Genomic DNA, 137,368 nt, shown 5'->3' with positions numbered 1-137,368 from the left:
CAAATGTCTCTGAAGCAGACATGATTAACTCCTGAGCTACAGGAGTTGAGATATGGGACAGAAAATTCTGTGAGGAGACCCAAGCACATCTGGATGTGTTTTCTACAGGGTCCCACTTGACAAGTGAGAAAATTGATGCCTGGACCTCAGGGACCCTGTGAGGGTGTAGTGGTGCAGCCAGGGCACAGGGGTGCCACCAACACTCTCCCCTCTAGCCTCAGCCCCAGGTCTCTGCCAGTGGGAGAAGTTCTGTGGGAGGCAAGACCACCAGGCTTCAATGGCTCATTGTTCTGCCTGTGGTGGCTGGGATTGGGCCAGTGATTTTAATAATAATAAAAAAATAATAATAAAGTCCTAATAATCATTCAGCAGCATGGGTTTCCATAGCTTGGGGAGTATTTGATTCTCAAAGTCCTTGGGAGGGAAGATGGTGTATAAATGGACTATGTTGTTCATGTCAGTCTGTTCTTTGCAAGTCAGAGTCTCTGATCCAGCGCCTTAATTCTCTCACCAGGTGCTGTACCTGTCAGCTCCCTGGTGTCCAAGCACATTAGGGTGGGAAACTGCACCAGGAGGCCCAGACACAGTATGAATGAATCCTGCCTTCACTAGGTTGGACAAGCTCCTGACCCAGGGGCCCCAACTCAAAGGGCTGCTATGCAGACCAGAGGCTTGCAAGCAATAAGAGCGGGGGCTGCACCTTCTATTACTGCCTTGTATTTCTCCCACAGCACATACCTGGCTTTGTCTGGCCTTTAGGCCTTTGCCCATACTGTTCCCTCAGCCTGAAGCTGTAACTCCACCTTCCGCTCTGGCTAACCCCTCCTTAGTGATTGAGTCCAGGAAGCCTTCCCAGACACCAGCAAGGTGAGGCCCCTGCTTAGGGCCTTGTGGAGTGCTGTTTCTCAATGACCGTGTTTCTCTCCTTTACCCTAAAGGGGTCTCCTTTCTTCACCTCTTTGTCCCTAGCATGGTGCTTGGCACATTGTAGGTGTCAAAGCACGGCTGTAGAATGCTGGCATAAAGGCTTTGTGTTACGTTCTCTCTTTTTCAACGCACATGGTGCCTTGCTCTGCAAGATAGGAGGACATGTGTACCACGCGCTCCATACATCCATGGAAGGAGGGGTGCAGCTTAGAACCTGACCGCACTCTACCTGTGACTTCCTTCAGCTTACTTCCTCTTGGTTCTGACATGCCGGGGCACATGCCATGGCAGGTGAGCAGGACACCAGGTCAACTGCAAGCATTTCATTGAGCACCCTGTGTGTCATAAGCAGCAGGGCAGGCACAGCTACACTGGTGCTTATAAAAAAACAATGTACAGAGGTTCTGGTCTGGGAAATCACAGCAGAGCTGGTAGAGAGCTAACTTTTCTACAATTATAAACTCTAGACAAAATATCAAAGACGGCTGTTTGAACGTACTAGCGATCAACCAAAATCCATCAGAAACTAGAGGCAAACCAGTCACTGAAAAAAGAGAAATGCACTGGGTGAGATCCATGTTTATATTACTCCCTTCCCGCCCCGCCCCCCCCCCCCACATCCGAGGGGCCCCTCTAGGGCACAGCATGGGTGACTAGAATGTGAGTAGAAAGCTGTAGTCCTACTGGCTCAAGGGTCAGCTAGAGCAGCTGGAAAACGGAGAAAATACCAGGCAGCCGCAAAGGGGGCATTACCTTCAAATCTGCACATTAACTCCCCTCAAATTCTTGTCTGATTCCTGAACTATACATGTATGAGACTCGGACAGCCCAAGAGGAACGTGACAGCTGGAAGGCTGAAAGATCTGAGCGGAGATTTCAGCTGCTGCTGCCACAGGGGAAGGGAGACTTTGGATCTTAAGTCCTGCCAAGTTAGAGGGGCTGTGTAAACACTTGGGCTCTTCATTGAAACCACAGAAAGGCCATGCCAAGAAGTATAGTTCAAACTCCTGAAAACCAAAGATAAAAAGAAAATCTTGAAAGTAGCCAGAGAAATAAGGACATATGCATAGAGCTTGTTGCTGTTGAGTCAATTCCAAGTCATGGAAACATCATCTGTTGTTACAGAGTAGAACTAAGCTCCATATGGTTTTCTTTGCTGTAATTTTTTTTTTTAATTTTATTGTGCTTTAAGTGAAAGTTTATAAATCAAGTCAGCCTCTCATATAAAAATTTATATACACCTTGCTATATACTCCTAATTGCTCTCACCCTAATGAGACAACACACTCCTTCCCTCCACACTCTCTTTTCATGTCCATTTGGCCAGCTTCTGACCCCCTCTGCCCTCTCATCTCCCTTCCAGACCAGAGAAGTCAACTTGATCCAAGAAGCTCATTCTTCACCAGTATCATTTTCTATCCCATTGTCCAGTCCAATACCTGTCTGGAGAGCTGGCTTTGGGAATGGTTCGTGTCCAGAGCCAATAGAAAGTCTGAGGACCATGACCACTGGAGTCCTTCTAGTCTCAGTCAGACCATTAAGTCTGGTCTTTTTATGAGAATTTGGGGTCTGCGACCCACTGCTCTCCTGCTCCATCAGGGGTTCTCTGTTGTGTTTCCTGTCAGGGCAGTCATTGGTTGTACCCGGGCACCATCTGGTTCTTCTGGTCTCAGGCTGATGTAGTCTTTGGTTTATGTGGCCCTTTCTGTCTCTTGGGCTCATAATTACCTTGTGTCCTTGGTGTTCTTCATTCTCCTTTGCTCCAGGTGGGTTGAGACCAATTGATGCATCTTAGATGGCCGCTTGCTAGAGTTTAAGACCCCAGACACCACTCTCCAAAGTGAGATGCACAATGATTTCTTAATAGATTTTATTATGTCAATTGACTTAGATGTCCCCTGAAACCATAGTCCCCAAACCCCCACCCCTGCTACACTGGCCTTCGAAGCATTCAGTTTATTCAGGAAACTTCTTTGCTTTTGGTTTAGTCCAGTTGTGCTGACCTCTTCTGTATTGTCTTTCCCTTCACCTAAAGTAGTTCTGATCTACTATCTAATTAGTGAATACCCCTCTCCCATCCTCCCTCCCTCCCGCCTCTCGTAACCATCAAAGAATATTTTCTTCTCTGTTTAAACTATTTCTCCAGTTCTTATAATAGTGGTCTTATACAATATTTGTCCTTTTGCAGCTGACTAATTTCACTCAGCATAATGCCTTCCAGATTCCTCCATGTTATGAAATGTTTCACAGATTCATCATTGTTCTTTATCGATGCGTGTATTCCCTTGCATGACTATACCATAATTATTTATCCATTCATCTGTTGATGGGCACCTTGGTTGCTTCCATCTTTTTGGTATTGTAAACAGTGGCGCAGTGAACACGGGTGTGCATATATCTGTTCATGTAAAGGCTCTTATTTCCCTAGAATATATTCCAAGGAGTGGGATTGCAGGATCGTATGGTATAGTTCTGTTTCTAGTTTTTTAAGGAAGTGACAAATCTATTTCCAAAGTGGATGTACCATTTTACATTCCCACCAGCAGTGTATAAGTGTTCCAGTCTCTCCAAAACCTCTCCAACATTTATTTTTTTGTGTGTTTGGATTACTGCCAGCCTTGTTGGAGTGAAATGGAATCTCATTGTCATTTCGATTTGCATTTCTTTAATGGCTAATGATCGTGAGCATTTCCTTATGTATCTGTTAACTGGAAACCCTGGTGGCATAGTGGTTAAGTGCTACGGCTGCTAACCAAAGGGTCGGCAACTCAAATCTGCCAGGCGCTCCTTGGAAAATCTATGGGGTAGTTCTACTCTGTCCTATAGGGTCGCTATGAGTCGGAATCGACTCGACGGCACTGGGTTTGGTTTTTTTGGTTTTTGTCTGTTAGCTACAAGAATGTCTTCTTTAGTGAGGTGTCTGTTCATATCCTTTGCCCATTTTTTAATTGGGTTGTCTTTTTGTAGTTGAGTTTTTGCAGTATCATGTAGATTTTAGAGATCAGGCACTGATCGGAAATGTCATAAAAACTTTTTCCCAGTCTGTAGATAATCTTTTTACTCTCTTGGTGAACTCTTTGGATGAGCATAGGTGTTTGATTTTTAGGAGCTCCCAGTTGTCTGGTTTCTCTTCTGCATTGTTAGTAATGTTTTGTATACTGTTTATGCCATGTATTAGGGCTCCTAGTGTTGTCCCTATTTTTTCTTCCATGACCTTTATCATTTTCGGTTTTTTTTTTTTTTATTGTGCTTTAAGTGAAAGTTTCACAATCAAGTCAGTCTCTCAAACAAAAACTTATATACACCTTGCTAAAAAAAAAATGCTCCCAATTGCTCTCCCCCTAATGAGACCGCCTGCTCCCTCCCTCCACTCTCTCTCTTTTCATGTCCATTTTGCCAGCTTCTAACCCCCTTTACGCTCTCATCTGCCCTCCAGGCAGGAGATGCCAACATAGTCTCAAGTGTCCACCTGATCCAAGAAGCTCACTCCTCACCAGCATCCCTTTCTAACCCATTGTCCTATTCAATCCCTGACTGAAGAGTTGGCTTTCAGAATGGTTCCTGTCCTGGGCCAACAGAAGGTCTGGGGACCATGACCACCGGGGTCCTTCTAGTCTCAGTCAGACCATTAAGTCTGGTCTTTTTACGAGAATTTAGGGTCTGCATCCCACTGGTCTCCTGCTCCCTCAGGGGTTCTCTGTTGTGTTCCCTGTCAGGGCAGTCATCGGTTGTAGCCGGGCACCATCTAGCTCTTCTGGTCTCAGGCTGATGTAGTCTCTGGTTTATGTGGCCCTTTCTGTCCCTTGGGCTCATAATTACCTTGTGTCCTTGGTATTCTTCATTCTCCTTTGCTCCAGGGGGGTTGAGACCAAGTGATGCATCTTAGATGGCCACTTGCTAGCATTTAAGACCCTAGACACCTTTCCCCAAGGTGGGATGCAGAATGTCTGCTTAATAGATTTTATTATGTCCATTGACTTAGATGTCCCCTGAAACCATGGTCCCCAGATCCCTGCCCCTGCTACGCTGGCCTTCGAAGCATTCAGTGTATTCTGGGAACTTCTTTGCTTTTGGTTTAGTCGAGTTGTGCTGACCTCCCCTGTATTGTGTGCTCTTTCCCTTCACCTAAAGTAGTTCTTATCTACTATCTAATTAGTGAATGCCCCTCTCCCACCTTCCCTCCCTCCCCCCTTTCATAACCACAAAAGAATGTTTTCTTCTCAGTTTAAACTATTTCTCAGGTTCTTATAATTGTGGTCTTATACAATATTTGTCCTTTTGCAACTGACTAGTTTCACTCAGCATAATGCTTTCCAGGTTCCTCCATGTTATAAAACGTTTCACAGATTCCTCACTGTTCTTTATCGATGCATTGTATTCTATTTTGTGAATGAATACACCATAATTCATCCATTCATGCATTGATGGGCACCTTGGTTGCTTCCATCTTTTCGCTATTGTAAATAGTCCTGCAATAAACATGGGTGTGCATATATCTGTTCGTGTAAAGGCTCTTATTTCTCTCGGATATATTCCAAGGAGTGGGATTGCTGAATCGTATGGTAGTTCTATTTCTAGCTTTTTAAGGAAGCGCCAAATCGATTTCCAAAGTGGTTGTACCATTTTACATTCCCGCCAGCAGTGTATAAGTGTTCCAGTCTCTCCACAGCCTCTGCAACATTTATTGTTTTGTGTTTTTTGGATTAATGCCAGCCTTGTAGGAGTGAGATAGAATCTCATTGTAGTTTTGATTTCCATTTCTCTAAAGGCTAATGATCGTATTTCCTCATGTATCTGTTAGCTACCTGAATGTCTTCTTCAGTGAAGTGTCTGTTCATATCTTTTGCCCATTTTTTAAATTGGGTTATTTGTCTTTTTGCAGTTGAGTTTTTGCCGTATCATGTAGATTTTAGAGATCAGGCGCTGATCGGAAATGTCATAGCTAAAAACTTTTTCCCAGTCTGTAGGTGATCTTTTTACTCTTTTGGTGAAATCTTTAGATGAGCATAGGTGTTTGATTTTTAGGAGCTCCCACTTATCTAGTTTTTCTTCTGCATTGTTCGTAACATTTTGCATAGTGTTTATACCATGTATTAGGGCTCCTTACGTTGTTCCTATTTTTTCTTCCAAGATCTTTATTGTTTTAGAGTTTATATTTAGGTCTTTGATCCATTTTGAGCTCGTTTTTGTGCATGGGGTGAGGTATGGATCTTGTTTCATTTTTTTGCAGATGGATATCCAGTTATGCCAGTGCCATTTGTTAAAAAGACTGTCTTTTCCCCATCTAACTGACTTTGGGCCTTTGTCAAATATCAACTGCTTATATGTGGATGGATTTATGTCTGGATTCTCAATTCTGTTCCATTGGTCTATGTATCTGTTGTTGTACCAGTACCAAGCTGTTTTGACTACTGTGGCAGTATAATAGGTTCTAAAATCAGGTAGAGTGAGGCTTCCCACTTTGTTCTTCTTTTTCAGTAATGCTTTACTTATCTGGGGCCTCTTTCCCTTCCATGTGAAGTTGGTGATTTGTTTCTCCATTTCACTAAAAAATGTCGTTGGGATTTGGATTGGAATTGCATTGTATCTATAGATGGCTTTTGGTAGAATAGATATTTTTACAATGTTCAGTCTTCCTATCCATGAGCAAAGTATGTTTTTCCACTTATGTAGGTCTCTTTTGGTTTCTTGCACTAGTGTCTTGTAGTTTTCTATGTATAGGTCTTTTACATCTCTGGTAAGATTTATTCCTAAGTATTTTATCTTCTTGGGGGCTACTGTAAATGGCATTGACTTGGTGATTTCCTCTTCGATGTTCTTTTTGTTGGTGTAGAGGAATCCAACTGATTTTTGTATGTTTATCTTGTATCCTGATATTCTGCTGAATTCTTCTATCAGTTTCAGTAGTTTTCTTGAGGATTCTTTAGGGTTTTCTGTGTATAAATCATGTCATCTGCAAATAGAGATACTTTTACTTCTTTCTTACCAACCTGGATGCCCTTTATTTCTTTATCTAGCCTAATTGCTCTGGCTAGGACCTCCAGCACAATGTTGAATAAGAGTGGTGATAAAAGGGCTTCCTTGTCTGGTTCCCGATCTCACGGGGAATGCTTTCAGACTCTCTCCATTTAGGATGATGTTGGCTGTTGGCTTTGTATAAATGCCCTTTATGATATTGAGGAATTTTCCTTCTATTCCTATTTTGCTGAGAGCTTTTACCATGACTGGGTGTTGAACTTTGTCAAATGCCTTTTCTGCATCGGTTGATAAAATCATGTGGTTCTTTTGTTTTACTTATAGGAAGGATTACATTAATTGTTTTTCTAATATTGAACCATCCCAGCATACCTGGTATGAATCCCACTTGGTCATGGTGGATTATTTTTTTGATACGTTGTTGAGTTCTATTGGCTAGAATTTTGTTGAGGATTTTTGCATTTAAGTTCATAAGGGATATATGTCTGTAATTTTCTTTTTTTGTGATGTCTTTACCAGGTTTTGGTATCAGGGATATGGTGGCTTCATAGAATGAGTTTGGGAGTATTCCATCCTTTTCTATGTTCTCAAATACCTTTGGTAGTAGTGGTGTTAATTCTTCTCTGAAAGTTTGGTAGAACTCTGCAGTGAAGCCGTCCAGGCCAGGGCTTTTTTTTTTGTTGTGAGTGTTTTGATTACCTTTTCAATCTCTCCTTTTGTTATGGGTCTATTTAGTTGTTCTACCTCTGTTTGTGTTAGTTTAGATAGGCAGTGTGTTTCTAGAAATAATACCATTTTTTCTAGGTTTTCAAATTTGTTAGAGTACCGTTTTTCCTAGTAATCTGATATGATTCTTTTAATTTCAGTTGGGTCTGTTGTAATATTGCCCATCTCATTTCTTATTCAGGTTATTTGCTTCCTCTCCTGTTTTTCTCTTGTCAGTTTGGCCAATGGTTTATCAATTTTGTTAATTTTTTCAAAGAACCAGCTTTTGGTCTTGTTAATTCTTTCTATCGCTTTTCTTTTTTCTATTTCATTTAATTCTGCTCTAATTTTTATTATTTGCTTTCTTCTGGTGTCTGTGGGTTTCTTTTGTTGCTCTCTTTCTATTTGTTCAAGTTGTAGGGATAATTCATTGATTTTGGCCCTTTCTTCTTTTTGGATGTGTGCATTTATTGATATAAATTGACCTCTGAGCACTGCTTTCGCTGTGTCCCAAAGGTTCTGATAGGAAGTGTTTTCATTCTTACTGGATTCAGTGAATTTCTTTATTCCATCCTTAATGTCTTCTATAACCCAGTCTTTTTTGAGCAGGGTATTGTTCAGTTTCCAAGTGTTTGATTTCTTTTCCCTGCTTTTTCTGTTATTGGTTTCTACTTTTATGGCCTATGGTCAAAGAAGATGCATTGTAATATATCAATGTTTTGGATTCTGCTAAGGCTTGCTTTATGACCTAATATGTCGTCTATTCTAGAGAATGTTCCATGTGCACTAGAAAAGAAAGTATGCTTGGCTGCTGTTGGGTGGAGTGTTGTGTACATGTCCATAAGGTCAAGTTGGTTGATTGTGGCATTTAGATCTTCCGTGTCTTTATTGATATGTCCTTCACCAAAAGGGGTATGTTGAAGTCTCCTCCTGTAGTTGTGGGGCTGTCTATCTCACTTTTCAATGCTGTTAGAGTTTGATTTATGTACCTTACAGCCCTGTCATTGGGTACATAAAGATATAATATGGTTATATCCTCCTGGTATATTGTCTCTTTAATCATTATGTAGTGTCCTTCCTTGTCCTTCATGGTAGATTTAACTTTAAAGTCTCTTTTGTCAGAAATTAATGTTGCCACTCCTGCTCTTTTTTGATTGTTGTTTACTTGATATATATTTTTTCCATCCTTTGAGTTTTATTTTGTTTGTGTCTCTAAGTCTAAGGTGTGTCTCTTGTAGCAGCATATAGACGGATCACGTTTTTTAATCCATTCTGCCACTCTGTCTCTTTATTGGAGCATTTAGTCCATTTACATTCAGCGTAATTATGAATAGGAATTTAGTGCTATCATTTTGATGTCTTTTTTTTGTGTTTTGTTGACAGTTTCTTTTTCCCACTTAATTTTTTGTGCTGAGTAGTTTATATATTGTCTTTTCCTCTTATTTGTTGTTGTTGATTTTGTTTCTGCTGAGTCTCTGTTTTTTTTCTTGTATTTTATTTTGATGTATAGGATAGTTAGTCTCCTTTGCGGTTACCTTCATGTTTACCCCTATTTTTCTAAGTTTAAACCTAAATTTTATTTCTTTATATTGCCTTGTCTTCTTCTCCATATGAAAGATCTACGACTACATTTTTTAGTCACTCTTTGTTGTTTTAATGTTGTCTTCTTTTACATAATATCATTACTGTTTCCCTGTTTTGAGCGTTTTTTAAATCTGGATTCATTTTTGTGATTTCCCTGTCTGGACTGACATCTGATTGCTGTGTCCATGTTCTAGTCTTGGGTAGATACCTGGTATTATTGATTTTCTAACCAAAGAACTCCCTTTAGTATTCCTTGTAGTTTTGGTTTGGTTTTTATGAATTCCCTAAAGTTCTATTTATCTGGAAATGTCCTAATTTCACCTTCATATTTGAGATACAGTTTTGCTGGATATATGATTCTTGGCTGGCAATTTTTTTCCTTCAGTGCTTTATATAAGACATCCCATTGCCTTCTTGCCTGCATGGCTTCTGCCAAGTAGTCCGAGCTTATTCTTATTGACTTTCTTTTGTAGATGACTTTTCGTTTATCCCTAGCTGCTCTTTAAATTCTCTCTTTATCTTTGGTTTTGGCAAGTTTGATTATAATATGTCTTGGTGGCTTTCTTTTAAAATCTACCTTATGTGGAGTTTGTTGAGCAACTTGGATGGATATCTTCTCATCTTTCATGATTTCAGGGAAGTTTTCTGCGAACAAATCTTCAACAATTCTCTCTGTATTTCCTGTTATCCCTCACTGTTCTGGTACTCCAATCACTCATAGGTTATTTCTCTCGATAGAGTCCCACATGATTCTTAAGATTTCTTCATTTTTTAAAATTCTTTTATCTCTGCTGTAATCTTTATGGAAGCAGATCACTATGCCTTTCTTCCATGGTGCTACTGGGTGGGTTAAACCCAACCTTTGGTTAGCAGCTGAGCGCAAACCGTTTGCACTACATTATATATAGGGGAACAATAATATAACAGATGGCTGACTTCACATGAGAAAAAACTGTAGGTGAGAAGACAAAGGAAGAAAATATTTCTTGTGCAGGAAGAAAAAAATGTCAATGCAGAAATTGATGTGCAGTAAAAACATTGTTCAAAATTGAAGGTGAAATAAGGATATTTTCAGATAAATGACAGTAAGGTAATTCCTTAGCAGCAGACTTGCACTATAAGAAATGCTCTAGGCCATTGTCCTGGCTGAAGGGAAATTTCATCACTCAGAAGTCTGAATTCAAGGAAAGAAATAAAGAGTACTGGAAATTATAAATACGTAGTTAAATGAGAAATACTGTCTTTTTCTTTATATTATTTTCTTTAAAAGACACTGGTTGTTTAAAGCAAGAATGATAACAATGTACAGTTGGATTTATACAAACGTGACATGCATAACAATGATAGTAAAAAAAAATCATGATTTAAATGGCATTATACAGTCATAAGCTTCCTACATGATGTAGTACAATATTAACTCTAAGGAGATTTTGATAAATTAAAGATGCGTATTGTAGTTCCTACAGCAACCATCAAATAAAACACAAAGAGGTAGAGCTACAAAGCCAATAGAGGAATTAAAATGGAATACTGAAAAATATTTGATAAACCCAAAAGAAGGTAGAAAAGAAGGAACAGAGGAATAAAAATAGATGGACCTCCTAGTTCATTGTGTAGTGCCTGGAGTCTTAAAAGCTTGCAAGCAGCCATCCAAGGCACAACAATTGGTCTCTATTCACCTGGAACAACAGAGGAAGAAAGAGAGTCAGGAATAGGAGGAGGATATGGAATGTGTGGCTAATTGCCTCCATGAACAACTGCCTCCTTTGCCATGAGACGAGAAGAACTGGGTGGGCTTGGCTACCATTACTAAACATTTTGAAAAAGATTCCATAGAAGAATCCTGATCAAAAGGGGGGAAACGTAGAACGTTATTTCGAATTCTCATGGACCCTAGACTTTCTGGAGCCATGGAGGGTAGATGTACCCTGAAACTGTTGTACTGAGAGAACTTTTAAAACTTAAACCAAAAATATGCCCTGAAGTCATCTTAAAACCAAACAATAGTTTAGCTTAACAAGTATTTAGGGTGGGTTCTCCAGAGAGGCAAAACCAGTAGAGTGTATAAAGGAGTGCCTGGTGGATTCAAACTGCTGACCTTTTGGTTAGCAGCTGTAGCTCTTAACCACTACGCCACCAGGGTTTCCATAAATACACATAGATTTATGTCTAGGAAATGGCTCACACAGTTGTAGAGGTTGGAATGTTCCAAATCTGTGCAGCAGGATAGGGGCTTCTCCTGATTCACAAGGCCACAGGGGCTGGTGAACCCAATATAAGGAGGTTAGAGAGCAGGGTCTCTCGTTCCCAGGCTGTGAAGATCGATGAACCCCAAGATCGGCAGGCAAGACCACAGATAAGCTGCTAACTCAAGTCCCAAGAATTGGAGGTCAGGCGAACAGGAGCCAGTTGCAGGATCCAGTGTGAGTAAAAAGCCCCTGAGCCTTGCCGGAAAGTCCACTTATATTCAATGCAGGCCACAGGCTCACAGAAACTCCCTTTCAACTAATTGGCTATTGACAGCAGATCCCATCATGGGGTGATCACATATGTAATCTCAACAGGGAAATGATCACATTATATGACTGCCAAAACACTGAGAATCGTGACCCAGCCAAGGTGACACAAAATCTGAACCACCACAGCTAGTAAAAAGGTCTACCTTGAGCATTCTGCTCTTTTAAGAACTATCTACATGGGATCAAACTGACAACAGCAACTCAAAAGATTAAATAGGAAACCCAGAGGGCAGTGAGTTTATGATAATGAGGAACAACTCAGAAAAGGAGAGTGAGAATGGTTGCACAACTCAATGTAATCAACGCCTCTAAGTTGTACATGGGAAACTGTTGAATTGGTGTATGTGTTGCTGTGTATATTCTCAACAACAAGAACAAATAAAATCTAGAAGGGGGGAAAAAAGAGCTCATGTGATAACCAGAATAGAATTAATAAGAATGTTGACACATTGTGAAAAATGTAATCAATGTCACTGAATAATTTGTGTAGATACTGTTAAATGGAAACCTAATTTGCTGTGAAAACTCTCACCAAAAACACAGCATTATTAAAAAGAAAGAGATGGGACAAATAGAAAATAAATAGCAAATTGATACACCTAAACCTAATCATATGAATAACTACACGAGTAAATGGACTCAACTCTCCAAGAAAAAGGCAGAGATTCTTATATGTTGTCTACTTGAGATAACTTTAAATATAGAGACACATTCAGGTTGAAAAAAACAGATGGAAAAAGATATACAAGCCAAAGAGTAAGCATTAAAAAGCTGATGTAGATTAATATCAAACAATGTCTACTTCAAGAGAAGGAATGTTACCAGAGATAAGGACAGATGTTTCATAATGATAAAAGTCTCAATCAGAAAAGTATATCATGAATGTGTATGCACCTAATAACAGAGTTGCAAAATTAAGGTGAGAAATGGAAACTTCAAAAAGAAACCTTGAAAAGTCCCCAAATATTTGGATATTAAACACACTTCAAAATAACCCAGGGATCAAAGAGGAAAACAAAAGAGAAACTGGAAAAAATTTTTTGAACTGAATGATAATACAAACAACACATCATTATTTCTGAGATGCAGCTGAAGCAGTGCTTAGAGGGAAATTTATAGCTTTAGTACTTATATTTGAAAAGAAGAAAGGTTTAAGATCCATGATCTAAGTAACCTCCTTAAGAAGTCAGAAAAAGAGAAAATTAAAACCAAGTAAATATAAAGAGGAAATAATAAATATGAAAGTAGAGGTCAATAAAATAGAAAACAAATAGTGGAGAAAATCAATGCAATAAAATGTTGGCTATTTGAAAAAAAAAAAAATCAAAGAATTACCAATATCAGAAATAAAAGAGAAAGCATTGTTACAGAGCCCACAGGCATTAAAAGGATAGAATGGCAATATTATGAATAAAGTTAGTTTAATAAACTTGATAATTAGATGAAATCAACAAATTCCTTTTTTAAAGATTGCTAAAACATATACAACAAGAAGTAGAAAATATGAAGAGTCCTATGTCTATTAATGGAATTAAATTCTTCATTAAAAACCATCCAATAAAGAAAATTCCAGGCCCAGATGGTTTCACTGATGAATTTTATCAAAAATTTAAAGAAGATATAATACCAGTCTTACACCTATTGTTTCAGAAAATAGAGGAGGAAGAAACGCTTCCCAACTGAGGCCAGCATTACCTTGATATCAAAATGAGTCATTACAAGAAAAGAAAATTACAAACTAATATCCCTCAAGAACATAGATACAAAATATTAACAAAATATTAGTGAATTGAACTCAGAAATACATATCCCAGGAATGCAAGGTGGTTTAATATTCAACATTCAAGCAATATAATTCGTCACATTAACAGAATGAAAGAGAAAAATATTATGATTGTATCAATACACAGGGAAAAAGTATTCGATGAAATTCAACACCCATTTGTGAAAAAAAAAAACAAAACTCTCAGCACACTAGGACTAGAAGGAAACTCCTTCAACCTGATACAAACGTATCCATAAAAGACTTATACAGGTAACATCATACCTAATGGTGAAAGACCAAACACTTTCCTCCTAAGTCAAGGACGCCCCCTCCTATCACTTTTTGGAACTTTGTTAGTGAAGACCTAGCCATTGCAATAAGGCAAAAAATAGGTATGTGGGTAGGTGGGTAGTAGGTAGGTAGGTAGATACATATAGGTATCTCCCGCTTTTCAAAAGTTCACTTCACGCCAGTTGGCTTTTACGAAAGTCCTACATTAGTACCTGCTTTAGCTAACCAAAATAAATCTGAAGAGGATTTTTGCTTTTACGAAAAAAGGTGAAAAGAAGAAATAACGTTTAACATTTGTTTTGCAGCAAGCCATTAAAGAGGCAGCATCCCCCCCAAGCAGCAAGAGTGGCGTCGCCAAGTTCCTATCCCAGGAACACTCAGCGTTCCTGTTTTTACTGTATGTTAATGTTATTTTAGGTTTATGTGTTATTTGGTAGGTTATTTTTTGGGGTCTGGGAAAGCTCAAAAAATTTTTCCCATATGAATTAATGGTAATTGCGTCTTTATTTTATGCCATTTCGGCTTATGAAAGGTTTCATTGGAACACTCTACTTTCGGATAGTGGAGGAAACCTGTAGATAGGTGTTGTTATTATTAGGTGCTGTTGAGTTGGTTCCGACTCACAGCAACCCTGTGTACAGCAGAACAAAACGCTGCCCGGTCCTGCGCCATCCTCACAATCGTTGTTACGCTTGAACCCATTGTTGCAGCCACTGTGTCAATTTATCTCGTTGAGGGTCTTCCTCTTTTTTGCTGACCCTCATGATGTCCCTCTCCAGGCACTGATCCCTCCTGATAACATGTTCAAAGTATGTGAAATGTAGTCTCGCCATCCTTGCTTCTAAGGAGCATTCTGGTTGTACTTCGTCCAAGACAGATTTGTTCTTTTTGGCAGTCCATGGTATATTCAATATTCTTCACCAGCACCATTAATTCGAAAGCATCAGTTCTTCAGTCTTGCTTATTCATTGTCCAGCTTTCACAGGCATATGATGCGATTGAAAACACCATGACTTGGGTCAGGTGTACCTTAGTCTTCAAGGTGACATTTTTGGTTTTCAACACTTTAAAGAGGTCTTTTGCAGCAGATTTGCCCAATGCAACACATTGTTTGATTTCTTGACTGCTGCTTCCATGGCTGTTGATTGTGGATCCAAGTAAAATGAAATCCCTGACAACTTCAATCTTTTTTCCATTTATCATAATGTTGCTTATTGGTCCAGTTATAAGGGCTTTTGTTTTCTTTGTGTATTGAGGAGGAATCCATACTGAGGGCTGTAGTCTTTGATCTTCATCAGTAAGCGCTTCACACCCACTTCACTTTCAGCAAGCAAGGTTGTGTCATCTGCGTAACACTCTTTGTTAACGAGGCTTCCTTCAATCTTGATGCCGAGTTCTTTGTCATATAGTCTAGTTTTTCAGATTATTTGCTCAGCATACAGTTTGAATGAGTATGGTGAAAGGATACAACCCTGATAACACACCTTTCTTGACTTTAAACCACACAGTATCCTCGTTTTGTTTGAACAACTGCCTCTTGATCTACATACAGGTTCCTCAAGAGTACAATTAAGTGTTCTGGAATTCCTATTCTTTGAAATGTTATCCATAATTTGTTATGACCCACACAGTTGAATGCCTCTGCATAGTCATTAAGACACAGGTAAACATCTCTCTGGTATTCCTGCTTTCAGCTAGGATACATTTATATAGCACTATAGTGATTTTTTTTATCCCTTGTTTCATGTCATTTTCTGAAACTGGCTTGAATTTCTGGCAGTTCCCTGTCAATATACTGCTGCAGCCACTTTTTTTTTACTTGCGTGTGATATTAATGATATTGTTCAATATTTTCCACATTTAGTTGAATCACCTTTCTTTGGAATAGATACAAATATGGATCTCTTCCAGTCATTGGCTAGGTAGCTGTCTTCCAAATTTCTTGGCATAGATAAGTGAGTACTTCCAGTGATGCATCCATTTGTTGAAACATCTCAATTGGTATTCCATCAATTCTTGGAGGCTTGTTTCTCGTGAATGCCTTGAGTGCAGCTTGGACTTCTTCCTTCAGCACCATCGATTCCTGTTCATATACTATTCCTGGAATGTTTGAACATTGACCAATTCTTTTTGATATAGTGACTCTGTGTATCTCTTCCATCTTCTTTTGATGCTTCCTGTGTTATTTAATATTTGCCCTGTAGAATCCTTCAATATTCCAACTCGAGGCTTGAATGTTTTCAGTTCTTTCAGCTTGAGAAATGCAGAGTGTGTTCTTGCCTTTTGGTTTTCTAACTCCAGGTCTTTGAATGTGTCATTATAATACTTTGCTTTGTCTTCTCAAGCTGATATTTGAAATCTGTTCAGCTCTTTTACTTCGTTTCTTCCTTTTGCTTTAGCTGCTCGACGTTCAAGAGCAACTTTCAGAGTCTCTTCTGGTATCTATTTTGGTCTTTTCTTTCCTGTCTTTTTAATGCCCTCTTGCTTTCTTCATGTATGATGTCCTTGATATAGATAGATATTTACATATTTATATATATGTATGTATACATACACACATGTATACATACACACATTATATATAGATATACAAATACAGCCAATAAGTTAATTTAGCAAGTGTTCAAGTACAATTCCATTTTTATATATGGGAAAGGACCAATTAGAAAATGAAATTAAAAAAAATTCTATTTACAGTAGCATCAAAAAGCATAAAATGCTTAGGGATAAATTTAACAAAACACATGCAAACCTTTTTGTTCAGTTTTGAAAACTAAAAATCCCTGAAAGACATTGACAAAGACCTAAATAAATGGAAAGATACAACCTGTTCATGGATTGGAAGACTTGATTTTGTGTGTGTGTGTGTGTGTGTGTGTGTGTGTGTTTTAGGTGAAATGTTTATAGCGCAAATAAGTTTTTCATTCAAAACCTTATACACAAATTGTTTTGTGACATTGGTTGTAATTCCCACAATGTGTCAGCGCTCTCCCCCTTTCTCTTTCCACCCTAGGTTTTCTGTCTCCATTCATCCAGTTTTCCTGTCTCTTCCTGCCTTCTGGTCTTTGCTTTTGCCCATTTGGTCTTGTATACTTAATTGAACTAAGAAGCACATGCCTCACATGTGTTATTGTTTGTGTTACAGGCCTGTCTAATCTTTGGCTGAAAGGCGGACTTCAGGAATGGCTTCAGTTCTGAGTTAGCAGAGTGTCTGGGGGCCATAGTCTCTGCAGTTCCTCCAGTCTCTGTTGGACCAGTAAGTCTGGTCTTTTTTTGTGAATTTGAATTTCTTTCTACATTTTTTCCCACTCTCTCTGGGACCCTCTATTGTGATCCCTGTCAGAGCAGGCAGTGGTGGTAGTCAGGCTGGTAGAGGCTGTGGTTCATGGGGTCCATTAGTCCTGTGGGCTATTTTCCTTGTGTCTTTGGTTTTCTTCATTCTCATTTGCTCCAGATGGGATGGGACCAATAGACGTATCTTAGATGGCTGCTAGAAAACTTTTAAGACCCCAGACACTACGCACCAAAGTAGGATGTAGAACATTTTCTTTATGAACTGTGTTATGCCAATTGACTTAGATGTCCCCAAGGCCATGGTCCCTAGCCCTCAGCCCCAGTAACTTGGTCCCTTGAGGTGTTTGGATGTGCCTAGGAAGCTTCTGTGACTTTGCCTTGGTCAAGTTGTGCTACCTTCCCTTATATTATGTTTTGTCTTTCCCTTCACCAAAGTTAAATTGTCTACTATTTTTAATTAGTGATTTCCCCTCCCCACCATTCCCCTTCCTCATAATTATCAAAGATTGTTTTTTTCTGTCTGTAAACCTTTTCTTCGTTTTTTATAATAGTGGTCTCACGTAATATTTGTCCTTTTGTGATTATTTCAGTCAGCATAACACCCTCCAGATTCATCCATGTCGTTAGATGTTTCGAGGATTCATCATCGTTCTTTATCCTTGCATAGTATTCCGTTGTGTGTATGTAGTATAGTTCGTTTATCTGTTCATCTGTTGATGGGCACTTAGGTTGTTTCCATCTTTCTGCTACTGTGAATAATGCTGCAACGAACATGGGCATGCATATGTCTTTTATTTCTCTAGGTTATATTCCTAGTTGTGGGATTGCTGGATCATATGGTATTTCTATTTCTAGCTTTTTAAGGAGGTGCCATATCATTTTCCATAGTAGTTGTACCATTTTACATTTCCGCCAGTAGTGCATAAGAGTTCCAATCTCCCTACAACCTCTCCAACATTTGTTATTTTCTTTTTTTTTTTTTTTGATTAGTGCCAGTAATGTCAGGGTGAGATGGTATCTCATTGTAGTTTTGCTTTGCATTTCTCTAATGGCTAATGATTGTGAGCATTTCCTCATGTTGGTTAGCTACCTGAAAGTCTTCTTTGGTGAAGTGTCTATTCATATCCTTGGACCATTTTCTTGTTGAGGTGTTGAAGTATTCCATAGATTTTAGCGATTAGGCCCTTGTTGAATATGTTGTAGCCAAAATTTTTTCCCAGTCTGTAGGTTCTCTTTTTACTCTTTTGACGAGCATAAGTGTTTAATTTTGGGGAGCTCCCAGTTATCTAGTTTTTCTTCTGGTGTTTGTGCATTGTTAGTTATGGCTGTATTATATTTATGCTATGTATTAAGATCCTTAGCATCGTCCCTATTTTTCCTTCCATTATTTTTATTGTTTTAGGTTTTATATTTAGGTCTTATATTTTAGGTCTTTTGTGTATGGTGTGAGGTATGGGTCTTATTTCATTTTTTTTTTTTTTTTTTTTACAAATAGACATCCAGTTTTGCCAGCACCATTTGTTAAAAAGACTGCCTTTGCCCCACTTAATGGACTTTGGTCCTTTGTAAAAAATCAGCTGACCATAGGTGGATGGATTTACATCTGGGTTTTCAATTCTGTTCCATTGGTCTGTGTGCTGTCTGTGATGGTTAAGATTGTGTGTCAACTTGGCTGAGCCATGATTCTCAGTGTTTTGGCAGTTGTATAATGTTGTGATCACCTCCATGATGGAATCTGCTGAGTTTTACAGGGTGGGGCCTGTGGTGGCTCACTGCGCCCTCAGCCTTCATCTCTCCACCTTCCTCCACCTAGTTCCTTCCTGCTTGCCTTCCCGGGGCTTTTGCTTATTCTAGATCCTGCAGCTGACCTCTGGTTCCTGGGACCTGAGCTAGCAGCTTGCCTACTGATCTTGAAATTTGTCCATCTTCACAGCCTGCTACAAGCCTGCTCTCTGGCCTCCCAATCTTGGGTTCTCCAGCCCCTGCAACTCCATGAATCAGGAGAATCCTCTTTCGTATCCCACAGACTTGGGACGTACACATGAGCCATTTCCTTCATGTAAATCTCTCTCTCTCTCTCTCTTTCTATGCTTTACTGGTTTTGCTTCTCTGGCGAACCCAGCCTAAGACACTGTCCTGGTACTAGTACCTGGCTGTTTTGACTACCATGGCTACACAGTAGGTTCTGAGTGAGATCAGGTAGTATGATGCCTCCTACTTTCTTCTTTTTCTTCAGTAATGCTTTGCTTATCTGATACCTCTTTCCTTTTCATGTTAAGTTGGCGATTAAGTTTTCCATCTTAAAGAATGCTGTTGGTAATCGGATCGGGACTGCATTATATCTGTAGATCACTTTGGGTAGGATTGACATTTTCACAATATTGAGCCTTCCTATCTGTGAGCATGGTATGTTTTTCCATTTATATAGGTCTCTTTTGGTTTCTTCCAAGAGTGTTTTGTAGTTTTCTTTGTATAGATCTTCTATGTCCCTGGTTAGATTTTTTTCCTAAGTAGTTTAAAATTATTAAAAATAATAGCCCTGTGATTTCATTTTCGAAGTTTTCTTTGTGTATAGGAATCCAACTGATTTTTGCATGTTGATATTGTATCTGTTGACTCTATTAGTTTTCTTGTGGCATCTTTGGAGTTCTCTATGTATACTATCATATCATCTGCAAATAGGGGTAGTTTTACTTTTTCCTTACCAATTTGGATGACTTTTATTTCTTTTTCTTGTCTAATAGCTCTAGCTAGGACTTCCAGGACAATGTTAAATAGGATTGATAATAAAGGGCATCCTTGTCTTGTTCCCATTCTCAGAAGGAATGCTTTCAGCTTCTCTCCAGTGAGAATGATGTTGGCTGTTGGTTTTGTATCGATGTCCTTTATTACATTGAGGAATTTCCTTTCTATTCCTATTTTATTGAGTTTTTCTCATGAATGGTGTTGGACTTTATCAAGTGCCCTTTCTGTGTCAATTGAGATGATCATGTGATTCTTTTCTGTTGTTCTGTTTATGTGGTGGATTATGTTGACTGATTTTCTAATGTTGAAATATCCTTGCACACCTGGTATAAATCCCACTTGGTCGTGGTGTATTATTATTTTTCTTCATGCAATGCTGAATTCTGTTAGGCTATAATTTTGTTGAGAATTTTTTTTTAATAATTTTTATTGTGCTTTAAGTGAAAATTTACAAATCAAGTCAGTCTGTCACATGTAAGCTTATATACACCTTACTACATACTCCCATTTACTCTCCCCCTAATGAGTCAGCCCACTACCTTCTTCCAGTCTCTCCTTTCGTGACCATTTTGCCAGTTTCTAACCCTCTCTATCCTCCCGTCTCCCCTCCAGACAGGAGATGCCAACACAGTCTCAAGTGTCCACCTGAAACAAGTAGCTCACTCTTCATCAGCATCTTTCTCCAGCCCATTGTCCAGTCCCTTCCACGTCTGATGAGTAGTCTTCGGGAATGGTTCCTGTGCTGGGCCAACAGAAGGTTTGGGGACCATGACCGCCGGGATTCTTCTAGTCTTGTTGAGAATTTTTGCGTCTATATTCATGACATATTGGCCTGTAATTTTCTTTTTTTTGTAGTGTCTTTGCCTGGCTTTGCTATCAGGGTTATGCTGACTTCATAGAATGAATTCATGAGTATTCCTTCTTTTTCTGTGCCCTGAAATAGTTTTAGTAGTACTAATTTCCCTGAGTGGTTAGAAGAATTCTCCAGTGAAACTGTCTGGGCCAGGGCTTTTTTTTGTTGGGGATTTTTTGTATTACCTCTTCAATCTCTTCTCTTCTTCTGGGTCTGTTCAGATTTTCTATCTTGGCTTGTGTTAGTTTAGGTAGGTGGTGTGTTTTTAGAAATTTGTCCATTTCCTCTAGGTCCTCAAATTTGTTGGAGTACAATTTTCCATAGTATTCTGTTGTGATCTTTTTTATTTCACTTGGGTATGTTGTAATGTCCCCCATCTTGTTTCTTATTTGGGTTATTTGCTTCCTCTCCTGTTTTTCTTTTGTCAGCTTCGCCAATGGTCTGTCAGTTTTGTTGATCTTTTCAAAAAGCCAACTTTTGATCTTGTTGATTCATTCTACTGTTTTTCTGTTCTCTATTTCATTTATCTCTGCTCTAATCTTTATTTTTTCCTTTCTTCTAGTGCCTGTGGGCTCCTTTTGATGTTCTCTATTTCTTCGAGTTGTAGGGCTAACATTTTGATTTCAGCCCACTCTTCTTTTTTTGATGTGTGTGTTGATTGCTGTAAATTGACCTCTGCACAGTGCCTTTGCTGTTTCCCAAAGGTTTTGGTATGACGTGTTTTCATTCTCATTTAATTCTAGGAATTTTTTAATTCTCTCTTTGATTTCTTTTATTACCCAGTTGTATTTAAGCAAGGTGTTGTTCAGTTTCCCTGTATTTGATTTTTTTTTTTTTTTCCTTGCTCTTCCTGTAATTGATTTCTACTTTTATGGTATTGTGATCAGAGAGAATGCTTGGTATTATTTTGATGTTTTGGATTTTATTGAGAGTTGCTTTGTGGCCTAACATATGTTCTATTCTGCAAAATGTTCCATGTGCATGGAAAAGAATGCATACTTTGCTGCTGTTGGGTGGAGTGTTCTATATATGTCTATGACGTCAAGTTGGTTGATTTTGGCCTTTAGATCCTCTGTGTCTTTGTTGAGTTTCTTCCTAGATGTTCTGTCCTTTACCAAGAGTAGTGTGTTGAAGTCTCCTACTATTATTGTGGAACTGCCTATTTCTCTTTTCAGTGCTTTTAGAGTTTGATGTATTTTGGAGCCCTGTCGTTGGGTGCATAGATATTATGTCTTCTTGGTGGATTGCCCCTTTAACCATTATATAATGTCCTTCCTTGTCTTTTATGGTTGATTTTGCCTTAAAGTCTTATTTTATTTGAGATTAGTATTGCTACTCCTGCCCTTTTCTGGTTATTGTTTCCTTGATATATGTATTTTTTATCCTTTGATTTTTAATATATTTATGTCTTTGTGTCTAAGATGTGTCCCTTGTAGACAGCATATAGATGGATTTTTTTTTTTAATCCATTCTTCCTGTCTCTTTACACGTGCATTTAAGCCATTTACAATCAGTGTGATTATGGAGAGGTATGAGTTTTTTGCTGTCATATTGGTGTTTTTGTTTTGTTTTGTTTTTGTGGTGCTGATGTTTTGTTCCTCTTTTCTGTGCTGAATTTCTTTTATTTGTGGATTTTCTTTTCTTTTGTTATTATAAATTTAGTGTTTACTGAGACTTTATGTTTTTCTTTTTTATTCTGATGAGTGGGTTTAACTTTGAGGTTACTTTGAAATTTACCCCTATCTTCCTAAGTTTGAACCAGTCTCTTATTACTTGGTATCACCTTGACTTCTTCTCCATTTGAAAGTTTTATACCTACACCATTTATTTCCTTTTATTGTTTTGATGTTGTCATCATTTACAGATTGACGTCTCTGTTTCCCTGTTTTAAGTTTGTGAGAAAGCCATCCCCTGGAGCTGACACCCTGAATTTGGACTTGTAACTTACCAGGTTGTGAGAGAATCTAGAATTTCTCTTTGTTAAAGCCATCCACTTGTGGTATTTCTGTTATAGCAGCACAAGATGACTAAGACATGCACCTACCCTATGATCCAGCAAGTCCACTCCTAGAAATTTATCCCAAAAAGTGAAAACTTTCATCCACAAAAAGAACTTGTTCAGGAATGTACACAGCAGCTGTATTTGTACTAGCTGTAAACTAGAATGAATTCAAATGTCCAGCAACAAGAGAATGGATAAACAAATGATGTTGTCATGCAATGGGATAGTACACAGCAATAAAAAGAAATGAGATACATACAACCGTATGGATGAATCTCATAGACATTATAGTGATCCTAAGAGGCCAAACACAAAAGAGTCCATATTGTAACATTACATCTGGAAGAAGTTTCAGAAGTGGCAAAATAAATCTATGGGGTAGAAATCAGAACCGTGTTTGCCCATGGGGACAGACTAGAAGGGGGCATGAGGTCAGTTTCAGAGTAATGAAATGTTATACAGCTTAATTGTGTGTGGTGGTGGTTTACATATGTAAAACTCATGAAACTGTAGTATGAAGATCTATGCATTTAATTGTATGTAAATCTTACCTCAATTAGAAGAAAAAATAATAGAAGGACCACTATGATGACACTGGTTTCCAATGGCACAAGGAACCCCAGGGGCACCAGGTTCTGATGCCCAGTCCCCCAGCTAAGTTGGAAAGGTCTCTGAAGCATCCATATTCATCACATAGGGCACAGCCTCACCAGCAGGGCGAGAAAGAGATCGCTTTCAGGAAAAAGACACAGGCCTCTGAAAATACTCCGGAGGGTTCAGTGCTGCATTTCTAGGGCAACTTCCAGTATGGCGGCAAGGTAGGTGGCAGAACAAGAGACCCTGACATTCCTGGCTCCAGGGGAGGCTGTCATGCAGATTCAAGTGCAAGGAGTACAGGGAGGCTCAAGAGGCTGACAGTCCTCCGTCAGCTGGCATCACCTCTCCTGGGCTGCATGTCACTGTTCCCTTGCTGACCCTGGTTCAGGGGGCCGCAGTGCTGACAACAATCCTAAACACCTCAGAGCCAATGTCTGGGTTCCAGTGTCCTCTGCCTGACCACTGTCTCTGGGCCTTTCAGTTCAAGCAGTTACATCCAGTACCCTACTAGTTGGCAGCACTTCCCAAATAGGGGCTGTGGGCTAGGTAGGGTCTCCCAAGCTTGCCATTTCTCAAGCAAATCTCAGCCTTCATGAAGCTGTTTCTTCATCTGTGAAATGGGCTGATTTCTGCCTCCTCATCAAAAGAGAACCTTGTCACTTGCTTGGCATTTGGTGGGCTCTCAGCAAAGTTAGCTCACCCCACTGTATGCGTGAAAAGGCAACATTAGGCCCTGTTAAGGATGCAGCCCACAGGGAAGCTAAAAATCATTTAATAATATATATACAGAAGATGGCTTGAAAGAAAAAAAAAAAAAAACCCAAAACAATGTGGACCCAAAAAGTCCTTTTCTGATGGATTCGCCCACTTGGATTAGTCTTTTGCACAATCCCTGCTGGTTCTGCTGATGGGCCCCGAGATGGCCTGAGCTATCTAGTGCCTGAGGTAAGCCGAATTCTCAGGAACTCCCCCTCTTCTTTGAGGGAGGAAGTTTAAACTATCAGGTCAATTAGGAAAGATACAACCGAAAAATCCAAATTTCATTCACACTTCAGGGAGGTGTTTCCCTGCTGGATGCCACTTTTATTATTTTTGGCTGAGGCAGCTGGAAGCCCAACAGACCCAGTGAAGGTACAATGTGATCTTTGATTCTCGTTTCAAGGATCAAAGCAAGTGAGTTTGGTGTAAATGCAGATAACATTTCAGAGGCTGTTTCATGAAAGGAGTCACTAGACCAGGGCAGAAAGGGAGCTGCTGTGTTTCTTGTGTGTTTGCCTTGAGAAACGTTATTTTTCAGTGAATTCTGCTGCCCAGTGCCCCAATGACTCCTGGCCTACATCCAGGCTCTTAACTCATGGGGCAGTAGGTCCTGGGCTTGGGGCTGGTCACCTTTCTCCTTGTAAGGGGCTGGTACCCTCTCCCACCTCTTGTCCAAGCACAGTGGAGACACAGAGAGATGGTGTGGGCAGTCCCTGTATCCATGAAGAGCACCCAGTCTCATCCTCTACTCACTTTTCTGAAGTCTCTGGGTGCTGACTGGGCACGCCACTCCTGAGCAGCAGGCCTGGGCTTGGCACAGCCCTGTGGGGAGGCCTTGGCAGCCTGCCCTCATTGTCCTCATTGGGTCCAGCCTCACCAGGTCTAGCACAGCACCAACCCACCCACGATGAGAAAACCTATAGGCTTCTCACCAACCACCTCTCCACAGTTCCTCCCCTGCTAGCCCCTGGGCATGCAAGTGGAGGGTCCTTGTGGCCAGCTGGGCCCTGCCCTCTCACTCCTGGGCTGGAGATATGTAGAACTAGCCCCTAATGACTAAGGTCTGGTATGAAGACTCATTAGGAGGTTTCCAGCAGCCGGTACTGGGTGGTGAGACTGTGCTGGCATGCCATCCAAGCTATCCTAATGAGGCGTGTATGCCCAGCCAACTCCAGCCCCTGTAGACGCTCTATGCCCAAATCCTTCCCGGTGGCCTCAGCGTCCCTGTGCTTGACTCAGCATCCCTCTTGACCCTCAGTAGCCACCCCCACCCCCCAACGCCCACAGTCCCCAGCTGACTCGAGGGCACTAACAGCAGGCTGCAGCAGCATCACCCCCTCCGACTCGGCAGGGGCCAGAGGGTCGCCGAGTGTCGACCGTGGCTCTTCCCGCTCTCTCTTAATTCCGCAGACCCAGCGCATTCCCACCCCTCCCGCCAACCACCGCCCACCACCCACTGCCCACCTCTAGGCTTAGGGCGAGGGGCGGGAAGGAGACAAGCTGCCCGAGCTCGGCCCTTCTGCGCCTGCGCACGCGGCCCAGCAGCTGTCTTGGCATCGGGCACGGCGCCGGGCTAGGCGCGCGCTCCCATCACTCCCCGCGCCGCGCTGCTGCGCTGGCAGTGTTCGGGAGCGCCTGCGCGGCTGTGGCCCAGCTTCGCATAGCGCAGGCGCGGCGGGAGAAGCGCGCGCGCGCGCGCGGCCTGGCTGGGTGGCCGGCTTGGACGCGCGGCGAGCTAGCGCGGGGACGTAGGCGCGGTCGCGCGCACGCAGGGGGCGTAGCTGCATTGCCCTGTCTGGCCCTGGGCGCTCTACTGCTCCGAGCTGGTGTCCTGTACTGTGGCCAGAGGGTTAGTGGACCCGCAGGAGTCAGGCGGCCGGTGGGAAGAAAGCCCCGTATCAGACCCGAGATTATGCCCTTCCGCCCCGCCCCAATTCCCTGTCCGCGGAGAGGGCGCTCGGAGCCATCACCTGGTCCTCGGTGCCCTGCCGGCTGGCGAGCCTCAGTTTCTCGACTGGCGCTCGGGGCTAGAAGGGCGCCTAGAGACATTTTGGGGCCCTTCACCCTGTCTCGGGAGGTCGTGCCTGCGCTCCACCTGACGGGGCCCGATCTTGTTCTCCACTTTCTAGGTGGCGCGTGGACTCGTCCTCCGAGGGAGGCCCATGCGCACCGTCTCAAGCTGCAGTTCCGTGGACCCCCTTCACTGCGCCTTGGGTGGTGGCAGGTAGGTGGGATTCTTGATGCAGTAGGGCTTGTGAGCTCGTATTCCCGAGGTTTCCTGCATGGCGGTTGCCGGGGGTGCAGTGGCCTGTCCTTAACTTGCTGTGAGGCTTTGGGCAAGTCTTTACTCCCAAGACCCCTGGGTCTCCGAGCGGAGAACGCTCTAGCGTTTTAGGCGCTGCCTTTGGCTTTGCCTACGCAAACACGCTTGCGTCGTGGTACCTGCTCCTTCAGTAGAGCGCTGTCTAATCCAGGAGAAGGGCCGAAATTCCACAATGACGGGCAGGGTGGAGAGAGAAGCGGGAGAGGCTGATCTGCTAGGGAGGCTGGGATGGCCAAGGTTCTCCAAGTGGGGGGAGTCAGGCCCAGGCTTAGGAAGTTTCAGGCGGAATCAGGGCTGGCAGGCACAGGGGAACCTTTTCCCTAAGGCTGCAGGGAACACAGAGGCATGCTTGTGAATGGGCAGGGTGACAGCTAAAGTCTCAGTGGGGAGGAAGGTCGGGACTGGGAGAAGGAGGGGGCAGAGACCTGGGTAGACTGCTTAAACTCCAAGTGAGTCCTGGATTTGTGGTCACTGCTTATTTAGAGCTCAGCAAGGGACTGGATTGGATCTACTCACATGCTGCTCTGTGGGGCACTGCTGCCAGTAGGCCCTGGTGTATTCTTTTTTTGCAGTAGTGTAAGAAGCTATGGTCAAGGGCTGTGCATTCTGGTGGAAGACCCCCAGAGGGGGGATGTACATGTGGGGTTCCAGAATGATTGGGTGGCAGGGGTGCTGGTGGCCTTGGCAACTTCCAGCCCTGCAGATCCACCTGTAAGGTGCTGGGCAGAAAGACCCACATAACTGTACCTCCTTGGGGAACTCACTCTGATGGGCGTAGGTGAACACATAGGAAATTGTGCAAAGGCGTGTGCAGGCCATGACACACCTTGGTATGAGCTGGAGGACCACTGGGCTATGTCTGCAAGGTTGTTGGAAAAATTGCACATGGAGGGGTGAAGCAGAGCGTTTTGTGGAGGCCATGAGTGTGCTGGCTTTGCAGCAAGATTGGGAGGTGACTGGAGCCAGCTGGGCAGTGTGAGAGGAGGAGGGCTTCACAAACTGGAAGAGAACTGTAACTGTGATGGAGCTTGTTTTCCCAGTCTGGGTTTCTTTGGCTGCTCAGGGTTGGTAACTAGCACATGGAGGAGGCGGGGCAGGTCTGGCACCTCGAGGAGGGCTCACCAGCCCCTTTGCATGAGTGACTTTGGGGTGGTGAGAGAAGATGCAGCAAGGGGGATTCCAGGGTTTTATGCTGAGGTGGGGAGCAGGATGTCAGTGCTGTCTATTGGGCTGGGGAGAGGAAGGAGGTGATGCTGTTGCAGGAGTGGCATTACCTGCAGGTGCACTGCAGTGGGGAGAGGGGAGGGAGGTGAGGCTGGGGCGGGAGTGGACCGCAGTGGGGAGAGAGGACTGTGGAGAGCATTGGAGGAGGGGCGGCAGGAGGAATAGAGACTAGGCAGGACTGTGGACTCTGTCCTTCAGTCAGGGGTCCAGTTAGCACCTGCCTGGTGCCTGGTGCTGTGCAGAATGCTTGGAAAGAGGGGCTGAAATATAAAAGAATCTTATGACACGGTCTGTGTACTTCACAAGTTTGAAGTGTTTGGGGAGCCTAGGGTCTAATTCTCAGCCTACTATGAAGCGTAGTTTATAACTTGCATGATGTGTAGTGATTGAGCGTGTGGTTTCTGGATCCAGGCTCAACCGCTCCACCACTTCCCGGCTGTGTGGCTGCAGACGGGTTACTTCACTACTCTGCGCCTCCATTTCTAAGTGGATACAGTGGTGGTAATAGCACCAGCCTCATCAGGACATTATCAGTATTGGGCACAAATTGAGTCCTCAGTGAAATGTTGCTTTTACCATTCTTCTTAAGGAGCCCTGGTGGTACAATGGTTAAATGCTCAGCTGCTAACCAAAAGGTCAGCAGTTTGAACACACCAGCGGTTCCACAGGAGAAAAGACCTGGTGATTTGCTCCCATAAAGATTGCAGTCTAGAAAATCCTGTGGGGTAGTTCTACTCTGTCATAGAGAGTCACTATGAGTTGGAATAGACTTGTGATTCCCTGACAACCCAGCCAGGAGGTTTCGAGGAAGTGCAGGGGGTGCCAATCCTGCCCCCTTTCCTTCTCCTGGGATTGACAGCGTCTGCCATACCCTTGCCCTTGAACCGTCACAGGCAACATTTACCTGGCCACCCTCCTAGGGCAGGCCCACTCAGCTCTCCTGGCACTAGGGGTTTGTCTGCTTGCTGCCTCCTCCTGCCAGCCAGCCCTTTGGGGATGGCTGGGCCTGTTTCTGTACTTCCCCACCTTGTTTTTGGACAGATTGCCTTGGATAATGGCCTACATCTGACAGTCCCATCAGCTTTTTTCAGCTCTCCTGAAGCCGCAGCTGTCAGCGCCCCATCCTCATCACTTGCCTGAAGCAGCCTGGGTCTGCCACACCCCCGTTCAGCCAGTCTCTATCCTATCGCATCCTTTGTTGCTTCTTCGGCCCACGCCTTCCCTCCTTGCGCCACTATCTTTCCCTTCCTTCTCGTAGTCGGTGTGGCAACTCTACCAGCTCCTAGCATGCCTCGTGGTCAGCGCCATGAGCAAGGCCCTCGTCATCCCATTTGGGCAGCAGCAAATTACACCAACACACACCCTTGGCAGCTGGTGGACTAGGCTTCTAATGGGGTCGCCTACACCCAACTTGTGGATCCTTGGATTGAGCAGCCCTGCTGCGGGGACTCCGTGTGCTTGCGCACAGCCACGGAGCAGAAGAATGTGGCGAGCAGTGCCCCTGGGTGGTGAGCCTACAGAGAGGGGCTTTCCTGCTACATGCCTGCCCATGCTGCAACCCCCAGGATGGACTTCACTGGGTGCTGGGCTCTGACCCAGGCACCTTTGACAGCTTCCCAGCTGCTGGACTGCTTTCTGGCCCAGCCAGGAGATGACATGTCCTTCCACTTGGAGCACTACCAGGATAGCCTCAGCTGAGTCTGTGATGCTCTTGGGTGCCTGACAGGCTGGGCCTGGGCCTGTGCCCTACCTCAGCAGGGACCTGCTTATGCCTGACGATTATGAGCTCTTCTGCTGGGATCTTGAGGAGGCGATCCAAGACCCGCACAGTTTTGCAGAGTACCATGCTGCAGTGCCCTGACCCCTACCCCACCCCTGGCCTCGAGCCAGCTGCCAGTGGCCCCGCATCTACCTGTGGTAAGGCAGTACTAGCTTGGTTCTTGGAAGCGCTGGCTTTCAACATAGGTGCTTCTCCTGGGCCTGTCCCAGCCACTCTGACCACCACTTCTGTTTCCGGTTCTAACTCAACATCCAGAAATGCTCCACCTGAGTAGCAGCTGGCCAAGGAAAACAGGCCTGAGGCGCACCCTGCCTTGTGTGATTCTGCAGGTGGCACTGATCCCATTCCTGTGGGGCCCACCTCCCAGCTAGACGAGGTGGCCCCCAGGCCTGCCCCTGTACTTCCAGAATCTGCTAAGCCCCCTGCACAGAATACAGATCACCCGGAGGGTCCAGCACCCAGAAGACAGAGGAGGTTTCTGAGAGCAGGGAGGCCTCCTTAGGTTCCCCACAAGAGGCAGTGGAGGCTCTGGAGATCCCAGTAGAGCCATTGTTATCTACTGTTCCCAAACCAGCAGCCCTGGACTCTGAACATGGCCCAGGCAGGTGCAGCACTAGCCCTCAAGATAAAATGGTCTACTTAGCCAAGGAGCCCCATGGTCCTCAGTTAGGACAGAGTGACATTGCCATATAACTCCAGACAACTGAAAGGAGCCCAGTGCTGCTGGGGTGTTGTCCTATCTGCTGGCCCTGCTCCTGGGTGAGGAGTAGCACTTGTTTTGAGCCCTACCCTGTCTGAGCACAAACATCCCCCACTCCCCTGGCCGCAGAACACTGGCCTGTGCCCTAGCCTTCACTTCCCCAACAGTTCAAGGGGCCATCTCCCACTGGGTTCTTAGCTATATACCCACACCTCACCTGGCAGTGCCATCTCACCCAGGCTATTCCTCCTAGTTGGACAGAGTTCTTTAGATCGGTTCCCCTCAGATGTTTGCACCATCCCTTGCCCCCTGCAAACTGGACCCTCTCTATGCTTTTCAACACGGGGAGGCACTGACCTGGGGCTGCCCAGCTTGCCCTGTTTGCATCTACTCTCTTCCCTTTCTCTGCTCCATGTGATCTCTGTCCTCTTGGCTGGAATTTAAGAAGCCCTCATGGAGGAAATGGCCACTTTGATTCTTTAATATGAATAGGATGGCATCTTGGCAGAGAAAGATGAGTCCCTGGGGGCTTATCAGCAGCATAGGCCAGTTGGGATGTCCGAAGCCCCCTTGCCAAGCTCACTACAGGTAATTTCTCCTCCTGTGTTACTTAACATTCTGGAATTCTGGTGGCGCTGTGGTTAAGAGTTATGGCTGCTAACCAACAGGTTGGCAGTTCGAATCCACTAGCCACTCCTTGGAAACCCCATAGGGCAATTGTACTCTGTTTTATTTCTATATGTTTTATTTTATTTTATTTTGGAATCGACTTGATGGCAACAGGTTTTGGTTTGGATGTTTAACATCCTAGTCACAGCTGGTGGCGTAATGGTTAAGCGTTTGGCTGCTAACCAAAAGGTTTGCAGTTCAAATCCACCAGATGCACCTTGGAAACCCTATGGGGGAGTTCTACTGTGCTCTGTAGTGTCACTATGAGTTGGAATTAACTCGATGGCAACAGTTTTTGGTTTGGATATTTAACATCCTAGTCACAGCTGGTGGCATAGTGATTAAGGGTTTGGCTGCTAACCAAAAGATCAGCAGTTCAAATCCACCCCGTGCTTCTTCGAAACCCTATGGCGCAGTTCTGTTCTGTCCTACAGGGTCGCTGTGAGTCAGAATGGACTCAGTGGCGACGGGTTTGGTTTTTTGTTTTAGTCATAGCTGGCTTTCTTCTGAAGTTGACATGGTTTTTTATGTCTCAATGCCTTTGCACGTGCTGTTGTGCTGCCTCCCCACCTGCTGTTTAGCAATCCCTGTCCTCGCCTGTGTACTCTCTTGCACATTGCTGGTTCAGCACTGAAAACCCTAATAATGTAAATACTTGTGTCTCCCTGGTAGACTGTGAGCCTCTAGGGCAGGGCTCATCTTAGCTTTGTGTCGTTGGTACACAATTGGTGCTCATTAAATGTGATGGATCGATGACTGAGTCTGGTGTGGTTGTTTCATCAGTGGGAGCATTGTGCCCATTCTGTCAGGAGCAGAGACTCCAGCTGCAAGCATCCCCAGCCAGGATTGTTTCTGGTAGGGAATTTGAAGACCAAAGGCCGGCTTGAAGGAGTTGGGGCTAAATAGGTGGAAATGGAAAGCTTGGCAGGTGGAGGGTACCCTTGAGACTGACTTCTCAGAGCTGGAGATGAGGTGAGGAGCAGGCAGCAGACTCTTGCTATGAGGCCTAGGGCCCAGAGGATTGGAATGAAGAAAGACCTGTTCTATACAAGATGGGTTTTCTAATAATGAAAGCTGAGCATGGAGGCTCCCTCAGGCCAAGTTTAACACAGGATGGAGGTGCATCCGCCCTGTGTGCAGAACGCCTACCCTGAGGGGCGACTGAGCAAGAATTTCAAACTCTTTCCATTTTGCAATTATAAAAACAAATCCACAAAAGAAAATCCTCCTGGAAAGAAAGAAGAAAAACTAAGAAACATGAACTAGAACTAAAACCAGTTATTTGGGGGAAAACAATAATGAGCAAACATTTGTTAAAAATTTTTGAGAAAAACAAATTGTTGGGATTATTTCGCGACTGTCAGAAAGGCTCTGGGTTCAGATGGTTTTATGTGTGAATACTTGAAGACACAAATGCCTTGCAAGTAAAACTATTACAAATCTTGGAAATAGGTGGAGGCCATTTTTGGAAATCTAAATAACTGATAGCAAAACAACCAAGCTGAAGAAGAAAACAATGCACAGTCTTGATCTTGATTAGATGTGTGAAATCCTGACATTGTGGCCCAGCCTCAGTGCCTCTGTGCTGAATTGCTCCACTGTACCTCCAGAGGAGGGTGCAGCCCCTGCTATTGCTCAGGTCTGTTCCCTCCTTTTTCAGTCCTAGGACAGACTGCTTCCCTCCTTCCCTGTCTGTGGGTCTGGTATTAGTGACCAAGGTCCTTGGGTTGAGCTCTTAAGGCAGCTCTGGCAGTAGACCTTGGGGTGCTGTCTGGGTTGGATGGCTCTCTATCTCCTAGTTGACTCCCTACTATCTTGCTGGCCTCTGCCTGGGCTGCCTTTCCCCGTCTTCATTCAGTAAACATAAAGTGAATACTTGATTGAGAGTTGAGAGGATGGGAGGGATCTGGCCTGGCCTTCCAAACAGGAATTGCATACAGTGGTGCAGAATGATGGCATGTCTCCAGCCTGCGGTGGTGCCTTGCCTTCTGGCAGATATGATAACCTAGCTGCTTTCTCGTTCCTCAGGTGAGAAGAAGTACAAAGGGCAAGAGAGGAGGCTCTTCTCCTTGCAAGTGGGAGGATGGTCCTTTGGACCATTCACCACTCCTAGGTAGCCAGCACTGGTCAGAGAGAGGACCTGGAGGATGGGCGCTCTGGGCATTCCAGGAGAGCAGCAGAGTCTAGCAGGGCCTGCCACCTTCCAGCGCATCGTGTCTGTCCCTCTCCACCCCTGAAAATATCCAGAGATTTTCTCTCCTGGGGGCAGGACATGGCAGGCATTATGGGAATGTTTTTAAAGTACCTGTCTCCAAGGAACATTCTATAAAAGGCAATACTGAGGACAAGGTCCTATGAGATATATTGAAACATAAAACTTCAGTAATTAAGGTAGGTGGACATTGGTGTGGGCAGGTGAACGGGGAAGAATAGATAACTTTGAAATACAGTTAAATAAAGATTGGGAATTGAGTGCATGCTAAAGGTGTTTCAAATTATTGGGGGTAAAATGCAATAAAAGGAGTTGGGACAATTGATCAGCCATCTGGAAAGTAGTAAGATGATACCTACTGCGCTCTTTATGTCAGCATGTATTCCAGGTGGATTAAAGATATCAATGTTAAAAACCCATAGAAGTACTACAGGGAAATACAGGTGAATTTTTTTTTTTTTTTTTTGGCCTGTGATTGTTGTTTTGTGCTGTCACTTCCCATTCCTGGCAACTCCACATGTTACTGAGTAGAACCATTTCATAGAGTTTTGTTAATAGAAGCAGATTGCCAGGACTTTTCTTCTGTGGTGCCGCTGGGTGAGTTTGAATTGCCCACCTTCTGGTTACCAGCTGAGCGCAAACCGTTCATGCCACCCATCAGGACTTGAAGAGTTTTAGATTCCCAGAATTGCTGAAGGTGTGGAGAAACAGCTTTCTCGTCCTATTGGTGGGCGTATAAAATGCCACACTTTGACTGCGTAAAAGTTGGAGGAGTGTATACCCTGATCACTGCCTAAGTTCACGAGGGATCATGTCCAGGAATATTTGCTGCGTGGTGTCCATGGTGTCAAGGTTAAGAGCCTGGACTGAGCTCAGTCACATCTTACCTCCTCTACTGATAAGCTGAGGGCCCTTGGTGTCACCTACCTCTCTGAGCTGTTAAAATAGTTTCTACCTCACAGGGTGGCTGGGAGGGTTGAATGAGATAATGCCTGTACAGTGTTTGGCATGGGCCAGACTCTGGTAACTGCCCAGTGGGCGTTCCTCCATCAGTAACAGCAAAGCTCTGGAAACAGCCCGAAGTACATCAGCAGGAACCAGGTCAATAGAGATACTACCCCATTGTACCAGTCGGGACAAGCCAGGTTGTGCCGGAGTAACCAACCCCCAGCATCTCAGCCACCAACAACATAATCTCTGCTTATTGCTGTCCCTCAGGAACCTAGAGGCGGGGAGAGAATACTGTGAGCTGCAAGTGACTCGTGTCACTCTGCCTAGACTACCATGGCCAAAGAAAGCCACAGCACCACACTGAGTCTCGCAGGACAAGAGTTGGCTGATCCTCCTGGGCCATGGACCACTCAGTATTTGAGAAAAGGAAGCATCCCTTCCGTGCAGAGTTGAGCGGGCAGCATCAAGGAGGCAGGGTTAGTCCTGCATAGATACCTGTGGGAGGATGCCTGAGGTAGGGGTCCTTGTTTTCCCTTTTTGCACCTTTGGACAGTGCTGTCATGAGTACACGTGCACATGTGCAGAGCCCCTCCAGGGTCAGGGGTCTCTCCCAAGGGCAGAGCTGGTGAGTCAGAGGAGCAGAGCCTTGGCCCTGGGTGAGGGGTGCTGTCCACCAGTGGGATGCTTTCTGTTCCTGATTTAAGAAAGCATTCCCTACCTTCATGAAGTTTTAGTGTTTTGCCCTTTGTCCTAAATCCACTTGTAATTGCACCTGGGTGACAGAGGGGTCTGTTGTCATCAGACAGCCTGTGAAAAGCTGGGCACCCTCCCTCCTCCCCCCGCCAAGCTGTGTTGAATGTGTAACATGAGTGAGAAATAAATTTTTGATGTGTGAAACCACTGAGTTTGGGGGCTAGTGTTTTCCACAGCCTAACCGATTATGTCCTGGCTGATAGAGGATCCAATTTCACCTTTTTCCGTAGGGCACGTAACAGTCCCAGCATCCATTGCTGAACGCCATCCTCAGCACACCAGTCCACACCATCGCATATACCTGTGCTGTTTCTGGTTCCCCAGTCTGGTCTGTCCCCTACCACTTCTCTAGCTTTATAGTAAGTCCCCTCACCCCCACCCATTCTTCTTCAGATCGTCTTGTCTAGTTTTAAAAACACATTTTACTGCGTGTGTGTGTGCACACGTGTGCACACACACACACATACACACACAGGGTAGTACAGTGAGGCCCAGCGTACCCATTACCCAGCTCCTGCGGTTGTCACTTCTGGCCTCCCTTGGGCCCTGGGGTTTCTGTGTTGGTGGACCGCCTGGCAGAGCATGCCCTCCAGAACAGCTAGAACCACCTCATCAGTAAAATGGGGAATGTGATTTCCCTACAGAGGTGCTGAGGGTAGGGGTGTGGTCCAGTCTAGCAAGAGCCCTAGCCTGCTGAGTGCCCTCAGCAGCTGTGTTCCTTCCCTTCTGGCCCTGGTGGTCCCACAGCACAGGGCTGGGGCCTGTGAATAGTGGGGGCTCGTTCATGTGGCACCTGAATCTCTGGAGCTGCCAGTGCTGAGTGCAGGTGGACAGTGGATGCACGGCCTGGGAGCCTAGGACACTGTCCTGGGTTTGAGACATGTATGTGTGCATCTGTGCACATGGAGATGGAGCCCTTTATTGTGGGCTGTGAGTGCTGTGGGTCTCCTAGTGAGGGAAGTGACCTGTAACAGCAGAGCCACTCCAACGACATGGAGTAAGCAGGAGGCAGACTTTTGGGTCTACATGTTGTTGAACATTCATGAACTCGGGTGCTGCCTGCTGAGTGGCCATTATTTCTGGCTGGAGAGTGTGTCTTTATCTGCAGTGCTGCTGGTCACCTGGCAGTGGGGGAGCCTTCTGTGCTTCTGAGGCCTCAGGTACCCAGCGTCGTTCTGTGTGATGCTGTCATGCTGTAGCTGTAGCTGAGGTGCTTTGAAGGCACCAGGCAGAGGAGGTGGGTGGCCGTGCTGTGGGCCTCGAGGGCAGGCAATCCAAAAAGTGCAGGTGGGCCCAGCAGCCTCACTGTAGACTCATGCACATGTGTGTTCAGATCGCCGCAGCTTATCGTGAGCATGTGTGTGTGCCCCTCAGGGCCCTGCCTGGATATCTCTTGTGCATCTGTAGGCACGTTTATTACACGTCTGTGTGAACGCATGTGTTAGATGCACTATTGGCACATATGTATAAGCATGTGCACAGCAGACACGGTGCATGGGAGTGTGGGTGGTCAGGACTCGACATGCATGTAAACCTGACCACACTGCCGCCTGTGGGCAGACGTGACAGGGTGGGCCTCCTCCCGCTCCAGGTGGTCTTTGCTGCCTGAGGAACCACATCGGCCGATTCTCCTGATTAAGGACCCCTTCTCCAAGTGGGACCTGGTTCCCAAGAGCCTCCTGGGCATTTGCTTCCCAGGAGGTATGGACACGTCCCCTCCCCAGGCCAGAGGTGTCTACTCTCAAGGGTTGGCCCCGTTCTGCACCCTATGTGGACATGGTCTGAGCACTGTTGTCAGTGCCTGCCATAAGCTCTCCTGATGGGAGGCTGGGCAGCTGGCCGCTCTGGATGAGGCCTCCTGGCAGAAGTGAGCCTCAGGTACTGGCGCTTGCTGAAGAGCAGCAAGCTCTTCCATGTGTTCATCAGGGACAGAAGGCTGCAGCCCCTGTCACTGGCCAGATTCCCACTTCTGCACATAAGTGCCTCAGGGCAGGCTGCTAAAAATGCCCCAGTTGGGCTTCCTTCCGGCTCCCTCGCCAGGCTTCTTGGACCTGCCCCACAGCTCACCCTTCCCCTACCCAGACTCCTGGGGCGACAGACGTCCCCAGTTAGAGCTTGAGACGCCTGTTTATCCAGAGCCCCTGCCCGCCCATCCTGCTTGCCGCTGCAGCCCGCCGCCCCTCACCCTGGCATTTCCTCTTGGCCCAACCAGGGCAGCCAGCTCCCCAGCCCCAAGGAGGAGTCTGGAGCTCAAAGTCTTCTCTGCGCCAGCTCAGTGCCCGAAGCTGCAGGAAACTCTTCGGACTGTGGGGCAGACTGGCAACTCACAGTTTTTGTACCCCGGCCGGTAGACTTTCCCACTACCACAGAGGAAGGAAAAGATCTGTGCCTTTGTCTCCCTGGGGCTGACTCCTGCCACCCTGAACCCTGCCTGGCTCAGCCAACATGGCAGTCTGGTGGCCATGATGACTCAGAGTGTTGGTGGGAGGGAACGCTGACATAGGATTGTAGAGCACCGGGAAGGAACTTGGTTTGGGGCAAGCACTCGCTGCAGGTGGGTTGAGGGAAGGGCCTGTACTTGCCTCTGCAAGGTCACTGACCACACCACATGGGCATCTCAGATCTTGGTGGGGTGAACACCTGGCACTGGGCTGGGCAGAAGCCAGGAGCCACAGCAGGCTCCCCAGGCGCCGTCATTCACGGCTTCTGGAGAAGATTGGGGCCCCACAGGCTCCGGGAGAAGGGCCCAGAGGGGCCCAGGATGCTGATCCAGGATAGTGAGCTCTGCTCTCAGAGGAGCCGGGAGTGGCTGGTGATCGCAGGGGCAGGGTATTTGATGTGCACAAGTCCTTCAAGTTAGGGAGTCAGCCAACCAGTCCCCCCTGGGAGGAAAGAGAGGCTCAGGCCCAGGATGGGCCAGGGTTGCCCTGCGTCCAGGGGCTTCAGGATGGCCATACTGTTGGCTCTACCACCAGAATTGTATCTGCAGCATCTCCAGAGCTCTGCCTTGTGGGTTCCTGGCTCATGGAGTGGTGCCCTGCTAACAGGGGATGCTCAGGCTGTGCACAGGGCTCTGGGTAGGCTCCTGGCAGCCTGGGACTCCTTCCTGTACCTCTGCAGGAGCTGTTCTGAGCCTCAGTGCCAGCCTTTGTAAACCAAGGTCATGGCCTGCCTCCTGGTCCCTGGAAACGATGAGCTGGAGGCAGGTCTTGGCCTGGCCTCAGTCTCCAAGGGCAGGGGTGCTGGGGACTGTACCTTTTCACCCTCCTCACACGGATTTACCTCGGCTGCCCTGGGAGGTGGAATGACTGTGACTGGAGTGTGCAGTCCTGTTGGGCGCTGCTTTGGGGAGGCGGGTGTGGGAAGCACTGTCCTCCCAGCTCAGGGGCTGGCAGCCGGTGCCTGGGCTGGGCTATTTGCGGCGCCTGCTCGCCCTCCCTCCCGGCAGGGCCTGCCGCAGCTGCATCCCGGGAATTCCACTCTGGGATCCGCATCTTTGAAGCCAGTGCCTCCGTGCCCGCCTGGGCACTTCCAAAGGCGGATACTGACAGAGGATTCAATGAATCGAAGGTCGCCAGTCAGGGTGTTGACAGATGCCCAGCCACGATACTATTTCTGATTTAATAACAGAATGGGAGGCTGGCCCTTTGTAATAATTAGGGCTAATTACTGAGGAGGTGTTGACAGACAGCCTGAGAGGAAACAAACTACCTTTATCCAGCAGCTTAGAGTCAGATTACGGGCCCAGTGCTATCTGCCCCTCAGAAAGTCGATGCTTCAATCACTCACCGAGGCTTCAAAGGGGAAGGGCCTGACAATGCAAAGAACTGGGAAGGCCTATGAAGTGCGCCTTTGACTCCTAGTAGCCAAATGGAGCCCATGCCAGAAATAGTTTCTTTGTGCGGTTTCTTAGACTGTGCTCCGAGTGGGGGGTGGGTGCTGGCTGGCCTGTGGTGGTGACTGGTCCCCTTCCCCAGGCCAGGCCATGACTGCTGATGCCCCCAAAGCCCCAGGCCTCTCACAGGCAGCCCTGTGCCGGCTCGGGCTCTAGCCAGGCTCTGCAGGCCCACAGGGCCTGAGTAGGGGACGCTTGTGTTTTTCTTGGCATCAGGGAAAATTTGTCCAGTTCTTTATGGCTGTGAGCTGCAGGTAATGGGATAGGAATCTAATATCTCAGCAGGCTTGTCCCTTCCCCTTGTTTTCATCTGGAATGTAGCTTTTCCATAGCCGTCAGCAGGCAGGTCTGGCCTCTCTGGGAAGGGGTTGTGTCCTTGATGTTATTTATGGCAGGACCACCCCTCCGTGGCCTCGGCGTCACTCATCAGCTATTCCCGCCCCTGTCTTGGGCCGAGAGTCAGCCCCATGGAAGCGGATACTGCCCTGCGGGCCTCAGCAGGCAGACCGCACAGTAACTGTGAGACAGCGAGGCGGCTTTGCGAAGGTTGTTCTACTCCAGGCTCTGACGGGCAGTGTACATGCAGACTGACCCCTGGGCTTCCCTGCATTGCACAAGCTGGTGGGGATGTGTGCTCAGACCCGACCACTTGATAGCAATACTGGGAAACATTTCCCAGTGAAATGCCCTACAAGGGCATAGGCTGCAGGGCTGACGTGGACTTGAGGGTCAGGGTGTGCAGGGCTGGCTGGGGGAACGCCTTGCTGGCTGGCCTCACACAGCTGGGTGCAAGTGGCTAGTTCTGAGTTTCGGGTGAGGAAGATGGGATGATGACGAGGCCTCTGCTCGGATGGGCCTGCCTGGAGAGCATCATCCAGTTCCAGGGAGCCTGGTAGGTGCAGAGTGAGCAGGAGGAGGAGGCCGTGGCAGTCGCCCACTTGCATGCCCACCCCAGACTTCGGGGCCTCTGCTTTCTTCCTGCCAGCCGAGAGGACCAGCCTGTTGTAGAGCTTTCTGTCAGCACGGCTGTGTCACTTCAAAGGGATGGCATCGGTAGAGCCGGTCTAGAGAAATACTGACTGTATCAGCGCTGGGGCTTTCCCTGTGTGAGGCTCTCCTCAGACAAAAGGTGACTTCTGGAACTGACAACAAGGATGATGACAACCAGAGGCATCTAATATGGCTCAACCGAGGACCCTGTTGGTGAATTTAATCTATTTGTATTAGGGCAAAAGTAGGACTATTTTAAATGGGAGAAAGCACTTAAAAATTGGCATGAAATCTGTTTGTTTAATAGTCACCTTGAGGAGAATTAGAAATTGGCTCTAGAGCCAGAAAAATCTAAATAGGGAACCAGGTTTTCATAATATGTTAGTGGTAAATTGAATTCCGTTAAGTGTAACACAAGAAAAACACAAAAATATTGTACAATATAATTTATGTGAAAAGTAGCCTCCCAGAAAACGGCCAAGAGAGCAGGGCGTGGGGTGTACACTTGTTCAGGAAAGCATGCGTAAGCCCTGTGTCCCTACTATGGACATCTGACATTTGTGTGGTACATTGTTACAATGAAGTACCAGTAGTGATACATTCTTATTGACTAAAATCCATCCTTTATTTGGATTTCTTTAGTTTTCCCCTCCTATCCTTTTTCTGTCCCACAGTCCCGCCCGGAACACCACATTACATTTAGTTGTCATGTTTCCTTAGTCTTCTGTTGGCTGTGACAGTTTCTCACTTTGACAGGTTATCAAGGAGCCCTGGTGGCACAGTGGTTAAAGCGCGCGGCTGCTATGAGTCAGAATCAACTCGACGGCAATAGGTTTGGCTTTTTGGTTTTATGAGGGGGCAGTCAGGCTCACCCTAACCCAGCAGGACCTCATCATAACTTGATTACACCTACCAAGACCTTATTTCCATATAAGGTCACATTCACAGGTACTGGGTGTTAGGACTTGAACATATATCTTTTCGGGCAATACAACTCAATCCACAACAGGCAGTTTCTTTTAAAATTAAAAACACATGTACTTATTGTAGCCCATAATACCTCAATAAAACTGTTTAAAAACAAAAAATACACCTACCAGAAAACCCAATGCTGTTGAGTCGATTCTGAGTCATAGTGACCCTATAGGACAGAGTAGAACTGCCCCGTAGAGTTTCCAAGGAGCGCCTGGCGGATTTGCACTGCCGACCCTTTGGTTAGCAGCCGTAGCACTTAACCACTATGTCACCAGGGTTTCCACATGTACCATATTACTCAGCAATCCCACTCCAAGATATTTATTCTAGAGAAACAAAAGATTTTACACATGAATGTTTATAGCCGTTCTATTCATAATCCCCCAAGACTGGAAAGGACCCAAACAGCCATGCTGGGTGAGTGGAGAAATAGCCTGTGGTACATCCGTGGCACGGGATGCTATTCAGCAATAAAAGGGAATAAACGATTGACAAATGCAGCAACTTGAAATCTATACAGAATTATGATGGGAAAAAGGGTTGCATTACTGTATGATTCCACTGGTATGGCATTCTGGAAAAAGCAAAACTGTAGATGGGTAGAGCAGTTGTCAGGGGTTAGGACTAAGAGAAGTGGCTGACGACAAAGGGGCAGGACCAGGAAGGGTTTTAGGTAATGGAATGGTTTTCTGCATCCTGTTGGTGGTGGTGCTGGTGTAGACATATATCAAACTCACTGCTATGTGATTTTAAAAATTAAAAATACATGTTCATTAGTCTATACTGATACAAAGAAATGATTGGATAAGTAAATGGAAGAGAAGAGAAATCTGCACAGAAGAGTTTGAAGTGATTTATATAGTTACTGGGCTTTTAAGGAGTATTCCAGACCTGCTCAAGGTAGTGGAGCATAGCTACCACCGCTTCAGTGGAGGCTGCACACAGTGACTGTCTTCCAAAGAGGAAGAGTGATTCTGCAGTGGAGAAACCGGACAAGCACGCCCTCAGCCGAGTGATCAAGGTCAACACCAACAGTAATGTCATATGGGTAGTATGCCCCCTTGATATGACCTGATGAGAAGGGCACTTCACCTCTGTGATCTTCCTCCCTGAAACCCAGAAGCCCAGTCTAATCATGAGAAAAATACCAGACAAATCCCACTGAGCGACATTCTATAAGATACCTGACCAAACCAAACCCGTTGCCATTGAGTTGATTCCGACTCAGTGACCCAACAGGACAGAGTAGTACTGCCCCCATAGGGTTTCCAAGGCTGTAAATCTTTACAGAAGCAGACTGCCACATTTTTCTCCCCCAGAGTGGCTGGTGGGTTCCAACTGCTGACCTTTTGGTTAGCAGCTGTAGCATTTACCCATTATGCCACCAGGGTTTCCTGCCCCCTCATAAGAAGGGGAAGTTTGAACCCAGAGAAACAGACGCACAGGGAGAACACCATATGATGATGGAGGCGGAGATTGGAGTGATATGTCTACAAGCCAAGTGTTGGTAAGGATTGCCAGCAACCATCAGAAGCTAGGAGAAGGGTATTGTACAGGCTCTCCCTCAGAGCCTTCGGAAGGAACCAACCCTGCTGATACCTTGTTTTCAAACTTCTAGCCTCCAGAACTGAGAGAATAAAGCCCCATTGTTTTAAGCCTCCAAGTTGGTGGTACTTTGTTACAGTAACTTGGGAAACTAATACCAAAAAAAACCCAAACCCAGTGCCATCGAGTCGATTCCGACTCATAGTGACCCTACAGGGCAGAGTAGAACTGCCCCATAGAGTTTCCAAGGAGCACCTGGCGGATTCGAAATGCTGACCCTTTGGTTAGCAGCCGTAGCACTTAACCTCTATGCCAACCTTGCCAAAAATGTCTTTCAACAATGTGTGAGAGTTCCAGTTGCTCCCATTCTTGTCGGCACTTAGTATCATCAGATTAATTTTAGCCACTCTACTAGATATGATATATCATTATGGTTTTGATTTGCATTTCCCTGATGGCTAAAGATGTTGAGCACTTTTTGTCCTTATTTGTTATCTGTGTATCTATTAGGTGACGTGTCTGTTAAAATCTTTTGTGTATTTTTAATTGGGTTGTTTGTTTAGTTGCTGTTGTTTTTTTTTTAATGAGGTATAATTGATATAGATGATAAACGGTACGTATTTAAGGTGTAGAATTTTATTTCAGCATGCATATTTACCTGTGAAATCATCACCATAATCTAGATAATGAACATAGCTATCCGTGAAAGTTTTCTTCTGACCCTTTCTCTGTCTCCTGCCCCTCCTTCCGCATCCCCTCCCCAGGCACCCACGAATCTGCTTTCTATCCCTACAGATTAGTTTGCATTTTTTAGAATTTTATATAAGTCGAATCATAGTATTTACTTTTTTTTTTTTTGCATCTTTCACTTGACGTATTATTCTGAGATTCATCCATGTTGTAGCATGTATCAGTGTATTAGTGCGTCAGTACAGGCAGTCACTGGACTACTAACCAGTTTCAAGTTGAATTTGCATGTGAATCAGAGCAGTTAGGTATGTTTTACATCAGTCAAACGTTTGTTTTAATATGTGGTATATAGTGTATCTTTGTATGCATAAAAAACATGAAACATTTCCAGATACACTAAAACATCTTTAACATAGTACGGTAATAATAATAGTAATATTTTGATGCCAGTTGCAAAAGTAGTACCCTCTGGGTGAACTCGAATCTTTTTGCCTTTCAGTTAACAGCCAAGCACTGCACAATCCAGGGACTCCTGACAGATACGTACTGGCATTTTATTGTGGTTTGTCTGCATTTCCCTAATGACCAAAGATGCTGAGTATGTTTTCATGTTCTTATTTATAATTTGCATACCTTCTTTTTTTTTTTTAATTTATATTGGGCTTTTTATTTTAAGTGAAAGTTTACAAATCAAGTCAGTCTCTCACACAAAAACTTATATATACCTTGCTACATACTCCCAATTGCTCTCCCTCTAATGAGACAGCCCACTCCCTCCCTCCACTTTCTCTTTTCGGGTCCATTTCGCCAACTTCTAACCCCCTCTACCCTCTCATCTCCCCTCCAGGGAGGAGATGCCAGCGTAGTCTCAGGTGTCCACCTGATCCAAGAAGCTTACTCCTCACCAGCATCCTTCTCCAACCCGTTGTCCAGTCCAATCCATGCCTGAAGAGTTTGCTTTGGGAATGGTTCCTGTCCTGGGCCAACAGAAGGTCTGGGGGCCATGACCACCGGGGTCCTTCTAGTCTCAGTCAGACCATTAAGCCTGGTCTTTTTACGAGAATTTGCTGTCTGCATCCCACTGCTCTCCTACTCCTTCAGAGGTTTTCTGTTGTGTTCCCTGTCAGGGCAGTCATCGGTTGTAGCCGGGCACCATCTAGCTCTTCTGGTCTCAGGCTGATGTAGCCTCTGGTTTATGTGGCCCTTTCTGTCTGTTGGGCTCATAGTTACCCTGTGTCCTTGGTGTTCTTCATTCTCCTTTGATCCAGGTGGGTTGAGACCAATTGACGCATCTTAGATGTCTGCTTGCTAGCATTTAAGACCCCAGACACCACTCTCCAAAGTGGGAATTTTGTATACCTTCTTTGGTGAAAAGTTTATTCAGATCTTTTGCCCATTTTTATTTTGCTTTATTTTTTGCTTGTTTTCTTACTGATTTTTGAGAATTCTTTATATATCTGAATATGAATCCTTTGCTAGACATGTGATTTGCAAATATTTTCTCCCAGTCTGTAGTTTGTCTTCATTTTTTAGTGTCTTTCAAAGAGAAAAGGTTTTTAATTCTTATGAAGTTGAACTTACTCATTTTTTAATTTTATGGATTGTGTTTACTGAGAGTTTTTTTTTTTAAATTGTGAATAGATGTTGAGCTTTTTCAAATGTTTTTCTGTGTCAGTTGATATGATCCTGTGTTCTTCTCTGCAGTGTGTTAGTATGGTGGATAATACTGATGGGTTTCTGAACAGTGAATCAGTTTTCCGTTCCTGGGATAAACCCCATGTGGTTGCGGTATATTATTTTTATACACTGCTGGGTTTGATTTGTCTTTTTTTTTTTTTTAAGGATTTTTACATCTATATTCATGAGAGATAATGATTTATGGTTTTCTTGTACTAGCTTTGTCTGGTTTTAGTATTAAGGTAAGGCTAGCCTCATAAAATATTTGAAAAGTGTTCTCTGTTTTTCTGCTTTCTGGAAGAGATTGTGTAGAATTGGTGTTATTTCTTTAAATGAGTGATAGAATTTGCTGTTGAAGTCATGTGGGCTGGAGTTTTCTGTTTTGCAAGGTTCTTAAACTAAAAATGCAATTCCTTGATGCTATTGATGTTTCGGAAACCCTGGTGGCATAGTGGTTAAGTTCTATGGCTGCTGACCAAAGGGTTGGCAGTTCAGATCCGCCAGGTGCTCCTTGGAAACTCTACGGGGCAGTTCTACTCTGTCCTATGGGGTCGCTAGGAGTCGGATCGACTCGACGGCACTGGGTTACTGGGGTATTGATGTTTCTACTATCTGTAGTGATAACCCTTCTTTCATTACTGTAATTTGTGTCTTCGGTCTTTTTTGTCAGTCTAGCTAGAGACCTATAAATTTTATTCATCTTTTGAAAGAACCAACTTCTGGTTTTGTTGATATTCTCTATTTTTCTAGCCTCTATTTATTTCTGCTTTAATCTTATTATTTGCTTCTTTCTGCTTGGTTAGGGTTTATTTTGGCCTTCTTTTTCTAAGTTTCTGAAGGTAAAAGAAACTGGGTCATTGATTTGAGACTTTTCTTCTTTTCCAATACGAGTATTCAGTGCTATAAATTTCCCTCTAAGCACTATTTAGCTGTGTCCTACAAGTTGTGATATATTGTAGCTTCATTTTCATTCAGTTCAAAATCTACTTTCCTGATTTCTCCTGAGACTTCCTCTTTGACCCATGGATTATTTAAAAGTGTGTTGTTTAATTTCCAAGTATTTGATATTTTCCTTATATTTCTGTTATTGATTTCTAGTTTAATTTCATTGTGGTCAGAAGAACATACATTGTATGCTTTTGGTTCCATTGCATTTTTTAATGTTTGTTTTATGACCTAAGATATGGCCTATTTTGATGAATGTTTTATGTGCCCTCGAAGAATGTGTATTTTTCTATTGGTGGAGTGTTCTATAAATGCCTGTTTGGTCAAAGTAGATAGATAGTGAGGGCCCTGGGTAGCATAAATGGTCTGCCCTCGACTACTAACCTAAAGGTTGGCAAACCCACTCAGTGGCACTTTGAAGAAACGCCTGGCAATATGCTTCTGTAAAGATTACGGCCAAGAAAACCCTATGGAACAGTTCTACTCTGTAACACATGGGGTTGCCATGAGTTGAAATTGACTCAACTGCAATGACTTTGGGCAGATAGTATTATTCAGGTCGTCTGTATACTTAGTGGCTTTCTGGCCACTTGTCCTATTGATTACTAACAGGAGTATTGAAGACTCCAGCTGTAATTACTGATTTGTCTATTTCTACCTTCACTTCCGTCATTTGTTTGTTTCTACCTTCAGATCATGCATTTTGAAGTTCTCTTGTTAGCTGCATACATAATTAGGACTTTTATGTTTTCTGATGAATTGATCCTTTTTATCATTATGTAATATATCCCTTTGGGAGCCCTGGTGGCACAGTGGTTAAAGTGCTGGGCTTCTAACCCAAAGGTTGGTGGTTCGAACCCACCAGCTGATCTGAGGGAGAAAGGTATGGCAGTCTGCTTCTGTAAATATTTACAGAGCCTTGGAAACCCTATGGGGCAGTTGTACTCTGTCCTATAGGGTAGCTATGAGTCAGAATCAACTGCATGGCAGTGGATTTGGTTTGGTTTTTGATAATGTCTCTTTATATCCATGATAATATTTCTTCTTTTGAGGTCTACTTTGTCTGATATTAACATACCTACCCTATCTTTCTTTTATTATTTGCATAGTATATCTTTGTACTTTTAAACTATCAATGCTTTTATATTTCTTCTAGATAGCTTATTTTTTAAAATAGCTTATAAAAAAAAAAAAAAATCTGTTGCCATGAAGCCAATTCTGACTCATAGTGACCCTATAGGACAGAGTAGAAGTGCCCTACAGGGTCTCAAAGGAGTAGCTGGTAGATTCAAACTACTGACCTTTTTGTTTGCAGCCGAGCCCTTAATCACTGTACCACGAGAGCTCCAAATAGCTTATAGTTGGGTCTTACTAACAAGTTGAGAGCATTTATGTTCATTGTTATCATTGATAGGGTTCTATTTAGGTTTACCTTTTCATTGTTTTCTGTTTGTCCTCTCTGGCTTTTTGTTCTTCTGTCCCCTCTTTCTTGCCTTCTTTTGGATTATCTGAATATTTTAAAATATTCCGTTGTAATTTTTCCATGGACTTTTTGGCTATATCTCTTTGTATTCTATTTTTTTCTAGGGATTACAATGTACATACCCAACTTTTCAACCTTCTTAGAGTTAATATTTTTTTATTTCAAGTAAAACATAGAAGCCTTCCAACCACGTGGGTCTTCTTCTTACCCTCCTGCATTTGTTATAGCTGTCATTTTGAAAACCCCACCAGACACTGTTATCACTTTAAACAAACATACATGTTTTAAAGAGCTTAAGAGGTGAACAATAGTCTTTGATATTTACCCAGTTGTTTACCATTTCTCTTCCCCTTTCTTCATTCATGACGTTCCACATTTCTTTCTAGTATAATTTCTTTGAGCCTGAAGAACTTTCTTTAGCATTTCTTTTAAAGCATGTCTGCTGACAGGAAATTCCCTTAAGTTTCCTTCGTCTGAAAATATCTTTAATTTGCCCTCATTCCCAAAGGATATTTTCACTGGGTATAGAGTTCTTTTCTTTCAGTACTTTAAAGATGTTCCACTGTCTTCTGGCCTCCATGGTTTCTGATGAGAAATCCATATTCATTTAAATTATTTCCCTATGTATAATGTGTTGTTACTGTCAAGATTTTTTTTCTTTATTGGTATTTTTCAGCAGTCTTATCGTGGCATGTTTGAATGTAATTTTGGGTTTATCCTGCTTATGGTTCATTGAGTTCTTGAATCTATAAACTTATGTCTTTCCTCAAATTTGCAAAGTTTTCAGGCTTTAATTATTCAAATATTTTCTCTGCTGCAATCTCTCTTCTTCCGAGACTTCAGTGACACGAGTGTTAGACCTTTTACCCTTATTCCCCAAGTACCTGAAACTCTAATTAAATTAATTTCGATCTTTTTCTTTCTGATCTTATATTGGAAATTTTTATTGATAAATTTTCATTTTCACTGACTCTTTTGTCATCTCCTGTTCCATTATTGATTTTTTGTTTGTTTCAGATAGTGTATTATTCAGTTTTAAAATTTCCTTTTTTTTTTTTTTTTTAAATAATTTCTGTTTCTCGGCTGAGAAGTTCTATCATTCCATTTATTTCAAGTGTGTTTACCTTTACCTTATGGAGTATAATCATATAATCTGCCTTAATTTAAAGTCTTTGTCCAACACTTGAGTCATTTTTGAGGTTGGCATCTGCAAATGGTCTTTTCCCTTGAAAAGTGGTTGCATTTTCCTGGTTCTTTTTTGGACTGTATCCTGAACATATCCTGGATTAAATATTATGTTGGGAAATGTTGAGTTTTTTGTTTTAGCAGGCAGTCAACTAAGTTAGATTTGCATCACAAGTTTTGTCTCATCCTCTCTTAGCTATGGTTTTTAACTTCATTTCAGTTTTCAAAGCCTTGAACATGCTGCTTTGGATCTGTCCCACACATCAGCCACTGGGGGGCGGAGGCCAGTCTGAGACTGGGGTGGTAGTTGAAATCTTAGATTAATTCTTAGAGTTGATGCTGCTTTGGGTCTCCACTATGCATATGCAGCTGTCTTGGTCATCTAGTGCTGCTATAACAGAATACCACAAGTGGATGGCTTTAACAAAGAAAAATTTATTTTCTCATAATCTAGTAGGCCAGAAGTCCAAATTCAGGGCATCAGCTCCAGGGGGAGGCTTTCTCTGTCTATCAGCTCTGGAGGAAGGTTCTTCTCCTCAATCTTCCCCTGGACTAGGAGCTTTTCTGCATAGGAATCCTGGGTCCAAAGGGCATACTCTGCTCCGGGCACTACTTTCTTAGTGGTATGAGGTCCCCCACTCTCTGCTTGCTTCCCTTTCATTTTATCTCTTGTAAGATAAAAGGTCCTGCAGGCCACACATAAGGGAAACTCACTTTACATTGAATCAGGGATGTGACCTGAGCAAGGGTGTTACATCCCACCCTAATCCTCTTTAACCACAGGCAGAGATTATGATTTACAACACACAGGAAAATCACAAAATGGAGGACAACCACACAATACTGGGAATCATGGCTTAACCAAGTTGGCTCACATTTTGGGGCGATACAATTCAATTCATGACAGCAGCTCAGGAGGTGAGCCAGGGACTTGTGTGGGTGCATTCCAAGAATTAGAGGATCCTTTTTGCAGCTCTGTCCTCTGCCATTTACCCATATACACACCAGTCTCTAGGGTCCCCTTTTCTTGGTACCTCTGGCCAGAAGGACAGGGTTTCTCCCAGAGTCACTTTTTTCACATGGCTCCATGTCTGGGGCCTGTGCTTAAAGCAACACAATGAAAAAAAAGAGACAAATTAGCCAACAGAGGTTTCTCTGTGCCCTTGTTCAGAAATTTGGGAGTTCTACCCAAGTGTAGAACTCCCAAATTTCTGAACAAGGGCATAAAAAAAAAAAAAAAGTGTTATAGAACCCTCAAATTTCTGAACAGTGGTACAGAGAAACCTCCATTGTTTATTTTTTTCTTTCTTTCTTTTATGGTGTTACTCTAAGGACAGGCCCCAGACATGGAGCCCTGGTGGTGCCAGTGGTTAAATGTTTGGCTGCTAACCAAAATGTCGGCCATTTGAATCTACCAACCATTCCTTGGAAGCCCTATGGGGCAGTTCTACCCTGTCCTATAGGGTTGTTATGAGTCGGAATTGACTCGACAGCAAAGGGCAATGGGATCCAAGTGTTAGCCACCACTACCTGGCAGCTATACAACCAGGCCCCATCCTGGAAGCAGTGCCACAGAGGGAAAAAACAAAAAAACAAAACCAGGAAACTCATGGCCATACAGGTCACACCAGCGTTCATTCCCCTCCAAAATCTGCCTGCTGTTGTTTTGTTCGGCCTTCAGGTAATTGCTTTTTATATTTTGTCCAGTGTTTTTAGCTGCAGTAAGCTGTAGAAAGAGGATGTAGTGCAGTTACCTCATCTTGGCCAAAACTGGAAGTCTCGCAGTGTAGTTTTAATTTGCATTTCTCCATGAGTGAGGGTGAGCATCTTTTTATATGTTTAAGGGCCATTTTCATATATACTTTTGTGAATTGTGTATTTGTGACTTTGCCCATTTCTCTGTTGGGTCTTTAGTCTTTCTTTTCATTAGTTTCTAAGAGGTCTTTATGTTTTAAGTACATTAACTTTTTATCTCCTTCGATGTGTAAAAAATTTTTCATTTTTATTTGGTCAGATTTATTAATCTTGCTTCTAAATTTTGAATTATAGTTAGAAAACTTTCCTACAACCAAGTTAGAAAGCAGTTCTCCCATGTTTTCTTCTAGTATTTCAATGTTTCATTTTTAACATATTGATTCCAGTTCCTCTTGGAGTTTGTTCTCATATTTGGTGCAAACCTTTCACTGTAAGATATGGATCAGATTTTATCATTTTCCAAGTGGCTAACCAGTTGTCCCAGCACCATTTGTTAAAAAGTCAATTTTTTTTACCCTGGTGATTTGAGATATCACCTTTATTATATATTAAACTTCCACATGCACTTGGGTTCATCTGTGGGCTTTCTATTTCATTGGTCTTTCTGTTCATGTGTGACTGCCACTAGACTCTATCGTATATTTCAGTGGGTGACTTTTGTAGCTTTTTTCGACAGTGTTTTTTCTGTCAGTTCTAGCATTTTTGTCTTTCCATGTAACTGTTAGTATCAACCATTCTAGCTCCACAAAGAAGCCTGCTAGTATTTCTTTTGGGATTGTGTTAAATTTATAAATTAACTTGGAAAGAACAAAAATCTTTGTTTTAATGTTGAATTGTCTTATCCAAGAACAAAGGATGTCTTTCCCTTTTTTCAAGTCTACTTTTGTATCTTTCAGGAGTATTTTGAATTTTCTTCATATTGTTCTCATTTGTTCCTGTCAAGTCAGCTCCGATTCATGGTGACCTTAAGTATAGCAGAACAAAATGTTGCCTGGTCCTGTGCCATATTCACGATCATTGTTATGTCTGAGCTCATTTTTGTGGCAACTGTGTCAATCCATCTCATTGAGAGTTTCCATTGTTTTCACTGACCCTCTATTTTACCAAGCATGATGTCTTTTTCTAGTAATTTGTCTTTCCTGAAGTCTCACTGTTGCCTCTAAGGAACATTCTGGCTGTATTTCATCTAAGACTGATTTGTTAATTCTTTTGGAAGTCGATGGTATATTCAGTATTCTTTGCCAACATAATTTTTGTTAAATTCATTCTTAAGTATTTTATTTGTTGATATTGTGAGACTTTTCTCAACTGGTTGTTTGTGTATATGGAGACTATTAAGTTCTCCCTGTTAGTTTTATATCCACCTGTAGGATCACTGGAAACCCTGGTGGCGTAGTGGTTAAGTGCTACAGCTGCTAACCAAAAGTTCGATGGTTCAAATCCACCAGGCACTCCTTGGAAACTCTACGGGGTCTGTAGGGTCACTATAAGTTGGAATCAACTCGACGGAGGTGGGTTTGGTTTTTTTTATAGGGTTGCTATTGACTTGACGGCAATGGGTTTTTGGTTATAGCGTTGCTATGAATTGGAATTGACTCGATGGCAACATGTTTGGTTTTTGGTTTTACCATATTGAAGTTTTATTTTTATTGTTTGAATCTGTTTTGTTATTATCCAGGATTTTTCACGTATACCATCATATCATCTGGAAATAGAGTTAGTTTAATGCCTTCTTTTCTAATTCATATGCCTCTAATTGATTTTTCTTACCTACTTGCATTGGCTTATTACCTCCGGTACAATGATGAATGGCAGTGAACATAGTGGGCATCCTGAGTTTACTGGGAATACCTCCAATATTTCTTCAAAAAGTAGCGTGCGGGCTTTCAAGACTAAGGGGTGTGTGTGTGTGTGTGTGTGTATTAATCATCTTTAAGAAATCCATCAATTTCTGTTTGAGTACTTATAAGGATAATTATATGATTTTTCATCTTAGATCTCTTAATATGGTATACGATATTACTGAATTTTCTAATTGTACCAATTTTGCATTCCTAGAATAAATTCCACTTGATCATGTTGTGTTATTTTCTTAATGTGATGTTCGGTTCTGTTTGTTAATATTTTTTATTTACTATTTTTGCATGATATTATTCATAAGTGATATTGGTCTATACTTTCCTTGTTTGTATTGCCTTTATCAGATTTAGGTTTCAATATTACACCTGTTTCATAAAAAGAATGAGGAAATTTTCCTTCATTTTTAGGGCTCTGGAAAAATTCATGGAGTATGGGGGGCTATCTAATCTTGATAGGATTGGTTGAATTCCCCTGTGAAGCTATGTAGGCCTGGAGCTTTTTTGTAGGGGTAGTTCCTTAATTTTTTTGTATCTCTTTTATGGAGATTTGCCTTTTTATGTTTTCTAACTAATGGTGTCCATTTTGTTAAACTTTATTTCCCTAGGATATTATCCATTTCATCTAGGTTTTCAAATTTGTTTACATAGAGTTCTGTAGTCTCTGTTTCAATAATTTTCCCTTGTCATTTTTCATTTTCTATATTTATACTCTGTCTTTTTTTTTTCTTTAAGTTAGCTAATGGTTTTTCTAAAATTTTCCATAAAACTGAGATTACTTTATTAATTAGATCTGTTGTTTTTCTAGTGTTTGCCTCATTAATATTTGCTTTTATTTTTATAATTTCCTTTGTTGTGCTTTTTGTTTGTTTACCTTATACTTTTTTTAGCTTTTGAGCTGTGATTTTAACTTATTTTCATTTTTTCAATTTTATTGTTTAAAATATTCAGTATTATGAATTTTCTGATCAAATCTTTAAATGTAGCTCATAAATTCTGATATATAGTGTTTTTATTTTTATCTCTCAATTTGTGATTTTAGTGTGTATTTCCTCTTTCACCTAAAAATTATTTAGTAAATGGTTTTTCGTTTCCAGATGGGAAAAACTTTTTATTTACTATCTTGTTAATTGCTAGTTTAACTGCATTGTGATCGTAGAGTAATACTTATAATAGAATCTCTGTGGAATTTATTAATGTTTTCTTTGTGACCTAACGTGATCATTTTTACACATGTTCCACGTGCAGTTGAGAAGAGGGTGTATTTGTTATAATCAAGGTATAAAATTCCATATAGATGCATAATATATACCCTGTTGGTTATATTGTCTAGGTCTTCTGTCTCCTTACGTATTTTTATCTACTTGATCTGACTTAAACTGAAGTAGTATGTCACATTCTCCAATTGTTAGTGTTTCTTTCTGTGACTCCTTGCATTTCCTATAGGTTCTGCTTTATAAAGGTAGTATCTGTGTTATTTACCAAGCGTGATGTCCTTCTCCAGAGACTAGTTCCTTCTGATAACAGGTCCACAGTACGTAAGAGGAAGTCTCGCCATCCTCACTTCTGAGGAGCATTCTGGCTGTACTTCTGTCAAGACAGATTTGTTTGTTCTTCTGGCAGTCCACGGTATATTCAATATTCTTCGCCTACACCACAACTCAAAGCCATGCTTGGCAAAGTAGAAGGTCAACAGAAAAGAGGAAGACCCTCAACGAGATAGATTGACACAGTGGCTGTAACAGTGGGCTCAAACATAGCTGTGATTGTGACGATGGCACAGGACTGGGCAGTGTTATGTTCTGTTGTACATATGATTGCTGTGAGTTGGAACCGACTGGACAGCACCTAACAACAAGAACGTATGTGTTATTAGATGCATAGATTTTCAAAACTATTACATCTTCATTGTAAATTTCAGCTTTTAGCATTAAAAAATGTTTGACTTTGCCAAATTTTAATAGTTTTTGGCCAGAATTCAACTTTGTCTGATAGCAGGATTTCAACTCCTGCTTTCTAATTGTTTCTGTTTGCCTGATATACTTTGCCCATCTCTAATGTTAGCTTTTCAGAATCCCTTTATTTAAAAATTTTTCCTTTATTGACTTATGTATTCTGGGTATGAGTCTTTTATCAGTATACGAGTCATGTATAACATATTTTCTCCCTGTGAGTAGCATCGCTTTAGACTCCCTTATGACTGACCATTTGGGTTGTTCCCAGTTATTGTTATTAAGTACAATATTGCTATGACCATTCTCATACAAGTCTCTTTGTGCACATGTGTGAGGGTTACTTTAGGGTGTTTTTTAAGAGTAGGGTTGCTAGGTCATAATGTCTGCAAGATAATACCAAACTGTTTTCCAAAATGGTTGTTCCAATTCACATTCCATCTCTAGCATGATAGAGGGATTCCTGTTGTCCCACATCTTGGTCAGTATCTGACAGACTATTTAATTTTTTGCTAATCTGGTAATAGTGTAGTTATGTCACACTGTGGTTTTAACAGGAATTCCCAAGATTATTAATTAGGATAACTATCTTTTCATATGTTTGTAGGACATTTGTGTTTCTTTTCTTTTTTTATTGTACTTTAGGTGAAGGTTTACAGAGCAAATTAGTTTCTCATTAAACGATTAATACACATATTGTTTTGTGACATTGGCTGCCTGGACATTTATGTTTCTTGTGAAATGTCTGTTTAAGCCTGTTGCTCATTTTTGTTTTTGGCATTTGCTTTTTTATTGTATTGATTTATGCATTCTTTATATATTCATGATATGAGTCCAGTGTGTGACTTGTCTTCCTCCCACTCTCCTAGTGTGTTTTTATATTTTTAAACCTATAGAAAAGTTGCAAATGTAGTGTAATGAATACCTGTATTCTTTTCACCTGTATTCACCCATTTCTTAGCATTTTGCCACATTTGCTTTTCCGCTCTGCCTGTATATTCAAACTGTAGATAGATAGCTATCAAGATAAATTTTTTTTCTGAAACATTTGAAAGTAGATTGCAGACATCATGACATTTTACCACTAATACTTTATGTAGAAATAAGGACTTTCCTTTACAAAAAAATACCATTATCTTTCCCTTGTGTCTTTGGTTTTCATTCTTCTTTGTTCTAGCCAGGATGGGATCAGTAGATGTATCTTAGATGGCCACTCGCAGGGTTTCAAGACCCCAGTTACTACTCACCACAGTCAGATGTAGAACATTTTCTTTATAGACTGTTATGCCAGTTGAGCTAGATGTTCCCCAAGACCATGGTCCCCAGCTATCAGCCCAGTAGCTTGTTCTCTCAGAGTTTGGATATGTCCGTGAAGCTTTTATGACTTTGCCCTGGTGAGGTAGGACTAATGGGCCACAACTACCACAACCTCCACCAGACTGAGTCCTGTACAATGAGATGGTGCCCACTTACCACCACCGACTGCTGTGGCAGGGATCACAACAATAGAGGGTCCCGGACAGAGCTGGAGAAAAATGTAGAACAAAATTCAAATTAACACACAAAAAAACCAGGTTTGCTGGTCTGACAGAGACTGGAGAAACCCCAAGAGTACGGCCCCCGGACACCCTTTTAACTCAGTACTGAAGTCACCCCTGAGGTTCACCCTTCAGCCAAAGATTAGACAGGTGTTTAGGGCCAATAATAACACACATGAGAGACCTGCTTCATTGTTCAGTCATGTATACAAGACTAATGGACATACCAGCCCAAAAGCAAAGACGAGAAGGCAGGAAGGGGCAGAAAAACTACGAATGGAAACAGGGAATCTGGGGTGGAGAAGGAGAGAGTGTTGACACTTCACGGGGTTGGCAGGCAATGTCACAAAATAATTTGTGTATTAACTATTTAATGAGAAACTAATTTGCTATGTAAACGTTCACCTAAATCTAAAAAAATTTAATTTTAAAAATTAAAAAAAATTAAATTAAAAAAATTTAAAATTAAAAAAAAATACAATCATCTTTCCCCAGAAAATTAATGATAATTCCATATCATTTACACTTCATATTCAGATTTCCCTATTTGTCCCCAGAATATCCCTTATAGCCCCTCCCCCTTTTTGATCCAGGATCTAATTACCGTGCACACATTGCATTGGCTATTATGTCTCTTTAGTCTCTTAATTTACAAGTATTGCCTTGCGTTTTCCTTTTGTTGTCTTTCGTGGAAGAGTCTGAGCTAGTTGTCTTGCACTCTTTCCCATAATCTGAATGTGCCTGATTGTTTCCTCATGGTTGGAGTCAAGTTGAACATTTTTGGCATGAATGTACAAGGATGGTGCTGTCTTCTAATTGCATCATAGCAGGAGATAAGTGACACCAGGTTGTTTTTACTGTTGGCAGTGCCAGCTTCAGTCAGTTCGATAAGGTGGTGACAGCCAGATGTCTCCTTTGTAAAGGTACATTTTCCCTTTGTGATCAGTAAATAATCCGTAGAATAATACCTTGGCACAATGCAAATATTCTGTTCCCCAACAACCTTTCACCCAGTTTGGATCCTTTTTCAAATCTGTGTGATTTTTTATAGCCTCTTGTTCTCTACTTGTAGTTTCAGTCCCTTTTTTATTTCTTTAAAAATATTAAATATCCTTTTTTATTATAGAAGCCCTAATGGTGAAGTGTTTTTTTATTATATGCTGAGTCCTTTGCTCTGTGGGTCTAATTTTGCTCTCTGTTGTTTCTGATGACTTTTGCTCGTGGTGCCATGCTTCCTTGTTTATTTTTGTGATTTTTTTTTTTTTTTGCTATAAGCCCGCATTCCTCAGTGCTTTTTCTGTGAATTCTTTGAGGCCTGGATTGAAGGTAGGTTGCTTCTATGCAGACATTCACAGACTGAAGTTTTGGGGACCTCCAAAGGTGGTGTGAAGTAGAGGTGACAAGTTGCCTGAAGGCTGGCATTTTTCTGGCACCTGTGGATTCAGGTTTAGTTCTGGCGCAGTCTAACACTGAGCTCTGGGGTCCTGTCTTTATGGAGATATTCCTATTAAATTATTTGTCTTGGGAGGGCCCTAAGCTTTGTCTTTTATTGCCCCAGAGACCATCAGAACCATAGCCCAGGTCACAGAGTACGGCAGATGCCCTTAGGGCAAGAAGCAGCTGTAGGCCCAAGACCTCACTAGGCTTTATATTTAATTCTTAGTGTTTGGCTTCTGAAGAGTCCAGACTTTTTTTTTTTTTTTGCCGACTTAGGAGTACATTGGACAAGATTTTGTTTTACTTTTCTGTCAGCATTTTTAGTTGTTTTTAGTGGGATAGCCTATCAGGCTATTCATCCAGCGACAAAGTAATGCCTACCTAGTCTGTGTGGTTGTGGGATGCCCAGGCGCCTTGTGGGGCTGTGGGGGCTGGTTCTGTGCCCTTGCCTGGCACACATGTTGGGGGGGGGCTTGCTGTATGAGGTGTTCCCAGAAGCCTGCGAGGCCAGTCCTTGAGCTGTGCAGGCTCAGCGTCCCACATGCACACACTGAGGCAGAAGCTGGTGGGCTTGGACAAGCAAGGGCAGTGCCCTGCCTGGGCTGGGGCAGACAAGCTGGCTACTGGGCAGCCCCATTCCTGCCCTTGTGCTTCTGAGCAGCCAGCGCCCAGGGCATCCCTGGGTAGTGGCCTCACTGCCTTGACTTCCTCTTGGTGCTCTTTGCCAATTTTCAAGTCTCTTCAGTGGACATGTGTCCCTGTTGGAGGATAAGGAAAGATCTCAGTAGCTGAGTGCAGGGAGTAGAAGCCTGAGGGCAGATGGGTACCCAGGGCTGGATCTGAGGCCTAGGCAGTGGCCACTTGGACCAGAAGCTGGTTGCTGGCAGGCTGTGGGGAGTGGGCCCAGAAGGGCAGCTGTTTGAGGACATCTTCCTTAGGGACCTGTACGACCAGACTCTCCCCGCAGCCCTGTCCGATGTGCCTCTCAAATCTCATAGATTCCGTTGGTGCTGACGCAGCCCCAGTGGGCCGTGGGCAGGCCTCTGCCAACGGGCTGGCCGTTTGCATGCCCGTTCCTGCCTCCCTGTGAGGGACATCCTTGGGTCTCTGGGGCTATTGCACTGGCCTAAGGTGTGTGCACCTTGGTGGGAGATTGAGTACCAGGGATGCAGTCTGGCCTCAGCTACTCAGCTTAGGGCTCAGAGGTCCCTGCGCCAGAGGAGGGCTTGGGTGCCCAGTCCCCTGGGGATAACCCTGAGGCCCCTGGGCTGCTGCTGCTGTGGTACATCACAGGGGGGTGCTGTCGTCGTCCCTGTGTGGGCTGAGGCCAGGGGGCTTACAGGGATTCTTATCAGTTGGAAAGCCTGTCAGATTTGTGCCAATTGTGTCAGATGGCGTTTCTTTTTTAATTTTTAGAAGAATGTGTCTCATTTTGACATTTCTGAGAGCTGGCAGAATGTGAAGTTGTGCTCTGTGGATTAAGTTTCATGTTCCTTTGCCCTCTGGGAGGAAAAGACAAGTGATAGAACAGAGAAATAAGGCAGCCGGTGGTGTAACTGATATCGCAGATCAGCTATTGCACAAGAGGGCCGCAGCCTCTCCATGCAGGGTGGGCCCAGGGCCAGAGGAGATAGGATAATGTGATTATTCTCAATTAGATTAATAAAGAATAATTAGATGTCATAAATCAAGTCATCATAGAATATTGTCATGGGAAAAATATGTAGCTAGAATTAATTAGTTTTCAAATAAAGCATTTATTTTAATTGCTTGAAACGATGGAGCCCTTAATTGCTGATGCATCATTTTGGCCTGAGCATTTAGGTTGTTGTAACAACGTAACAACGTGACGGGTTTGTTCCCTGCAGTTCTGGGAAAACAATAGAGAAGAACTTGATTGCGTCACCTCAGAATGAGCCTTCTGCTGGTGAGGCTCTGGAAACTCCCACCAGGCCGCAGGCAGGTGGCAAGTGTGGGCTAGGCTTACCTGGCATTTGCCCGAGGCCCCTATGCTGGCTGCGTGTGTGTGCCTGTGTGTCGTGCTTGCTCATGTCTGTGTGCCTGTGAATGTGTGTATGCAAGTGTGTGTTCCTGCATGTGAGTGTGTGCGTGTGTGCATGTGAATGTGTGTAGTATGTGTGTGCATGTGAATATATGTGGGTGTGCATGTGAATGTGCATATGTACGCGTGTGTACACATGAATGTGTGCATGTGAATGTTATATGTATGTATGTGCATGTGAACGTATTTGTGTGCCTGTGAGTGCGTGTACATGTGAGTTCTGTATGCATGCACATCCATGTGTGAGTGTGTATGTGTGTACCTGAGTATGTGCGTGTATGATTGTGCCTGTGTGTGCATATGTGTGTGTGTGCATGAATGTGACACGTGCGTGTATCTGGACTGCACATGGGAGCCTGTGTAGAGGTGGCCTGTCAGGTGCCTCCCCCAGGGGTGATTTTTTGCGGGGTTGCAGTGTTGGGTCTGCATCTGGGGATTTCTCCAGGAGTGCGGCTCTGCAGCCCTATGCCCCTCGAAGACTGGTCTGCTCTTACGTCACGGGCGCGGCACAGGAGATGTTGGCTTCTAAAGGCCCAGCAGCGGCTCCCTCTGAACTTCTCCATAGCCAGCCTGCCTGCTGTTGCTACTCCACCATTGGCGACCTGGCCCAGCCACAGCTTCAGGCAGCTTATATATCACATGCAAGAGCAGGGGCCATGGGTCCCCTGCCCCCACAGGAGGCTGCCCTTATGCTTGGGAAGGGTCAGATGGCTTTTAGCCAAAAGTGTGAGAGGCTGTTAGGCTGAACCCCACTGTCGTCTCCAAAAAGAAAAATACGGGGCCACAGCCTGCCCCCACAAAGCGTATCCGAAGTGCTGGCGGTGGCCGGAGCCCTCATGCTTAGTGGGGTGTGGAGCTGAAACCTGGCCTGTGTGAAGCCCACGGACAGTGGTATGGAGACCTCCTGCCGTGGCACAAGTCTTTGGTGACACTCCTCCTGGCACGGCCTTTAGAGGATCTGTGGCCCAAGTTGTGCCTGAGAGGATCAGGCTGGGCTCCTGGCTGGGCTGGGGTCTGCAAGCCACTGGCTAGGCCTCCCAAGCACCTCAGGGCCTAAGCAACCCCAGGATGGGCATTTGCCACCAGGCCTCTGTCCCCACTATCAGAGCCAGGACCCACTCGGCGCTCTTGGTCCCCAAAGGCAGAGCCTAGAGAGCTGGGTGTTTGGTGCCCGTTTGCACCTGGGCTCCCACCAGGGTGAGAGATGAAGGCTTCACCTCCTCCCAGCAGCCTGGAAGATCTCTTGGCAGGGGTAGGAGGAGTGGTGCTCAAGGTGGCTGTGGGGGAGGGGGTTGGGACACTCACTCAGGGTGGCCTCTGGCCTTCAGGTGCTGCCTTCCCACTGGCCAGGGCTCCTGAGGCAGTGTGCGGCTTCTGTCTGTCCTCAGTGGTTGGGGCCCTTGCCCACACGTTGCTGCACTGACTGCTCTGCCTCTTGGAGGCAACGTGCAGGCCCTGGAGCACTTCAGGCCTGAGCTACCACCAGCCGAGGGGCCTTGAGCTTGCTCACTGGACGCTTCCATGCCTCAGTTTCCCCAAATGTGAAGAGAGTGCTACCTTCTTGCAGGGTGGTTGTGGAAATTAGAAATTATAAAGGTCCAGGCCTGGGGTCCACAGGGCTATGACTGACAGTTACTGCAACTTGCAGCGAGGGTCTTGCTTGGTCCTTGGCTACCCTGGGACTCCCTGTGCCTCTTGTGCATCTATTTGTTAGTTTGTTCAACATTTGTTGAGCCGGGCATCCGCGAGGAAGCAGACCATCATGGCCGCTGCTCCCAAACTCGCAGCAGGGCAGAGGTAGGCAGTGGGTCATGGTGCATCATTACTTCACTGCAGGGAAGAAGAGGAGCGGGTGCTCAGAGGGGAGACTGAGCTTTCTGGGAGGACTGCTCGGGGACCACTTCCCCAAGGGAGAGAAGCTGGAGTGAAGCCTGGGCAGAGGGTAGGACTCAGCCAGGCCTGGGGCCAGAGCAGGAAGATGCTGGTATGGCCAGTGGAAGCCATTGAACAAGGGCTGTGGCCAGTGGGTGCCCTGAAAGCCACAAAGGCCAGTGGAGAGCTCTATGCAGGGAGGAAGGGCGAGGGTGAGAGTGGCCGCTGTGCTTGTCCAGGGATGGGGAGGTGTGGCTGTGGTGGTGCTGATAGGGTGCAGAGGCCAATAGGCAGAGTAGAGGATTAGTGAGGGAGGGCAATGCCTGGGGAGGACTCCCAGATCTTGACAGGAGCAGCTGCTGAAGAGGCTGGCACTAGGAAAGGATGGGCTCCATGTTCTCAGCCAGTACCTGCTGCCCATGCAAGGAACCAGTCCCCTCTGCTTTGGGGGGAGCAAAGAGTGGTCTCCCCTTAACCCGAGAGGGGCAGAGGACCATTCTGTGGCTGAGGCTACCTTCCTGGAGGACAGGAGGGGCTGCTCACACGCCCTGCCTCTGTCTCCAGGTGACTGCACCCTCAAGCAACATGGCAGCTCCCATCCTGCCCCCACCACTGCCAGACCCCCAGTTTGTACTTCGAGGCACCCAGTCGGCCGTCCACTCACTGCACTTCTGCAGAGGAGCCCAGGGTCAGGGGCATCCACTTCTCCTCTCAGGGTGAGTAGCTGCTTTCTGGAGCCCGACTGCCGGGGGGCTGGCCCAGGGGATGTTAAGTGGCCACAGGGCTCACGGTGAGCCCAGCTCTTGAGGGCACAGAGCCCTCTGGTATGGCAGAGGGGTTTCAGCACACCCAGACTCCACTTCCCCTCTGTCTCCTTTGGGCCTCATGCCCCGAGGTGGGCCGGGAAACAAGCCCTCTCTCTTATATATGCTGCATCAAGCGCAACGTCACTCAGGGAATGTGGGCATGGGGGTTGGCTCTCAGGCCAAGCCTGCTCACCCCCTTCCTAGGCCTGGCCTGGGCTCACCCAGTTCATATTTCTGAATAGCTCAGCAATCGCTCGCCCTCCAAGAAGCACAGCTTGGCTCCACTTCTGCCTGGGGTACCCTGAAGGCCCTTTTGCTCACAAGCTGGGGACTAGAGACCCCCGAGGGCCCCTCTAGCATCTCTCTGGAAGAGGAATGTTTTCCTCTTTTTACCCTAAGTTCATATCTAGAGCTGTCAGCTCTTTAAACTAAAAACTACCAGCCTGAGCCCCAGCTGGGTTGCCCAGATGGCCCCTCCAAGCTTGCGTAATGGGGCTGCCAGCCTCTAGCGCTCAACCTGACCCTGTACCTCTTTGTGTCCAAGACAGGTCTCTGAGCGGCCTCGTGCATATCTGGAGCCTGCAGACACGGAGGGCGCTCACCACCCTTGATGGCCACAGGGGCCAGTGTGTGACCTGGCTACAGACGCTGCCCCACGGGCACCAGCTTCTCAGGTGGGTCTTGGCGGCAGTACGGTGGCCACCTGTCTGGCTGTACATGGGGTCCCGAAGGAACCAAGCTGTGGGCCCCAGTGGGTGCCAGAATCTCAGATGGAGGTCCTTCAGCCTCAGAGGGTACCCACAGCTGCCAGGTGGGCTGGCATCCCCGGTAGGGATAAATGTGAACAGAACAGAGGTCAAGGAGGGCCCAGTCAGCTTGGACTTAGCATGGGAGGGAGCATAGCACCGAAGTGTCCCTCCACGATCCCCTTTCCAGCAGGCTTCTGGGTTCCAGGACTGGCCTTTTCCTACACTTTGTTCTGGAGGGGCTGTTATGGAGGCTGGGGGAGCACCGGCCTGGCTCAGCCCAGCCTGCCTGCCTTCTTCTCCTCCACGCCTCCTTGCTGGTTAAACAGGGTGGGCTTCAACCTCTGCCCGGCCTCCGCCATCATCACACCTCTTCCCGCTGATCTTGGCTTGGTTACTGCACTGCTCAGAGCCTCATCTCCATCCCCCCAGGTGTATATGTTTTGTCTACCCCCGCCCCCCCCCCCCAGGAGGTCAGGTATGCTGGAAGGTAGGCCAGGAATGCCACCCTCAGGTTGCTATGGCAGAGGCGTAGAGGCCTGGAGTGATGGGGCTGATGACACCGAAGGCAGTGGCTGCAAGCCGAGGCGAAAGATGGGAGGGGGTGGGACTTTACAGTGGGTACCCGGGTTTCTGGTTGGGAGCCTGGGCAGGGGTAATGGTGCCATTGCCAAGGGGAAAAGAATGGGGCAAAGCACAGGCTTGGAGACCAGAAGGCTGGGGATATGGCAGGGAGAGGGCCTGCTGCCCACCAGCGGCCTGTGGACCCAAAGAGGGGCCCGTTCACTCACCTTTTCCTCGAACTTTGGGGGGTGAGTAGGGCAGTACCGCAGCTGTAGGGGCGCAGGGACCTCAGGAAACTGAGCTCCCAGGAGCCAGTGGCTCTCAAAGCTGGGGCCCTGGCCGAGTCCTCCTCTGCCAGGTCCTAACATCACCTCACCTGGTTGTTCCTACGGGTAGTGCCTGAACTCTGCTCGGCCAGCACAGCTGTTGAGTCGTGGGGCACATGTGGCTTGTGAAGGCGGTACTCAGCAGAATGCACCGCTGACCTCCACACCAGTGAGCACGGGAGACCTACCTCAAGGGGCGCCATGACTCCTTGGGCCTGCGGTGTCCTCACACACTGGTTTTGCTTCCTCAGTTTTCCTGCAGTAACCTTTGTGATCAAGCCTAGCCCCACAGCCGTCTCCCGGGGATTCTGCAGCCTGCCTGTCCCGCCACCTCCCACCCAATAGCCTTCCTCCAAGGCAGCTGGGCCCATCTCTGTGTGTTTGTTTTTTGTCCCCTAAAAATCACTTAGACATTTGCCATGTCTCAGCTGCCTCCCTGGAGGGAAGGGACCACAGAGGAGGCCGGTCCCCATTTGAGCGTTGGTGCCAGGAGCAAGCCCAAGGATGGGTCTTTGAGCGCAAGGTGCTGGCTCTGGCCCCTCCTGCAGGGCAGCCCAAAGGCCAAGCTACAGCCAGAACACAGGGACGCATTGGGCACTTGGGGCTGTTCTAAAACAGCACGTCCTGGAGCAGGGCTGGTGCTGGTCACCAGCCCTCTAGTAGCCAGTTATGCTTTTTGGTCACTTACCTAAAACACTTACTAAGAGGCTTGGTGAGCAGTTGAAGGGTGGCCCTGCTTGCTGCCTAGGCCAGGCTATGGCCTTGGCAGAACCTTCTGTGTTGGCCCAGCTGGCCAGGGTAACAGTGAGGGCTCTGCAGTTCAGCCCAAGGCCTCCCCAGGGCCTTACAGCAGCTCCTCTGCAAGATGGCCTTCTCCCTGGGAGGCAAAGACTGGTTGCCAGGGTGGCAGCAGAGTGAACCCTAGAGATCACAGGAGGTCCGGGGTCTGATCCACATGCCCGGTGCAGGGCTGCCTCATAGGGCATTGGGAGCACCACAGAGACACCAGGTCTGCGGCAGTCAGGCTGGCCGGCTGCAGGGGAAACACGGGTTGGCAGGGGAGGTAGGGGGCTGGCACTCCCAGTGGAGAAAACCACGTATGGCCAGGCCGTGGAGGGCACGGCCTGTGCAGTGCCATGAATGGCTGTGTATGCTGGGCAGCTGGGCAGCCTGTGGGAGCCCCCAGTGGATCTCCTGCTGCAGCCATGGGGAGTGGCCAGAAAGGATGCCAGGTAGGAGGCAGGCCAGGAAGCAGCAGGAAGGACAAGGGGCCAGTGGATAAAAGGAGTGGTGGTGGTGGGGGTTCTCTGCTTTCTTGTAGGGAGGTGGAGAGATGGGACAAGCCACAGACCAGGAGGATGTGCTGGGAGCCGGGCCCCAAGACCTCCAGTGCCCGCCCCCGGCCGCTGGGCAAGGCCGTTCTCTTTGATGACAGTGACCACTGCCCTTACGTGGGCATCACTGCCGCTGGCCTGGGAATCTGCCAAACCCAGCCTGCCTGCTCTTCTGAGCACCCTCTGCTGCCGCAGGGGCTGTAGTTGGTCCTGTTGGATTTGCTGTCCTCCGTACTTGGGGCATTTGTGTACCGCTGCCTCCACTGCTAGACCCAGAACTCCAGAAGGGCAGGACCCTTTTCCTCCCAGCTCTGGACTTGAACCCTTGAGCATCTGGGTAACACGGAGTCCAGACCTTCGGAGATACCTTTGTGCCACTCATGCAGTACCCACCACTAAACCCTCTAGCAGCCTGAGAAGGGGAATTGGTGAGTGACCAAGGGGCCCAGAGCTGCCTGGGAAAGTGGTGGCCCTGGAGCCTATGTGCTTCGAGAGCACTGACTGGGCCTGGCTTCTTCTTGGTCCAGCTGGTGTAGAGGGCCCCTCCATGTGGCTGGGTCTTTCCCTGATGGTCAGAATAGATGGTGTTTCCAAATGCCCCTCTAAGCCACTCATGTTGGGAGTTGCCATTTGCAAATATTGCCACTGAATTTTTCAGTGAGGTGTAGGCCCTCAGGGAAGCTGTGCCTGCTCACCTTCTGGGCACCCCCCGGCAGCAAGTGTCAGGCACCCAACACCAGGCCCTGGGACTCCGTGCTCTGAAGAGCCTGGCCAGGTACAGGTGCAGGAGGACTTTCAGAGGGCAGTCTGACTGGATGCTTGGGAATGGCCCCCTTCCAGCCTGAGCAGTGCTGCAGCACCGGTGGGGCCCCCAGCATCTCTAGCAGGGCTGGACCTAGGCTGTCTAGAGGGCTGTGCCCTGGGGACTGCCTGCAGGTGCTTGGATTGCCCAGGTGTGTTTGAATTGCACTTGGCCCTGTGCGCTCAGGTGTGTTTGGAATGCACGACTCTCCAGAGTGGCCCTTCCCAGGGAGGTGCGCTTTCATCTCTACTGGGTGCCTCAGCCTTGGCCAGGCTGTGCACAGAGTCCTGGGTAAAGGCCAGGGCCTGTGTTGCAGACATCCCTCACCTGGACCACACACCTGAGAACATACCTGTCACAGCGACAGCTGCTTGGGGGCAGTTTTTAACCTTTTCTATTCTGAAATATCACACACTTAAGGAAAAGTGTGCAAAACAAATATGCAGATTGTCATATTATCACTAAGTGGACACCTGAGTAACCAGCTGCACGGTCACAAGATGGAACACTGCCAGCCCCCAGAAACCCCTCCCATGCCAGTTCCAGCACTGCCCCTCAGAAGGCACCCCTCACCCTCTCTCTTGCTTCATTGTCTGAATGTGTGACTCTAAAATGTATAGACTGGTTTTACTTTTTTTTTTTAAGCTTAAAAAAATGAGACCATACACAAACTTATGTTCATTGCAGCACTATTCACAATAGCAAAAAGATGGAAACAACTTAAGTTCCCATCAATGGATGAATAGATAAGTAAAATTTGGTACATACATACAATGGAATGCTACTCAGTGATAAAGAAAAATGAGTTCCCGAAATATCTTGGAACACTGATGAGCCTGGCGGATATTATGTTGAGCAAAATAAGTGAATCATAAGAAACAAATATTGTATGTTCTCACTTTTATGAAGTGACATGAACAAGTAAATATACAGAGGTGAATGTTCATTACTGGTTACCAAGGATGGGGTAGGGGAAAAGGGGATTCACTATCTAAATAGCAGACACTTGTTATTTTTGATGATGGGAAAGGTAAGACTGAATGAGGGTGAAGTTTGCACAGCTGGACCAAGGTAAATGATGTCACTAAGATGTACACAAGAAAAAAGGACCTGTTGGTAATTGCTAATGGCATATATAATTTTGCAACAACAACCAAAAAATATGTGTGGGGGTATATGTCTATATATGTAGGCTTATATGTATATAGGTATGTATATGTGGGTATATGTGCATGTATATATAGATATATGCATATGTATATGCACGTGTGTGTATGTATGCATATATGTTCATATATATAATAAAACACATGGGGGCACAGTTACAGATACTTCTTAGACATAACAAAACACCTCATGGGATTGGTTTTCTGGATTTGAAGGATTAGGACCATAGTCTCGTGGGTCAGTTGGCATAATATAATTCATAAAGTTTGTGTGATACCTCCTAGTTTGGTGAGTAGTGTCTGGGGTCTTATAAGCTTGTGAACAGCTATTGGTCTCTACTCATCCAGAACAAAAGAGAACAAAGGAAACCAAAGACTTGAAACAGATACAGCCTCTACAGGACTAAGAGTCTACACGAACCATGGCCTCCTCTATCCTGAGACCGGAAGAATTAGATGGTGTGCAGCTACCATTACCAACTCTTCTGATCAGGGCCACAATAGGTGGATCCTGATAGAATGGGATACAAAGGTGGAACAGAACCTCAAATTCTTAAAAAATCCAGACTCACTGGACTGGTTAAGATTGGAGGACTCCCTGAGACTATTAACCTGAGATATTCTTGAAAACCTTTTAGCTAAATAACAGATTGGCTCACAAAATAAAGAATATGACCTGTGAGTACTGTGTCCCTTTAAAAAATCATTTATATGAGACTAAACGGTCAAAAGTTACTTTAGAACAAAGATAAGAAGATAAGGGGACAAGGAAACTAGATTCATGGAAACAGAACAACCGGAACAGAAATAATGAAAATGTTCATGCACCATGAAAAATGTAACCAAAGTCACTGAAAAATTTGTGTAGAAATTGTTGAATGGGAACTTAAACTGCTGTGTATACCTTCACCGAAAATGTAATAAAATATCATTAAAAAAAAAAAATGGGACCATACCGACAGTATTCCTTTGTGTCTGATTTCTTTCCCTTGGCATTTTCTCTGAGATCCTCCCATGTTGTGTGGATAACATTGGTCATTTTTTTCCCATGTTCTTCTGCTGGATTTGCGTACCCAGGTTTATTCTCTATCCCACTGTCTGTGGAAATTTGGGTTGTCTCCTTTGATGCTATTATGAATGAAGGCACTAAGATTCTTGTTCGTGTCTCTTGGTGCCTGAGACATACGTTTCTGCCAATTCACACCCTGAACCCAGAGATGGGATGCCTGGGCTCAGGGTATATGAACGGTCAATTGCTCAGAACACGCCAGGCCATTGTCACGTGGTGGTGCCAGTCTGCACTACTGCTGGTGGCAGTGGGCACGCTCCCTTCTCCATTGTCAGCGGGGCCTTGGTGGCCTGTGCAGAGGCACAGGAACATCTAACTATGGCTAATTTTGCACTTTTCTGATTCCTCAGTAAGGCGGAGTCTTCTTCTGTGTGTTTATTGGCCATTTGGATAAACTTGCTTAAATGCCTCCTAAGTCTCTTGCCCGTTTTTCTGTTGGATCAACTGTCTTTTTCTTATGAATTTTATAGGAGTTCTTTATATATTCTAGATATGATCAATATTTTAATATCACAAGTTATTTCTCTAATATGGTGACTTACATTTTTTCACTCCCTTAATGGTGAACAAAATTTGTTCATTTTAATGGAGTCAAATTTGTCAGTCTTTTCCTTTAGTGCTTTTTGTGTCTTGTTAAGGAGTTACAATTCCAAGGTCATATGACCTCTCTCTTTTCTTCTAGGAGCTGTACTGTTAGTCCACAGTTCACCTGGAATTGACTGTTGGCATGGAGTGAAGGTTCTTTTTTTCAATACGGACACCCGACTGTCCCAGTACCATTTTGATAAAATGTTTCCCCTCCCTTCCCATCTTACACATCCGCTTATTGCCCAGGGCAGTGAAGGGGAGGGGCAGAGACATTGGCAGCCATGTCCCCGGTGGCCAGGAAAGCAGGGTATGGGGGGAGACGTCGCAGAAGTGGCCAGAGAAGCTGGGAGATTGGTTACATTAAGCAAACAAGTTCACTGATTGAGCGTATAAATAAGTATCTTGAGGATAATGGGAGCTAGATTTTTCCCTGCCAGGGAAGGGAGTTCAGACATGGAAAGGGGGAAGAAGAACCCTAAGTGGTTACACTGGAATGGGAGGTTATCAGTGGGAACTTATGGTATTTTAAAAGTATATACATGAAGATAGATGCAGAAATAGCTACATATATGTATGTTTACATGCATGTGTGTATGAGCGTACGCATATTTCCTAACTCTGTCTGCTGAGAAGACAGCAGCAACACTTTGTAGCAGTGAGCACACCAGCACTCAGATATTGGTTTCTAAATGCCTTTATCCAGTGGAAAGAACCAGGATTCCTTGGAGAAATGGCTTATTTTAGGCCTGGAATATCTTGCTGTGCTAAAATGGATGACAGGTATGTGTCAGATGGACTCTGAGTCAGCTTTAAGTGCCTCCCACTGGCCAGTCTGGGATGATTTGAGAATAAAAATAATGAGAATTGTGGATTACAACCCATTAAATAATACAGAAATACATGAGTCTAAACTGACAGAAAGTGAGGGAATAGAGGGACAGAGAAGGGAGGGCTCATTCTCTCAGTAAAATGACAGTTAATAAGTGTAGAAAGGATGGTGGGTGTGGAGGACCATCATATAGCAGCCATCAGATGTAGGAGATACAGATGGGGGCATCAGTGGATGTTGAGGCTTGAGGATCATGTGACGAAGACCAGGGTATCAGAATATCTCCCCACAAGGTACTAGTCAAACGAGGGGGAACTGGTGGCTTTGCAGGGGAGAAACCTGGCAGGCACCATCTTGATCAGGTGATCAGGGGTGTTATTACCAGTAGCAGGGCATGTCAACATCATGCCTCCAATGTGTCACACTGAGGACAGCCTAGTGTCGCGTCTGTGGTGCCTGCCAGGAGTGTGTGGCCCGAGTCTTGTCTAAGATGGCCAGGGACAGGGAAAGGCATGAGAGCAGATTGAAAGAGGCTAGTGAGCATGACAACCAAATGCAGTGTGTATCCCAGATGGGGACTTAGAGCAGATGGACCAGGAAACACTGCTGGGACAGTTGGCAAAACGTCAGTGGGCTGTGGGGTATCGGGTGGGTCGGCCCAGAGTCAAGTCCTCCTTCAGAGGGTGCGTGGTGGTGAGGAGGAGCGCATCCTTATGTAAGGAGGTGCACAGTGGATTATCTGGGGGTGATGAGGCATCAAGTCGGTAAGAGGGACCCATTATGTGTCTATAGGGGGCACTGTGGTGAGATGCTAACAATTGGGGAATCCTGGGAGGTCTTTGTATTGTTCTTATAACTGTTCTGTGAGCTTGAGACAAATTCAGAGTAAAAAACTATTTTAAAAACAATAACTTCTAGTTACTGGCTGTGAGTTGGTGTTCCTCTGTGTGGCCATATGTTTCTCAGCTCCCTGTTCTCTTCTGTAGGCTCTGGGCCTGCCCTTAGGCCAGGAACATCTTCATATCACCTTAAGTGCCACAGTTTTATCATAAGTCTCAGTCTAGTAGAGCAAGTCTTCCAGCTTCCAAACTTGTTCTTCCAGAGTGGCGATTCTTAGTCCTCTGAATTTCCATGTGTATTTTGATATCAGCTGGGCAGGCTCTCCAGAAATTGATTTGTGATTTTAATTGGGATTGAGTTGTTCCAGATCAGCCTGGGGAGAATGGACATCTCCACAATGCTGTTTTCCAAGGCATGGGCATTTCACATGAAATGGTACCTTTGTCAAAACTATTAATGCAACCACAGGCTTTATTTGAATCTCACCAGGTTTTCCACTTACGCCTTTTTTCTGCTCCAAGGCTACTTAGTCGTCATGTCTCCTGAATCTCCTCTGGCATGTCAGTTTCTCATTCTTTTCCTCATTTTTCATGAACTGACACTTTCGAAGAGCACTGGTTGAGAATATCCCTCAGTTTGGGTTGGTCTTATGTTTTCTCAAGGTTAAAAAACAGTTGCCATCGAGTTGATGCCAAATCATGGAGAACAGAGTAGAACTATACTCCCTAGGGTTTTCAATGGCTGATTTTTCAGAAGTAGATCTCTAGGCCTTTCTTCTGAGGTGCATCTGGGTGGACTCAAACTGCCAACTCTTTGGTTAGCAGCCAAGTGCATTAACTATTTGTACCACCCTTTCTTAGGATTAGGCTGGGGTAATTTTTGTTATTTTTGTTTGTTTTGTTTTTTGGTGAAAATATGTACAACAAAACATACACTCAATCAACAGTCTTTACGTGTACACTTCATTGATTGTGGTTGCATACTTTGTACTGTGTCGCCAATCTTTCTCTGCCTATATTGTTTCACCACCATTAACTTAGCCTCTCTGCCTTGTAAGGTTCTCATCTGTGCTTTAGACTTAACTTTTGTCATTTTGATCTCATGTATTTAATTCTTTAAAAGGGCACATTACTCAAGGCAGATATACTTTATTGAGCTAAAATATTGTTGAAAGATGACTCCATGGGATAGTTTCTGTTCGAGTTTTAAAAGTTGTTCCCAGGTATTATGGGTTGAATTGTGTTCCCCCAAAATATGTGTTGTAAGTCTTAACCTATATGCCTGTGGTTATAAGCCCATTTGGGAATGAGTTATCTTTGTTATGCTAATGAGACAGAATTAGTGTAGGGTGTCTTTTGAGTCAATCTCTTACAAGATATAAAAAGAGCAGATTAAGCAAGTAGAGATGGGGGAAGAGAGATGCCAAGCCACAGGAAGATTGCCCAGGAGCTGAAGCTCAGGAGAGATAGGACCTTCCTCCAAAGCCAATAGAAGGGGAAAGCCTTCCCCTAGAGCTGGCAGCCTGAGTTTGGACTTCTAGCCTCCTAGACTGTAAGAAAATAAGTTTCTGTTTCTTAAAGCCACCCACTTGTGGTATTCTATTATAGCAGCACTAGATAACTGAGACAGAATTTGGTACCAGGAGAGGACAGATACTTAAAATGTGGAAGTGGTTTTGGAATTGGGTAATGGGTAGATGCTGGAAGAGTTTTAAGGTGTCTAATAGTAAAAGCCTAGATTGCCTCGAAGAGACTGTTGGTAGAATTATGGACATCAAAGGCAATTCTGGAAGTATGGAGAGAAGGTCTCTGTCATCTTAGAGATTACACATGGTATCAGCAACGAATGTTGCTAGGAAATGTGGATGTTAAATATGCTTCTGGTGAGGATTTAAAAGGATATGATGAGCATGTGATTGGACGGTGGAGAAAGGGCGATGCTTTTTATGGAATGGCAAAGAGCCTGTCTGAATTATGTTCAAATGTTTGGTGGAAGGTAGAACTTATAAGTGATGAACTTGGATATTTGACTGAGGAGATTTCTAAACTAGATCTTAAAGGGGCCATGTGGTTTCTCCTTGCCACTTACAGTAAAATGCAAGAAGAAAAAAAAAAGAGATGGACTTAAAAATGAACTGTGCAGGGGCGGAGCCAAGATGGCAGAATAGACAGACGCTTCCATCGAGCCCTCATTACAACAAAGACCTGAAAAAACAAGTGAAACGAGTATATTTGTGACAAGCTGGGAGCCCTGAGCATCAAAGGCAAGCTTAGACAACGAGCTGAGGGGCAGGGGGAGGAAGAGGCCGTTCAGAAGTGGAGAGGAGTTACTGGACCTGAATCGTGGGGAGCCCTCAGGCACCATTCCCGGAGCAGTGGTGGCGGCGACAGGCTGGTACTAGCGTTTGGCCGCAGTTTCCTCAGGGAGAAGCAGCCAGCCACACAGCCCACTCACACCTCTGGAACCTGAGGAGAACAGCATGCTCTCAGGAAAAGCTAAGTACTTGCATATATTTTACCACGTCCCCCCACCCGCAAGCCGGCTTCAGTGGCTGAATCCCTGGGTCTGAGATAGACCCTGGTGAGCACCTAGAGCCATCCTCCCGGCCTTGGAGAAGGAAAAAATTTACACCTGGGGGGAAAAGATAATTTGCTAGCTCCATTAACCGGGGGAGCTCAGGACAGAAGCGGGTCCTGTCCAGGCATAAACCGTCTGTGGACCTTGAACACCTTTCCCATCTGCATGGACCTGTGTGGGCCTATTTCACGAGAAATAGGTTGGCAAACTCCAACCATTTCAGCCGTGCGGTGGAGAGGTGGGTGTTTGACATTTGACATTACTTTGCCTATTAAGCAAGGTCCTCACTTACCCACAACAGGGACCTAAGGACTGGTAGCTCCACTCAGGTCACCCAGCCACCCACAACAGGGATCCAAAGATAACTGGTAACTCCCAGTCCTTACGACAAAAACTCTGGGTGCCCATGGCCCCTCTGCAGAACCCACCCACCAGCACGCTCTAGGGAACAGAGACGTGTTTTCCTCAGAGACACTTGGGGGTCGGTTCTCAGCCCCCTGCCTTGTTCAGAGCATGACCCCCTGCTGCAATCAGATACGGGTATATACGCCAATCACCCCTGCCCCTCTAAGACTGTAGCACAGAGGCTGTACCACACACTTGATGATCAGCTGCCTGGAAACCTGAGCTGAATTCATACAAGAAAACTGAATGGACTCCTAGACTGATATACCTGATAACAGCTCTAGCCAGCTGGGGACAGGACGGACACCAGAGCTCCAAAGGCAAAAATAATCAAGCTAGCTCACTCAAGCAACCCATAGGGGTATATCAAAACAAAACAAAGCGAGCAGCTATGACACACTAAGCAAGCATAAACTAATACAATAACTTATAGATGGCTCGGAAACAACAGTCAATATCAAGTCACATAAAGAAACAGGCCATGATCACCTCAACAGGCTCTCAAAATAAAGAATCTAGGGATCTACTAGATGAAAATGCATTCCTGGAATTACCAGAGGCAGAATACAAAAGTTTAATACACAGAACACTTCAAGACATCAGGAAGGAAATGAGGCAATACGCGGAACAAGCCAAGGAACACACAGATGAAGCAACTGAAGAAATTAGAAAGATTATTCAGGAACATAATGAAAAGTTTAATAAGCTGGAAAAATTCATAGACAGACAGCAATCAGAAATTCAGAAGATTAACAATAAAATTACAGAATTAGATAACTCAATAGAAAGTCAGAGGCACAGAATTGAGCAAGTAGAAGCTAGAATTTCTGAACTTGAAGATAAATCATTTGGCACTAATACATCTGAAGAAAAATCAGATAAAAGAATTTTAAAAAATGAAGAAACCTTAAGAATCATGTGGGACTGTATCAAGAGAAATAACCTACGAGTGATTGGCGTACCAGAACAGGGAGGGATAACAGAAAACACAGAGAAAATTGTTGAGGATTTGTTGGCAGAAAACTTCCCTGATATTGTGAAAGATGAGAAGATACCTATCCAAGATGCTCATCAAACTCCACATAAGGTAGATCTTAAAAGAAAGTCACCAAGACATATTATAATCAAGCTTGCCAAAACCAAAGATAAGGAGACAATTATAAGAGCAGCGAGGAATAAAAGAAAAGTCACCTACAAAGGCGAGCCACTAAGAATAAGCTCAGACTACTTGGCAGAAACCATGCAGGCAAGAAGGCAATGGGTTGACATATTTAAAAAATTGAAGGAAAGAAATTGCCAGCCAAGAATCGTATATCCATCAAAACTGTCTCTTAAATATGAAGGTGAAATTAAGACCTTTCCAGATAAACACAAGTTGAGGGAATTCATAAAAACCAAACCAAAACTACAAGAAATACTAAAGGGAGTTCTTGAGTTAGAAAATCAATAATATCAGGTGTCAACCCGAAACTAGAACACTGGGCAGACCGACCAGAAGTCAATCCAGACAGGGAAATCCAAAAAAACAAAGCAAGATTAGGAAGAAAAAAAAAAAAAAAAACCCAATACAGGGTAACGGCAGTGTTATTATATAAAAGAAGACAACATTAAAATAATAAAGAAGGACTAAGAAATGTAACCATACACCTTCCGTATGGAGAGGAAGATACGGCAATACAAAGAAATAAGTTAGTTTTAAATTTAGAAAAATAGGGGTCAAAATCAACAACAACAAATATCAGGAAAGGGCAATATATAAAGAAAATCTACTCAGCACATAAAATCAAGTGGGAAAAAGAAGCTGTCAACACACAAAAAAAGACATCAAAATGATAGCACTAAATTCATACCTACCCATAATTACCCTGAATGTAAATGGACTAAATGCAGCAATAAAGAGACAGAGAGTGACAGAATGGATTAAAAAACAAGATCCATCTATATGCTGCCTACAAGAGACATACCTTAGACTTAGAGACACAAACAAACTAAAACTCAAAGGATGGAAAAAAATATATCAAGCAAACAACAATCAGAAAAGAGCAGGAGTGGCAATATTAATTTCTGACAAAGTAGACTTTAAAGTTAAATCCATCAGAAAGAATAAGGAAGGAGACTATATAATGATTAAAGGGACAATACACCAAGAAGATGTAACCATATTAAATATTTATGCATCCAATCACAGGGCTGCAAGATACATAAAACAAAGTCTATCAGCATTGAAAAGTGAGATAGACAGCTCCACAATAATAGTAGGAGACTTCAACATGCCACTTTCAGTGAAGGACAGGACATCCAGAAAGAAGCTCAATAAAGACATGGAAGATCTAAATGCCACATTCAACCAACTTGACCTCGTAGACATATACAGAAAACTCCACCCAACAGCAACCAAGTATACTTTCTTTTCTAGTGTACCTGGAACATTCTCTAGAATAGACCACATATTAGGTCATAAAGCAAGCCTTAGCAGAATTCAAAACATTGAAATATTACAAAGCATCTTCTCTGACCATAAGGCCATAAAAATGGAAATCAATAACAGGAAAAGCAGGGAAAAGAAATCAAACACTTGGAAACGGAACAATACCCTGCTCAAAAGAGACTGGATTATAGAAGACATTAAGGATGGAATAAAGAAATTCAGAGAATCCAATGAGAATGAAAACGCTTCCTATCAGAACCTTTGGGACACAGCAAAAGTGGTGCTTAGAGGCCAATTTATGTAAATAAATGCACACATCCAAAGAGAAGAAAGGGCCAAAATCAAAGAATTATCCCTACAACTTGAACAAATAGAAACAGAGCAACAAAAGAAACCCAGAGGCACCAGAAGAAAACAAATAATAAAAATTAGAGCTGAACTAAATGAAATAGAAAACAGAAAAACAATTGAAAGAATTAACAAGACCAAAAGCTGTTTTTTTAAAAAACTCAACAAAATTGATAAACCACTGGCCAAACTGACAAAAGAAAAACAGGAGAGGAAGCAAATAACCCAAGTAAGAAATGAGAGGGGCGATGTCACAACAGACCAAACTGAAATTAAAAGAATCATATCAGATTACTATGAAAAATTATACTCAAACAAATTTGAAAACCTAGAAGAAATGGATGAATTCCTAGAAACACACTACCTACCTAAACTAACGCAAACAGAGGGAGAACAACTAAATAGACCCATAACAAAAGAAGAGATTGAAAAGATAATCAAAACACTCCCAACAACAACAAAAAAAGCCCTGGCCCTGACAGCTTCACTGCAAAGTTCTACCAAACTTTCCGAGTAGAGTTAACACTGCTACTACTAAAGGTATTTCAGAGCATAGAAAAGGATGGAATACTCCCAAACTCATTCTGTGAAGCCACCATATCCCTGATACCAAAACCAGGTAAAGACACCACAAGAAAAGAAAATTATAGACCTATATCCCTCATTAATGTAGATGCAAAAATCCTCAACAAAATTCTAGGCAATAGAATTCAACAACATATCAAAAAAATAATTCACCATGAACAAGTGGGATTCATACCAGGTATGCAGGGATGGTTCAACATTAGAAAAACCATTAATATAATCCACCACATAAATAAAACAAAAGACAAGAGTCACATGATTTTATCAATTGATGGAGAAAAGGCATTTGACAAAGTTCAGCACTCATTCATAATAAAAAGTCTCAGCAAAATAGGAATAGAAGGAAAATTTCTCAACATAATAATGGGCATTTATACAAAGCCAACAGCCAACATCACCCTAAATGGAGAGAGCCTGAAAACATTCTCACTGAGATCGGGAAGCAGACAAGGATGCCCTTTATCACCACTCTTATTCAACATTGTGCTGGAGGTCCTAGCCAGAGCAATTAGGCTAGATAAAGAAATGAAGGGCATCCAGATTGGCAAGGAAGAAGTAAAAGTATCTCTATTTGCAGATGACATGATCTTATACACAGAAAACCTTAAGGAATACTCCAGAAAACTACTGAAACTAATAGAAGAGTTCAGCAGAGTATCGGGATACAAGATAAACATACAAAAATCAGTTGGACTCCTCTACACCAACAAAAAGAACATCGAAGAGGAAAGCACCAAATCAATGCCATTTACAGTAGCTCTCAAGAAGATAAAATACTTAGGAATAAATCTTACCAGAGATGTAAAAGACTTATACAAAGAAAACTGCAGTACACTTCTGCAAGAAACCGAGAGACTTACGTAAGTGGAAGAATATACCTTGCTCATGGATAGGAAGACTTAACATTATAAAAATGTCTATTCTACCGAAAGCGATCTATACATTTAATGCAATTCCGATCCAAATCCCAACGACATTCTTTAATGAGATGGAGAAACAAATCACCAATTTCATATGGAAGGGAAAGAGGCGCCGGATAAATAAGGAATTACTGAAAAAGAACAACAAAGTGGGAGGCCTTACTTTACCTGGTTTTAGAACCTAGTATACCGCCACAGTAGTCAAAACGGCCTGGTACTGGTACAACAGATACATGGACCAATGGAACAGAATTGAGAATCCAGACATAAATCCATCCACATATGAGCAGTTGATATTTGACAAAGTCCGCAAAACAGTTAAATGGTGCTGGCATAGCTGGATATCCATATGCCAAAAAGTGAAACAAGACCCATACCTCACTCCATGCACAAAAACTAACTCAAAATGGATCAGAGACCTAAATTTAAAATCTAAAACGATAAAGATCATGGAAGAAAAAATAGGGACAACGTTGGGAACCCTAATACATGGCATGAACAGTATACAAAACATTATAAAGAATGTAAAAGAAAAACTACATAAGTGGGTAAAGAGCTCCTAAAAATCAAACACCTATGCTCATCCAAAGACTTCACCAAAAGAGTGAAAAGACTACCTACAGACTGGGAAAAAGTTTTTAGCTATGACATTTCTGATCAGCACCTGATCTCTAAAATCTACGTGATACTGCAAAAGCTCAACTGCAAAAAGACAAATAACCCAATTAAAAAATGGGCAAAAGAGATGAATAGACACCTCACTAAAGAAGACATTCAGGTAGCTAACAGATATATGAGGAAATGCTCACGATCATTAGCCATGAGAGAAATGCAGATCAAAACTACAATGAAATTTCATCTCACTCCAACAAAAACAAGGCTGGCATTAATCCAAAAAACACAAGATAGTAAATGTTGGAGAGGCTGTGGAGAGATTGGAACACTTATACACTGCTGGTGGGAATGTAAAATGGTACAACCACTTTGGAAATCAATTTGGTGCTTCCTTTAAAAGCTAGAAATAGAACTATCATAGGATCCAGCAACCCCACTCCTTGGAATATATCCTAGAGAAATAAGAGCTTTTACACGAACAGATATATGCACACCCATGTTTACTGAAGCACTGTTTACAATAGCAAAAACATGGAAGCAACCAAGGTGCCCATCAACAGATGAATGGATAAATAAATTATGGTATATTCACACAATGAAATACTACACATTGATAAAGAGCAGTGAGGAATCTGTGAAACATTTCATAACATGGAGGAACCTGGAAGGCATTATGCTGAGTGAAATTAGTCAGTTGCAAAAGGACAAATATTGTATAAGACCAGTAATATAAGAACTTGAGAAATAGTTGAAACTGAGAAGAAAACATTCTTTTGTGGTTATGAGAGGGAAGAGGGAGGGAGGGTGGGAGAGGGATATTCACTAATTAGTTAGTAGATAAGAACTACTTTAGGTGAAGGGAAAGACAGCACACAATACAGGGGAGGTCAGCACAATTGCGCTAAACCAAAAGCAGTTTCCTGAATAAACTGAATGCTTCGAAGGCCAGTGTAGCAGGGGTAGTGGTCTGGGGACCATGGTTTCAGGGGACATCTAAGTCAATTGGCATAAGAAAATCTATTAAGAAAACATTCTGCGTCCCACTTTGAAGAGTGGCGTCTGGTTGCTTAAACGCTAGCAAACAGCCATCTGAGATGTATCAATTGGTCTCAACCTACCTGGCGCAAAGGAGACTGAAGAACACCAAGGACACAAGGCGATTACGAGCCGAAGAGATAGAAAGGGTCACCTGAACCAGCGACTACATCAGCCTGAGACCAGAAGAACTAGACGGTGCTCGGCTGCAACCGATGACTGCCCTGACAGGGAACACAACAGAGAACCCCTGAGGGAGCAGGAGAACAGTGGAATGCAGACCCCAAATTCTCATAAGACCAGACTTGATGGTCTGATTGAGACTACAAGGACCCCGGTGGTCATGGCCCCCAGACCTTCTGTTGGCCCAGGACAGGAAGCATTCCCAAAGCCAACTCTTCAGACATGGATTGGACTGGACAATGGGTTGGAGAGGGATGCTGGTGAGGAGTGAGCTTCTTGAATCAGGTGGACACTTGAGACTATGTTGGCATCTCCTGCTTGGAGTGGAGATGAGAGGGTGGAGGGGGTTAGAAGCTGGTGAAATGGACATGAAAAGAGAGAGTGGAGGGAGCGAGCAGGCTGTCTCAATAGGGGGAGAGTAATTGGGAGTGTGTAGCAAGGTGTATATGGGTTTTTGTGTGAAAGACTGACTTGATTTGTAAACTTTCACTTAAAGCACAATAAAAAGTATTTAAAAAAAATGAACTGTGCAAAATGAAAACAAAACTTAAAGATTTAGGAAATTCTGTTGTACAAACCAAGGATATGTGTTCTAGAGCTTTCATCAAGGACATGTGTACACAATCTTTTTTTAAAGAAATCAAGCCTGTGTCTGGTGAATCTAACCACCTACGACAGCAGAAAACCCATCAACTTAGTCTAAAGGGGACAGAGAAAGAACGAAAGGAAAGAACTATTATCTTCCTCTTGGAATTACATAGAGAGGAAACAGGCCAAAGGAGCTACATCTGTTGTCCTCCAAGAAAACAAAAGACCATCCCTGGAGCAACTCCGAGATTAGGGAAACTATTGGAAGAAGCACGGGAAGCAGAGCTGCCTCGGTTTCAGTAGGTGGAACCATGGCCTGCTGAGTTTGAAAGGGTGGGGCCATGGCCTCCTAGGTTTCAAAGAGGTAGATCTTAACCAACTTAGTTCCAGAGTGTGGGGGTGCTGTTCACAAGTGCCAGGGGGATTGGGCCACTGCCCAAAGCTGAGGGCGCAGGACTGCCATGCACAAGGAGCAGAACAGGGTCTGCCTGGGCTGAGGGCGTGGGGTCATCCTCAGATGAACTAGGAGAATGAGGCCACCCAAAGCCGAGAGAGCAGAGTTGCTTTCCCAGTGAGCCTGAAGGTGGAGCTGAAGCCCAGGGCTAAGGGGTCTCCACCCAGAACCCAGAGAGCATGGCCACCACCGAGAGTCTGGAGGACAGGGCCATTGCTCAGATGGTCTCAGAGAACAGAGGATTATTTTCAAACCTTGAGAACTAAAATAAATTGTTCTGCTGAGTTTTTTACTTGCTTGGTGCCAGTTATCCCTTCTTTCCCTCCGATTTCTCCCATTTGTAGTGAAAATGTTTACCTTCTACCTGTTCCACCATTGTACTTTGGAAACAGATACCTTGTAGTCTAGATTTTACAGGCTCACAGATGAAGAATTTTGCCCTAGGATGGATTGCACCTAAAGTCTCATCCATATCTAATTTAGATGATTCAGAAGATGAGATTTTGGACTTGCAGTTGATTTAAGACTTTTAGGATAATGTAAGGGGGTAAATATGTTTTGCATGTGGCAAGAACATGGATTTGGGGGGGCCAAAGTGTGGAATGTTGGACTGAATTTTGTTTCCCAAAAATGTATGTGTTGTAAATCGTAACCTCTGTGCCTGTGGTTATACTCCCTTATGGGAATCGGTTCTCTGTTATGCTAATTAGAATTAGTGCAGGCTGTGTTTTGAGTCAATCTGTTAAAAATCTAAAAGGAGCAGATTAAGCAAGCAGAGATAGGGAAAGAGAGATGGCAAGCCACATGAAGACTGCCCAGGAACTAGCTGAAGCTCAGAAGAGACAAGGACCTTCCTCCAGAGTTGATAGAGAAAGCCTTCCCCTAGAGTTGGCATCCTGAATTTGGGCTTCTAGCCTCCTGAATTGTAAGAAAGTAAACTTCTGTTTCTTAAAGCCACACATTTGTGGTATTCTGTCATAGCAGCACTAGATAACTAAGACACTGGGCAATTCAAGGGTCAGTCTCAGTGTGTCCAGTAAGTTTGGTTTACAATATACATTTAAAGTTCCATTCCACAATTTTCCTCTTTTTGATCAAAATCCATCTACTGGGTCCCTGATCAAAACATTCAGTAAGAGTGGCTGGGCACCATTTATTTCTTCTGGTCTCATGGTATGGAAGCTAGTAGTTCTTAGAGACAATTAGGTCTACAGACGATTTCCTTCTCTGACTCCTGGATCTCCTTTTCCCGTTTGCTCTAGATGAATAGAGATCCTTTGTATCTTGGATGGCTGCTTCCAAGCTTTTAAGACTCTAGGCACTACTCACTGAACTAGGAGGTAAAGCAGAGACTCTTAAAACAATACTAGGCCAGTTGTCTGGACAGGCCCATGAAACCATTACCCAAAACCTTTGAACCAATAAAACCAATCCTACAAGATATTTATTTCTACCTAAGTAGTATCAACAGCTGTGCTTTTTTTTTTTTTTTGCTGCTGCTTTTGTTGCAAAATTAAATATAACATTCTATTTGTCATCTTGCTCCTTTTTTTTCTAGTGTACAGTGTATTATCGTTACAACAGTCAAATTGTGTAAGCATGGGCTAATGGACTTTTTTTCTAAATTTTATTCATTTTATTATTGAGAATGTACACAGCAAAGCATACCCTGATTTAGCAGTTTCTACATGTACAATTTAGTGACACTGATTACATTATTCAAGTTGTGCAACGTTTTCACCCTCCTTTTCGAGTTGTTCCTCCCTCATTAACACAAACTCACTGCCCCATAAGGTTTCTGTCTAATCTCTCTAATCTTTCAAGTTCCTCACGTCGCTTTGATCCCATATAGATAGTTCTTAAAAGAGCATAATGCTCAAGGCAGACTTTTTAACTAGTTAAGCTAAACTATTTTTTGGTTTTAAGAAGACTTAAGGGAATATTTTTGGTTAAAGCATTAAAGATTATCTCAGGGCAATAGTTTCAGGGGTTCATCCACCCTCCATGGTTCCAGAAAGTCTGAAGTCCATGAGAATTTGAAATTCTCTTTTGCATTTTCCGCCTTTTGATCAGGATCCTTCTGTGGACCCTTTGATCAAAATGTTCAGTAATGTAGCTGGACACCATCCAGTTCTTCTGGTCTCATGGCAAAGGAGGCAGCTGCTGTTCACGGAAGCAATTAGCCATGCATTCCATTTCCTCCTCTTATTCCTGACTCTCCTTCCTCTGTTGCTCCAGGTGAATAGAGGCCAATTGTTGTGCCTTGAATGGCTGCTTGCAAGCTTTTAAGATCCCAGGAACTGCGCAACAAACTAGGAGGTAGAACAGAACCACTAAACACGTTGTTAGGCCAATTAACTGGATGTCCCATGAAACCATGACCCTAAACCTCCAAACCAAGAAACCAAATCCCATCAGGTGTTTGGCTGTACATAAGTAGCCTCAGCAGCTACTCTTTTTTTTTTTTTTTTTCTCATTGTTCTAAATAATATCTATCGCACAACTTTTGCCAATTCAACTTTTTAGAGGTGCACAACTTATTGACTACAATTACACAATAATCAGCTGTGCAGCTTTTAAGAGGAAGACCACAGAGGTGAAGTGTCCTTCCGTCACATCACAACAGGGAGCATAGGACAACCACATGACTTATCACTCACTGGTGATGTTAACCTTGTCCACCTGGTTAAGTGGTGTCTGCCACATTTCCGTTTGCTTACTGTGTTCCTTAGGAATGAGTCACTGCATCCAGCCCATGCTCAAGGGGGATTAAGCTCCACCTCCTGGAGGAGGAGTGTTAAAGAATTTGTGGTTGTGTATTAAAACCACCACCAAAAAAATATTAAAACCACCAAAGTGATCGATAAATATTTGGGGCGGGGGGGGGTGGTGGTGGTAGATACTTTGAGGCTATGCGGATACCTGGTTTCTCTTAAGTTTTGCCCACTAGTTTTAGCCTCCATCAAAGGACCCTGCCTGCAGCAGGTATTCCTAGGGTGTGCTTGCAGGGGCTTTCTATTTCCTTCATTCCTTCCACTTTAGTGTTCTGAATTCTTCTGTAAGGAATGTTTGTCCTTCTTCCTCATTCGTTTATGTATTCAATCATTTGTATGATTATGGACACACAAGATTTATTCTTTGGGTTATAATCCAGTGTTTCAGCTTTGGCCTCTGGGAGCTTTTTCAGGTTGGCTCCTGTGTCCTTTGACGTGCCCCATCTTTTATTTTTTAAGCATTTCCTTATTTTCTGGCTCTACAAAATGCTTGAAACTCATCTTGCTTTTTCCTGCCTCCATCCTAGAATCAGCCATTTCTCCAGAAACCTGGCTTCTTTTATTGGAGAACGGTTTTAGAAACCAAGATCTGGGTGCTGGGTGCACTCATTCCTACTAGGGTGTTATTACTTCTAGGCCCTCCCAGTGGACAGAACTGGGAAATACAGGTAGTCCCCGAGTTATGACATATTCGAGTTACGACGAACCACACTTAGGACCGTCTTTTTTTTTGTACATCTTATCATTAGTAATATGCACAACATACAGTGTTGCAGCACATAATTTGCTGATGTTATTCTCATATGTTCACTCTAAGATGTTCAATATTATCATTTATAAAGATATTGATAATAAAAGGCAATAATAATGAAAACTGAAAAAAATGAGGTATTCATCTACGTCAGAACTGACTTACGATGGAGTCGTTGGAATGGAACCCTGTCGTGAGTCAAGGACTACCTGTTTATGAGTATATGCTAACCCATGCTTGCATACATTCCTATGTATATTTCTGTATCTGTGTGTGTATGTATATATATTTAAAGAAACATGAAATCACACTGATGTCTCCAACTCTAATCCAGCACCACAGGGCTCTTTCTTATCTCCCCTGTTGCTCTTTTTCTGATGGAGATACTGGTCTTCCATTTTCCACCATTTATTATTTGTTCAACCCTAGTATACTTGTAAAGGGATTTCAGAACTATTAGCCTATACCCCTGTGAGAAATACATTACCAACTAGAATACAGTGTTTAGTACAGTTATTTCTGTCTTTAATATTCGACTATCCAGTCAAAACACTTTTCCAGAATTACTTAAGCCAGTTCCTCTCCCCCCCCCTTTAGTGCAGTATGTCATACATTTGTGAGACAGTTGGACTCGTTTGTCCCAGTAGGCATTCCATCCCAGGGTCCCAACATCCTAGTTGGCTTCGTTTTTTAATTTACATACAGTCAAGTTCACTCTGTGTGGTGTCCAGTTCTGTGGGTCTTGACAAATGCATGATTTGACAAAAGTCACATGTCCATCACCCAGTAGCATGCTGAGCAGTTCCACCACCCTAAGCATTCCCTGTGCATCCCCTTTGTAGGCAGTCCCTCTGTCTTATTTATCCAGTACTGTTATAACAGAAATACCACAAGTGGATGGCTTGAACAAAGAAAAATTTATTTTCTCACAGTCTAATAGGCTAGAAGTCCAAGTTCAGGGCAAAAGCTCCAGGGGAAGGCTTTCTCTCTCTGTCAGCCTTCTCATCAATCTTCCCCTGGACTAGGAGCTTCTCCACGCGGGGACCTTGGGTCCAAAGGACGTACTCTGCTTCTGGTGCTGCTTTCTTGGTAGTATGAGGTCCCCCTGTCTGCTCGCTTCCCTTTCCTTTTTATCTCTTTAGAGATAAAAGGTGGTGCAGGCCACACCCCAGGGAAACTCCCTCTACATTGGATCAGGGATGTGACCTGGGTAAGGGTATTACAATCCCACCCTAACCCTCTTTAACATAAAGTTACAATTACAAAATGGAGGACAACCACACAAAACTGAGAATCATGGCCTAACCAAATTGACATATATTTTAGGGGGACACAAGTCAATCCATGACACCCTCCCTATAGTTCTGCCTTTTCTAGAATGTCATATGACTAAAATGGCAGCTTATAGCTTTTGGATCTGGCTTCTTTCACTGAGCAAAATGCATTTAAGATTCATCCAGGTTGTTGCGTGCATCACTAGCCTGTTCCTTTTTGTTGCTGAGGGATATTCTACTGTGGAGAAGTACCATGGTTTGCTGCCTGTTCTCCTGTAGGAGGACATCTGGGTTGTGTGCAGTGTTTGGCGATTACAAATAGAGCTGTTTAAACATTTGTGTGCAGGTTTTTGTATGAACATAGGCTTTCTGTTCACTTGGGAAAGTTCCTGAGAGTGGGAATGCAAGGTTGTAAAAGTTAATTCACAAAGGAAGAGGGGGAGGCATGGTATCAACAGCTGGGAGAGTGGCTGGAAGGCTCATGGGAGGCGGGTCTGTACCTTCGTCTGCCACGCTTTCCTCTGACCCCTGGGAGCGCATCCTGGCATTGGACATGCTTGGACACAGACTCGAGTCATTAATTCTGATGCCAAGGTTCCAGCCCCTGAAACCTGACACAGCCTGTGGCCCCTCTGAAACGTGTCCTGCGCCATTCACACAAAAAGCCTTCCTTCTGCCTCAGGCCTCGGGAGGTGGTGGTGGCTGGCGAGGGTGAGCTAATGTTTGCTTTGACGGGTGCATAGAGCATCACAGGGAGCCTCACAACCTCTCCTCTTGCTTTGGAAGCCAGGGCCGGGACCTGAGGCTGTGCCTGTGGGACCTGGCAGAGGGCCGGAACGCTGTCGTGGACTCAGTGCGCCTCGAGAGCATGGGCTTCTGCAGGAGCACTGTGCTGGCCGGGGCTCAGCCGCGCTGGATGCTGGCTATGCCGGGGAGAGGCAACGACGAGGTAAGAGCCCTTCCTGTCCCAGGAGACCCCGGGAGCTCAGCTTCCCTGAAACGAGTAGATTCCCCATTAACACCTAGGTGAGCAGTGCAGCCATCCCGCTCTGCAGGACCCCATGGAGTTGCCGTGGGGGTCTGTCTGTGTGATGGCAATTATAGCCTCCTCGGGCCAATGCACACCCGGCTAAGCCTAAGTCTTGTCACCTGGGAAGTGGCCCTGGTGATAACCCTTCCTCTCAGGGTGGTGGTGAGAATCAGGAAATGGGGCCCAGGGGTGCTTCAACAAAGGCCCTTTCCCTTTGCACCCCCTCTTCTCCCACTTCCCCTGGCAGCAGAGCAGGCTGAGGTCTCTGGGAGGCTCTGCCCACACCATGCTACCCATGGAGAAGAGTGGGCCAGGGTGAACCTACAATGTCGGGGCTCGAGGCCATCAGGGCAGCTTGTGGGGAGACAGGACTGAGACATGCGTGTGTACACGTGGAGGGAAGATCCAAGGGGCACTCAGCAGGAGGAAGTGGTGGGTAGAGAGACTGAGGTCCTGGCAAGGTTGGGATGGGCTCCGAGCAAGGTCAGCAGGTGGGAGTCATGTTCAAGAGAGCAGAGCCGGCAGCATGGGCAGGGCCCAGTGAGAGGCCTTGGAGCTGGTGGGGACATGGGGCTGAGAGCTGGCACCAGGGTGGCAGTTGCAGAACAAAAGAGGTGAGTAGTGGGCCATGCAGAGGACGAGGTGTGAGGGGTGGGGTGCAGGGTGCTGCCCACAACCATGGTGAGCAGTGGGGTTCAGCACCAGCTGGTCGGTGACATGGATGGGCCAGGCTGGCGGACAGAGGAAGCAGAGGCGACCAAGGGGGACAGGTGCCCAGGATGTGGGTGCAGCCTGAGGCTGGAAGCAAGGGTGGAGGGCATTCTTATAGAGCAGGAGGCTGTGGCTGCAGCATCAGCTCTTGTGAACAGAAGGGAAACAAAAATAAGCCTGTGAGTGGTGACTAGATGGCTCGTGCGGGGGCAGTAGCAATGTGGCCCGGGAGAAGCAGAGAGGCGAGCAGGAAGGATGGTATGCTCGGGCAATGGGGGTGGCCGGCGGAGGGGGTCAGAGAGCAGCGGCCTCGTCTTGTGCCTGCTGTCCGTCCTGTGACCTCCTGGTGTCCAGCCTGCAGTCCCACCAGCACCATCAAGCCTGCAAGCAGGAACACTGGGCCGGGCGGTACCCCCTTGGAGCTGAGGCTGACGAGGTTCCCCATGCACATGGTTACACTGGCCCCTGCCCAAGAAGAGTCTTTTGTCTTAAAGCAGATTCAGTTCATAAATAATGAGATGCAAACAGGCATTTGTTTGTTCACGATTGCACTTAAATCCCCAATTAGGAGCTACATGGATTTTTCTTGCCAATTTGCCAAAAACCTGTTAAAAGTTTTATTAATGTGGAAAAGAAGGGGGTGTGCTTCCTCCTGGATGGCTCGAGCCACCCAGGCACCCGAGCAACTTCGCGGCAGCCTGCCCTCTCCTGCTCCACAGACCCAAATAAACACCCAGCGTGGGCTTGGGAGTTACCGTGTCAGATCAAGGAAATGGCTATTCCTTCTGAGGTCTGGGGCTCCACACCATCTTCCACATGCCACACCTCCATCATGGCCACCTCCAGGCAGGGGGCTCGGCTGGTGGCCCAGGACAGACACTGTGGCCTTCTCAGGCCCGGTGTGCAGGCTGCTACACATATGCCGTGGGTCAGCAGCTGCTTGCCCTGGCCAGTCCTGTGCACGGGTCTGCCCTCCTCCTTCAACCAGTGCAAGCAGGGGCTCTGGTTTTCAGAAGCGGCCGGTCTGGGACCTAGCCTATCCTGGGAAAAAGGTTATTTTGTGGAATCTGCCTGGACTGGGGCTTGGAAAATCATGGCTGGCTCAAGCCCAGACAGTGCCCGGTGAGCATACACTCCTGCCCCAGCACGGCCGGCTGGGTGGCCGCTTTTGCCCAAACCAAACATTTTCCTCTGGAAACAAAAGTTGCAGTTGCATGCCAGATGGAAAGCACAACCCTGTCTTGGGGAGGCCCCGGCCACAGGGCACGTGTCCTCAGTTAGAATGCAGGGCTTCTTTTGTTATTCTGGGGCCCAGGCTGCCCTATACTTCCTGGACCTGCCCCTGCCTCTGGCTTGGCACCTCAGGCAGACCCCTTGTGGCCTGTGGGCTTCTGCACCCAGATTTGGTTCTTGGCGCTCCCATGCTCCCCCCCACAGCACCCAGCTTGGAGCCCCAGAGCTGCCCTGGCTTTCACCCCCACGTGATGCCCTTTTGGCCTGCCCTCTGTCCCTGTGCAGTTGAGCCCCACTCCTCATTGCTACCAGAGTTGACTTTCTGAACACACAAATCTAGTGGTCCTCCCCTGATTGAGCCTGTGGGCCTGTGTTCTGGCTGTCCATAGTCAGTCGCACACAAATGTTCAGCTCCAGCCATGTGTCCAGTGTTCCACTTCCTCTGACCCCCCTGGTACGTGCCAGGGCTCCTGGGGCAGCTCTCCACAGCCCACATGGCCTCGGTAAATCTGCCCAGCCTCCTGATGGCCTACAACAGTAACAGGCCTCATTTTCAGGAATCTGGCGGGAGAGAGGTGTGAAAATCAGGACCTGGAGTCTTCCATGCTTGACCAGAGAGCACCCTGGCATGGACCTACTGGAGGCGCTGCCTAGTGGAGAGGTTCGGGTGGCTCCCAGGACTACGCAGCCTCCCCTCTCACCTGCAGGCATGTGGCAGGGCTGGGGCTCCAGCTCAGGACTCTGACTCGACCTCAGACTATGCTCCTGCATGATCAGTGAGGGTGGCACGGTGGATACCACAGCTGTCGTGCACCTTGCTGGGCATTCTGGGCCCTGAGGGCGAGACTGTGGGTGAAGCTGTGGTGTTGGTCCTCAGATATTCTCCCCAGGCCACTCTGCTCGCCAGCCTGGCCCAAGAGTGCAGGGGTGGAGTGGAAGGAGTCGGACAAGCTGGGTGTGAGTTCTGCGCACTCATCATCATCCCCAACTTCTCTGGCTCTCAGACACCTTGTCTGCAGACTGGGGGAATGTTCCAGTGTTGGGCCAGGGGACGTTGTGTAGCCTTACTGAGCTGTCTGTGGTAGCTGCACATCATGTCTGTGCGGTGTTGTCCTTACAGAGTCACTATCGCCTGCACCTTGAAGGGCAATTCCTCCCCGGTTCACAGGGCTGTGGGGGGAGCATGATGCGTCCCACGGTTCATGGGGCCGTGTGTATTTAGGGGGGACGAGGATGTATTCTCTGGTTCACAGGGCTGTGGGGCGAGTATGATGTGTCCCATGGTTCATGGGGCCTTGTCTATTTAGGGGGAACGAGGATGTGTTCCCTGGTTCATGAGGCTGTGGCAGGGGCACAGATGTTCCTGGTTTACATGGGGCTGTGGGGGCGGCACAGATGTACCCCTGGTTCCTGAGGCTGTGGGGGGAAACAGACATGCCCCTGGTTCATGTGATCACAGAGGGGTGCAAATGAGCCTGGATCTTTCAGTAGATCCCCCTGGGAAGCAGAAGCACAGACAGGAGCATTTAGCCAAGCCCCTGCAAAAGTGTGTCACATGGGTACCCTTTTACTCCTCTCAGCCCACATGAAGGTTGCCGTGTCCCCACTTTGTGGATGAGGAAGCTGAGACACTTAGGGACAAGGGATGCTGAGGACTCAGTTCCATGTGGCCTTGACCATCCCCTGAAAGCAGTGCATGGGTGATACTCTGGTGTGTCCAGTGGAGCCACATGGACACCAAGCCGCAGGAGGCCCCCGCCAGTCCAGGGTTATGTAAAGTATAGCCATGAAGTGCCACACAGAGAAGCACGGGGATGGAGAAGACCATGTTCCGACAGAGGCCTGGGGCCCTTGTCATGTTTATTCCTTATGTGTGGTGGTGGGTTCACAAGTGTTTATCACGCAATTCTTTATACCATCAGATGTGCCCAGGATAGTTCAAAGTCACTCATCAGGTAGAAAAGTAGATTGCAAAGGAGAAGCAAGCGGAGGTCAGGAGAATCGCAGAACTAAGGGTCAGAGCCAGAGTGAGCCAGGCCTTCCTGCTCCATGGAGAGGTTGAAAGTGGAGATGGCTGCCAGGCAGTAACGCCGATCACCTAGGAGTGACGTGTGTTACGCAAGGGCCCTGCAGCGCCCCAGCCCACGAGCCTAGGCAGCCTAATTAGAAGCCCCGGCTCCCAGGCTCCTGTGGGGAACAGACAGAAACTCGCATCGGCCTTGGCTAATCACCTTAAAAGTCTCTTGTTTGTATAGCACAGACTCGACTTGGCGTCAGCCCAATCAACTTGTTTTCTTCCTGTCAGGTTGAGATTCTGGAGATGCCATCCAAGACGTCAGTGTGCACCCTGAAGCCGGAGGCAGATGCCAAGCTGGGCATGCCCATGTGCCTGAAACTGTGGCAGGTACAGCCGTGTGCGCGCACAAGAGACACGCCCTGCAGGCCACGCCCGCCAGGGCCGTGAGTCACGCTCACTGGGCTTGATTTATCGTCACATCAGTCGGGCAGTTACCCCTTCACCCTCAGTGTCCCTGGCACAGCTCTTTGTCCCGCCCCTGCCTCAAGGAGCGAGTGCTCCTGAAACCGTGCCAGCAGAAGCCTGGCTCCGGGCCACGGGCCGGCAGGGGTTCTTGTCATCAGTGGGCTCAGGGCGGGCTCATCATGAGGGCGCCCTCCTGCTGGTGAAAGTGAGAAGGGGATAGCTGGGGCAGCTGGCCTTGCCCACTCCAGGGGAGATGTCTGCTGCTCTCTCTGGGGATCAATCCCACTCTGCAGAGAGCTGGGAGGGAGGAATGTGCTGACTAACCCTTGTAAGCCTGCATGGCCTTGCTTTTCTTGGGGATTAATTTTTTTTACTTCTTTGCCTCTTAGATATGGGAGTGGGCTTAATGTGCTGAGTTCCCCTGCAGCCACGCAGGATTTCTGAGCCCAGCTTTTTCCTTCTTCCTTGGCTGTCCTTTCTGATTAGGGAGGGTCAGAGGGCATTTCCTGGGGCTGGCAGCAGGAGCCGGGGGCCCAGGTGAGGATCATGGGGGGCAGGTCCCCAGAGAGAGGCAGGCCTCAGTCTTGGCAGGATGGGCTTCAGTCTGGGAGGGGTCCTCCTGGGCCTGCCCACCTCCACCCAGAGGCCCGGTCCTTGGCTGCAGAACCCCTACCACTCCAGAGGTCAGCAGTGGCTCTGAGGGTACCTCTCCCTCCTTAGGACCACTCTTGTTGGGGGCAAGCAAAGCAAAGAGTTTGATTAATTCACTTAAAAAAAATTACAGGGAAATTTTGCCACACATGTCTTCAGCACAGAGGCCCACAGTAAGTGGCCATGGACCAAGCACCCAGTTTGAGAGCACTTGGTTACTGAGCAGACTGCCCCACTAAGGGGCTGGTCCTTCAGTTCCCTCCATTCCCCAGGCTTTTCCGAGCTACCCTGTGCCTGCCTTGGGCCTTGCTGCCTTCCTTTTGAATTCTTTCTGAAGTTAAATGGGCCGGGTTGGGCCTCTGTCGAGAGTCCTGCCCGGAACTTCTTTTCTGGGCAGTTTGGAGAGAGCCATGTGGCCAACAAGACTCCACTGGAGCTCCCACTGTGGAGAACCCCACCCTGAGGGCTTGTCTCCGTATTAGCAGAAAGTGTTCTGCCCTCCCTTACCAGTGGCCTTCCCCCTGTCATTTCTTGACTGTGGACATTTAAATTGGAAAGCTGGATTGCTGACACATTGATCCTATGCTGTTGCTTCTCCCACTGCAGCGTCTCAGGAGAGCTCACGGGGCTGTGTGCGGAAGCAGGGGCTTAAGGGAGGCCGGGGCACCTGAGAAATACTTGCCTGCAGAGACACAGCTTTTGGTGCCAGCAAGTTTGCCATCAGGGTCAGGCCATTAGTGCCTGCAGAGGCCAGGCCACTTGCTGCCTTGGTGTGTCAGGACGCGCTTTGAGGGCTGTGGTAAGGCTGTGTGTGGGAGAAACGCCCCTTGAGGGACGCGGGCGCCGCAGGCACTCTTCAAGGTGCTGCCATCCTCCGGGCAGGATGCCGGGCTGGATTTCTCACTCACACTTTACTCCCTGGGAAACGCTGTTTATTGCACAATCATGTAAAAATTCCAGCAGAAAAATGTGTAGAAACGGGATGTACAAACTTGTTAGGGTAATTAATATAGTTGACAGAAGGACAAATCGCATTTTGTTAGTTGACACAGATCCAGTGAAGTATTCTGTTCAGAAAAGGATACGCTGACTTGAAATGTTTCTTTTTCTACCCAAACCAGGAGGTGCGGACTATAACTTAGGTGTCTGAGTGCAATAAAGTGACCAGCTGATTTTTTCCTGAAACACTCAGTGTATATTCATTTTGTTCCTTAAAATAGCCAAAAAAAAAAAAAACCCCAAAAAACTGTTGCCATCGAGTCAATTCTGACCCATAGTGACCCAAGAATACAGAGTAGAACTACCCTATAGGGTTTCCAAGGAGCAGCTGGTGGATTTGAACTGCCGACCTTTTGGTTAGCAGCTGTATCACTTAACCACTATGCCACCAGGGCTCCTTAAAGTAGCTAGCCTGAGTTGTTCTGAGGATATAAAAGGTTAGAATCAAAAGAAGCTTCACACAGAGTCACCAGCACCAGCTCTCGTCTCAAGGCCCCTCCGACCAGCCCTACCCCAAGTTGGGGTGCATTGAGCCTGGCGACTCCCTCTGACCTTGGACACCGAGAGGTGGGGCACTCTTGATGATGCTGACCGGGAGGGGCATGCGATTAGAAGAGCCAAAGAAGAAAAGGTAGTGGTGACTGTAGAGCCTTGTCTGGAAGGCTGAGCTGGTACCAAGGCCATACCCGCAACGGGTCCCTTAGCCACAAGAGCGCTGTCCTGCCTGTGGTGACCAGCACTTGGAGCCCTCAGGGATACTGTGTGCTGGGAGAGAAGCCGAGGATAGGCGGCTGGGCAAGCTGTGAGCCCTGAGGGACACAGAGCTGGGGGGCAGGGGCAACATGCTGGCCTCTGCTCCCTTCAGCTGAAGGGTGCTCCTCCAGGCAAGGGGCGTCCTGCCCTGCTGCCCCCAGAATTAGCCCCTAGAATTAGCCATGGCATTCCAGAATCTAGAGGCCATGGGCATCATACAGGGACTCGGTGACAGAGACTAGCTGGAGCAAACGTGTCAGCAGTAGGGAGGGGCCCTCAGGATTGCTTCAACCTTGAGACACTGGGGGACCATGCCTGGGGAGGGCTGGGCCCAAGGTGGCTGCACGGATGGCAGGTGGTAGGACACCAGCTGCCGTGAGGAAAGCAAAGTGGCCCCAGTCAAGCTACTTGTGGCCACCTCCGGGGGCATCAAGCAGCTGGCCACAAGGCATCTGGTCACAGGCTCCCTTGTGTCATGGCCAGGGTTTTCTCTCCTAGTCCGACCTCCCCTCGGAACCTGACGTGGTTGGTTGTTGGGAAGGACTCTGCTCATTTGCATGGTTTGGACTCAGCTGATGCACCAGGTCTGGGAGGGCACAGCTGCCTCATGGAGGCACCGTGTTGGGACTGGAGGGCTGCCCAGGAAGACCATGTGAACGCAGTGTCCTGCGCCCACATCTGCAGAGACGATAGTGTCCCATCAGGTGATCTGAAAGATGCCCAGGTGGAGTCCTTCCTTTTTATCAAACCACAGACAGAATGAAGGCGAGAACAGCACTTGGGGGGTCACCCATGTGATGGTCTTCACGGGGCCTTGCATATGGCAGCACTATACAGGCAAAGCCCCTGCTGCTGGTGGTCTCCCACTAGGCCCCAGGGGGCAGTGTGTGCTCTACAGAGGACTAGCTCCTGACAGGCAGCACCCAGAAAGACAGGCAGGGGCCCCACGCCTCTCCCCGGGAGTCTTCTTGGCTCCTCTGTGCTACTCTGCTTTTGTTTTGTGTGAACATGTGTTATCATCAGAAAAGAATTTTATCTTACCAACTATTTCTGGGGACCTGAGGAGCCTTCCTCTGGAGCAGCCCTGGCTTGGGAGGGTTCACCGCACCCATGTTCAGGTCTCAGGGAACCGCTCCCTCCTCCTTATCACACCGTCCCTTCCAGATCAAAGCTATTCTGGCTCCCCATCACTAACTGGGTCCCTGTGATATGCACCACAGGCCCTAGCCTCAGTTGCCTCTTCTGACCCACAAGAAAAGCCCTGCTTCCTTGGGCTGTTTGAGGAAGTGGTGTACACTCACTGGGGCCTTCAGGCTAAGCTGAGCCACTTCACTTAGCCAACCAAGCTTTCTTGCGGTGCATTCCGGACTGCTGGGTGAGGTACTGTATGTGTAGTGTAGGGCCCTGCAGACCTCAGGGTGGGCAGAAAGAAGTACCACCACATTACACTCTTGTTAAAGAACCCTAGCAGATGAGACAGGGGGCTTGGGTGCTATCGACCTGTGTCCACTGAAGCTCTGTTTCCAACCCTGGCTTCCTGACAATCTGGCCCTACCAGGGCACCAGCCAGCAGAGGACCCGGAGGGCAGGCTCAGCTGACACTGCCTGTCCCCAAGGCCCCCATTCTCACTGCTGACCACCAGAGGCGGAGGGCCAGGCCCAGGCAGTGCAGAGGAGCGTTCCAGAGAGGACTGAGGCTCCCTGGAGCTCCTGGCTCTCAGAATCATTCACTGGGGAAGGGGAATGTGCTCAGGTATTCCCGAAACTCAAGCGACGCCAAAGACAGGCAGCTCAGCGGGACAAACAGGCTAGGAAAGAGTGGTGGTGTTGCTGTCGTGTGCTCTTTGTCCGGGAGGTAACCTGGACCTGTCCTGGAGGTATTCCTGCTGCTGGTACCTGAGGACTCAGCCCCTGGTGCCTTGTCTCAACACTACCTAGGACCAGGTACTGAGTGCAGGGCACCCTGGGGCTGGAACCAAGCACTCTTGGGCAGGGGGTGGCTGCTCTGCTGTGTGATATGTAATCCAGTGACATGCCTCTCCTGGAGTTGTTTCAGAGGCTGAAATGAATGAGGTGTCTGCCCGGGGTGCTGAGCCCTCTGACCCGGGCCCTCATCCATCACAATAGCTCAGGGCTGGCTGGAGCGCAGCGCACACCCGTTAGCGCCGCGGTGACTAACGGTGGGGGGCAGGGAGCTGCCACAGAGACATTGACAAAGCACAGAAATTTCATCCTTCGCGGCGATAGGGCTCGCGATTTTTTCTTGGCTGGCAGTTCTAGACAGGTAACTGGCCAAGCCAGGAAGGGCTGCGAGTCTCAGGGCTGTGGGGCAACAAGACAGGAGGATGCCTCCGGAACATAAGAGGGGAGCTGGCATCAGGCAGCACCCCTGGGGTGGTGCCAGACCAGGGCAGCAAGGGCCCTTGGGGCAGAACGACAGGTCACAGCTCCGCATCCTCCAATTCACATTCCTCTTGGGCCCTGCCAACACCAGCCCCTATGGTGGCCCCACACTAATGGTGTCAGCCCTCAAGAGGGTGCTGGGGGTGAGGAGCTTCTGACCTGCTGCTGTCAGACTACGAACACGGCACAGAGGGCAGCCGTTTGGGAGAGGCACACGTCTGAGGGAGAGCTCCCCTCTCGCCCTCCCCCCGAAGCTCAACAGGAACCTTCCAGGGGAAGGGACTGCATGCTGAGCTGATGCCCTGCTCTTCCCAGCAGGCCGACTCCAGCCCCCGCCCGCGCCTGCTGGCCGGCTACGAGGATGGATCCGTGGTCCTATGGGACGTCTCTGAGGGGAAGGTGTGCAGCCGCGTCACCTGCCATACAGAGCCCGTCATGGGCCTTGATTTTGACTCCCAGAAGGCCAGGGGCGTCTCGGGCTCTGCGGAGAAGGCGCTGGCTGTCTGGAGCCTGGATGAGCAGCAGTCCCTGAAGGTCAGTGCGCCGGACCTGGTGTCATTTATCCTGCTTTGCACTAACAGTCTGATAGGCTGAAAAAATATTTAGGCATGAAGAGGAGTTGCCGCAGGTCCCCGGCTAATTAATCACTGTGAGGCGGGGCGCGGCGGGCCGGTCCACAGGGCCAATGCAGGAAGAGGGGGCGTGGGCGTGTGTGAACCGTTCACATGGTTTGGGTTTCTCCCAGACCTCAGGTTAACAGCAGTCACGTCTTGTCCATCTAGAGAAAAGGCATGTAAAGTCCAGGAGTATTCAAGCCCATTTGTGAAAACTCAGAGGAATTTGGTAAATAAGGAACTGATTAATCAAAAAAAGAAAACTCAATGTGGAAAACACCCATGGAGTCACGCCCTGTGTGGCAGTCTGCAGGCTGCCGAGGAGGCTGCTGGGAGCTGGGTGCGGAGGACTGGGGCGGACTGGGCTGCTGCTCAAAGCCTCCCCTCCATGTCTTGCAGACTTGCCCGTCTTGAGCGGCACACAGAGCACTTGGGCCCCCTCTGGGCCTCTGGCCCCAGCACTCAGCATAGGGTGGCCCCGTGCATGCTCAGGCCCTGTGTGGGGATGTGGCGGAGTCTAGCGAGTGGGGTGGTGGCCTCCCGTCCAGGCCTGGCTCTGGTGAGGTTCTGGAGTGGGGGGAAGCCCACAGAGGATGAGGCGTTGGGTGTGTCCTCTGCCTTTTGGCCCCCAGAGTATGGCCTGGGCACATACTGGCTTCTGGGGGGTGCATGAGGAGCCCCATTAGCTGGGGAGCCTCGGAAGGCCAGGATTTGACCAACTCCTTCAAAAAGCTGTGCTGTGATAGGGACAGGACTCTGGCTGGAGCTGTGTATCCCCAGCATGACTGCAAGCAGAAGCTAGCCCAGCTACCTGGCCTCTCTTGTGGGCTTTCCTTGGCTCCTCACTGGAGAGAGGCTGGCATAGCAGAACCCCAGCATTCCGTCTGGCACCTGGGCCCTTTGGCATTGCCCTCCTATGCACACCTCCCATGACACCTGAGAGGCCACATCACTCCAGGCCCCTGAAAGCAGGAAGTCGTTCCCGGCAGCCCTGGCAAGCCTGCCTCACCCATACCTACTCGTGCTGGGGAAGAGGCTAGCCTTCGACCAGTCAGGCCCACCCTGACAGACAATAGTCAGAGTCCCTGAAGCACTGGGCTGGGTCGGGGAGAGGTGGGCCTGGATGAAAAGCCAGACATGTTGAGAAGGGGCGGGGATGCTGTAGGGACAGGAGTCACTGTGCTTTGAGTGCACCCATGAGGATATCATGGCAAGATCTTCCAGGGGAGTGACCAAGCAAGGACAGCCAGGCTGAGGGTGGGCCCAGGGAGCAGGTCATCACAGGAGAGCTACAGGGAGCACTGTGCCCAGAGGCCAGAGGCCAGAGGCTGTCCAGAAGGTTGGGGTCTCCAGGGCCTGAAGTGCTTGGTGGAGGTGGAGCAGAGGGATGCTAGGATGTGTCCTTCTACGTGGCATTAAAAGGCATCTCTGGAGAATGGAGGTTAAGACCAGAGTGAGGGCTATCCCAGGAAGGAACTGGGCAAGGTGACAGGCGTAGAGCAAGACTGGCCTGGCATCCCTGATGCAACACCATCTCTGGACAGGGACCTGAGGGAGTGGGGGTGAGCCCTGCAGGGTACGGGAGGGAGGGGCATATGTGAGGACCCCAGCAGGCTGCCACAGCCAAGGGAAGGAGGGAAAGGTGGGATCCACATGGGTTCATGGGCAATACAATCACACACCATGTTGTATGCTTCCTTGGGACCACCCACCTCTTCCAGGTCAGGCCTGTGCCGGGTACACAGAAGCTCTGGGGGAGGACGGCCAGGCAGGCACTGTCCCTAGCAGGGCCAAGCCTTGTGCTTTGGGGGGCGGACCTTCCTGGGGGAGGCCACTGAGGCCTTGGCAATCATTGACTTGGGGTGGTGGTGTGTGTGAAAGTCATCCAGATGATGGTGATGTTTAGAGACTAGAAGCTGAGCCTCTCCAGGAGCTGAGTCTTCATGTAGCCCCTGTGTCACTGCCATCTTGCTTGGTGGCCACCCCAGTGGCAGGGCTGGCAGCCTGTACTGAGCCAGGTAGCTGAGTGTCAGCTCGGATCCCTCCCTCCTGCTCCTTGAGCCTAGAGGAGACCTGCGAGCACCCACCTCTCTCTGTGGGGATCCGGTCCAGCTGTGGCTTGAAGTTTATTAGCCTGACCAAAGCAGCTCCCCTTAGCGCCTTCCTGGGGTAGCCCTGCACCTCCCCAGGTTTCTCTGCACCCCGGGTTCCTTCTGCTGGCCCAGCCCAGGTCCGTCTGGTCTCCCCAGGCATGTTCAGGAAACAGCTGCTGGAAGTTAAGACTTAAATTTATGGGGCATGCTCTAGTCCCGAGCTGGTTTTACTGTATTAATGAATTTAAAAGTTAAAGCAGAAGGGGGAACCAGAAATTGCAGAATGAAAGTGGTTGGCGTGATGTGTGGCGAGGGGTTTGGCAGGGGGCTGCTGCACACAGCCGTCCACATCAAAGGAGGGCAAAGCTTTCAAGACGGATTGTTCTCCTTCCGATCAGCAATCACCACGACAGCCGTGAGAGGAGGCACACAGTCCTGGGAGAGGCCAGAAAGGGAAGAGTCCAGCTGGAAAGGGCTGAAGCTGACCTGCATGCTCTCCCAACTTCACCCTCAAAGTTGGCCTCAAAGGTCCAGCAGGGTCTCAAGTTCTGTGAAGCCCAGGCCTTGGGGAGGAAGCAAATCTGGCTGCACTTTGCTCAGATGAGCAACTGAAAACATCCTTTGTACCTGGGAACAGGTGAGGCGACTGCACACCCTTGCCGTTCACAGAGTGTTCTCCAGTGAGGCAACCTCACGCCCTCACCGTTCACAGAATGTCCTCCAGTGAGGCAACCACACACCCTCACCTTTCACAGAGTGTCTTCCAGTGAGGCAACCTCATGCCCTCACTGTTCAGAGTGTCCTCCAGTGAGGCAACCACACACCCTCACCTTTCACAGAGTGTCTTCCGGTGAGGCAACCACATGCCCTCAGCAATGAGCCACGCCACCGCAGGTCTGGAGGCGTCACCCGTCTCTTGAGCCCTCCGTGCACTGGTGCAGCCGCCTGCCTTGGGCTTGTGGGCCACGAGGACACAGATGTGCCTCACCTCATGTCCTTTTCCTGAAGTCTCTAATGAGCCCAAATCAATCTCTCCCAGGCGAGCACTGGGAGCAGAGATGCAGATGAGGTTTCCCTGCACCAGAGCTTGGGTAATCGGAACCAGATGGCGCCCTCTCCGCACTGCACATTCCTAGCACCTGAGGTCATGCCTTGTGAAAGTCACTTGGTGGTCAGAAATCTTTCCTGGAGGGCCCTGTGTCCAGGACGGAGCTGATGTGGAGGCGCAGAGGTGGTGCGGAGTGCTGATTGCCCTCGTCAGGACACCACCAGCCTCGGGCTGACGGTCGTGCTGGAGGCCTCCTGCACTCTTGGAGACACTTCGTGAGCTTCTTGCCGATCCTGCATCAGCTGTCATCAGGCCCAGGTGGTGAGCAGACTCTCCCCCGCACACTTGGGGCAGTGCCCACAAGCCTTAAAGAACGCCCTGATTTATAGTCCGTGGTATTTTTAGGCCTTTAAACAATAATGAGGCTCCCCCACTCCAATCAGCCCTGGGCCTGGGAGGCAGGCTAACCACACTCAGTGTAGCACTTGCTCCTTCTGTGACCCGCGTGAGCTGCCCAGCGTCCTGGGCTGGCTTCCCATCTGCACAGCAGGAGCAAGAGCTGCCCGCTTGGTCCCCAACTCCACCAAGGTGCTGCATTTAAAGCAGCAGCAGCTGAGCAGTGTGGGGATGAGCAAGGGAACAGGACTGCAGCCCAGGACGCCCCCTGCAGACTTCAGGCCCCTCAGGCCCCAAAGCCTTGCGCTTTCCCGGGAGTCCTCCCAATTTTATAACAAGAGAAGAGGATTTCTAGGCCAGCTCAGCCCCACGAGTGCCTCAGGTACAGGTCAGAGCCTCTTGTGTCTGCTCAGGGTGGCTGGAGTCTGACACCTTCACTGACAGCTGTGCCTCACACCTTGAAGCTGCACCAGCAGGGGTCCCTCCTCCTTGGAAACACAAGCCCCCAAGACAAGGGCTTGTCATTCTCCTCCTAAACTGGGGTAGGGGAGATCGCTGCCTCCTGGTTCCCTGCCAGGGGTGAGGCCTATGCAGCGCTGCTCTGTAGTCTGTTTCCAGGAGTGGGGTAGGAGGCTGGCATGCAGAGGCCAGTGCCCCTGTTCCCGGGGCCTGGGCACCTACAGCTCCACCTCCAGAGGCCTCATGCAAGCATGGTGTTTATGCCAATCTACTAGTGCAGCCAAAGCCTCATGGAGCTGGTGGCTTTACAGAGGAAGATACTGACATGGGAGGCTTTGTGCGAAATCTAGCGCCTGTTTGCGAGGAAGCTGGCTTGGACCCCACCCCGTGGGGATTCATGCCCACCACCCTTACCCTCAGATGGGCCCCACTTGTCATGCACTGGGTGCTGCCTCCCTGCCTGTGTGCCCATCTTCCAAGAGGGTGAAGACCACAGCAAACGGCTGTCTATCTAAATTCCTTTCCTCGGCCCCAGCTTCAGGTTGTGTGTCAGCTCTTAAGTCAGCTCTTTTCTCACAGGGAAATGCCCCAGTGTTACTAACTTCACATAAACATGGAAGGACAAACAGGCGACCCGAAGCAGGGCCCTGAGTGGGTTCCAGTGAGACTCACTGTCTGCACCCAAAGGGATGTGAAATACATGAGAGAAAAGGACTTCACACAGTCCCAGCACCAGCTCTTCTCCCTGGAGGTGACAGTGTCCCTGGTCCATCCAAATCTGGTGGGGTGGCCTGGGCCCCTGTAACCCGGCAGACGCACACCCCATGCATGCCTCGTGCACACTTATGCACACGACATACATCCGCACACAGCCCTGCTCTAGGCACCTTCCAACCCTCATGGTCCTTCTGGGCTGGCCCACCGGATGAAGCTCTGTATGGGGCTCCAGAGCTGACTTCCCGGCCTTTGGGATGGTCCTGCAGCTGGTCAGCCTCTGCTGTCATAGTGCTGCCACAGGTCTGTGTGGAGGTAGGTGTCTGCAGGGGAAGTCCCAGTGGGGAGAGCAGGGTCAAGGGCACTGTGCTTCTTATCCTGGTTGGGGCTACTGGTACTCCTGAGGGGAAGATGCCACCAGCACACCTTCACCAGCACAGCTGTTACCAGCCTTTGGAGCTTGGCAAGTCTGGTAAGGGAACGTGGAACTCCAATGTACATGTGATTTGCAGAACCGTCTGAGTGAGGCCAGGCATCTGGTCAGGTCTAGGAGAGATTTGTGTCCCCTGATCTGTACTCCCTGCTCATATCTCCCACTGAGCTCTGCTGTGGTGCCAGCCGCCTCTCTCTTCCTGGCTTCAAGGTGCTCCTCACAAAGTAAGCAATTCAGCTGTCTCTGAAGTGAGTTACACGTATTTTCCCCAGTTTGCCATGCCTTCAGGCTCTGCTTAAAATGGATTTAGCGTCCAAAGATTTTTTTGATTGTTGAATTTCAATATTGTTAGTTGTAGCATCTAGGTTTTATGTTTATCCTAAATAAATATTGGGCCCCTGCTATGTGCAAGCAGGAGAAAGATGTCACATTCTCCTTCTGTAAAGATTTACAGCCTTGGAAACCCTGTGGGGCAGTTCTACTCTGTCCTATAGGGCCTCTATGAGTTTGAATCAACTGGATGGCAGTGGGTTTGGGTTTGCTATAGGCAAGCACTGTTTTAGGCACAGGGATACAGCAGAAAACCAAACATTCCTGCCCATGTGTAATGTTCTAGAAGAGTGCAGACAGAAAGGGTGATGGGGCAGCAAAGTAAAAGGAAGTAGAGTAAGGTGACAGGGCTTGCAGGGGCAACCCTGTGATGGTAGGGGAAGGGGGTTGTATCCAAACAAAGGCATGGAGGAAGCAAGGAAGTTGCCCCTTCAGTGACTGGGGTGGGGGACATCTCTGAGGTGAGGACTGAGGAAGTTGTCCCTTGGATGACTCATGGCAGAGCTGGCGTATCTGAGGTGAGAAGTGAGGAAGTTGTCTCTGCGATGACTGGGGCATCCTCAGGAGGAGCAGTGGGGCTGAGGGCTGGAGGTGCTTTGGAGCAGAAGGGAGACAGCCGCGGAGAGGGAGAGTGACAGATGAGTGCTCAGGAGCACAGCAGGAAGCCCATGAGGGTTTGGAGTGGAGAAGCTGCACCATCTGATCCAAGGTTGTGAGAAGTATGGCTATGGTCAACAGCGGGTCAGGTGTGAGGAAGAGACCAGTGAGAAGGCCACATGGAGGCATCATGGTGGCAGGAGGGGAGTGCTGGTGGATGCATCCTTAGGAGGGTTGACCTCCTGAGGCTGGGTGGGGTCAGAGGAGCCGAGCGTAGAGTCCAGGCTGGGTTTGTCCGGCTGTGTGGTTCCAATTGTGGGCGTGATTGGGGCCCCCAGAAGGTGCAGGTAGAGCCTCATGCATCTTGTGAACTTTTCCGGTCATTCTGTCCATTTGTGCTTTGTGCATTTTGAAACTGAATCAGGAACATAAAAGTTTAAAGTAATAACCTTCCTGGTGAACTTAACCTTTTCTTTAGTCACCCTCATTGTCTCTGGACAAGATTTTTGCCAAGAAGCCTATTTTGCCACCTTTTTTTTTTTTTTATTTGGCTTAGGCCAGGTTTGTTTTGTTTACTTCCTTTTATAACTTTTATTAATCCTTTACCCTCAACCTTTCTGTGCCCTTAAGTCGTAGATGTGTCTCGCAGCACTGGTTGCATCTTATTATTTTGTGCTGTAAGAAAATTTTTTTTTTTTTTAGTGGTTGTTCTTCCTGCTCACCATGCATTCTTCCATCTCAAGCTTTCCTCCTAGAAGTCAAGAAGTCCATCCTTTAGAGATTCCTTTAGTGGGGCCTCTTGGTAGCCAGTGGTGGTGGCCTCTGGGTATGACAGTGGTTGTCAATGTTGCCTGCACTCTGGAAAGGCAGCTGCTGGCCCAGAGTTCTGGGCTTCTCTGGGGTCACTGAAATACTGCTCCCTGGTGGTGTGGTCTCCCATGTGGTGTTGAGAAGGCAGCTCTTGGTGACTTTTTTTTTTTTTTTTTGTGGGGCTGTCCCACAAATTTTGATATATCTTTGTTTTTATTCAGTTCAAAATATTTTCAATTTTCCCTGGTTTCCTTTGGTTCAGAAGTTCCTTACCTATTGCCGCCAAGTCGATTCCAACCCATAGCGACCCCATAGGACAGAGTAGAACTAACTGCCCCATAGGGTTTCTACAGAGCAGCTGGTGGATTTTTACTGCCGACCTTTTGATTAGCAGCCATAGCTCTTAACCACTGCTCCACCAGGGCTCCAAAGCTTCCTTAGATGTATATTATTTTCATTTCCAAATATTTGTTGATATTGTGGCTAGCTTTAATCTAGCCAAATTCTTTTGTCATTGAGTGTACTCTGTACAATTCCAGTAAGTAGAAATTTACTGAGGCCTGTTCCTGGCCCTGCACGTGGCCTATCTTGGTAAGCCCACCACGTGCACTTGAAAAGAACATGTGTTCGGCAGTCGTGGGCAGAGTGTCAGTGTCAGTTAGGTCGACGCGGTTGTAGTGTGGTTCGAGTCTTCAATATCCTTACCGATTTTTTGGTCTAGTTTTCTACCAGTTACTGAGAGAGGGGTCTTAAAACCTCCAACTATGACTGTGGACTTGTCTCATTTTCCCTTTAGTTCTGTCTGTTGTGCTTCATGAACTTTGAAGCTCTGTTGTTGGATGCATGAACATTCAGGACCATTATCTCATCTTGATGAATATCCCTTGTATGTCCTTCTTAATCTCTCGTAACACTCTGTCTTGAAGTCAGTTTTGTCTGATACTAATATCACCGCCTTGGCCTTCTTATGCTTGCTGTTTGCATTGTGTAACTTTTCCCATCCTTTTACTTTCAACCTATCTTTATCTCTTTATATTTAAAAAGCGTCTTTGGTAGACAGCATATACTCTTGTCTTGGTTTTTGGTCCTTTCTGGTGAGCTCTTTTAATTGGAATGTCTAGCCCATATGTATTTAATATAATTACTGATATGTCTGTATTAAATCTTCCACCTTATTGCTTGTTTGCCATTTGCCACTTCTGTTTTTGTCCCTCTTTTGCTTCTTTCCTGCTTTCTTCTGTGCTGGGGAAACATTTATTTTTTAATCATTTCATTTCCCCTTTTGACTTCTTAGCTATACTCTTATCATTTCTTTTCTTGCTAATTGCTCTCAGGTGAATAACATGCATCCTTAACCTATTGAAGTCTGTTAGAGTTATCATGGTACCATTTCCCACCTCACAAGTGTAATAACCTTGTTGTTACTTGCTGTCAGATGGGCTCTGACTCATGACAACTCCATGTGTAACAGAATGAAATGTTGTCCAGTCTTGTGCCATCTTGATGAACATGGGTACATTTGAGTCTATTGTTGCAACCATTATGTTTTCCCTCACATTTGCTGGCCCTCCACTTTACGAAACAGGATGTCCTTTTCCAGCAATTGGCCCCTGGTGATGCGATGCCCAAAGTAAGCATGTTGAAGTCTCAGACAGTATTCTGTGATCCATAGGATTTTCACCAGCTAATTTTTGGAAGTAGATAGCCAGGTCTTCTTCCTAACCTGTCTTAGTCTGGAAGTGCCGATGAAACTTGTCCACCGTGGGTGACCCTGCTGGTATTTAAAATACCAGTGGCAAGGCTTCCAGCATCATAGCAACATGCAAGCCACCACAGTACAACAAACTGACAGACGGGTGGTGGGTTATGACCTTATATTAGTATAATTCCATTTATCTACCCTCCTATCCTTTGCGCTAATGTTGTTATATGTTTTACTTCTACACATATTATAAACCCCACCTTGCAGTATTATTAGTTTTGCTTTAAATTACCTTTTTTTTTTTTTAAGTTACAAGAAATAAAAAACATAGTATTTTATGGATTAAGGACCTAAATGTGTGATCAAAAACCATAGAATTCTTAGAAGAAAATGCAGGGGCAATGCTAACAGGCCTAGCTTTTAACAATGGATTATCTAATATATTAACAAATGTACAAACAGCAAAAGACAACATAAATAAATGGGACCTCATAAAAATGAAAACCTTTTATTCATCAAAAGACTTTCCCAAAAAAGTAAAAGGACAAGCTACTGACTGGGAGGATATCTTCGGCAACCATGTATCTGTAAGAATGTAATAACAAAAATACATATAAAACTTTTGACAACTTAACAACAAAAAGACAAACAGCCCATTCATTAAATGGGCAAATAGACATTTCATCAAAGAGGACATTCAAATGGCCACCAAACACATGAAAAGATGCTTAATGTCATTAGCCATCAGAGAGATGCTAATCAAAACCACAGCAAGATACTGTTTCGCTCCTACTAGGATGGATAAGATAAACAATAAAAAATGTTGGTGAGGGATGTGGGGAAACTGGAACACTTATCCATTGCTGGTGGGAATGTAAAATGGTACAACCATTGTGGAAAACAGTGTGGTGATTCCTCAAAAAATTAAAAATAGAACTACCATAAATCAAACCTGTTGCTGTCAAGTCAGTTCCAACTCATAATGACCCTATAGGACAGAGTAGAACTGCCCCATAGGGTTTCTAAGGAGTAGCTGGTAGCTTCGAACTGCCAACCTTTTGGCTAGCAGCCATAGCTCTTAACCATTGTGCCACTAGGGCTTCAGAATTACTGTATGACCCGGAAATTCCACTCCTAGGTATACACCCAAAAGAACTTCAAAACAGACTCAGAGACTTCTACACCAGTGTTCATTGCAGCACTGTTCACAATGGCGAGAAGGTGGGAACAACCTAAATGCCCATCAACGGATGAACGGATAAACAAAATGTGGCACATACATACAATGGAATATTACTCAGCCAGTAGGGGAGAAATGAAGTCTTGATACATGCTACAGTATGGATGGAGCTAGAAGACATTATGTTGAGCAAAATAATTCAATCACAAAAGGACAAATATTGTATGACTTCATTTATATAAAAAGACAAGAAAAGGCAAATGTATAGAGACCAAAGTTTATTAATGGTTACCAGGATGGGAGGGAGGGGAAGGGGGGGTTATTGGTTATATAATACTGAGTTTCAATGAACGGTGATGGGAAAAACCACAGTGATTAAAGGTACGACTGCACAGCCGATTACTGTAATTGCTGTCAATAAGTTGTACACCTCTAAAAAGTTGAATTGGCAAAAGTTGAGTGATATTTACAACAATGACAAAAAAAAAAAAAAAGTAGCTGCTGAGGCTGCTTATGTACAACCAAACATCTGATGGGATTTGGTTTCTTGGTTTGGAGGTTTGGGGTCGTGGTTTCATGGGACATTGAGTTAATCGGCCTAATAACATGTTTAGTGCTTGTGTTCTACCTCCTAGTTTGTTGTGTAGTTCGTGGGGTCTTAAAAGCTTGCAAGCAGCCATTCGAAGCACAACAATTGGTCTCTATTTACCTGGAGCAACAGAGAAAGAAGGAGGGTCAGGAATAGGAGGAGGAAATGAAATATGTGGCTAATCGTTTCCATGAACAACTACCTCCTTTACCATGAGACCAGAATAAGTGGATGATACTTTTTTTTTTTTAACCTGGCTACCATTACTGAACATTTTGATCCAAGGTTCTATAGAAGAATCCTCTCAAAAGGGGGAAAATACAGAATAGAATTTCAAATTCTGCTGGACTGTAGACTTTCTGGAACCATGGAGGGTGGATGAACCCCTGAAACTATTGCCCTTAAATAACCTTTAAACCTTTAACCAAAAATATCCCCTGAAGTCTTCTTAAAACCAAACAGTAGTTTAGCTTAACTAGTAAAAAAAAAAAAGTCTGCCTTGAGCCTGATGCTCTTTTAAGAACTGTTTACGTGGAATCAAATTCACGACAGCAACTAAAGATTAGATAGGAACCTTAGGGGACAGTGAATTACATTAATGGGGAAGGAACAACTCAGAAAAGGAGGATGAGAATGGTTGCACAACTTGAAAAATATAATCAGTGTCACTGTATTGTACATGTAGAAACTCTTGAATTGGTGTATGTTTTGCTGTGTATATTCTCAACAACAACATAAAATTTAAAAAGACATAGTATTTTATATTTACCACTTCCAGTGCTTTTTCTGTAAATCCATGTTTCTATCTGGTAGTGTTCCCCTTTAGCCTGAAGAATATCCTTTAAACAGTTCTTATATTAAAAATTTGCTGCCCAAACATTCTCTCAGCTTTTGTTCATTTGAAAAGTGTTTTCATTTCACCCTCCTTTTTGAGGACTTCTGGCTAGAGAATTTAGGGGAGACAGTTTTGTTTTTCTTCATGCACTTTAAGGATGTTGTTCCATTGTCTTCTGGCTTCCATTGTTTCTAATGAAAACTCATCAATACCCTTATCATTATTCCCATGCATATAATGTGTCATTTTCCTTTGGCTGCTTTCAAGATTTTCTTTTAATCTGTGGCTTTCAGTAGCTTGACTATCATGTGCTTAGGTTTTTTGTGTTTTTAATTTGCTTGGGTTTTGCTGAGCTTCTTTAATCTGTAAATTGGTGTTTTTTGTTGGTTTTTTTTTTTTTTCATCAAAATTGGAATATTTCAGGCTATTGTTTCTTCAAATATTTTTTCTTAACCTTTCTCACTTTCTTCTCCCGGGACTCCATAAACTAACAGTTTGATATGGTACCACAGGTCCTTGAGGCTTTGTTCATTTTTCTTTCATTTTTTTCTCTCTTCTTCCAGTTGGACATATATTGATATTTCCAGCTTCCAATCTTCATTAAACCTATCCTGTACATTTTTTATTTTAGTTTTTGTGTTTTTCAGTTCCGTATTTTCCATTTTTTTTTAATAATTTCCATTTCTGTGTTAATAGCCTCTATCTTTTCACTCAATAAGAGCATATTTTTTGTAATCATTCAAATCTATTTTTCTTTAATTTTTTAAACCTATTTAAATAGCTGCTTTAAAGTCTTTTTCTGATATGTAAAACATCTTTGCCACTTTGGGGTTAGTTTCTATTAACTGTTCCCCCCTCCCCTTACTATGGGTCATATATATCTGCCTCTTTGGATGTCTGATAATTTTTTGTTTATGTGCTGAACGTTGTAAATGATACACGGTAGAGATTTTGTATTCTGATAGTTTTCTCTGAAGATTGTTTACTTTTGTTCTAGCAGGCAGTTCAGTTACTGGCTGTTCACCTTGAACATCACAGGCTTGGTTTTATGGTTTGCTACGTTGGGTCTAAAGTAGGCTATACTCGCACATGATCCTTATTCCTCAACTGAGGCCTTTCCAGCACTTCAGTTGGTCTTAGATTGTCACACTCTTTGCACTCAGGCTGGCTGGACCTCCAACGCTGTTGACCTCTCATATATGTTCCTTTCAACCCTGCAACAGCCACCCTCTCGTAAGCTTTGTGTTGTCTGCCCTGAGTATGCACAGCCGAGCCCTGGCACAAGAACTCATAGGGAACTCACACACAGTATTCAGTCCCCCACCGACAACTCCCTCCATTCTGCTGCCTTGCCCTACAGATTCCAGCCACCTTAGCTGCCCCAAACTCTGATCTCTGCCTCCTCAGCTTAACGTTGACTGCTGTGCTCTGCTAGAACTTTGTGGCTGGAAAATTGTCGCTGGTCAGAGAATGGCTAGGACATTTGGGAGACTCACCTTGTCAAGTGCCCTGCTCTGCCTGCTGTCCGGTGCCTATAAACGGTTGCCTCATCTGTTCTGTCCCGTTTTACAGTTGTTTACAGCAACAGGGCTAGTCTGATACCAGTTACTCTGTACCAGTTACACCGCTTTCCTGTTGTTCTTGTTTCATGAGTGATAAATCTATTTGTTTACTGAACAGATATTTATAACTCTTTGTGAATTGTACCTTTTATCATTGTTAGATGTTTTATATGTCTTACTCAATGCTTATGGCTGGCTCTGAATTTAATCTTTCTGTTACTAATTTCGCACCCTCACTTCTTTTGTTTGCATTCTCCTGGTATATCTTTCCCAATCATTCATTTGTTGTGCCTCTTATGTTGTTGTTGTTGGCTGTCATTGAGTTGGCCTGAACTGATGGTAACCCCATGTGTTACAGAGTAGAACTGCTCAGTAGGGTTTCCTTGGCTGTAATTTTTATGGAAGCAGTTTGCCAGGCATTTCTTCTGCAGAGTTGCTGGGTGCATTTGAATCTCCAACTTTTAAGTTAGCCAATCACAAACCACTTGCACCACCCAGGTTTCCAGTGTCTCTTATACATAAGACAAATTTGGATTTAACTTTGGAATCCAGTCATAAAAGTGTTGAGTACATTTATATTTATATTACTTTTTGCAGAAATACAAGGGCAAATACTAAAGAACTAAAGCATTTAAATGTCAGGTGGGAAAGGAAGAAGAAGTAATACTGTTTTTGTCATTACTCATGGTGGGAAGTCAGATAATCACTCAAGAAATATGAAATTAACTATTATATCCTTTGGCCCCAAACTACAAAAGATGAGAAAATCCATGAATTTAAAAAACATCCCATGTCTCTCTTGCAGCTCTCCCATATTTCTGTTAGTTATATAACTGGTTCTATACACATAATTCCCATATTGTTTTAGACCTAATCCTACAGGTAAGTAGATTTGGTGTTCTTTGCCAGACCATTTACCGTAGTTCTCCAGTTATCTCTCAAAAGTCAGGAGTTAATCTCCTAGTCCTCTAAGAATAACTTATGGGAGCAATATTCTTTGAGTTCTTACATGTTCAAAAATGTTTGTCTATTGTTTTTATACTTAAGTGAAAGTTAGGCTGGATACAAAATTCTTGGACTATGCTTCCTTCTTCTCAGTCTTTGTAGGCATCACTCCACTGTCTGCTGGCAAAGTTGTGGCTGTGAAACATTGTAAGGACAGCCTAAAGTCCTCCCTCATAAATGACTTGATCTTTTTGCCTGGCTACTAAAAGGACTTTATTTCTATTAAGTCCAATAATTTTACTAGGTAATATCTTAGTGTTGAATATTCTATATCCTTTCTTTGGCCTTAGATCATAAAACTTCAATTTCTAGAAATTAAAATTGGTTCTCTATATCAGTGAATGTTATAGCACCTCTGCCTCTTTCATGTCTATCATTTTCTCTTCAGCCCGCTTTAACTCTTTGTTTCCCTTTCATTTTGCCCACTTTTTATCATTCCTATTCCCTATGTGCCTTTATTTCCAGTTCACTTCATTTCTTTGGGCTTTTCTTCCACTTCTTTCCTGAGTGTTGCCAGTCCAGATCATCTCCTCTGTTTTGCTGCTTTGGGCTCTTGTTTTATAGGGGTAATTGCTTCATTATGCTTTCTTCTGTTTTGTTAATTCATGGCAAAAATGTTTGGTAACAATTTTCATTTGCTTCTGATGAGCGCTGTCATTTGTTTTTTGTTTCTTCCTTTTTCCTGTCTTTACTCCTCCTTTTTCCTTTTCTCCCTCCTCCACTTTCCTTGTATTATCTTTGCAGAGGTGAATGATTCTCAACTGGGGGTAGTATGGTCCCGTTAGGAGGCCTTTAGAAGTATGTGGGCACTTTGGTTGTCACAGTGATTGCAAAGTGCCTGTGTCATTTAGTACCTGGGGACAGAGATGCTAAATGCCCTGCCGTGCATGACACAGTCTGCAAAACCAAGACTTGCCTTAGCTACAAAGGCAGCAATTGTGATTGCGTTCTTTCTTGTTGCTGCAGGAGGCATGTATTAGGGAGGATCAGGGCAGGAACCTTTCCTATCACCCAGGACTGACCGTGTGGGCTTTCAGCCACCAGACAGGCCAGCTTGCAGACTGCTGGGCCAGGGCTCCGCCCCCTTCTCAGAACCAGATCAGGCCCAGGGAAGCTCCTGCAAAACGGATGATGGTTTTACCCCTCAACCAAGTGAAGTTGACTTTGCAGCTCCTTTTGCAACCACACCTTCTGGTGGTGTCGCTCACTCATTCCGCCCACACCCTGCTTGATTCCCACTCTTGGCAGCCCTTTAGCCCCTTTTGTATTTCAGGGTTTCATATGTCTCTTAATTTTCTTGAAGATGGAATTTGCACTTTTCATACTCCTGTGCTTTTGAGCGGTTGCTGAGATCTTTCCAGAAGGGAGACGTGCTGACTGTATGCTGCAGTCAAGCTGCCAATGGTTGCTCTCACCTAAATTCTACGATACAGTGTATTCATTCCCATGGGGAGGGGCACCAGTACCCAACCTAACCAAAGTCTTTCCTTCCCGAGGGCTGGGAATTCCCTTTGTCCTGTCAGGCCCCAAGGGCCGCTCTCTATCAGGGAAGGAAATTAGTCAGAACCAGCCCCTCCCCAGCAGGCCTTCACGGCAGAGCAGCAGAGGTGCAGCATAGGAAAGGGCCTGAATTCTCCCCTCATACTCCAAGAGTTCAGACAAGAACAAAGTTCAGGCTGCTTCCTGAGGCAGGTCTGTGCACTGGCTCTGAGGAGGTAGGAGGTAAGCTCTGCAGGAGTGTGCAGCCGCCATGGCAGGCCAGCGTCTCTTTTTTTGCCCAGGCAGCCAGACCTTGGGACCATTCCCGGGTGAGCACCTGTGTGACAGGCTTGAAGATTCTGTCACCTAATGGTTCTCCTGCTGCTTTCAATCTTGTAGGCGTGTGGAACTCATGAAGTCACCAATCCCGGCATAGCTGACGTCACGATCCGGCCAGATCGCAAGCTCCTGGCCACTGCAGGCTGGGACCACCGTGTTCGCATATTCCACTGGAGGACGATGAAGCCACTGGCCGTGCTGGACTTCCATACTGCAACTGTCTACTGCGTGGCCTTCGCTGATGATGGCTTGCTGGCCTCGGGGTCTGGGGATCAGCGCATCAGTGTCTGGTCGCTCTACCAGCGCACATGACTTGCCCTCGCTTCTTGCTCAAAATGCGCTGAGGGTGGGGAGGGCGCTTCTGCACTTCAGCCTTGACTTGGTTGTGTGGAAAACTGGACATCAGGTACCCCTAAGGACCAGCAAGCCATAGGCTGCACTCCACTTATGATAAAGAGCGCAGTCCGTGGAATCCTCACGTTCTTCATGAGATGTACTTTCCTTTTGTGACATCTGTTGTCCATACATAAGTGACTCTGACAATTTAAAAAAGAAAACTGAGCAGAGGGGGTCAGAAACTGGCTGAATGGACACGAAAACGGTGAAGAGAAGGAGTGTGCTGTCTCATTAGGGGGAGAACAACTAGGAGTATATAGCAAGATGTATATAAATTTTTGTATGAGAGACTGACTTGATTTGTAAACTTTTCACTTAAAGCACAATAAAAATTTTAAAAATAAATAAATAAATACAAAAAAAAAAAAAAGAACTGAGCCAGACATCTGAGCACTCATACCCTATGTAAGAGACGTTTGCTTGCATCTGGCAGCATTGCCAACCTAAGTGTGTTTTACAATAAATTTTCACTTGCACACCTGTAGGCTTGAAGTAGGAATTCTGCGAGGAGACCCCTATTTCCCCCACTTGGTCAAAGCCAAGAGCCCCGCTATAGATGGGGCCAGCTGGCACCTATTTTCGTTTTTGCTGTTGAGTGGGTGGGATGAGTGTGGGTCCCCAGAACTATGCCTCAGGAGTCTGCAGACCCTGAGCACAGCTGCCACAATGCTCACATGGCTTCTTGCTCCAGGGACAGCCGGGAGCCTAGGACGCAGGATGGAGGCCATGCTCAGTAAAAGGAAAGACTTCAACTCCCCAGAAAGAGCCAGGCAGAAAGAGTGCTGACAAGAGAGGGCAGAGGTGATTTCTGGGCAGAAGGAGCTCATAGTGCCCAGGACTAGGCCAAATTCATGCCAGTGAAAAGACATGGCTAGCCCCTCCCTCCAAAGAAAGTGTGTTTCAGTGACTTCTACCAGCGATCTCTTCAGGGCAGTCTAGACTCCCACCATCTGGCACATCAAAACTCCAGCCTCTACTCATTACACAGTTGCAAAATCACCTCTATATTTTAGATATTTCTTAGAGCAGCACCCCACTCCTAGTACCAAATTCTTACCTAGTACTGTTGTAACACAAATACCACAAAGCTAAGTGGGCAGCTTCAAAGGACAAAAACTTATTTTCTCATAGTTCTGGAAGCTAAAAGCCTAAGGGTCTCAGCCACGTCCTTCTTCCTTGTCACTAGCACTGGGTGTTCCTTGATTCCTTGGCTTGTAGATGATCCTCACATGGGGCCTGTTTTCCCCCATATGTGTATTAGAGTTTTGTCAAAATATCTATAGTCTGGAGGCAGAACACACCTCAGGAAGGTCCTTTTTTGCTCCCAGGGCCCTCAGACTAATTACATGACATGACATAATCTGCTTTATTTAAAGCCAACTGATTTGATCACATGTAACTCCATAATGGCAACTAGACTTGTGTTTGGTCGAACAGGGAACTATAGCCTAGCCAAAGTGACAAAACCAACCAGCACAAAGTGAAAGCAAAAGGCTGGCAAGAGGCCATCTCCACAGTGAATTCTGGGCAGCAAGCATGAAGCGTTACGCACGACGAAGGGCATAAATCACAAGATGGCATCCATGCCACAGCAGCACTATGGAACGGCAACATGATAAAAACTAGGAATTAGCAAGCAAACCAGACAGTGCCCACCCAGGTCTCATCTTGCCATTGGCCAGATTACAGCATAGTTGAGTTCCCAACCTCACAGGGTGTCTTCTCTTAAAGGTGAGACCTTGATTGGAAAGGAGTGGGATCCTAAAAATTGAATGGGGGTCTATGGGGAAACCCAAGTGAAGCTGGGGACCTTGAACCCCTAAATTCTGCCAGTCTCCTTTGCCAGTAGAAGCAGCCTGCAGCCCTGCCTAAAGAGGTTCACCCTTTGCCTAGAGAGCCTGGCCTCCCTCCCCTGAGAGAGATGCCTTGCCAGGCACACTGCTGATTCACCTCCAGGTCCACCCCCACCACCCCTCTCTGCCTCTAGACCTGTAACCAAACTCAAGTTCTGGTGGGCCCCAAAGAGGAGGTACACTGTGTGACCTGGGAGGAGGTGTGCTACCCCTCTCCAAAAGAATGGCATAACTTTCCAGGAACATGCGTGGGAATGGGTCTGCAGGGGGTGGGATCAAGGTGGCAGGAACAAAGTTGGATCAGGCCAACTTTATTGAAGTGGCCCCACTTAAGCAGAGACTCTGTACTCAGTGTTGTAGCTTGAGAGGTTAGAAAGGGCTTTAATAGTTTGGTTGGTTGTTTGGCTGAAATGAGGACCTGAAGGTGACCTACAGTAACAGTAAGTGAGGATGAAATGCCAGAACCGCCTTGGTACACTGTACAAAAAGATGTCCAAAGGCTGAGGGAGAGTGGAATGTTAGCGTGGATTTATCGTGTCAGACCTGCTTGCTCACCATGGGAGGGTACAGAGGACACCATTCACCATGACTATGAGGAATAAATCTGTGAGGGGAGCCCCAGCATCCTTGAGAAATGCTGTGGGTACTCTTCTCCATAGGTCAGGAATGACCATGGGAACTGCTGCCACTGAACTGGGACCCCTAAATGCACTGGGGAGAATGGGGTGGCACTTAATCACCAAAGACAAGGTGGGTGTCATTACTATAATGGACAGCAGGGTCAAAGCCGTAATCAGAATAGTGGACATGTAGAGACCTATGGCATGGGCTGGTTGACCGTGGGGTCCCTAGAAATCAAATTAGGCAGCCTACTCAAGTCTGATTTGATACGCATACACAGAAGTATTGTAGATCTGGTGAAGAGAAGTCTGACTTGGATCACCAAAACAGTCACAGCCTCTCGATCACACACCCACAGCATCTCAAAGGAAGAGGAGGCTGGTCCCATTGAGGGAGGGCCCTGCCACACTGTCAACAATTTCTACTGTCCATCTTCCTTCCAGCCTTCCCCAAAGGGGCCTAAAGCCATTCCCCAGGGAGCCTGTACATTGGGTGAAAACTCCAAGCAGCTTTAGTGGGGGTCCAAGTTCATGGACCTCCTGGCTCCGTTGGATAGAGGTGGCTGCTGGGTGTCTTCCGGAATCTCTGGGAGGCTCCACACTGATTCCCCTTGAATATCCTATAGCTGGGTCGCCAGGACATCCAGGATGTGTCCAGAGGAATTTTGTAATCAGTGAAGTATCAGTGAGGCGTGGCTTTGTTTCAGACTGTGGAGAAGGAACCTCCTCGCACACTGTGGGCGTTGGCCACAGAGGTGCCACATCCACGTGTGTGGTGTCTGTTAGGGTTGTGATGTGTGCTGGTCCTGACATACTTGCAACAGTGGCAGGTGAAGGAGGTCCACACCTGGCCGTTGAGCACCCGGGGACGACCATAGATGTGCAGATTTGTTCCGGAGTTATCTTCATCCAGCTGCAGCACGGCCACACTCCCTGCTGCTTGAGGGGGAGCCACCTCCAGCAGTGGCTGTGGTCCACTCAGCACTGTTGCAGTAGCTTCTACCAGGACTGACGGTTTTAAGTTTGGGGTCCTTAGAAGCAGCTCTCAATACAAATCACCTGTTTTAACTCCCCACCAGACACTTGTTTGCTTACATGCCTAGCGACAGCATGGGCTCTTGGTAGTAGGATGGTTAGTTTAGAATGCAAACCCTTGCTAGTTTTGCCACGTGGCCAGCTACACACCTACTGGAGTCTCTCACATGTACCTCCACAGCCTCCAGCACAGCTCTGTGATGTTTCCAATGACATCCAAGCACAGGAGCTGGGGGAGAGGGACTTGTCTTGGTGACTGGTCGGAAGGTGATGGCAGCAGTGGTCTTGACCCTGCAGATGCCCAACATTAAGTACGGCTTGGACACTGAGACTGCCAGGCAGTCATCACGCCTCACCCGTCTCCCTCCTCACTGACGTGGAGCCGTGAATGCACACAATATGAGGGCCCTGGGAGTCTGTCCCTGCATGGTCGGGCTTGGAGAGTGGGCCTAGCTCTGAGGAATCACTCCGAGGAAGAGGCAGGGGTGGGTGAGCTCTGGCCATGCCAAGGGGGTTGCAGGGGGGTATGTGGTGTGCTGGAACTGCAACGGCGGCCGCATAGGTGTGGGTCTAAAATAGGAGCTGGAGATAGCTGCCTTGTCAGTTTCTTTGCATACCTTCTCACTAGTCCTCTTGAGGCCAGGTTCACACTGCTGAGGCCCTGTAGTACCTGCCCCCCACCTTGGTTCCCAGCCACCCTCAACGCCAGCTCGTGTAACCTCAGCAGCTTGGGATGTGGGGCCTCTGCCTCTCGCTTGCATCAGCATCATCAGCTCCAAAGAACTGGGGTGACTCTCCATCTTTGGCATCATCACTGTATTTACGAAAAGGGCTGGACCTAACAGCCATGGAGGCGAGCGTCCCAGACAGAGGGACAGTGTGCTTCACGTCAGCAGTAGAGTAGCTCGATCCAGAAATACACTTTCCCAAATTTCCAAGGTGAGGTGTGGCTCATGGCCACCAGCATCGTACTAGTAAGACCATGAGCAGGGGGCTGTTGGCAGGGAGGCGAGGGCCAGGGCCTGGTTGCTGGCCCTGGTTCTTTAAAGCATAGGAACAAGTGAAGGCACATAGGAAGATGTAGATGGCCGACCGCAGGTCGGGTCTGAGCTGCCTCGAATAAGTCACACGGTATCAACAGTGTCTCAGGGACATCTTGTGGCCGAATCTTGTGTGTAGGGCGGAGTCTGGCTGCCACGGCTCCCAGGGAGCCCTGCGGGTCTAGTGAGTGGATTCCACACTGATGTGGGAACGGGTCGTGCCCTGTCTGCACAGGGCAGTCCCACTTTCCACCAGGAAAGAGGCGGTAGTTGGGGGCAGGTCCCCACCCACCAGGCAGGTCTCTGAGTTCCTGAGGGCTGAGGGACCAGGGCCTACGTTTGCTCAGCCAAGCTGCTGCCAGGAGAGGGGTCCGTGTAAGCACGAGGCGGAGTCCACCACAGGTCACGTGGTGTTACACAGGTGGTAACAGAGTCAGCAAGGCCCCACGTACTGGCAAGTCGCCACAGGTCTGACCAATCTCAAACCTCTGTGCAACATTGTAAAACTAAGAGCCCCAGCAATGGGAGCCCCAGCAGAGAAGATGCTCAATGTTTTCAAAACCTCCTTCTTTTCACATCCAGGGTGCTAGTCAGCCTCCCTCAGACCCTGGCCTGGTGGAGGTGCAACTGAGCCAGTGTGTGCCTGCTCAGGCTCGTGCTCTGAGGGTCAGCTGTCACCTCAGACGGTTGTCTGCCAACCACTCGATGACCCCTATTGCTGAGAGGGCTCGGCCAGGGCCCCGTGGTTGTCCCTGACTGTGTGATGCACAGCAAGCAGTCACCATCACCATGGGAGGAAGGATGGAGTTCCTCCCCCTCACAGGAAGAGCACCGACGCCTCCATCGAAGACTGTGCTGTCTCACAGCTGCTTTTCACCAGGAGGCCGCGCATGCCTCTTGTGAAGAGAACGCAAGTGCTTTTGGCGTTAACTGAGGACCCTTTACGTTCTAGGTAGTGGCTTTTGTTTTTACATAGATGTTCACAGCAGCTTTATTCAGAATAGCCCAAAGCTGGAAACAGCCCAAATGTGCATCCACAGGTGAATGGAAAGACAAGCTGTGGTACATCCATGCCATGGACATCTGCCAGCAATGGAGACACACGCAGGCTGGGAAACACAGCGAAGCCCTTGACTGCCTTCCCATCGCAGGCTAAGGGGTTATCTACCCCGGGGGGCACCAGGCTCCCTTGTCGCACAGGTTGCTTCAGGTGGTGGACTCACAGAGTTCCAAGCATTGCACGCACCCCACGTCGGACTTTTCTTCAGCCCCCATTTCACCAGAGTACAAACAGCCTGGTTTTCTGTCAAAGCATCTCTGCACAGCCTGGGCTTATCATCTTCCTTCCACGCTGTCCTCAGAGCAGCAGTGAAGGGCAAGCTCCTTGCGGCCCACCAGGACTCAGGCCACTCGCCCAGCACAGGCGTGTGGTGTGTCCTGCCCTTGTCAGAACCCCAATAAAGAAGTGCCTTAGGGTCTGCCAACCTGTGGGCACAGGGTCCCTGTCCCCATGAGCATCCAATCAAATACTGCAAGCCCCCTGAACAGCCAGGGGCGGGGCCAGACCCAACACTGCGCCCCTGCCAGCGGTGTGCACATTTCCATCCTCAGTTCTGCTCCAGTCGCGAAGAGGGCTCATAAATGACAGGAGGACCTATGAGATGGCTGGGATCACTTCCGCCAGCTCCATGGACTCTCCTGCCTTGGCTGCTGTGGAGATCGGCCAAGACCACTTCCGGGCCATCTGCTCCTGGTCTCTCGTAAGACATTCTACATCATCCACTGCGCAGCTTGGTGTTCCCAGCCCCAAAATGTTGATGTCCTACCATCTAGTTCCTAACCAGGTTCAGTAGCGTGTTCCCCCTCCAGCTTGCCCCAGGCATTCAGAGCCACCTTCACCATGACTTCCGGTCTGTTCTTCACCCTAGCTGAGGTTTGCGCTTCAAGCTGCATCCAGTGGTGTCAGGCAGTAGAGCATGTCCTTGATGTCACGGCACCTGCTGGTGGTCCTCCTCCATCTGGTAGACAGCCTGGAATGCAAGCAGTTGAGTCCAGGCCAAGTGGCTGCCCTGGAAGCGCCACCCTCTCCTGGTTACATGAATCAGGCCAGCAGCCGGCACCCCTCACTGGCAGGTGTGTCTGCATGGCTCTTGAGAAGCCCTATGATCCCCAACAGCTGCAGGTGGTCCTCAGGGTGCCAGTGGGAGTGCTTCTCATGGACACCGTCCCCAAGGGTGCTCAGGTGGGCAGGCAGGTAGGGTGCTAACCGCCTGGGGAGGCACAGACCCACTGCCAGACCTCCTGCACTGACCTGGAGCTGCAGCAGAACCACTGCCAGGCCCAGCAGCCCTTCTGCACACGCAGCCACATCTGTGGTTCGTGGTACACCGTGTGAATTCACCCAGAGAATTTCCCATCCAGTTCCAGAATGCCTTTTCTGGGCTATGTTAATGGTTAACTGAGCAGCCTTCTTTAGGACTTCAAGTTTCAATGATGTTTCATTCAGGGATTATTTTAATTTCACACAATCCACATTGATAAATTGTTGTTAGTTGCCATCAAGTCAGCCCCAATTTATGGCAACTCCATGCACAACAGAACAAAACACTGCCTGGTCCTGCACCAACCCCATGATCAGTTGCAGACGGGTACATTGTGATCCATAGTGTTTTCGCTGACTGATTTTTCAGAAGTAGATCACCAGGCCTTTCTTCCTGGTCATCTTAGTCTGGAAGCACCACTGAATCCTGTCTAGCATCACAGCAACACAAAAGCCTCCACTGACAGACAGGTGGTGGCTGTGCATGAACTCGGGTTTCCTGCATGGAAGCCGAGAATTCCACTGAACCCCACTACCCTCTGATAAGCGGTAACAAGTCTGTACCTTGCGCGTCAACACTGCCTTCTGGGCAGATGTCCATTCCTGGAACCTGGTAGGAATGTGACTGAAGTCTGCCTGGAAGTTGTTGCAGCTGAGAGGACGAAAAGCCCCCACAGCGGGTCCCAGGTTCTGCTGCAGCAGGCCTCCTCTGCAGTGAGTGACAAAAGCGGCAGGGGTCTGGCTGCAGCTGCAGGACAAGTAAGTGTCCTCTCATCTCATCTCACTGTGTCCGTTGGTTGCCCAGCCAGATGTTTTCCCAGTGTGTCCAAGCTAATCAACAGAAAGAGACAAATGTTTTTATCAGCTTCTCTAAATATACTTACATTGTTAACATTCTCTTCGATAGTGTTCAGGTTGCTCATAGCCAAAGCAAATACTTTGTATTTGGAAGAAGTGGTCCAGCATTTCTTGTGATGTTCGGTACTGACTTTGGTAGGTGTGTTTTGCTCTCCTGCTTTTACTGGAAGAGTTTCTATGGGCCAGGAGTCCAGTCACAGCGTAGCTGGTCCTCTGCTTCGGGTCTCCCAAAGCTGCATCCGAAGTCTTGGTCATGGCTGGGTCCTCTTGAGCCCGCATAGTGGTTGGCAGAATCCTGGCCCTCAGGGCTGTAGGATGAGGCCCATCTCCTCAAGGCCACCCACAGTCCCTGCCATGGACCCCCTCTATCGGCATTCAGGGCCAGCAGGAGTGGCCTTGCAATGTCAGTGCCATAGCTTTTACAGCCCAGTATGGCAGTCAGGTGTGGCTGCAGGGCCTCCGTGTCCTAGGAGGGACGTTCTCCCTGTAGCATCGTGCAGAGGAGACAAAGATACCACTGATCAGCAGAAATGGGCAGGACAGCAGCATGTCTTCACCTCTAGGCTTGCAGGGACAGGGAGTGCCCAGACTTCGTGGCTGAAGAAGGCAGGTGGTGGCCCCTCACCCAGCGTCCACCACAGTCAGGGCCTCCTGAGAAAACCTGCCTCCAGTGCCGAGAGCTCCCACCTTGACGTGAGTGTCCACACATGCAGACCCTGCAGAGGCTGCCTGGGCATCAACTCATCCAGCCCCACAGCCACCACCCAGCCAGGCCAGCAGACTTACCTCACGCCCCATGGCTCTGCAGGATGGTGCAGACAGGCCCAGGCTTGGGGTTCCTCAAGCCAGAGGCTGCGCTCCCAGAGGCACAGCCTTCTGCCTCTTGTCCGGCTGCCTCAGTCAGGTGCCTTTCATATTTGTGGTGCCTCAGAATGTCATCCCACGCCTCATCTGGCACCCCCTTGGACTTGCACCTGGGGGCAAGTGTCTTCCGCCCCCCGCCGCTGAGCCTCCGTGCACTCCTCTCATACGGTCCCTCTGGGTGGACAGCCGACGGCAGACACAGCACATGAAATTCAGAGCTCACCATTTTTCCCTTTCCTCCCTGAGTTCCGCAGACGGGATAATGGGCAGGGCGGGCTTGTCAGCTCAGACATTAGGAGTCGTTTGATGCCCTGAGATGATCCGAAGAGTGTTGACTGGCGCAGCACCCGGGGAGTCTGGCGGCGCGCGTCTGTGCATCATGGCCTTGTGTTGACGTGTGGAGCATGTCTTTACACCCCCGAATGACTGCTGCACAGTGGAGTGTTTCTCACCTGCTTCTCTGCCAAGAAGCCACACAACACCCTCTGCACAAAAGAACTGTTTGCACAGAGGAAAAACATTCCTTCAGGGGGTGCTTTAGAAATGCCTGATACTCAACTAGCTAGAACTTCCTAGAGAATCCTCGCGCTGCAAACAACGAGCTGGCCCAGGCGAGACGTGCAGTGAACTTGCTATGCACCTGTGCTTCCAGGCAGGTGACTGCCCAGCACAGGCTGCCACATCACCAGCACTGTGGCCAGGAGGGCGCAGCTGCTCACGCACCCCGGCCCCGCCCCGCCTTCTGTGAGAGCGTGTTCTCCAAGCCTGGCTTTCCAACTCCGCCTTTCCCCTGAGCAACTTCTGCACCTGGGTTGGGACAGGCAGCTCAGGAAGTAAAGGCCCTTACTAGCTCTTCTTACTTTTTCAGCTGTCTGTCTTGCTTTTTCAGTTCCGTGAGCAGCAACTCTGCCCTCACTCACCAGTTTGTGTGTGTGTGTGTTTGTGTGGTGAAAACATACACAGCAAAACATTCCCAACTCAATAATTTCTATATGTATAGTTCAGTGACATTGATTACATTCTTCCTGCTGGGCAACAATTATCGTTATCCTTTTCCAAATTATTGTATGACTATTAACATAAACTCAATACCCCCAGAACAATGACACCCCCTTTTTCCCTGCCTTCCCGCTGGTAACCACTAACAATCCCTGATTTTTATACATTTGCTTTTTTCATAGAAATGAGATCATACAGTACTTGTCCTTTTGCACTTGACTAATTTTGCTCAGCATGATGTTTTCAAGGTTCATCCATGTTGCGGCCTGCAACAGGACTTCATTCCTCTTTATGGCTGAGTAATACTCTTTTGTGTGTATAGGCCACATTTTGTTTATCCATTCATCCACTGATGGACATTTAGGGTGTTTCCACCTTTTGGCTATTGTGAAAAGTGCTCTAATGAACATTGGTGTAAAGGTTTCTGTTTGTGTTCCTGCCTTCACTTCTTCTGGGTACGCACCTAGGATTAGCATTGCTGGGTCATGTGGTAGCTCGAGGTTCAACTTTTTGAGGAACTGCTGATCTGTTTTCCACAGTGGCTGCACCGTTTTACATTCCCACCAGCAATGGATGATGAGGGTTCTAGTTTCTCCACAACCTTGCTGTTGTTTTGGTTTTTATCATTGCCATTCTAATGGGAGTGAGATTGTATCCCTTTGTGGTTTTGATTTGCATCTCCCTAATTTTTTTTTTAATGGCTAATGATGTTAACCATCTTTTCATGTGCTTGTTGGCCATTTGAATATTCTCTTTGGTGAAATGTCTGTTCAAGTCCTTTGCCCATTTTTTGATTGTGTTGTTTGTCTTTTTATTAAGTTGTAAAAGTTTTTTTTTTTTAATTTAAATATTTTGGATATTAGACCTTATTGGATATATGGTTCCTAAAAATTTCTTCCTATTCTGTAGGTTGTCTTTTCACTTTGTTGATAAAGTCCTTTGATAAACAAAAGTATTTCATTTTTATGAGGTCCCGTTAATCTATTTTGTCTTCTCCTGCCCATGTTTTTGTTGTCATATCTGATAAACCAAAAAACCCGTTGCCAGTCAAGTTGATCCTGACCCATAGCAACTCTAGGACACAGTAGAGCTGCCCCATAGAGTTTCCAAGGAGCAACTGGTTGATTTGAACTGCTGACCTTTTGGTTAGTAGCCATAGCACTTAACCACTACACCACCAGGGTTTCCTCATATCTGATAATCCATCAAAGAATCTTATGCTTTTAGTTTTCATAGTTAGGTCCTTGATCCATTTTGGATTGGTTTCTGTGTATGATGTGAGGTCTGAATCCTGATTCATTCTTCTGCATATAGAAATCCAAGTTTTCCAGCACCATTGATTGAAGATTCTTCCTGCTCCATTGAATAGACTTAGTACCCTTGTCGAAAATAAGTTGACCACAGGTATATGGACAGACACCAGTTTTTATGGGATACCCATTAACAGCCAGGCAGGAAGGAAGCAGATGGCAGAAGGGACAGCAAGGTGTGAAGGGTGAGGCAGCTGCTGTTGAGTGGGACAGACACATATAGGGATGCATACAGATGCTCACATGGACACCCAGACAGTCCACATGCACACCTACAGTCCACACAGATGCCCACATGGACAAGCACATGAATGCCCACACAGACACCTGCACAGGTGCGCACATGGACACACATACAGATGCACACACATACGAGGATGCTCACACAGACATCCACATGCATGTGCACATAGACAGGCACAGAGATGTGCACACAGCCCACATGGGCATGCACATGGCCAATTCACATGGACATGGACAATCCATATGGACACACACATGGATGCACACACATAATAAGGATGCTCATACAGATAGCCACGTGGACATGAACACGATCATGGACACAGACGTGCACATAAACAGTCTACAAGGACACACACATGGATAGTCCACACAGGTATGCACATGGGTGTCCACACATACAAGGATGCGCACATGGACACACACACACACAAACATGGACATGGATGTGCACACGGACATCCACATGGATATGCACAGCCCACCAGACAGACAGCTGTCAGTTCTACAGAAGAGGTTCCAAAGACACACTCTAGGAATGCACATAAGGGAGCACTGGGGTGGGAAATATAACTATGCACCATAAGAAAATGTGATGTGCTAAGCTAAAACATTAGTAAGAGCTCCTGATTTTCCAATGAAATGCTTTTACCTCCCATCCCTGCTAAGGAGCCCAGGAACAACAGCATGTGTGCCACTGCTAGCTCTGCATACACACCCAGCACGCTGATTTGGCCTCTAAACCCCTTAAAGCAGGGTTAGTAAACTACACTCTGCACTGGCAACTGGCTGTTTTTGTGCTACAACAGCAGAGCTGAATAGTCACAGCAGAGACTGTGTAGCCCACAGAGCCAAAAATAGTTACTATCTGGTCCTGCACAAAAAAAGTTTGTTGGCCCCTGCCTAAGGTATAACTGATTCCATGATATGGGGCAAACATGGAAAATCCTTTGCTGCTGCCAAAATGTAGAGTGTGATGTGTTCAAAGATAACAAGGACCAGCACTAAAGGAGCAGCCTCCTAAATGGGACTCGTGACAAGTCAAGCCTCCAGATTGTAATAACTACAGTCTCTTCCAACAGCGAGAGTCTGCAATAGGCTGAGATTTCACATTGCCACTCAAGCAAGAAAAGTTAACATAAAATATATGAGAAAGGTATTGTAATATCTAAGCAGGGCAAGTATGACTGGATATGCTTATGTTTTTATTGAAGATCTAGAATGTTAAGAAATTTAGTTATTTGGCTTCATTTTATTGCAGTTACCTATTGCTGCATCAACAAACCACCCAAAACAGTGACATGAAACCAAACTTCTGCTGTGCTTGTGGAGTCTGTGGGTCAGGAATTTAGGAACGGCTCAGCTGGGCGGTTTGTCTTCTTCCAGAGTCCAGCCTGGAATCAAAGCCGGCCAATAGTTAAGGGGAGGGACACAGACAGCACCCCTCAATGAGGGAGAGTCGGAGTACTTGCAGCCTTTGCAAGAAATAGGGCTTGTCCTATTTCTATTTGTGTAACAAGAAAGGAGCCCTTGGGTGACAGTTAAGCATTCAACTACTAGCCAAAAGGTTGATGATTCAAGTTCACATAGAGGTGCCTTGGAAGTAAGGCCTGGAGATCTGCTTCCAAAAGGTCACAGCCTTGAAAATCCAATAAAGCAGTTCTACTCTGCATACATGAGTTGGAACTGACTTGACAGCAACTAACAACAACAGCAAGAAAGAATAAGCACAGGCTTCACATTTCCTGACTTCAAAATATATTACACAGCTACAGTAATCAAAACAGCCTGGTACTAGTTTAAAAATGGACACATAGACCAGTGAAATAGAACTGAAAACCCAGAAATAAATCTAAACATCTATGGTCAATTGATTTTCGACAAGAGTGCTAAATCCCTTCAATGGGGAAGGAACAGTCTCTTCAACAAATGGTGCTGGCAAAACTGGATTTCCATTCCACGTGCAGAAAAATATAAGTCATACCATACACAAAAACTAATTCAAAACGGATCAAGGACCTGAAGTTAAATCTAAAGCCATAAATTTCTTGGGAGAAAATACAGAAGCAAAGCTTTGGGACCTAATTTTTTTTAATGATAGATTATCAAATACAACAACAGATGCACAAGCAAGAGGGAACAAAACAGATAACTGGGGCCTCATAAAAATTAAATACTTATTTTCATCAAAAGACTTTATTAAAATGAGTAAAAAGTCAACCTACAGACTGGGAAAACGTCTTTAGGAAAAATATAACTGATGAGGGTCTAATATCTAAAACGTCTACAACTTAACAATAAAAAGACAAATAACCCAATAAAAACTGGGCAAAGGACATGAACAGACACTTCACTAAAGAAGATATTCAAATGGCCAATAGACACATGAAAAAGATGCTCAATATCATTAGCCAGCAGAGGAATGCAAATAAAAACCACAACAAGATACCATTTCACTCCCACTAGGATGGCAAAGATTAAAAAAAGAGAAGGGGGGAATAACAAGTGTTGGAGGGGATGTGGAGAAATTGGAACCTTCATCCACTGCTGGTGGGAATGCAAAATGGTACAGCTGTTGTGGAAAACAGTCTGGCAGTTCCTCAAAAAACTAGAGGTAGAACTGCCATATGACCCAGAAATTCCACTCCTAGATGTATACCCTAGGAATCTAATAGAAGTGACATGAACAGACATATACACACCTATGTTCATTGCAGCACTATTTACAATAGCAAAAAGATGGAAATAACGTAAGTACCCATCAACAGATGAATGGATAAACAAATTATGATACATATACACAATGGAATACTATGCAAGAACAACGATGAATCTGCAAAACATCTCACAACATGGATGAACCTGGAGGGCATTATGCTGAGTGAAGTTAGTCAGTCACAAAAGGACAAATATGGTATGAGACCGCTATTATAAGAACTCAAGAAAAGGCTTAAACACAGAAGAAAACATTCTTTGATGGTTAAGAGGGTGCAGAAGGAGAGAGGAGAATTCAGTAAATATATAGTAGGCAAGAATCATCTTAGGTTAAGGGAAGGACAACACACAATACAGGGGAAGGCAGCACGACTGGACTAAACCAAAATCTGTTTCCTGAACACAACCAAACACTTTGAGGAACAGAGTAGCAGGGGCTGGGGCCTGGGTACCATCGTATGAGGGGACACCTAGGTCAACTGGCATAACAAAGTTTATTAAGAAAATGTCCTGCACCTTTTCAGAGCTTCTGGCCAATATGGCGCCATAGACAGAAGCACCACGCCGTCCCTCCACAGCAAAGACTTGAAAAACTAAGTAAAACAGAGACAAACATCAATCCTGGAACCCAAAGTGTCAAATGAAGAGATAAAGAACTCAGCCAAGCACCAAATGGAATAAGAAAGCAACAGAGAACAGAGTGAGGGGAGATATGTGTGGAGGTCCCCTGTCAGCTAATGCAGCACGGATTCACCATCTTGGACTCCTGTCGGAGATCACTGTATAGGGAGCACAGGAAAGGAGCTTCACAGAGCTCCCAGCAGGGGACAGAGCACCCAGTAACCAGCAATTCACACCTTCCCACCCCCCACCCCATCCTCTCCCCACTGCTCTACCTCCGGCCTTCCTGGCTGGCAGTGGTGGCTCAGCTGGCTGGGAAGTGCAGTGTCAGTGCTGTTTGGATTTGACCTGCCTACATCAGAGATCAGCAGACAGGGAGTACAGAAAAGCAGCTTCATGAAGTTCCCAGCAGGAGACAGAGCATCTGGTAACCAGCGATATAAGCTTTCCTAACCTCCACCTTTCTTACCATGCCCTGTTGGCCTCCTCTGCTTCCTGCTGGCTGCAGCCTCTTGGCTGGGAAGCAACTGCCACGGCGCCAGGCTGCTTGGATTCACCCGCACACAGGCCGGCTCCTTGAGTGCCATTTGCTGTTGCTGGTATTGCTTTGTTCCCTTTCTTTTGGTTTCTTCTGTGCCTCCTACCACCTCCCCCACCCCCCTTCTCTCAAACACCTGGATCCATGTGCCATCTTTGTTTCTTCTTGAAAGGCTGTGAGGTGCCACTCAACTGGGGAACTACTCCTCTGGCCTGCAACACCACAGTGGTGGGATACCCGGGGCTTTTTTGTTTTGTTTTGCTTTGTTCTGTTTGCTTGTTTTCTTTTCATTTTGAGGCTTGTGAGCCCCTTCTGGCCGGGCTGCACTGCACGGCTTGGGAGCCACTTCTCCAGTGTGCACAGCTGCGTCGGTGCGATCCCTGGGGACATTTCTTTTTCTTTCTTTCCTCTTTTTTCCTTTCTCTCTTTCTTCATTTCTCGGTTCTTGTCTCTGTATACTTACCTTCTTTTCCTGTCTCCTGAATACCTGGCATTGTGTGACATCTATACCCCCTCTAGCCAACTATACTGTGCACCCTGGGAGCCACCTCCCTGGTCTTGCAGCCACACCGGTGGGACCCCCAGGGGGTTTTCTTTTCCTTTTTTTCCAAATTTTTATCTAGTTATTTTTTTCTTTTTTTCTCTTCATTTTTCTTCATTTCTTGGTTTCTCATCTCTCCACTCGAACAGTAGGCTCCCTTAGCACTCTTTTGTTTGTTTGTTTTTGGCTCCTGTTTCTCTCTCCTCTTTCCCATACCCATATTAGCTCCACACATCACAACTTCCCCCCTCCTTCCTGCCTACCTGCACCGTGCACTGAACATCACACACCCAAGCAACACAGGCACGGCCTACCAGAACCTGTCCAGCACTGATTCCTGGCCCACCCTGTCAGCACTAGTGCGTGCCACAAACAACCCATCCCAGCCCCTCCCCTTCAGCTGGACCTGTCCTGCTGCACCATACCTGAGCGACTGGCTCTGACCATTGGACAAAGAGGTGAAAATTATTATGACCACAGGCGAGCAAACAACAAAAAACACACAGCCTACCTGTACAGCCATAACCAAATAGAACAAAAAAGCAGGATGAAACAAACAAATCTACAATCAATAAATGAAGAAAAGATGAACGAATGTTCCAAAGACAGCAGACAATATCAAAACATATAAAAAAGCAAGACAGGATGGTTCCAGTAGGCATCCCAAATAAAACACCAGATGACTTTCCAAAAGAAATTGACAGGCCATTCAAATCTCTAATTTTCAGAGCTATCCAAGAGTTGAAGCGAAAAGCAGACAAAAATGAGGAAAAAATAGACAAATTCATGGAAAAGGCAGACAAATTCATGGAAAATACAGAAAAAAAGTGGAAGAATTCAGGAAACTAATAGAGGAACAAAATGCCAAAAATAAATTCACAACTAGAAATCATCCAAAAACAACAATTAGAAATCCAAAAGATAAACAAGATTTCAGAAATGGACAGTGTCATAGAAGGGTTGAAGAACAGGTTTGAAATGATGGAAGACAGGATCAGCTAAATTGAAGAAAAACGCTTGGATACAACTCTGTTTGATGAAAAAAATCAGAAAAAAAAAAAAATGAAGAAACCCTGAGAATTATGTGGGATACAATCAAAAGCAAAAACTTGTGAGTAACTGGAGTTCCAAATAGGGGGAGAAAATGGAAAACACAGAGAAGATCATTGAGGAATTGCTGACAGAAAACTTTCCTAATATCATTAAAGTTGAAAAGCTGACCATCCAAGAAATTCAACGAACCCTATATAGGATAGGCCTCAAAATAAAATCACCAAGGCATAGCATAATCATACTCACTAAAACCAAAAACAAAGAAAAAATCCTGAGAGCAGCTTGAGAAAAACAAAAAGTTCCTTACAGAGGAGAAACAATAAGACTAAGCTTGATTATTCAGCAGAAACCATGCAGGCAAGAAGGCAATGGGATGACATATATAAAACCTTGAAAGAAAAAAAATTTCCAACCAAGAATAATATATCCTGAAAAACTCTTGCTCAAATATGATGGTGAAATTAGGACATTTTCAGATTAAGCAGAAATTAAGGGAATATGTAAAAACCAAAGCAAACTTACAAGAATATTAAAGGGAGTCCTTCAGTCTGAGAACAAACAACATCAGACGAAAGCCTGAATCTAGGATGCAAGATAGTACCAGCCAGATACCAACCTAGGAAATGAACTCTCAAGGATTAACCAAAACAAAAAGAATTACAGCAGGGAACCAGAGAGGTTAATCTGTAAATGACAACAACTTCAGAACAATAAAAGAGGGAATAAACAATGTAGGTATACAACTTTGTAATGGAGAGGAAGTCAAGGTGATACCAAGTAATAATAGACTGGCTCAAACCTAGGAAGATACGGGTACATTTCAAGGTAACCACAAAGTAAGTTAACAAACCTGCTCATCAAAATAAAGAAGAAAAACATAAAGTCTCAATAAAAATGAAATCTACAAAAACAAAGAAATGAGAAAGGAACCCACAAACAAAAGGAATTCAGCACAGGAGAGTAAGAGGAACAAAGAAAATGTCAGCACCAAAAAAAAAGCACTACAAAATGACAGCAATAAACTCACACCTATCAATAATTACACTGAATGTAAATAGCGTAAATGCACCGATAAAGAGACAGAGAGTGACTGAATGAATTAAAAAAAAAAAAAAGATCCATCAATATGCTGTTTATAAGAGACACATCTTAGAAATAAAGATATAAATTTATTAAAATTAAAGGATGGAAAAAATATATCAAGCAAATAACTACCAAAAAAATAGCAAGAGTCTCAGTACTAATCTCAGATAAAATAGACTTTAGAACAAAATCCACCATAAAAGACAAAGAAGGGCACTATATAATGATTAAAGGAATGATCCATCATGAAGACTTAACCATAATAAACACCTATGCACCCAATGACAGGGCTCCAAAATACATAAAACAAACTCTAATAGCACTGAAAAAAGAAATTGACAGTCCCACAATAATAGTAGGGGACTTCAACACTCCTCTTTTGGTAAAGGACAGAACACCTAGAAAGAAACTCAACAAAGACACAGAAGAGCTAAAGGGCACAATTTGCCAACTTGACCTCATAGACATATATAGAACACTTCACCCAACAGCTGCAAAGTATGCATTCTTTGCCAGCACACATGGAACATTCTCCATAGAATAGACCACATCTTAGGCCACAGAGCAACCCTCAACAAAATCCAAAACACTGAGATAATACAAAGTATCTTTTCTGACCACAATGCCATCAAAGTAGAAATTAACAACAAGAAGAGCAAGGAAAAAAGAAAAAAAAAAAAAGATCAATTACATGGAAACTGAATAACACCCTGCTTGAAAACCACTGGGTAATTGAAGAAATCAGGATGGAATCAAAAAATTCCTAGAATCAAATGAAAATGAAAATACATCATACCAAAACCTTTGGGACACAGCAAAGGCAGTCCTCAGAGGTCAATTTATAGCAACAGACACACACATCAAAAAAGAAGAAAGGGACACAACTTGAACAAATAGAGAACAGCAGCCCCCAGTCACCAGAAGAAAGGAACTAATAAAGATCAGAGCAGAAATAAATGAGATAGAGAATAGAAAAACAGTAGACGGAATCTACAAAACCAAAAGTTGGTTCTTGGAAAGGATCAACAAAATCGACAAATCACTGGCCAAACTGACAAAAGAAAAACAGGAAAGGACACAAATAACCCAAATAAGAAACGAAATGGGGGACATTACAGCAGACCCAGCTGAAATAAAAAGGATCATAACAGTATTATGAAAAATTACACTCCAACAAATTGGAAAACCTAGAGGAAAGGGACGAATTTCTAGAAACACGCTACCTACCCAAACTAACACAAAGTGATGTTGAAAATCTGAACAGATCCATAACAAGAGAAGAGACTGAAAAGGTAGTAAAAAACAAAACAAACAAACAAAAAAAACTCCCAAAGAAGACAAGCCCTGGCCCAGATGGCTTCACTGGAAAATTCTACCAAACATTCACAGAAGAGCTTATGCTAGCACTACTCAAACTATTTCAGAACATAGAAAAAGAAGCACTTCCAAATTCATTTTATGAAGCAACATAACCCTGATACCAAAACCAAGCAAAACCCATTGCTGTCGAGTCGATTTCAACTCATAGTAACCTTACAGGACAGAGTAGAGCTGCCCCATAGAGTTTCCAAGGAGCACCTGGCGGATTTGGACTGCCGACCTTTTGGTTAGCAGCCATAGCACTTAACCACTATGCCACCAGGGTTTCCAAAAAACTAAGCAAAACACCACAAAAAAAAAAAAAAACAGGCCAATATCTCTCATGAGTATAGGTGCAAAAATTCTCAAAAAAATCTAGCCAATAGAATTCATCATATAAAAAAAATAATAACAAACCACAACCATGTAGGATTCATACCAGGTATGCAAGGATGGTTCAACATTAGAAAATCAATCAACGTAATCCACCACATAAATAAGAGGAAAGAAAAGAATCACATGATCATCTCAATCGACAAAGTCCAACACCCATTTCTGATAAAAAAAAAAAAAAAACTCTCAATAAAATAGGTATAGAAGGGAAATTTGTCAACATAATAAAGGGTATCTATGCAAAACCAACCGCCAACATCATTCGGAATGAAGACAGGCTGAAAACATTCCCCTGGAGAACAGGAACAAGACAAGGATGCCCTTTATCTCCACTCCTATTTAACATTGTGCTGGAAGTTCTAGCTAGAACAATAAGGCAAGAAAAAGAAATAAAGGGCATCCAAATTGGTAATGAAGAAGCTAAACTGTCCCTATTTGGGGATGATATTATACTATACATAGGAAACCCAAAAGACTCCGTGAGAAAACTATTGGAACTAATAGATTCAGCAGAGTAGCACAATACAAGATAAACATACAAAAATCAGTTAGATTCCTATACACCAATAAAGGTAATGATGAAAAGGAAATTACAAAAACAATACCACTTATAATAAAAAAAAAAAAAATTTTTTTTAATAGCCCATAAAAAAAACAAAATACTTAGGAATAAAATACTTAGGGATGTAAAGGGCCCATACAAAGAAAACTACAAAACACTACTGCAAGAAACCAAGAGAGATCTACATAAATGGAAAAACATACAATGCTCATGGATAGGTGGACTCAACATTGTGAAAATGACAATTCTACCCAAAGTGATTTATAAATACAGTGCAATCCCAATCCAAATATCAACAGCATTCTTTAAAGTGATGGAAAAACTTATCATTAACTTTATATGGAAAGGGAAGAAGCCCCGGTGAAGGAAAACATTACTGAAGAAGAAATAAAGTAGGAGGACTCGCACGATCTGACCTCAGAACCTACTATACAGCTACAGTAGTCAAAACAGCCTGGTACTGGTACAATGACAGATACATTGACAAATGGAACAGAACTGAGAACCCAAATGTAAGCCCATCCACCTATGGTCACCTGATCTTCAACAAGGGCCCAACATCCATCAAATGGGGAAAAGACAGCCTTTTTAACAAATGGTGCTGGCAAAACTGGATGCCGATCTGCAAAAAAAATGAAACAGGACCTATACCTCACACCATATACAAAAACTAATTCAAAAGGGATCAAAGACCTAAATATAAAGCCAAAAACTATGAAGTTCATAGAAGAAAAATAGGATCAATGCTAGAGGCCCTAATACACAGCATTAATGGGATACAAACCACAACCAACAACACACAAACTCCAGAAGATAAGCTAGATAACAGGGATCTTCTAAAAATTAAACACTTACGTTCATCAAAAGACTTCCCCAAGAGTAAAAAGAGAACCTACAGACTGGGAAAAAAAAACTTTTGCTATTACAAATCAGACAAAAGTTTAATCTCTAAAATCTGTAAGAAAATCTAACACCTCTACAGCAAAAATACAAAAAATTCAATTTAAAAAATGGGAAAAGGAAATGAACAGATACTTCACCAAAGAAGACATTCAAACAGCCAACAGACGCTTGAGGAAATGCTCACGATCACTAGCCATTAGAAAAATGCGAATCAAAGCCACAATGAGATACCATCTTATCCTGGCATTAATGGCACGAATCAAAAAAACAAGAAATAACAAATGTTGGAGAGGCTGCGGGGAGATCGGTACTCTTATGCCCTGCTGATAGGAATGCAAAATTATACAGCCATTATGGAAAACGATATGGCCCTTCCTCAGAAAGGTAGAAATAGAAATATCATATGATCCAGCAATCCCACTCCTAGGAATATATCATAGAGAAATAAGAGTCGTCACACAAATAGACATATGCACACTCATGTTCACTGCAGCATTGTTCACAACAGCAAAAAGATGGAAACAACCTAGCTGCCCATCAACAGATGAACGGATAAACAAACTGTGGTACATACATACACACAATGGAGTATTACACAACGATAAAGATCAACGGTGAATCTGGAAAGCATCTCATAACATGGATGAATCCGGAGGACGTCATGCTGAGTGAAATAAGTCAATCACGAAAGTACAAATATTGTGTGAGACCACTACTGTAAAAACTCTTGAAAAGGTTTACATACAAAAAGAAACAATCTTTGATGGTTATGAGGAGTGGGGATGGAAAAACACTAAATAGACAATAGATAAGTGACGACTTTGGTGAAGGGTAAGACAGTACACAAATTACTGGGGAAGCCAGCGCAACCTGTACAAGGCAAGGTCGTGGAAGCTCCAAACTCCCTGAGGGACAGAATTGCAGGGCTGAGGGCTGTGGGGACCACAGTCTTAGGGAACATTTAGCTCAATTAGCATAACATAGTTTATAAAGAAATGTTTTATGTTCTACTTTGGTGAGTAGTGTCTGGGGTCTTTAAAAGCCTGTGAGCAGCCATCCAGGACACTCCACTGGTCTCACCCCTTCGGGAGCAAGGAAGAATGAAGAAAATTAAAGATACAAGGGAAAGATTAGTTCAAAGGACTAACGGACAACATCTACCACGGCCTCCACCAGACTGAGTGCAGTACATCTAGATTCTGCCTGGGTACCACCACTGACTGCTCTGACAGGGATCACAATGGAGGGACCCAGACAGAGCTGGAGAAAAATGTAGAACAAAATTCTTACTCAAAAAAGAAAGACCAGACTTGCTGGCCTGACAGTTGTTGTTAGGTACTGTTGAGTCGGTTCCGACTCATAGCGACCCTATGTACAACAGAACAAAACATTGCCCAGTCGTGCACCATGCCCACAATTGTTATGCTTGAGCCCATTGTTGCAGCCACTGTGTCAATCCATCTCATTAAGGGTCTTTCTTTTTCATTGACCCTGTACTTTACAGAGTGTGATGTCCTCCTCCAGGGACTGATCTCTCCTGAAAACATGTCCAAAGTATGCAAGGCATAGTCTCACCACCCTTGCCTCCAAGGAGCATTCTGGTTGTACTTTATCCAGGACAGATTTGTTTGGTTTTTTTGGCAGTCCATGGTATAGTCAATATTCTTCACCAACACCACGATTCAAAGGCGTCGATTCTTCTCCTGTCCTCCTTATTCATAGTCCAGCTTTCACTTGCATATGATGCTACTGAAAATACCATGGCTTGGGTCACGTTCATCTTAGTTTTCAAGGTGACATCTTCGCTTTTCAACACTTTAAAGAGGTCTTTTGCAGCAGTTTTGCCCAATGCAATCCTCTTTTGATTTCTTGACTGCTGCTTCCATAGGTGTTGATTGTGGATCCAAGTAAAATGAAATCCTTGACAACTTCAATCTTTTCTCCATTTATCATGATGTTGCTAGGAAGAAGGACCCATCAGTCTGCTTCTGATAAGAATTAGCCTGTGAAAATCTTATGAATAGCAGCGGCCTGCCAGAGGCTGAAGAAACCCTGAGCGTGTGGTCCCGGGACACCCTTTCAGCTCAATAATGAAGTCAATCCTGAGGTTCACCCTTCAGCCAGAGACTGGACAGGCCCATAAAACAAAATGAGACTAAAGGGGCACACCAGCCCAGGGGCAAGGACCAGAAGGCAGGAGGGGATAGGAAAGCTGGTAATAGGGAAACCAAGGTTGAGATGGGAAAGTGTTGACATGTCGTGGGGTTGTTAACCAATGTCATAAAATGATATGTGGCCTAAATGTTTAATGAGAAACTAGTTTGACCTGTAAACCTTCACCTATAGTACAATAAAAAGAAAGAAAGAAAATATCCTGCATCCCACTTTGGCGAGTGGCATCTGCGGTCTTAAAAGTTAGTGAGCAGCTATCTAAGATGCATCAATTGGTACCAACCCACTTGGAGCAAAGGAAAATGAAAAAAAGACACAAGGAAAATATTAGCCCAAGAGACAAAAGGGCCACATAAACCAGAGACTCCATCAGCCTGAGAGCAGAACTAGATGGTCTCTGTCTGCCACCAATGACTGCCCTGACAAAGAACACAACAGAGAATACCTGACGGAGCAGGAGAAAAGTGTGGTGCAGAATTCCAATTCATGTAAAAAGACCAGACTTAATGGTCTGACTGAGGCTGGGGGAACCCCCAAAGCCATGGCTCCTGGACGCTCTGTTGACCCAGAACTAAAATCATTCCTGAAGCCCACTCTTCAGACAAAGATTAGACTGGACTATAAAACATAAAATAATACTCGTGAAGATTGTGCTTCTTAGTTCAAGCAGATGCGTGAGACCAAATGGGCATCACCTGCATGGAGGCAGCATGAGAAGGCAGGAAGGGACAGGAGCTGGTTGGATGGACATGGGAAACCCGAGGAAGTGGGAGTGTGCTGTCACGTTATAAGGGTTGCGACTAGTGTCACATAACAATATGTGTATAAATTTTTGTATGAGAAATTAACTTGAGCTGTAAACCTTCACTGAAAGCACAATTAAAAAAATAATAAAGATGACAGGGAACACAATAGAGAACCCCTGGGAGAGCAGGAGAGCAGTGGGATGCAGACCTGAAATTGTCATAAAAAGACCAGACTTAATGGTCTGACTGAGACTAGAAGGACCACGGAGGCCTTGGTCCCCAGACATTCTGTTACCCGAAGACAGGAACCATTCCCAAAGCCAACTCTTCAGACAGGGATTGGACTGGAATATGGGATGGAAAATGATACTGGTGAAGAAAGAGCTTCTTAGATCAAGTAGACACATGGGGCTACGTTGGCACCTCCTGTCTGGAGGGGAGATGAGAGGGCAAAGGGGACCAGAAGCTGCCTGAACGGACACGAGGAGAGAAAGTGGAGGGAAGGAGAGTGCTGTCTCATGAGGGGGAGAGCAATTAGTTGTGTATAGCATGGTATATATAAATTTTTTTTATATGAGAGACTGACTTGATTTGTAAACTTCCACTTAAAGCACAACAAAAATTCATTAAAAAAAAAAAAAGATGTAAACAACATAAATGCCCATCAACGGATGAATGGATAAGTAAAATGTGGTACATACATGCAATGGAATACTACTCAGTGATAAAGAAAAAGGAGTTCTCGAAACATCTTGGAAGTAGATGAACCTGGAGGACATTATATTGAGCAAAATAAGTCAATCATAAAAAAATAAATATTGTATGTTTTCATTTTTATGAAATGACATGAAAAAGTAAATATACAGGAACTAATGTTCATTTTTTTTTTTTTTAATGTTCATTAGTGGTTACCAGGGATGGGATGAGGGAGAGGGGGATTCACTATCTAGATAGTAAAAAAAAAAACAAAAAAAATTTTTTTTTTTTTTTTAGACACGGGTTATTTTTGGTGATGGGAAAGGTAACACCAAATGAGGATGAAGTACACACAGCTTGATGAAAGTAAACGATGTCACTAAAAAGTGCACAAGAAAAAAGGAGCTGTTGGGGGATTGGACTGGACTATAGGATAGAAAATGATACTAGTGAGGAGCGAGCTTCTTGGATCAAGTAGACACATGAGACTACGTGGGCAGCTCCTGTCTGGAGGGGAGATGAGAGGGCAGAGGGGGTCAGAAGCTGGCCAAATGGACACAAAAACAGAGTGGAAAGAAGGAGTGTGCTGTCTCATTAGGGGGAGAGCAACTAGGAGTATATAGCAAGGTGTATATAAATTTTTGTACGAGCGACTGACTTGATTTGTAAACTTTCACTTAAAGCACAATAAAAATTTTAAAAAACAAGGACCTGTTGATAATTGCTATGGCATATATAGTTTTGAAACAATAGCAAAAACAGCCAAACATATATGTGTGAGAATATATGTACATATATACCTATATATGTGTATAGGTATGTATACATGTGTGCATATATAGGTATTTGTATATGCATATATGTGACTGTATGCACATATATTCATATATACAATAAAGCACACAGGGGCACAGTTATGGATACTCCTTAGACATAACAAACACCTTACAAGCTTGGATTTCAGGGTTTGAAGGATTAGGACCATAGTCTTCTGAGACATCTCTGTCAATGGGCATACTATGGTTCATAAAGTTACATTCTACACCCTAGCTGGTGAGTAGTGCCTGCAGTCTTAAAAGCTTGCAAGCAGCCATCTAAGACACAAGTATTGATCTCTGTCCAGAGCAAAAGAGAAAGAAGGAAACCAAGCACTCAAAGAAGAAACTACAAGACAAATAGACTATGCCTCATCTACCCTGAGACCAGAAGAACTAAATGGTGCCCGGCTACAACTACAAACCATTCTAATCAGGGATACAATAGATGGACCCTGATAGGATGTGAGAAAAGTATAGAACAGAACCTAAAATTCCTTAAAAAACAAAAACAAACCAGACCTACTGGACCAGTTGAAATTATTGCCCTGAGATACTCTTCAAACCTTGAACCGAAACTAACCCTTGAGATCACCTCATAGCTAAACAACAGATTGGTTCAAAAAATTATGAGTATCACCTGTAAGTACTGTGCTCCTTTAAAAACCTAACGGTCAACAATTGCTTTAATAC

At 45.6% G+C, this 137,368-nt stretch overlaps 2 protein-coding genes across 5 annotated transcripts; both read left to right on the top strand.

The window, feature by feature from the left end:
• Positions 1 to 26,156: 26,156 nt before the first annotated feature.
• On the top strand, positions 26,157 to 32,434 carry RTL10 (retrotransposon Gag like 10). The gene is given in 8 exon segments (XM_049865821.1): positions 26,157 to 26,241; positions 28,823 to 29,137; positions 29,140 to 29,182; positions 29,184 to 29,304; positions 29,306 to 29,434; positions 29,437 to 29,491; positions 29,494 to 29,808; positions 29,811 to 32,434. Coding segments are annotated over 7 exon segments (1,176 nt in total). The 5' UTR covers positions 26,157 to 26,241; positions 28,823 to 28,851; the 3' UTR covers positions 30,038 to 32,434.
• Positions 26,159 to 111,773, top strand: GNB1L (G protein subunit beta 1 like). 4 transcript variants are annotated; one of them, XM_049865824.1, is made up of 7 exons: positions 26,159 to 26,241; positions 61,051 to 61,202; positions 61,841 to 61,966; positions 85,280 to 85,442; positions 89,773 to 89,871; positions 95,074 to 95,289; positions 111,001 to 111,773. In XM_049865824.1, exons 2-7 carry the CDS (start codon positions 61,072 to 61,074, stop codon positions 111,250 to 111,252), a joined length of 987 nt encoding a protein of 328 aa, XP_049721781.1. In that variant the 5' UTR covers positions 26,159 to 26,241; positions 61,051 to 61,071; the 3' UTR covers positions 111,253 to 111,773. The 4 variants fall into 3 exon arrangements, with proteins under 4 accessions (XP_049721781.1, XP_049721779.1, XP_049721780.1 ...); XM_049865823.1 differs by lacking the exons at positions 26,159 to 26,241; positions 61,051 to 61,202; positions 61,841 to 61,966; ... (2 more) ...; positions 95,074 to 95,289; positions 111,001 to 111,773 and adding exons at positions 61,974 to 64,690; positions 66,579 to 77,230; XM_049865822.1 differs by lacking the exons at positions 26,159 to 26,241; positions 61,051 to 61,202; positions 85,280 to 85,442; ... (1 more) ...; positions 95,074 to 95,289; positions 111,001 to 111,773 and adding an exon at positions 66,579 to 77,230 and having other exon boundaries at positions 61,880 to 61,966.
• The last annotated feature ends 25,595 nt before the right edge of the window (positions 111,774 to 137,368 follow it).

The sequence above is a fragment of the Elephas maximus genome, chromosome 22 (genome assembly GCF_024166365.1).
Source record: "Elephas maximus indicus isolate mEleMax1 chromosome 22, mEleMax1 primary haplotype, whole genome shotgun sequence".
NCBI classification, from domain to species: Eukaryota; Metazoa; Chordata; class Mammalia; order Proboscidea; family Elephantidae; genus Elephas; species Elephas maximus.
Note: the sequence above shows the minus strand (reverse complement) of the source record. Positions and strands in the feature narration are given on the sequence as shown.

Excerpts from the sequence above, each read along its gene's own strand:
- GNB1L (XM_049865822.1), top strand. The coding sequence starts at position 72,972 with ATGGCTCGGAAACAACAGTCAATATCAAGTCACATAAAGAAACAGGCC.